The sequence below is a fragment of the Malus sylvestris genome, chromosome 15 (assembly GCF_916048215.2).
Source record: "Malus sylvestris chromosome 15, drMalSylv7.2, whole genome shotgun sequence".
Lineage (NCBI taxonomy): Eukaryota > Viridiplantae > Streptophyta > Magnoliopsida > Rosales > Rosaceae > Malus > Malus sylvestris.
Window position 1 is genome coordinate 45,317,213 of NC_062274.1, and position 144,179 is coordinate 45,461,391.

General features: G+C 37.9%; 10 protein-coding genes, 2 long non-coding RNA genes and 2 pseudogenes across 17 annotated transcripts; 5 read left to right on the forward strand and 9 right to left on the reverse strand.

Annotated features, from left to right (window-relative positions):
- The first annotated feature begins 9,833 nt into the window (after positions 1-9,833).
- On the forward strand, positions 9,834-11,611 carry LOC126602128 (14-3-3-like protein). The gene is made up of 4 exons (XM_050268955.1): positions 9,834-10,447; positions 10,830-10,952; positions 11,054-11,170; positions 11,269-11,611. Exons 1-4 carry the CDS (start codon positions 9,959-9,961, stop codon positions 11,329-11,331), a joined length of 792 nt encoding a protein of 263 aa, XP_050124912.1. The 5' UTR covers positions 9,834-9,958; the 3' UTR covers positions 11,332-11,611.
- A 10,630-nt stretch (positions 11,612-22,241) lies between these two features.
- Positions 22,242-23,671, reverse strand: LOC126602125 (VQ motif-containing protein 9-like). The gene has a single exon (XM_050268952.1). The coding sequence runs from the start codon at positions 23,520-23,522 to the stop codon at positions 22,536-22,538; it is 987 nt and encodes a 328-aa protein (XP_050124909.1). The 5' UTR covers positions 23,523-23,671; the 3' UTR covers positions 22,242-22,535.
- A 3,843-nt stretch (positions 23,672-27,514) lies between these two features.
- Positions 27,515-31,335, forward strand: LOC126605527 (cytochrome c oxidase subunit 6b-1-like). Of its 2 annotated transcripts, XM_050272943.1 has the most exons (6): positions 27,515-27,673; positions 29,023-29,190; positions 29,260-29,289; positions 29,411-29,493; positions 29,634-29,715; positions 30,956-31,335. In XM_050272943.1, exons 1-6 carry the CDS (start codon positions 27,632-27,634, stop codon positions 31,007-31,009), a joined length of 459 nt encoding a protein of 152 aa, XP_050128900.1. In that variant the 5' UTR covers positions 27,515-27,631; the 3' UTR covers positions 31,010-31,335. The 2 variants fall into 2 exon arrangements, with proteins under 2 accessions (XP_050128900.1, XP_050128899.1); XM_050272942.1 differs by having other exon boundaries at positions 29,023-29,289.
- An 11,562-nt stretch (positions 31,336-42,897) lies between these two features.
- On the forward strand, positions 42,898-45,138 carry LOC126602173 (uncharacterized). The gene is made up of 2 exons (XR_007616002.1): positions 42,898-43,088; positions 43,204-45,138. It is a non-coding gene; the product is annotated as an uncharacterized LOC126602173 (long non-coding RNA).
- Positions 45,139-47,173: 2,035 nt separating this feature from the next.
- On the reverse strand, positions 47,174-48,427 carry LOC126602172 (histone H3.3). The gene is made up of 4 exons (XM_050269006.1): positions 48,219-48,427; positions 47,985-48,056; positions 47,812-47,888; positions 47,174-47,618 (listed from the first exon to the last, which is right to left on the reverse strand). Exons 2-4 carry the CDS (start codon positions 48,054-48,056, stop codon positions 47,357-47,359), a joined length of 411 nt encoding a protein of 136 aa, XP_050124963.1. The 5' UTR covers positions 48,219-48,427; the 3' UTR covers positions 47,174-47,356.
- Positions 48,428-57,515: 9,088 nt separating this feature from the next.
- LOC126602169 (serine--tRNA ligase, chloroplastic/mitochondrial-like) lies at positions 57,516-61,533 on the forward strand. 3 transcript variants are annotated; one of them, XM_050269001.1, is made up of 10 exons: positions 57,516-57,844; positions 57,947-58,095; positions 58,302-58,395; positions 58,491-58,639; positions 58,746-58,838; positions 59,140-59,319; positions 59,395-59,561; positions 60,587-60,721; positions 60,803-60,896; positions 61,068-61,533. In XM_050269001.1, exons 1-10 carry the CDS (start codon positions 57,610-57,612, stop codon positions 61,341-61,343), a joined length of 1,572 nt encoding a protein of 523 aa, XP_050124958.1. In that variant the 5' UTR covers positions 57,516-57,609; the 3' UTR covers positions 61,344-61,533. The 3 variants fall into 3 exon arrangements, with proteins under 3 accessions (XP_050124958.1, XP_050124959.1, XP_050124960.1); XM_050269002.1 differs by having other exon boundaries at positions 57,696-57,844; positions 58,295-58,395; XM_050269003.1 differs by lacking the exon at positions 57,516-57,844 and having other exon boundaries at positions 57,951-58,095; positions 58,269-58,395.
- Positions 61,534-61,639: 106 nt separating this feature from the next.
- Positions 61,640-65,036, reverse strand: LOC126602171 (thylakoid lumenal 29 kDa protein, chloroplastic). The gene is made up of 11 exons (XM_050269005.1): positions 64,752-65,036; positions 64,451-64,549; positions 63,963-64,047; positions 63,840-63,874; positions 63,696-63,761; positions 63,534-63,574; positions 63,015-63,145; positions 62,781-62,887; positions 62,309-62,446; positions 62,022-62,156; positions 61,640-61,933 (listed from the first exon to the last, which is right to left on the reverse strand). Exons 1-11 carry the CDS (start codon positions 64,836-64,838, stop codon positions 61,823-61,825), a joined length of 1,035 nt encoding a protein of 344 aa, XP_050124962.1. The 5' UTR covers positions 64,839-65,036; the 3' UTR covers positions 61,640-61,822.
- A 317-nt stretch (positions 65,037-65,353) lies between these two features.
- Positions 65,354-70,890, reverse strand: LOC126602170 (O-fucosyltransferase 7-like; annotated as a pseudogene).
- A 348-nt stretch (positions 70,891-71,238) lies between these two features.
- LOC126602167 (O-fucosyltransferase 7-like) lies at positions 71,239-76,274 on the reverse strand. 3 transcript variants are annotated; one of them, XM_050269000.1, is made up of 13 exons: positions 75,865-76,274; positions 75,711-75,771; positions 75,328-75,432; positions 74,919-75,018; positions 74,767-74,834; positions 74,184-74,272; positions 73,899-74,079; positions 73,678-73,806; positions 73,437-73,570; positions 73,133-73,346; positions 72,215-72,399; positions 72,014-72,109; positions 71,239-71,835 (listed from the first exon to the last, which is right to left on the reverse strand). In XM_050269000.1, exons 1-13 carry the CDS (start codon positions 75,924-75,926, stop codon positions 71,694-71,696), a joined length of 1,566 nt encoding a protein of 521 aa, XP_050124957.1. In that variant the 5' UTR covers positions 75,927-76,274; the 3' UTR covers positions 71,239-71,693. The 3 variants fall into 3 exon arrangements, with proteins under 3 accessions (XP_050124957.1, XP_050124956.1, XP_050124955.1); XM_050268999.1 differs by lacking the exon at positions 75,711-75,771 and having other exon boundaries at positions 75,328-75,411; XM_050268998.1 differs by lacking the exon at positions 75,711-75,771.
- An 11,773-nt stretch (positions 76,275-88,047) lies between these two features.
- LOC126605925 (uncharacterized) lies at positions 88,048-89,782 on the reverse strand. Its single transcript, XR_007617062.1, has 4 exons — positions 89,659-89,782; positions 89,469-89,559; positions 89,116-89,197; positions 88,048-88,281 (listed from the first exon to the last, which is right to left on the reverse strand). It is a non-coding gene; the product is annotated as an uncharacterized LOC126605925 (long non-coding RNA).
- Positions 89,783-102,569: 12,787 nt separating this feature from the next.
- LOC126601848 (uncharacterized) lies at positions 102,570-103,308 on the reverse strand. The gene has a single exon (XM_050268617.1). The coding sequence runs from the start codon at positions 103,236-103,238 to the stop codon at positions 102,753-102,755; it is 486 nt and encodes a 161-aa protein (XP_050124574.1). The 5' UTR covers positions 103,239-103,308; the 3' UTR covers positions 102,570-102,752.
- Positions 103,309-113,559: 10,251 nt separating this feature from the next.
- On the reverse strand, positions 113,560-115,354 carry LOC126603017 (uncharacterized; annotated as a pseudogene).
- Positions 115,355-119,677: 4,323 nt separating this feature from the next.
- Positions 119,678-120,841, forward strand: LOC126603018 (aspartyl protease family protein 2-like). Its single transcript, XM_050269792.1, has 2 exons — positions 119,678-119,974; positions 120,335-120,841. Exons 1-2 carry the CDS (start codon positions 119,678-119,680, stop codon positions 120,839-120,841), a joined length of 804 nt encoding a protein of 267 aa, XP_050125749.1.
- An 11,494-nt stretch (positions 120,842-132,335) lies between these two features.
- On the reverse strand, positions 132,336-133,042 carry LOC126603019 (uncharacterized). Its single transcript, XM_050269793.1, has 2 exons — positions 132,934-133,042; positions 132,336-132,808 (listed from the first exon to the last, which is right to left on the reverse strand). The coding sequence occupies exons 1-2, from the start codon at positions 133,040-133,042 to the stop codon at positions 132,336-132,338; spliced, it is 582 nt and encodes a 193-aa protein (XP_050125750.1).
- Positions 133,043-144,179: the final 11,137 nt, after the last annotated feature.

Below are 144,179 nucleotides of genomic sequence, written 5' to 3' on the forward strand. Positions count from 1 at the left end.
GAACCGGGAGCATTTTCACCATATTTTTCTACGGATTTAACATTTCCCAACTCAAATCTCGCACCCGAAATCTACCACACTTCCACTGCTCAAGGAGATGCATTCCTTCCAAGCTATTCCAACCCAAATGGAGAACAACACTTGTCTCGACAAGTCATAGAGTTGACGAGTGCCCTCGCACAACAGATGACCTTGGTGAACCAGCTCTTGTAGCGCATCGAGATGCAACGTGCCCTAGACGAGGTGTCCCGAAGTAAGACAAGGGCAGACAAAGAACCTCTCCAGTAATGTCCCGGCAAGCAGCCACTCAACCAGTCATGAACCAAGCGTTCGGGCAATGTACACTCCCGATTGGGCCCCCGAGATAGCGTATACTCCCGTCTTAGCACGCAGATGAGCGTGCACTCTCAACTAGGCCCAGAAACGAGCATACGTTCACGGTTGGGGTCACACTCCGATAGTCAACATGAGCAACCTTCCAGGCGAAGTGTTCATTCACGGCTAAGCTTACAATGAGCATCATCCGCCTCACATCGGAGTAGGCAGCACGACGGAATGAGAGAAGCAGTCACTCAATCCGACTCAAGTTCAACAGGCAGCCTGCGAAGAACTCGTTCGCCTGCTAAGAACACACCACACGCACCACATCCGCAGCATAAACAAGCCAAACACATGGAAGAGCAGCCTAGACCAGTAAGTCACGGCTAGGGGCAGCCAAGAGCTCATCTACTTCAACAAAGGAAAATTTAGGAAGAATAAGAGAAACTTTTGACCACACGATTGCATAATTTCCAACACAACGAGGTCACGGATGAGGCACTACGACGGAACATGACCAACATAAGCATGTCACCCTTCACGGACGAGATCAAGCAGGCAGAGCCTCTATGCGAGTTCAACATGCCACATTTCACATCTTTCAAAGGGGATGAAGACCCGGAGAGACACTTAAAGCACTACCGAAGCGTAATGATCCTTTATCGAAACATCGATGATCTCATGTGCAAGATATTCGCTACTAGTTTACAAGGTGAGGTGCAAGATTAGTTTTACACCCTGCCGCCACAATCCATCCGGAGTTTCGACGAACTTTCTTCGGTTTTCACCAAAGAATATTCATCCTATCGCTCAATCAAGAAAAACCCAATGGAGTCGCTTCGCGACTATGTGAAGAGGTTCAAAACAGAGAAGGCAAGGATAGCCGGATGCAACGACTCGATAGCTAGAGCAGCCTTCCAAAAATGACTTCCAGCAGACCACCCGCTAATCGAAAAATTGATCATGAAAGAAGATCTAACTCTAGCAGACTCTTTCGCTCTAGCAAAGAAGCATGTACATTGGGACGAGGCTCACCAATGCATATTTAAGGACTTGAAGAAGTACATGGCATCACCTCCATACTATCCAAACCGAAAGTAGCAGAGGACTTATTCACATGTTTGATGGTATCTAAAGCAGCAATAAGCTCTACCATCATGCGAGAAGAATTGGGGCCCCGACTATCTGTATTCTACAGTTCAAAAGCTCTCATCGATGCTATTAGAAATTCAAAAGCTAACTTTGGCGATAGTTGTTGTAACCCGGAAGCTCAAGTTTTACCTTCAAACGCATGCAGTCATCCTCATGACGTACTATTCCACCCAATCCAGACACACGACGATAAAGGCGTAAGACCTTGGCGAATGCAAAGTTTTCTAACGAACGCAACAACTCGACCAAAAGACACGCCAAGGGCAGAAAAACACTGGAAGGACACACTCGAAAGAAAGTTTTGTCCTTGTCGCCCTAAAAGATTATACATAGAAGTAACATGTACCGGTAGTTCAGCACGACTTCCTGCTACGTGTCACATGGCCCCAACCGACCCTTGCTCGATAATTCAACTCTAGAGTGGTCCAATACTAGCAGTTGAGCATCTCCTGCTACGTGTAACATGGCCCCAGCTCCACGGCTCCCTACCACACATTCATGATGCAACAAAGCGACCCAACGGTGCCACGGAGGTAGTTGAGCACGCCCTAGCCGTGCCTGCTCCACCCGATGAAGACTTCTGGCATTTGCATGTCCATGGTGCATCCAACTACAAAGGTTCAAGAGCAGGCGTAGTCCTTGTCATCCAGACGGTTCGATGCCTAGGTTTCAAAGTATCTAACAACGAAGCAAAATACAAGACCCTACTAGCAGGCTTTCGAATGGTAAAAGACTTGGCAGTGAAAAAGCTCGCAAGTCATTCTGATTCCTAGCTAATCACTGGCTAGACTGCTTGAGGCGTTTCAGATTTACACCCTCACTTAAGTTCCATAGGTAGACAACGCTCACGTGGATGCACTAGTCGGCCTAGGCTCTGCCCTTGACCACCAACTCAAATGCTCTATTTCGATGAAGTATCTAGACAAGCCAAGCATAGAGGCGAAGCCAGCAGTCGAAGTGTCATAGGTTAGTACAACTCCAAACTGACAAGATTCCATCATAGACTACCTGGTCAGTGGCACATTCCTCATGAAAAGATTAGAGTCTAGAAAGCTCCAAATCAAGGCAACATGCTATTACATGTGGAACAACATTCTCATCCGAAAATCCTACACCGGACCACATCTCCACTGCCTAGCGCCTCCCAATAACTTGAAGGTTCTAAGCTCAATCCACGACGGCGTTTGTGGAAATCACTCCGGAGGTCGATCCATAGCACAAAAGGCTCTTAACGCAGGCTACTACTGGCCTACCATGCACCAAAACACTAAGGAGTTAGTACAAAAGTACAACTGTTGTCAACGCTACAAGCCGATACCAACACTATCTGCCAGTAAGCTACACCTACAGACTAGTCATTAGCAGTTCATGTAATGGGCAATCAACCTAGTAGGACCTCTACCGCCTTCTACTAGGTGCAAATGCATGATGATCGTGGCAACCGACTACTTCACCAAATAGGTAGAAGCAGAGCCCAAGGCGACCACGACTCGGACGGACATAGAACACTTTATATGAAAGAGCATCATTTGCCGATTTGGCATCCCTCAGTCAATCGTCATCGACAACGGCCCATAATTTGTGGGCCAAGAAGTGGAGAAGTTCTTCCAAAAGTATGGCATCAAGCAACATATGTCCATGCCAAGATATCCTCAAGGTAGTGGTGGGTCGAAGCATCCAACAAGATGATCCTCGACTGCCTCAAGAAATCCCTCACCAACAAGAAAGGAAAATGGCCAAACGAACTTTCCGAATGTCTATGGGCATATCGCGCCACAAAAAACCGAGCAACCGGTGAGATTCCTATCGCGCCACAAAAAACCGAGCAACCGATGAGATTCCTTTCTCTTTGGCATTTGGCTCATAAGAAATCATTCATCATAATGTCATTAAGCCAAATATCACCACTCTACTACTAAGGATTGAACATAACAGTAAGGAGATGGCCACAAGCTTAGATCTAGTAGAGGAGAATCGAAAGCAGACCATCACCTGCATCACAGCCTACTAGCAACAACTCATTTCCAACTACAACAAAAGGGCCAAGATTTGGCAATTCCAGCCCGAAAATCTAGTCCTAAGAAAAGCATTCATCACTGCCTGCAGAGAAGACTCCAAAAAGATAGATCTCATATAGGAAGATTCGTACAAGATCAACAGAATAGGCGGTAAGAGTAATTACACCCTCACCACCATGAAACGATAAAAAGATCGAAAAGCAGTGGAGCGCATACAATCTGAGGAAGTACCATGTGTGACCTCCCGCTACATCAAAGCCGAAGACTCAAGCAGCTCAACGGGCACCACCTCACAAGCTGAGGGCTATCTAGTTGTTATGCAGTTCCTACCTTACAGCTAAGTTCTCGTTTGTTTCACTCGTTTTTCAATGAGGAATTTAGAAGTAATCACAACTTGGCTCGGCTGCATGCTTACAACAACTGATCACTCATGCACTTCAAAAATGATCGTGCCCTTCTTGGGGACTCATCGCAGGAATTGCGCCCCTCGAGAGACCAACCATGCTCTCCAGTGCGAAAAGGTAAACTAATTACTCTTTAGTGCGATAGGGTAAACCAATTCTCCGACACCCACATAAGTCAGCTATCCAAGACGAAAGGATAAACTCTACACTTCGAATATCCAGACGTGGATAAGCATGGCTACTCTAGTATAACTAGATGCACGATGGCTTGCATCGGGATTCCTAGAAGTAGCCACAATGGTATTTTTCAAGGCTTAGCTAACTAAAGGGTTTTAGGTCTCTTGGCCTAATCCGTGAGGAACAAGGCCTTAGAGACGGAAGGGGTACATTACTCAGTACGCCCTACAGACGGCTGCCCTGGAACTCTAAAGCTGCCACCGAGTGCACTAAGGTAGCCTACGGTTTCCAGAATACTGCATACAGTTTGCCCTTCGAGCAGTAAAGCCACGCTAAACTTATACAACCACACATTCTTGTGAAAGGTTAAACAAGCTAGCATGCATATACGAAGCTTTATCCACTGCCGACATGCTACATAGTCGATAAGCTTCACCTTGGCCAAGCGTAGAACAACTTACACTAAGTTCTAAAGTGTTGTGATACTTGCTATGCAACCTACGAAATTAGAGAAAGCCAAGGTTAACAACCTAGTGGTTACGCGGACTTGTCTACTTTTTTAAGTAAGGCATCAGGCTGCCAACCCTATGGCTAACAACTTTGCAAAGTTCTACACCAACATATGTGGCTGCATAGGCTACGCAAGTCTGTTTGCTTATAGAAAAGTAGCACGCCTGCCACTGTTCTATAAAGTCTAAAGGTTAAGGCATGAACAAAAGAAGTGAATATGAAGAAGAGTTCAAGCAAATGCCCAATGAGTTCAAGAAAAACAAAAGTTATAAGGAAAAACAAAGAAAATCCTAAAGGCTACCCAGAATACTACACTTCAGCAGCTTGGACATCCCACGACTACTTAGTCGCCACACCTTCAGCAGCCATAACGCTCTTAGCAGCGGCATTATCCAGCGCTTCACCACCAGCTGCCCCAGCCTGGGCACTAACTTTTCCAACTACTTCACCAAATGGAAGCCTCAAAACTAAAAGCAAACCAACACGAATGCACTACAGCTTATCCACTTCATTCTTCAGACTTTCGTTGATCTTCAGTACACCTTGAAGTTCCAACACTTGGGGTTCAAACCTATCGATGATTCTCTTGAATTGGATCACTTGATTATAAGCAACAATCAACTCTTCATCCTTTGCATAAGTAGCGAAACGAAGCTGAGAAACTGCAAACTTAAGATCTTGAATCTGAGGTATGTAACATCCAATCTCTTTCTCTGCACTTTCATACTTAACTTGGATCACGTCAAGCTTAGTCTTCAAGTCAACAATATTTTAGCAAGCGGTCTCAAGCTGCAAAGAAGTGAGGGCAGAAATACTAGACCCCTTCAAAGTAACGAGCTCAGAATCTAGCCTCTTGATCTCCTCGGTCGAGGAATAAGCTTCAGCTGCCATAGTCTTCGCCACCTTCTTGGCAACCTTGCTATATCTACATTATAGCAAGCAGCGCAGTCGCTCTATATTGGGTCGTATGCTTCGCAAATGAATTTGGGCAAATAAACCTTTCTAAACGCCATCAACAATCTTGGCACAAACGTCCATATTTTCAAGCAGATCTGGTTTCAAGAGTACACAGATCTCAGCAACCTTCCCATAAGCAGGCTTAGTGGATTTCTCACAGCTGCCCATGCAAGCAGTCTCCTTCTTCCCAGCAGGCGAATCAGTCTCAGCAGCAAAGGGAGTGGGCCTTAGCGCCACTTTAGCAGCAGAGTCCACCTTATTACTCTTCATAATAACAAGCATCTCCAAAGATGAACCGGACTTGGTTCCCAACGAATGTCTTGGTACAGACTTCGGCACTAGGGGCATAATATAACCTTTACGCTGAGGAATACTATCAATAATCATATAAGCCATTCTCGACATGGTAGGTGCCACATGCTCAGATCCAGCAGCCTTATTTTTCTTCCCATTGGAAGAAGTCATGTCAATCACATGACTCTCGGCAGCAGGTGGACCCTCACAAGCAGTGGAGGAAGTCTTTAGTTTTCTCAACCAACATCTTTTGAGCAGGAGGGGAAGATCTCTTCTTTCCACCTTCATTCATAATAGGCTCCACAACAGCGTTCAGACTAACCAATGCATCCACCACGATCTTTTTTACCTTCTCTCTTGGGAGCAGCCCACCTTTCTCTAAGAAAAAGACAAGGAAAATTAAAATTTTCTTACTTCGGTGCAGTGCAAAGAAGACGAAGAAAACAACGAAAGACAGTTCTTTGCACGAGCAAGATGTAGAAGATTGCTAGAGGATGGGGAACAAATATCCTCTAAGCTCTCTCTCTCTCTCTCTTGTAGGGTAGAATAAATTGCTCTCCAAAGTTGATTTAATAACCCACTTAAGGTGAACTTAAATAGGTTTTGAGAAAAATTTATTTCCCTTCCCTAGAATGATCTAATTTCCAATTAAAGAGGGAATTAACATCAAAATAGGAAACAATCTTATGTTTCCTCGAGCAAGAAGATCTCTACACCTGTTGCCATTTCCTGCGAACAGCCCAACAGGTGTAGGGGCATTTGTGGAGCCAAAAATAATAAAGAGGCAACATATGGATTTTTGGGTAAAAAAGACAAACTTACCCTCAAGGCACATCGGGATTCCTACGCGCGAGCAATGGACAATCATCCCTCAATCAAGTCAAAGGTGCCCAAAATAGGTAACAAATTCAAAGTTATTTCATCCATCCTCATCCTTTATTTTCCACAAGGAAATTATTTCATAACCTTCAAAACATTCCATATGAATTGAGTTAATTGGCTAATTAATGGATTTATTCCTAATTAATCCATTAATTACCAATTAAATCACCAATTTCACACAAAAATACCCCAAAGGGCCAGCCACCTACGCTCCAACAATCCAATGTCTTGAATGGCAAGCACGTCCAAGGGTCCTCCTTCTCCTTCTTTGCTGCGACACAAGGGTTGTGAGAATGGATGAGTGGTGAATTATGGTGAAGGGTGGAACGGCTGAAAAGAAGAGAGAATAGCCCTAAAAGGTGCGGCACTATGTATTTATAGGGGAAAAGGCACAGTTTTGATGTGTTTTAGGGAAAGAAATAACTTAGCTATTTTGCCCTATAATTAAAAGTCAGAAATCAATGGAAAATAGGCAAGTAATGTGCAGGAATTAAAGAGAATAGGAAAGGAAATTCGGCAAAGAGTGTAGGACAGATTTAGGAATGTGTTTTGAGGCACAAAATAGGTAAGAATCCTCTCCCCTTGTGCGGCAAGAATTGAAACAAAAGGGAATGTAATTTTGGGTCAGAAAATAGTTAAGAAAGAGGGATATGTGCGGAAAAAGGGAGGATCAAAATAGGAATGTGGTTTTAAGAACATAAAATTGGAAAGGGGAAGATGTTTTGTGCGGCAAGGAAGGATCAAATCATAGAGAGGTGCGGCATGGACTTTTAGGGCATGTTTAGGACTTCTAGAACAAGTTATTAGGTGTCCTAACATGTTTTGGAAACTCCTTTGTAGCTGGAACTTAAGGACATTTAGGATTAGAAAGGTCAAACCAAAATAGGAAACCTTAACTTAACTTTCCTACTTCAAGTAGGAATCCTCATTCTTCTAGGAATCCTTATTCAACTAGGAATCCTTCTTCAACTAGGAATCCTAGCATCTTCAGGTCTTCAATTTCGTCCATTTCTTTTGCTCCAAGCATATGCTATCAATTCCAAGCCCAATTTTGCTCCAAAATGCACTTCTTTGCCACTTTAACCCTTTGGACCTACAAACATACGAAAATAGCTTAAAATACTAAAATAACTACGTACTAACAACATAAATGCCAAGAAACAAGCTAACTAAGTCGCATAAATATGCTTCTATCAAATTCCCCCACACTTAGCTTTTTCTAGTCCTCGAGCAAAACGAAACAAACAAAACAAAACAAAGTAAAACCTAGACCTTCCAACAATTGTCTTAGGGATTTCCAATGCATATGACATGCTAAAAATCATTACTTACACATATTTTAGTCATCCTTACCCTCGAGCACATACTTAATCATAGTCACCATTCACTAGCTCGCATTTAATCCATTAAAACAACATTTTGAATGTAGTAACATGCCTTAGAGAATTCCCTCAATTCCTTACTAGATATGCACTCAAATTTCACTCAGATTTTCTGACTACACACCCTACACTAGGTATATGTGAAAAGATTGATGTAAACATGAAAACTAGTACTCACATATGTTATAGCAAAGAAAGCACTTTTATGTAATTATTAATGCATGTATATATATGATCTCATGAACGGAATGCTACTACTTAGAAGCAAGAACCAAGGATATCATATTCTCATACCAATTCCAAACTCCACATATTGAAACACATAACACTCAAGATGGAAGTCAAGGGTTATAATGGGGTTAAGGGTAATGGCTAACAAAGAAAGGATAGGGATAACAAACGTTCTTAAAGAAATAGTAAGCAAAGCAATGAAATCACACTTAGAAGTCTCTCTTGAATGCAGCAATCTATTTTGAACAAAAAGGGAAGTTTTACACATTTTAGGGTCAGATTCAATGTTTTGGATCATTTCTTCAACAATCAACACTTTTGAACTCATTCTTACTCCTTTTCAAACTCTTTTTCTTTCTTTTCTTTCTTTTCACACGTTTTCTCATCTTTTCTTTTGTTTTCAAATGAAAAACGTACAATTGAGCTTAAAACAACCAATCCTTCCCCCACACTTGTTTTTTTGCATAATGTAGATCAAAAGGAATTCATTTTAAGTCATGCTTCACTATCATTTAAGAATAAGGGTTTGGACAGTCCTATACTAGGCTAGGTAAGGATAATGTGGCTTAACAAAGAACATAGGCTAAACAAGGCTCAAAGGGTCCCATTTTCTCTAAAATCCTAGTTCCAACACTCTTGCAAAACTCCAAAAAACTCTCTAAACACTTTTCTCTCTAAATTCTAACTTTGGCATTGGAGGATCTTCGGCCAACCCCCCCCCCCCCAATTCATTGTGGGCTCATGAGGCTTTTGGCCTTAACCAAAGGTGTTAGTTGTTTTGTAGGTGCAATTTTGTCCAAGATGAAGGAGGAAGAAATTTGCATCCACAAGTGCGATGTTGACGGGAAGGAAGGAATGGGTGGGGGTTGCGGTCTAGGGTTTCAGATTTTATTTTTGTTTTAAAGTTTTAAAATAATATAACCACACTTTTTTAAAATGAGTTATATATTTTTTTTTCCACGTGGCACATATATTGTGTGACTAATGACGTCCATATAGGCTGATAACAGAGAAACTAAGAAAAATTATGATGGATGTGTGAAATTGAAATGAAACATAAGCAAATGTACGTAATTGAAATGTTTTAAAGATGTTGTATGAGGTTGTAATTCACTCCAAACTTGAGAAGGCAAAATGTAATACCATTTTCAATTTCAGACTTTATTGTTGGGCCGGACCCAAAAACATCAAGACCAGGGCCTACCAAAGAAATTATCGACTTCCCTTATTAGAGAATCCAAATAGAATTTCGGGGAAATATTTGAAATCAAAAGCCAGCTTCTGCCCACTGCCATTCAAAATTAAAAAGCGCACTTTTTTCCAGTTCAAAAATCAAAATCCCGTGTTATTGTTTAACAAAAATATTTATTAAAAAGAAAAAACCCGTGCGTTGCCAGCCAATTGCCAAACAAGGCCAGTGCCAATCCAACGGCCCACTTCGACAAAAAAAATCGAACGGCCCACATGTCTCCTTCTCCCAACGCAATTATCGCTCCACTACCCCAAAAATAACACCCCACGCTTTCTCCTCAAACCTCAAATCTCTCCTCTCCTTCCCCAAACCAAAAATCAGAGAGTCCCTCTCAGATCTCCAGATCCAATCCTTCGCCGACCTCCGAAGCTCGAACCAACAATGGCGGCAACCACCCCCTCCCCCCGCGAAGAGAACGTCTACATGGCCAAGCTCGCCGAGCAAGCCGAGCGCTACGAGGAGATGGTCGAGTTCGTCGAGAAGGTCTCCGCCTCCGCCGAGAAAGAGGAGCTCACCGTCGAGGAGCGCAACCTCCTCTCCGTCGCCTACAAGAACGTCATCGGCGCCCGCCGTGCCTCCTGGCGCATCATCTCCTCCATCGAGCAGAAGGAGGAGAGCCGCGGCAACGACGACCACGTCGCCTTGATCCGCGACTACCGATCCAAGATCGAGACCGAGCTCTCCAACATCTGCGACGGCATTCTCAAGCTCCTCGACTCCAGGCTCATCCCCTCCGCCTGCGCCGGCGACTCCAAGGTCTTTTATCTCAAGATGAAGGGCGATTACCACCGTTATCTTGCCGAGTTCAAGACCGGCGCTGAGCGCAAGGAGGCCGCCGAAAGCACCCTCTCCGCCTACAAGGCCGCTCAGGTATCAAATTGGCTTAGCTTTTCCCAATTTTTTTGAGTTAGGGTTTCATTTTCGAATATAATTAATTTCACGCTCTTTCAATCTTATGCATAATCTTGTCATAAAATTAAACATATGGTTAGTTCAGATGGAACGAATAGATCGAATTTCGTGCAGATTTATCTAATTGTTTTTGTAAATACCAAATTGTGTATTAATCTCAACTGATCATTTTGTATGCAACATCTTTAATGGATTGGATTGGTAGACATTCTGGTTAGTTACGATGAACAAATAGATTGAATTGAGTGCATACAAATATGGATTCAATGCTTGTACCTTCGATTATAAGTGATGTATTGGTTATTGCTTTGATTGTAAATTGGATGCTTTGTGTTTTTAGGACATTGCCAATGCCGAACTGGCGCCAACGCATCCAATCCGCCTGGGGTTGGCTCTCAACTTCTCTGTGTTTTACTATGAGATTCTGAACTCTCCTGACCGCGCCTGCAGTCTCGCCAAACAGGTGAATTGGCTTTTGACTATACCACCATGTTGAATACGCTAAAGATTTAGAAACTTATACATTTTTTTTAACTTTGCATTTGATTCCGCAACTTCCACCAGGCTTTTGATGAGGCGATCGCAGAGTTGGACACTCTCGGAGAGGAGTCATACAAGGACAGCACTTTGATAATGCAACTTCTCCGTGATAACCTCACCCTGTGGACCTCTGACATGCAGGTATTCATAGGGATCATGTTGATCCTCTCCCTTCTATCTACCTGTTCTTGTTTGTAATTACAAATACTCATTTCAAATTGTACATGCTTTTGTTTCAGGACGATGGGGCTGATGAGATTAAAGAAGCAGCGCCCAAGCCCACCGAGGAACCAAAACAGTGACAACATCCATGACTAGAAATGAGGGTTGAGCTTCTCCTCTATATGTTTTTGATAGGAGAAGGTAAATCCTGGCTAGTTCGAGTCCTTGATTCTAGGCATTCTTGTCTTTCGATTTCTATGGTTGACAAACCCGGTCTTTTCGTTTTCTTTATTTATTTTCTTCGTTTTAATTAGTTTGTTTTTCTGGATTCTGTGTTTTCGAATTGGAATTTGAAATATCTGGCTTGAATATCCGGTCTTGTTTGATTAATATCCCACATAATTATACTTTTTATCGCCATTTTCTGGGTTATGATTTGTAGTTAGTTCTTCATGGAGACTGGTCTTGATCAACTTTTATATAACTTTTATAAAAGGTGCATGTGAGTACATGATTGTGAAGGGATTTTTCCCCTTTTTCCTGTTTGATTGGATACAACACATTCATCGATACCTTTCGGTACTATCCACAAATTTTAAGGTTCCTATAAAGTTAGGCCAATTAATGATTTTGATCCCTGTGGTTTGTGTCAAGTTGCATTTTAGTCCACATGGTTTTAATTTTCATGATTTAACTCATGTAGTTTACTTTTACTACAGAGAGTAATTTAAGGCATGAGTGGTTAAGTGACACACGACCCTATCATTCTCTTGTTAATGGCAAACGGACCGGAAGTGAAATGAGACCTAAATTACTAGAAACGAAGAGATTTGTTATCGGTGCTCTAAAAAATGTGCAGTTGAAGGACGATTTTTTTTTAAATGTAGACGAACCTAAATTTTTATCCAATTTTAAAATTCCAGTTTTACCTGCGAGTTAAAGACATATCATATCAGTATGATATCATATCAGTATGTGGTTGGAGATGGTTTGGAAGGGTTTTAAAGCTTTATCTTATGTGTTGGTAATAATTTTAATGTAAATAATATTGTTTGTTCAAAAAAAAAAAATACAATCAATTGAATTAATCGTATAAGATCATGGATATGTTTATTAATCTTATCGTAATTGATACGTATCTTAGGCCATCTCCAACTGATGTCTGGTCTGAGGGTTTGTTTTAGCCCTCTGGTCCTTCAAAATATTAATATTTTAATGAACAATAAATGGTCATATTTGCCTTTGTCTCCAACCGAGGGTCATAGGGCTTATTTTAGCTCTGTCACAAAAAACATTCTTCAACCTAAAGCCAAAGGACCATAGAACCAAACATAATTTATTATTTAAATTTAAAAACTACAACAACTTAAATTCAAATCCAACAACTTAAATTTAAAAACTACAACTTATATTTTAAAACTCAACGGTAACTGGCCCAAAAAACCAAAAAAATTAGAACTTAAATTTAATGAATGGTGTAGGTATTTATAGGGAAAAAAAATTGAATTTTTAAGATTTTAAAAAAAATTGAATACAACGGCTAGTTAGCTAGCCGTTGGATTCAAATTTTTGTTTACGCATTCTTGTCGGTTATAACCGACAGGAATACTCAGCCCTCTGGTCCAGCCCGGGCTGGCTAGTTGGCTGCTTGTGGTCAGCCCTTTGGCCCTTTCAAATTCCGTGGAGCCCACGAGCTCTCTGGCCTAGCCCTCAGTTGGAGACGATTTTCGGGTTATTTTCAGCCCTATGGCCCTCTAAACCCTTCGATTGGAGATGGCCTTACGATTTAAAGTTGAGATTAGGAGAACTTATTTAATCTCTAGTCATTCGTCACTCTATAGACCCTATCAAGCTCAACTTGCAAAAGGGAAAAACGAGTTGCTGTCAGCCATTGTGCTTCAAGTTGGCTTGTTTCTATTAGACCATCTTCAACCTTAGGGTTAAAATCTAAAAAATGTAGATTTTAATCCAGAAACAGTTTTTCTTCTCCAATCCTTATGGGTTAAATTTTAGTCTGATATTATTAAAGAATGAATTTAAAACAATTTTTTACTTAAAGTCACTTTAAAAAAAAAATTACGTTGACTATCCTAAACCGACACCATAAAACTCATAGAACACTATAAAAGAATATGAAAAATATAAAATAATTGTTTTTAATTAGTTTAAGTTGGATTTAAATTTGAACATGTATATCTTTTTTTTACTGTTGGATTTGATCACATTAGATCTTAGCCATTGAATTTAATGAATTTATAAATATAAAACTAAAAAAAATGCACATATATGGTGGGTCAACCTCACTAACCCAGGGGGAATCCTAGGCTAAATTTGTCTTATAAATGAGTTTTGGGATAAAACTCATATTTTCCCTAAGACCATCTCCAATGGTGACATATATTTAGTCCATAAAATTTAGGTTTTAGCCCAGAAATAGCTTTTCTACTCCAACTCTTCTGACCTAAAATTTTAGCCCCAAATTATCAAAAAATGAATCAAGGCTATTTTTTTTTAAAATTATGTAGACTATCATAAATTAATTTTATGAACATTTTAACCTAAACATATTTAAATTCCGATAAATTTTGAAAATTCACTAAATCAATACATGAAAATCATGATAAACCACATAAAACTTAAAAAAAAAAAAAGACAATTAATAAACCACATAAACTTAATACAATTGAAAACTCAAAGACTACATAAACTTAATAATGATTTCTACCATCTTGACTTGGTGATGGACTTGGTTGATAGTCTTGATAATCTTCCACCGATCATAAACACCATCAACTTCCCTTTGATCGGCGTTGGAGTTTTCATGGAACTTATCAACGATTTTACCCCACAAAACCTTTCTATTTTGATTGGTGCCGACAGCACCATCTTCGCTAACAAAAATTCATGCCAAACATAAAGCAATATCTTCTTCAAATGTCCAATTATGACCTCTAAGATGCTCTTTTGCCATCTTGAAAAGTGAGTTTTGTGTGGATGTTTGAACAAATACATAGGTATTTATAGAGTTTTTGGTTGAATTTTAAGTTAAATAATTTTTTAAATTATTCTAGCCGTTGGATTTAAATTTGGACCGTTAGATTTTTTTTTACCGTTAAATTTGATTATATTCGATCTAAGCCATTGGATTCAATAAATACATAAATATAAAACTAAAAAAAAAATTGAACCTGGACCGTTGGATTAACCAATGGCTCATTTAAACGTAGCCGTTGGGCTACTTATTGCATTGACAGGCGGGGGAACACCTCCACGTGGGGCTGTTGCTTTTCTGAAAATGCCTAGCGCGTGCAGCGCGTAGGCGAGTAGGGAAAGGGAACTGGGCTTCACAGCCTCGGTTTCAGTCTCGGTTGGTGGGGCCCATTTTGCTTTGTGGCCTAAAACTAGGCCGGTATTTGACCCTCAAATGATTTTTAGGTTTTAGGTTAATTTTGGATCATGGGTTGGAGTGGATTTTTTTTTGGGTGGGGGGGGGGGGCGGAGGAGAAATTTTAGGTTATAAGTCACCATTGGAGATGGTCTAAGGGTTGGAGCAAGTTGGAGTAAATTTAGAACCTAAAATTTGAGTTTTACTCCAAGAGTTGGAGTAGGTCTTACGTGATGTATGTATGTCCGAGGGAATAAGTGATACATACGGTATTGTGCGGTGTCGCATGATTTTCCAGCCAACCAAGAAAGGGTATACAATGTGTTCCTACTAGTTAATTAATAGTGCCACTTAGTACTACTGTCTAGTGATATTTCTTTTCATTTGTAAATAAGAGGTCTTAGGTTCGATTCTCACCATAAACGAAATTGAACCACATTATTGCTAGTTCATTGTAAGACTTAGCTTACTCTTTCATCCGTTTAATATAGGTAATATTGTTTGTTCTTAGCTTACTCTTTCATCCGTTTAATATAGGTAATATTGTTTGTTGAAATTAATAGTGGCTCAAGTATACACACTTTGATATTGTTGGTTCATCACTGCTTCAAAATCACAATATGACATGTATATATAATAAGGAAAACTAATGAAAAAGGTTTGAAAACTTTGAGTTTTAATGATAAGGAAAAAATAAAGGGTAAAGTGAATAATACCAAGATTGATTTTTTAGTGTAAAAATGTGATTTTTCGTTAAAGTGAACAGTACCAGGTGCTTTTCGTTAAAATTCTCATAATAATAACTCGTTAGAAACACACCAAAAAACTTGTCACAATATGACACGTATGTATGTACGAGGAAATCAAGGATCCGTACAACATTGTGCGCTGGCCCATTTTTCATGAGACAAACACAATTTCTTATGATTCCCAAATGCCTCCTTTCATTCTCATATTTCTTTATTGCGGCTGAATTTTTGCCGAGAATTTATTTGTCTCGTGAATCATAATTGATGCCTAACTTAATGTCCATCCAATCATGAATCATGACATTAGAAATTGAAAATAAACAAGAAAGTTTGTTGCCACATCACTAATCCATGACTTAATCCCATCTTAAGTTCATCATGATTCATGATTTGGAGATACAATAGAGGAATTTGTTTATACATGCCAATTTCTCCAAGGCTTTTTATATTAGTACCCCACAAAATGTTAAATGCATCCCATATTAAAATTTAATATTAATGACTAATTTACTTTACTATGTAATGACAATTTTGACCTTATTAGGTTTAAAAAATAATAAAATTTTTATAAATACACTCCAAATCACTTTTAACGTATTATTTATCTATTTCAACTATCAAATCCACTCCCATTCTCCATTGTTGAATAAAACCCTATGTAATGAAACTACAAACATGTTGATTGAGAAAAATAATTTTTGATGAATGGAACACGAAATCGGTGTTTCAAAAGCTTTGAAATCATTATTATTGTTATTGAAAAATGTTCAGATGAACCTAAACATTTTTTGAAAACATTCAATTTGAAATCCTTCGGCAAACTAACATTCAGATAGTTTGAAATCATTCGGCAAAATAAAAAATGAGTGTTATAAGATTTGAGAAATGTGAGGTATGTGTAGAAAATATAAGGTGTATATTAAGAATGTGGGGTGTGAGGGTATTATGGGGAAGGAAGTGGTGTGTATTAAGATAATTTTTAATTGAAAAAGTAAATGTGAGATATATTAAGTATATGGAGTTTATTCAACAATTTGTGGCGTGCTAATATAATAAATCTTTCTCCAAACCGAAAAAAATATTCTAGTTAATAGATTTTAAAAATATTGTGGAGCATTCTATAAACATATGCACGCGCGTCATCAAAATTCAAAAGTGTACTTGTATTGTATCCATCAAAATATAAAGCGTGAGTTACATTTTATTTTTTTAGGTTTGGAAGCATATGTAATTTCATGTAATATTTTTAAACATTTTAATTTGATATATTCAGTTGTTATTTCATTTTAATTTCATGCAATTCTTAAAAAAAAAATTGTTAAATTAACTGTTAAGTAATGCACAGTTAAAATGGTTCATATTTGTGCTAACATGAATGCCAACTTGTGCCACATGCCCAAACTGTAATTTCAAACAACCAAATTTTGTTTTTTTTTTTAATTTCAAAACATCACCTAAATGTAATCCTAATATATATCTAATTAAAAAATAAAAATAAAAAAAACTTTCCACTCCCTCATTCTCAATCACTCTCCTTCTATTTTAAAAACAAAAATAAAAAATTTTCTCACACACTTTACATGTGCCTATATGCTAGTTTATTTAATATTTCACCAAATGATTCTCAATCGAGGGTGGCCTAGGGGTGGGTTCAAAAAACCGAAAACCGAACCGAAACCGAAAAAACCGAACCGAACGAAAAAACTGAACCGAATTGAAAAAACCGAACCGAATTAATTAAATTAATTTTTTTATTTAATTATTTGCTTTGGGTATTATTTTCTAAACCCAATTTGTAAGTTAAAATGTGTTAAACCCAATGTGTTGCCAAACTTTAAGCTCAAAATATTAAAAAAAATGCCTATAAAAACTCTAAACCCTAACCTATTATTTCTCCCCCATATAAGGTTCCGAAACCAAACCTCCTCTTGAAGTACCACATCCATCTCCATAGCACTATATCTACTTCTGCCCCAGCTTTCTTTTCCAAATCTACTCTCATATAACATGTAACAGAATTCATAAACATTTATTTCGGGTAGAGTACTTGCGTAATTTGTGATGGAAAAGAATCCAACACACACTAAATAAATCCACCCACGCATTACTTTTACTAATCAAGTTGTTAACATGCAGTTACAAGTAAACAGCCTTGATCTTTGAACAACATCATACAATTTAACTTTTCTAAGTCATTTGTACGATTTTTGTGTTGTGAGGTTGTTAGTTTGGACTTTGGAATACTTGATTGATGATTTTAGTTCAACTTTAAATGTTTATTTTCATTATCTTTGATTCTATTTAGAATACTTATGTTATGATTGTGTTGGAAATGTTAAAATTTAAAATTTCAATGTTTTTCATTTTTTGAAAAATAAAAAATAAAAAACCGAAACCTAACCGAAAAAAAAATGAACCGAGCCGAAATTTCGGTTTGGTTTCGATTTTGACAAAAAACCGAACCGATTTGAACCGAATCCACCCCTAGGGTGGCCCACTATAGTTAAAAAAAAATTATATTTTACATCTTTTTCCTTCTCAGATTAACATATAAAAAAATATTTTCTAATTTGTCCTATGTTACATATTGTTGACCGTGACATCAACAAAAGTGGAATTCGCAGTTGCTGCACCATCACTTTACTACCTTTTTATTCTTGTCGAATTACTTTATAGGCAAGATCCTTTTATTAGAGATCCTAGAATTCTTGCAATTGTGACCATTCATTATATATCGTACAGTCAGTTTTCGTTAAGTACTATTTATATTTGAATTTTAAATTTTAAATGATTTTTGATCGCACAATGTACAATGAATCAACACTATTGCGGGATTCCTAGAATCACTAGGAAAAAGATCCGACAAGGATCATTTTCCTAATTTACCATAAAATTTCGTGAAATTTGTACCCTTCTACCCTTAATTTTTGTTTCATACCAAAACTTCGATTTTTTTGACACTTTAATAATTTCTTTAAGCTTTCCATCAAATTACCCATTAAGTGATGTTGTGCTATAATTTTTGGCACAACATATTTGTTACATGAATGAGAGATTTCTTGTAGATAGCCATCATGTCTAGTGCTAATTCTTAGCAATATGATGACAAATATGATAGACCAAAGTTATGTCACACTATCATTTAATAAGAAACTTGACGGAAAATTTAACAGAAGTATTAAAGTGTAAAAAAATCAAACTTTATTGATTATGAGACAAAAAACCTAAGGATGGCAATTACGAATTTCACGATAGTTGATGGTAATAAAGTGCAAATTACCTTTTTTTACTTAGTTTATTGATAATCAAATTTCTGACTTAGATTAACACTAAAGATTCACATTACACACAAAACTAAACTCATTGAGGATGGGACAAGCTCATTGAGGATGTGTGTTCCATGCAAGTAGCCCTTTACCACAATGGTAAAAAGAAGTTGGGTATAGCCGCACAAGTTTGAACTTCGTTTGCAGCTAATCTAGCCAAATCTATCGTTTAACAAAAAAAAAAAAGAGAATGTGATCATTCATTACTATGGTCTGGTAATATTCATCTGAACTTGTAAGTAAGAAGTCTTATGTTCGAATCTCGTGATGGCGAATTCGATACCAAATTAAGTTGCTTATAGTGTGGCTTCCAAACTCTCATTTTAGTGTAAAATATATCGTTGTACTATTATTAAAAAATATAAAAAAAGAATGTGCGTCCCATAACCTTTTGCCGTGCATTTAGGGGTGGGTTCGGTTCAAATCGGTTCGGTTTTTTGCCAAAACTGAAACCAAACCGAAATTTCAGTTCGGTTCATTGTTTTTTCGGTTCAGTTTTTTCCGGTTCGGTTTCGGTTTTTTGTTTTGTTTTTTTTGTTTAAAAAATGAAAAACATTGAAATTTAAAATTTTAACATCTCCAACACAATCATAACATAAACATTCTAACTAGAATCAAAGACAATGAAAATAAACATTTAAAGTTGAACTAAAATCATCAATCAAGTCTTCCAAAGTCCAAACTAACAACCTCACAACACAAAAATCGTACAAATGACTTAGAAAAGTTAAATTGTATGATGTTGTTCAAAGATCAGGGTTGTTTGCTTGTAACTGCATGTTGACAACTTGATTAGTAAAAGTAATGCGTGGGTGAATTTATTTAGTGTGTGTTGGATTCTTTTCCATCACAAAATACGCAAGTAATCTACCCGAAATAAATGTTTATGGATTCTGTTACATGTTATATGAGAGTAGATTTGAAAAATAAAGCTGGGGCAGAAGTAGACAGTGCTATGGAGATGGATGTAGGTACTTCAGGAGGAGGTTTGGTTCCGGAACCTTATATGGCGGAGAAATAATAGGTTAGGGTTTAGAGTTTTTATAGGTATTTTTTTAATACTTTGAGCTTAAAGTTTGGCAATACATTCGGTTTAGCATATTTTAACTTACAAATTGGGTTTAGAAAATAATACCCAAAACAAATAATTAAATAAAAAAATTAATTTAATTAATTCGATTCGATTCGATTTAGTTCGATTTCTAGATCACTAAAACCGAACTGAACCAAAAGAATTCGGTTCGGTTTGATTTTTTCAATTCGGTTCAATTTTTTCATTCGGTTCGGTTTTTTCGGTTTGGTTTTCAGTTTTTTTCGGTTTTCGGTTTTTTAATCCCATCCCTACGTGCATTCACTGGAAGAAGCTTGTAACTCAAATTGTAAAGCGCATTCACCCGTGGACTTTAAGTAATCAGTCTGCCCACGTCGGACATCTAAAATATCTACCACGATTCCATTGTCAATTTTCCCAACGAAACGTATCCAACATGCAACGTAAAAAAACAATATTTAAAAAAATATATATATATTCTCAACAAGTTTGGACGTAAGAATAAAGACATTAGAAGCTAGGAACTAAAGTCTTGAACGAGGCATGCTGAGATGATCAATCAATCAGCAACTTTAGGTTGCTTTGTTTAGCATTTGGTTACTCTGAAAACGGGTTTGTGATCCCTTTTCCAACATTTGAAAATATACCAAGGAATGACAGCCTCTTTCGATGCATCCAAAACATACAAAATGAAGGTTTTGCATCCCAAAAAATTGTAAAAACAAAGCACTCCATGGAGAGGGAAATGAACATTGGCAGCGGTGTCTACCGAAAAACAATTGTTCATTGAACCTAGTTGCACCATCCAAGAATGAAGTTGTTCTCATCTAACTCTAGCATTTGCTCCAAATACAACATATAAAGGTTGTTCTTACCAAATAATAACAAATTCCTAGATCTGATAAGATTTTCTGCAAAAAAATTAGTCCCCACAAGGATCATTTCAAACCATGTCAGAATTCTAAAGCTCCAAATGTATGAGATGCAGGCAAACAAAATACAGAACATTTCATAGAAATAGAATTCTAAGAAAGAAAGGGGAGGGGAAAGTCAAGGCCAAAGAACAAAGGACAAATACGGGGTAGACAAGACGAAAAACTACAGGCGGCGCAAAGGCACAAGGGGAATGTGAAAACATGGCACAAAAACAACATGAAATATCAGGGGTACAATATGTCCCGTTGTGAATGTGATCTTCAATCTAGACCAAGTTGAAGTGGGCTCGGGCAAGTGGGTCAACCAGAATTATTAGTAAAGGGATTTGCCTACTACAATACAAGTCAAAATATGGAAATCTTGTTTGAGAACTTTAGGCTAGGTTAGCTAGGCAAGCGCCTACGGCTATTAGGACAAATGAAGTAGGGCAATCCGCACACAAAGAAGGCCTAAGCATCCAAGGAAGCTTTAAGTTATTAAGTTCTTCTCTTGTTTTCTTAGATATTCATTTCTCTTACATGTATGAAAAATGACATTAAGGAAAAGAAAAGAAGTTCGACCAAGCGTCTGAAAACAAAGGACAACCTTACAAGTTTACTACCTAAAACCAAACAAATGTGAGGTGCCTTGGATATGCTTACTACCTTATGTTTAAATAAAGAACTCACAACAAACTAATAATGTGAGAGAGCACATCATTATTTACTAGTAAAATCCAGATTTGCATCATGTGGGTTCCCATAACTTTGAATAATAATAATGGAGTTCACAAACAGATTTCATTTGATTTAATTATTAACTATATGTTTGTTATACCTAATCAGCATGACATCTATAAGATCTCCTAGCACACTCCATCTGCAAAATCCCACTAGAATCCAAACCCTATTGTCTGCACTAATCTCTCTCCAATCTTCAACAACTTAAAATGGTTAAATTCACTTCAAACCTTAACTTATTAGCTTAGCGCTTATCGGTCTTTCACGACTCAGAACAAAATAACCGTTTTTATATGCAGTCAGTTAATAATACTATAATGCAAAAGCCAAAAGGAAAATCCCAAAAGCATGGTAAGTTCGAGTGGTAAACCAGAGGCTTTCAGAATGAACTCCTAGCATAGTAAAGGCTTGACAACAACATTTTGTGGTCCCGTGTTTCCAGCTAATACATTCTATCAGCTTAGCATCCACACAACTGGTCAAAGGAAAGGAATGGCGGCCTTTTCAACATAAGACCACAGGTTTTGTTTGAACATGAAAAACAAACGACGATGTGGAGCATGATCACATGTACTATGTAGTAAAATTAGGTGCCAAAATAGACTGCATCAACTTAGCATCGAAATAGAACATCTTCGCATGTATTGCACAAATCGTGCCAAAATAGACTCCAGAAAGCTATCTGCACTCCTCCGTTATAAAAACACAAGGTAGTCGTCACACTTGACGGAGTACACCTGATAACTTCTTGACTTTGAGACTTTTTTGGAGTGCCAATAGCAACTTCTGTTTAGAATTGGCAAACATCTATGCAAACTCATCCGATTTGCAAATCGATATGTAGAAAGTTCACAAAACTAAGATATTTAACAACAAAAGCATAGTTTAGCAACACAAATTCTGTATGATATAACATTTCTAACCTGTGATTAAACCCCAAATCTCCAGATAACAAAGAACAAACCTACATATCTCTCATTCTCATATGTCCCATGTACAGAGCAAAGATAATACCCTAACTTTAACCGGCGGTGGACCATTTTCCGTCCACGCGCCGGTGATTGAATAAACCCCTCACCCAGAATGTACAAAGTTATTGTCTTTTTATAAAATTGAAAATTAAAAACTGTAAACCCTAAAACGACTGCGTTTTGAAGCTTGACTTACCTGAAGAAACTTCAGAAACTTCTCCATCTAGGGCTTGATACAGGAACTGTCGGCGACAGCGGGAGCTGAGGAAACCCTAATTGATTTGGGGAAAGCGATGGGTAAGGCGATCGCGGCGAATTCAAGCACCCGAAAGGAAGCGGCGATGGAGGCATCGCGAACTGCGGCTGTGACGCTATCGCCGTCGTTGTCTGCTGTTGTTGATTCGCTGATGTACCTATCCCCTGCTGCGGCGGAGCAACCTGCTGATTCTGCTGCGCAGGCGGCGTCAGATTGGTCCAGCGCGGCGAGACAAGTGGGGCCAGAGGCGAGAATCCCGAGAACTTCTGATTGTTAGAATCGACGGCTGAGATTGAGTTGTTGAGGTACCGCATGTAGGCTGAGACGGGGGATTCAGCCGCCGAGTGTACGGTTGGGAAAGGAGGGAGAGGAGAGAGAGGGGTTGTGGACCGTCCGATGGAGTTGAAGTGAGCGGCGGCGGATCCCATGGGTGGGATGATTGGATTATTGGTGTTTGGGGGTGGAGCGGCGCATTCTAACGAGGGAGGGGGTCGGTTGTTAAGCTGCGCGAGAGGGGGAGGGCGGATGCGCTGGAGGCGGGAACTGATTTGTGGCTTGGGTGGGTGAACCGGCGGCGGGGGGTTGGAGAAGCGGTCGTGGGCGGGAGAGCCGGTGAGCTTCTGAACGACGTCACGGAAGTCGTTTTTGTTGATGTTGTAAACCGGCGGCTGGTGCTGATGCTGCTGCTGCTGCTGGTGTTGGGGAGGAAGAGGAAGTTGGGGAGGAGGCGGCGGTGAGTTTTCAAAGTTGGGTTTTTTAAGGAAGGTGTTGTGAGTGTTGGGGGTGGTGGTGGGTTTTGAGATCTTGTGGGAAAGCTTGTTGATGTGTTTGAGGTAGTTGTCTCTGGTGGTGGTGGTGGAGCTGCCGCCGCCGCCACTGGAAGCGGCAGTAGTGAGAGCAGCTGAAGCAGTAGTTGAAGAGGGACAGCTTTTATCCATAACAAAAAAGCCCTCTCTCTCTCTCCTCTCAGTGTCTGAGTGAGTAGATCTGAAAATATCTGACGGGAAAGGAAGAAGGGGGTTGCTGGTCTGAGAGTGGTGGGCAATGAAAAATGAGGATAATACAGTCGGCAAGTAGGGACAAGTGCGGACTGGACCATTTATATGGAATTTTAAATAATTGTTTTTATTTTTTGAGTTTTGATTAAAGTTTAAAAATTGTTTATTTTAGAAAAAAAGGAAATAAAAAATAAAGGAAAAAGGGAATTAAGAAAAAGAAAATAAAAGAAAAGAACCCTGAAAAAGCAGTGTCTTGTATCTTTGATCTTTTTCACTTAAAAGAAGAGAAGAGACATGACCCCGTAATGCAAGCCAAGCATCTATTTCTCACCTTTTAATCTCTTACTTTAATCTCTCTAATCTCTATCCAAATTATTCTTTCGGTAATTAAAAAACGTTATTTTAGTCGTGTCACAAAATTAACAAGTTACGATAACCGACTTATAATATTTATTCCAATTTTAATCATACAATAAATTAACAAATTACAAGAAAATAGGCATATCATGTCTACTTTTTGGATACATTGCTATACGAACAATTTTTAGTTTTTATACAGTGTAAATTGCTTTATAAGGTTCACATTATCAAAGTTTTTCACCATCAAAACAAACACGATTCCAGACAGGAAGATTTTTAATGCCATTATATAATTTTCTTCGCACAAAATAATCCCTTTTCTGATTTTTTTGACTGTCTTTGTTGAATAAAGGAGGTAATAATAACACCTGCTGATTTGTTTGGTAGGGATTAAGCATTTGTCGTACACTGATATGCTATGTCTTTAATGGTGTTGGGTATTTTCCAACCTACCAAATAAATAAATGTTGTCTTTTTAAGAATTAGATTTTTTTTTAAAACCATTTTCAAAGAAGATGCTAAATTATGAATTTAAAATTTATATTTGACAGCATATGTGACACTTATAAAATTTAAATTTTCTTAAACCATTTCCACTGGATTACTAATTGAGGATATCAAAACTAGCCCGAGGGGATTTGACTTTCCTAGAGTTAGTCATGTTTGTAGATCCGCTAATTTTGTGGCGCATAGGATGGCCAAGTTGGTTTTAACTTCCAATTGTACTAGTTTGAGGAGTTTCCGGATTTTCTCCAAGATGCCTTCATTCATGATTATATGTTTTCTTAATGCTTATAGTTTCCTCTTCAAAAAAAAAAATATATATCTTCTTAACCCAATATGCCAAATTTTAAACGTAAAATAAATGTTTGTTATAAATAGGCAAAAGTAGAAAAATAACCTTTGCTAAAAGCGAGGACGAAGTGGTGCAAAATATCACACTGACAAAAGTATTGCAGATATTAGAAAATGAGAGATACTGAGAGTATTATATTTCTTCCTTTTCTCTTCTTGATATTCTCTCACTTTGAACAATCGAAGTGCTCTATTTATAGAGCCACTTCAATGAAAAATTACAAAAGGATTACTATTTAGCTTGTGAGTCTATACTATATACATGTGGGCAAACATACCCACTATTTACAACAATGTTCATATTTATTTTCTTTGCATTATTAAAGAAAGAAAATGACCTAAAAGGTGTAAAAATATTTAAATATTGCTTTGGAAAGAAAAGCAACGAAAAGTTATTAAAAAAACATTTAATAATTAATTAAAAATTGCTACTTAGCCATCCCCACCATCATTTGCTCTGATATGCAAACTTCGGGCCAAATATGGTTGCCAACTTTATTTCCATCCCTCACTGTCCCTCTCCAAAACGACTTGCCGGATTACCATCGAGGCCAAGTGTACTGCACCTTAGACCAAAGTAAGGGTATTTTACATACCCCTTAGCCTCACCTTCTATCCATTTATTGGGATTCGTGAATGAGATTTGGATTTGGTGACTATCTTTTGGTTCTGCGTCTTTGGTGAATAATTCTGGTGTGGTGTGCTTCTTATTACGGGTTTGGTACTTTTGTGCTGCAATGTCTTATTTGTTTTCATCACTTGGTCGTTTTCTCTAGTGTTGTTGCTTCAGTAGTTGCTGGCAAGACTTTCGTGGCAATGACAGTGGCAGACACTGCTTTATGCGATCGGAAATTAAGGATTTGAGTTCCCGTTTTAGTTTATTTAATGGGACACTTTGGATGCGGTCCCTAGCTATCAATATTCTTTTATTGAAACCTTGTTAGTTTTTAGTTTTTGATTGAGGTCCCTGACATTAATGTAATAATGTAAGTTACTATATTTTTTAAATTATAAATTAAAAATTGAAATTTGTAATTGTTTATATTAATGAGATTTTAAATAAAACCCATAATTTATGGGATTAAAAATAATAAAATATAAATTATACTCTCTATTATATTGTGCGTGTGTGTGTACATATATGTATGGGTACATTAACCAAAATTAACAAAAAAAAGTTATTGTACCAAAACATGGATACATTCTCAAATCAACAAAAAAGAATGTACCCATATAAGTTTAAACATGGATTAAAAAATTTGAAAGGATTTTATATTAAAAAAAGGGTACATTTTACATATAACAAATTGATGTATTTGAGAATGGGTACATTTAAGATTAAAAAAATTGAAAAATTATATGAATGGGTGCATTTAAGATTAAAAAATTGAGAATCTTTTTATATATATAAAAAACTAATAGGTACAAACTTAATTTAATTTAATTTTTTATTATTTTGGAAATGTTTGAATTGAAAATTAATTAGAAGTTTAATAGAGGTGTGAGTATTAAACCCTAAATTAATTACTAATTTTTATATTGAAAAATTATATAATAAACATGTAAATTCATTATCACATTAATGTTAGGGACTTGAATCAAAATTTGAAAATTAATAAGGTCTTAGTCAATGAACAGTAAAAACTAGGAACCGGATACTAATTTTTCCTTATTTAATTGGGTTAGGCCTTTATTTATCTGTTTTCTCCAATATATTTGAGTTATTTTGCCTTCATTTGAGTTGACATATAACCTACTATCGGATTAATACAATACCCAACTTTTACCAACAAAAAAAATAAAAAAAAACCTGCTATGAGCAGTTGCCATTTGATTCTACCTTTAATCGATTGTCAGTCTTATCTTCAGTCTGTATTTGCTTCCACCCTTTTCATCTCTTTTGTTTTGGCTTTTGATTTCTCTCTCTTTTTTTGTCCTGCGTTTTGATGTCTTATTTTAGGTATAAGCCTGCTGCCTTTCCTATTAAGCTCCCACGGATTCTTTTCTCTCTTATTCACATTTTCTTCTCTCTTATCTTCTCACTTTGTTTTTTTGTCTCTTTATTTCTATAAACAATCAGTATAAAATATTGACATGATTTAATCATAACTGTTCAAATAAAAATGAAAGGTGAGAGAGATTAAGGAGTGGTTTGGGAATGAGGTGCTTAAAAAAAAAACACCCATGAAAAAAAACTGTGAGGGTTTTAGGTGTTTGGTAAACTGAAAAAAAAAGGCTTATTTTGGAAGTTGCTGTGAGAATAAGCTGAAATCAAAGGAAAAAGCTGAAGCTGCTATTTGTAGCTTTGGAAAACTGGTTTTTCTTCAAAGAATACAGAGCTACAGTGCTCCTTTAATGAAAAGATCCATTATCAGACTGCTTTTTTTTCCAAAAGCACTTTTACAAAAAAATTTACCAAACACTCTGCTGATTTATTTTACAGCCGCTTATTCTTACAGCAGTTTTTTTTCAAAGCACATTAATACCAAACCAGCCCTAAGAATGGAGCAAATCCTTATCGCTCATAGCGGTTTGGGGTGTGCCCAGTAAGTTTGTTTTATGACAGATGAGTGACAACGGCCCATCTCATTTTTTAGGACTCACAGGCCCAAGATTGTCAGTTTGACTCTACGCTCCCTCACTCTAATCATCAACTTATCGTTATCAATTTTTACCTTTTACCACCTCAGTAACTCAGTTAAAAATTCCCAGCTTCCAGACGGTATACAAACCATCCATACGCTTCGTTTCACTTCTCTCTCCTCTCTTCTCCCTGCTTGGCGGCCTCACATCTTAAAACGCGAGGGCAGCTGAAGCATATCAGATTTTCATCAATGGCGGAAACGCAAGCCGACAAAATCCAAACCCTAGCCGAGGTACCATTCCAATCATTTCCTTTATCTCCTCCAAATGTTCCAATTTCGTTCATGGAAGTGTTCTCTGTTTACTTCGATCTAGATGCTAATTCTTATTGCTTTTTCAAAGTGAAAATTTTGAAATTTTGCTTCCAATTGTGTATCTGTGGTTTGGTGTAATAAGATTTTGCTTCTTTAATTTGTTGTGTAAATGTAGAGCTTAATTTTCTGTAGAAAAAAGTTAAATTAAGTGCTTTTTTTTTTTTTTTTTTCCATTGAAGCTGGAAAAAAAATGTCATCTTTTGTTGCTTGTAGGTATCATTTCTTGTGTAGATTATATTAAACCTTCAGAATTACGTGAAAATTTTGATCAACATTCGCGTGATGTGTGCTTAATTTGTGCTTTTAATGCAACTAAATATTGTTATAGACAAGTTTTAGGTTTTGATTTACTCTGTTTGGTATGCCTTTCAATTTGTTTTGAATTCTTTTTAAGTTGTGCAAAGTTTATTGCTTTGGTAAGCAATACAATTCCTGGATCCTCTAGAGGAGCATTTTTAGGCCAGACAGTCAATTAGGTAAGAAATAAGCCACACTGCAGTATTAGGCTCTAAAACAAGTAAACAGTTTGTGTCAGGACTCAGTATCCTGGACGGAGTAATATCACCTTGAAAGAAACACGCTCGTAGAAGATTCTTTCGAAACTTGACATGTGTGGAGAAAACAATTAGAGCATGTCTTTGGTACTATAACAAGTATGACTACATCATGTTATAATGTCGAGTTAGTCCTGCCATGACTACATCATGTTATAATGTCGAGTTAGTCCTGCCACATTAAAGCAAGCCTGAGTTTGGGAAAGCACAAAGTAGGGTAATATTTCTGGGACTATATTAGCACTAAGAAAATTTGCCACTGTGATTGCGAGATGTATTGGGATCATCTAGGACTCAAATGCTTGTGAAATCATAGTGGATGGTAGTGCCCACTTCGTTTGTACTAAACATTCTTCCACAAAGTAGGCATGAGCTGTTGTGGTGCAGTTGGATCATTTATGTGCTTGTTCCTAACCAAACTAGTGCTGAAAGTTATCCCCTTTCCCCGTCTCCTTCCCCAGACATGCAACCAATCTAGTTGTATTAATCTTATAATCACTCATCAGTCTAGTTGTATTACGCTAAGAACTAGCGCAGGGCCTGCTATCTGTGCCAAGTGGCTGTTTTCTGGAGAATCATAAAAATCTTCCAGCCTTCCACTTACTGACTTTACTTTAACATGCTTTGTTATATGCTCTCCTTTGTTAGTCCTTTCTTTTAATGGCATAAGATTAGTAATGGCTAAGTGTTTCCCTCTCATACTTTGACATACAGCAATACGCATTGGAGAAAGATGTGGGTACCAAGCCTGTTGAAGTAAAAGAAGTTGTTTCTGAGAAACCTGAGGAAACACCTGCTGCTGCAGAAGAAGAAAGCTCTGAAGTTACACCAGCTGTTGAAGAAAGCAGTGAAGCCAGTCCTTCTGCTAGTGAAGAAGGCACTGAAACCAATCCTACCTCTGAAGCTGCTGCTGAAGAAAGCAGTGATAGTACTGACAACTCAGGTGACCAAGAAGTAGTTGAAGAGACACCTGAAATTAAGGTTAATCACCTATAAAGTTATCAGTAATTTTCTTTTGTTTCCCTACCATAGTGCATACCTCATCTTATCTTTTATCTTTATATGTTTGATCCGTTCACTGACATTCTATTTTCATGTCCAGATTGAGACAGCACCAGCAGATTTCCGTTTCCCAACTACTAACCAGACAAGGCATTGCTTTACCCGATATATAGAGTATCATCGGTATGTATACAATGAGTGCCCCCCACCCCCATACACACATGCACACCACTCCTTCCTGTTATTTGAACACCATTTATCACGTACATTCTAGCTTGGTGCTGAGGTTTTGACAAAGGTTTCCCTGGTCCAATTATTTTAAGGTGCATAGCTGCAAAGGGGGAAGGTGCTCCCGAGTGTGACAAATTTGCAAAGTTTTACCGCTCTCTTTGCCCTGGTGAATGGGTATGTAATTTCAATGCTCTTTCAGGTCCTAAAATTGTAATGTTTGCTATTATTATTGAAGGTATGGCCTTCTGCATCCCCTACATGATGAATCATATTCGGTTCTTACTTTAGTTTAGTTAAATTGCCTTTGCTATTGGAGAAGTTTGCATTCTAATTGTCGATCTTATAGTGTTCTAAGTGGTGACAAATCTGGAAGGAGGGAAAACAGATATTTAGTTGAAAAGGCCACAATCATTTGACACCATGTGTGAAATAAAGGAGCCCCACAATTTGTTGGGCTTAATGTTTTGCTCAAGTTGATCTCTGTACTTTAAATTTCAGATCAACTCTTTAGCCATTCATTGATACCAAAATAGTGTTCGTATTTTTGTAATGCGTTTTATTCTAGAAACTGAACCTAATGGATAAATAGTTTTCTCAATTGGATTGCCTTGCTTTTTTCATTTTTGTCGTTTGACTCGCCTTGCTGTTTTGTCTATATTTGGGAGAGGTTAGTGCTTCAAATACTGTTGTGAGATCAGAAAAGTATGTGTCGTATAACAAGTTATTAAGCAGTTCTATTATGCTTATAGTTGATATCAATTGTTTCTACTCTAGTTTACACAAGATACGAATCAAAATCTTATTAGAATTTCTATTGAGATGTTTTCAGTGCGTGGACCATTGCTTTTTTTACAGTTTCTGCTCTTTTTTTATTTAAGTTTTTGCTGCTGGGAGGAGAGAGAATATACCACAATCTGTGGCGAGTGCTTGTGAATGTTTTTTTTAAGTGGGTGTGATTTTGTTTGCCTGCACTTCAGGCACGTGGGCAGCCAGTCTCACTCAACATTGGAACTTTAATTATTCCTCATTTTAAGGATTAACGATTATACTTTCAAGTGTCCCGTTCTGGTGACCAAGAGAACATTTATGATATTTTCAATATTTGTCAAAATGGATAAAGTTCCTTGTTTGGATGAAGTACTCGATCTTGAGTATAGAATAGAACCTGTGAACATACACTTATAGCTCAAGACATTTACCAATGTGTGACTTAGTTACTGGTGTACCCACACGTGCATCTGTTTGTGCTGCTGTTGAGTTTCCTTTTGCTTATTTGTTTACGTGCTATAAGGAATTGTTATTGTATTTCATTCAGTTCAGGTTTTCTAGTTGGCTACTTCTCTCTCGTAAGTCTTGTATTCCTTAGCAGAGCTAAAGTTAACAGTGTTCTTGTTGTACTGTTTGTATGTATCAGGTTGAGAGATGGAACGAACAAAGGGAGAATGGAACTTTTCCAGGTCCCCTGTAGATGGTGTTGGCTTAAAAAACAAGCGTTGGTCTGTGCGTTTCTGTAATATCCAAGTTTTCCTCCAATAGATGAGTTTCTACATTGAGAGTTGAACTCCAAGGGAATGCCCTATTTTAAAACAATGAATGAATAAGAAATTTTGGCTTATTTCAGAATACAGCAAAACTGTAGCTCATGAAATGAAGTTTTTGTTCATCACTAAATCATAGTTTCATTTCTCATAATTTTGTGCATGAGCTGTTGTAAAACTGTTGCCAAAAGCTAGGTGACATTTGTTAAGAGCTTTGTGCACCTGCCACACAATAAAATGCACTGTGCCTTGCTGATATTGGTTTTTTCAGTTTTTGTGCGACAATTATCTAAATTTCAGTTCATGAATACTTATATTTAGATTGAAATGTGTGGTAAACTTGAAATATCTCGGTAGGTAAGCTTCCCTTAGCTTCCCTTATAGCAGTGGCACGATTATAGAGGATGAAGAGGATGGCTGCACTTTTGAAACGTCATGATCGCAGAGAGGATGAAGAGAATAGAATAGGGAGTCATACAAATAGAGAAGGAGAAGGGGATAGTATTAAGAAGAACAAACTAAATTAGATCAGCTCTTGTTAAGTATGGTGGATATTTGGGTAGTTTGAAGCAAGAATTCATGAAAAAGAGAAAGGCCAGACAACGGTTGCTGGGTTGGTGCAGTTGATATTACAAAAAGACATTGGCCTTATCTATGGGTATCCCAGCATACAATCGATTCTTTTTTATTTTTTTAATACGTTATAATCGTCTATTCATATTTTCTCACCATGAAGTAAACCAATTACTCGGTTTTAAGAGTTTACTATATACATATACAACTATGAGGGATGCAGTCATAATGCTAGTTCTTGCAGACTTACAAAGGGAATTGCATAATGTTTTGAGGTTGAATTATGAGAGAGATCAAATTTAATAAGATTTTTTTTGGTCGAAAATTTAATGAGCTAATTGTACAGAGATTATGATGTACTTGGAGATTTAAGATCTCACAAATTCTCATAACATTCAATAAGCGGCTCTAGTTTTCTTGACAAACTAATGCATACCGTAAACTTTTGTGAAACTTATTTCATGATACTCTCTAATAGATAACTGATGGTATACCTTTTTTCACTACAGCTGGTAATTCAATATTGTTCTTACCATTAAGTTTCCTCCAAAATCTCATTTTCATTTTCCAGAGCAGTTGTTTTTTCTAAAATGTCAAATGTTGTAAATTTTGTTCTTGATATTTCAATGGAGTCAGTTGACGCTTTAATGTACTCAGTCCACTACATATATGGTGCACGAAAATTACACTTGGTACAGGGTAGTATTTCATACTTTCAATATGAATGCCGAGTTTCATTGGAACATTTCATTTGCATTAATCTTAAATGCATGGTTCAATACTTGTGCATAAACTCGAGCATGATTTGTGTGATAAAACAAAAGGAGAATTAAGAAACAAAATCAAATAAAAGAGTGCATGACACCCGAATCAAGGTATGATGGCCGACACTTGAAAGGAAGCGAAACCATAAAGTGCGAGTGATGTGAAAAGAAATACGAGTAAATTAAAACTAGAGTAAAATGAACAAGAGTGCAGTTTGTTAGTTAGAACACTTGTTACAAAGCAAAGTGTTAAGAGCATAAGTATGAGTGCATCATAAAGTAAAGAATATTCTCATCCTAAAAGGACGAATAATTATACAAACAAAAAATTAACTTTCTACATTATTGGAAGTGCTGGTCGGCTAAATGCAGTTATTCTTTTCGCCACAAGAGTTCAGCCTCTAGGTCCTAGAGGGGCACAAAAAATAAAACGTGAATGGGCTCAAAAATAAATAAGAAGCAAAGTACACAAAATAACTGTAATAATCTCTAAGGATACTAGTACAACACATATATATATATATATATATATATATATATATATTAACAACAACAATATCTGCAATGCTCATTAAAATCATTAAGCACACAAGTGATATAGAAAGTAGCTACATGAACGTGTTGGGTATATAAGTTACATTCCAATACTACAATCACGTGAAGCTGGCATTAAGCACGCATATTCGTGTTGTCCTAGTTGGCTAGTGCAATCTAGGAATAAGCTAGCACCTACTTTGGATTCAAAGCGAATATAAAGGCGTATGTAAACATACACGTGAAGCTGGTTTTGATCCAAACAATACGAATAAACAAAACACCGTGTAGACATTTATAGTGAGTAGATAAAGCACAAGTAAGTATGCCACAGTTTGTACCCACAAGATACTAATAAAATAATATAGTTTAAACATTTATATTTTCTAAGTCAAGACATGGCATGTCACACAAACATTCAAAAGCAATTATGAAAATTATAATATAATATACTTGAAAGAAAAAAAATTCACTCACTAATAAGTTGTAGAGTCGTAACCGTCTTGCCTTTACCTTGCTTGCGCATAAAAATTCTCGGAAGAAGTTTCTACTATACGAGAAACCATTATACTAATCATTACACTATCAAATACTAATGTAAAGCACCTAACTTCCTTTTGCTTGCTCAAAAAAAGGGGGTTGAAACTTGAAAATGCTTGAGAAGGGATTTAATATAATAAAAATAAAAAAGTGCTAAAAATGACATGCGGGATCTAGGGATAGGCAAATACCCATTGGTTATGGATAACCGTGGTTATCCGCCTATTTAAATTTGACGGTTATGGTTATAGGTAACCGTTTAGATAAATAAACGGTTATGGGTATAACCGTTTACCCGTGAAATTTAAATGGGCGGTTTATGGGCATTACCCGAGGTTATAAACAAGTACCCATTTAACCATTTATTTTAATATATGTAAAACTAAAAAAAAAATAAAAGTTTCCAGCTAAGTTTAGTATCCCGAGACATATTTGGTTATAAAGGGTCATAATATATATATATATATATATATATATACCTCACTTGAGAGAAAAATATAATTAATAAAACGGGCCAATGTTTAATACATATGATTGAATATGCTAAAACATTAGAATGTTCGACAGTTTTGTTTTGGAGTCTTTAAATGTTATATCGTCGATGTAGACATTGAAATTTCGTTGAAATAAATGTTAGCCATCACATTAAAATTACATTTGTAAACATTGAAATTTTAGTGAAATAAATGTTGACCATTGCATTAAAACTACAACCTTCACCCAAATTCACCTACAACATACACCCAAATTCACCTACAACAATCCATCCAAATTCACCTACAACCTCCACCCAAATTCACCTACAACAATCCACCAATTCACCTACAACATCCACCAAAACAAATGGATGGTGGTGGTTCATTCCCAAAGCCTATAAATAGGCTCCTCCATCAAAGAATCAAGAGAGGATTTTTTACATACACTTTCTCTACTCCCAAATTGGAAGAGAAGTCACACCACACCAAAGCCTTGAAGCCTCGAAACTTAGAAGCTCTCAAGCAAATCCCGAAGGATCAAGAAAGTCCACTTCGTTCTTCGTGAAATCCTCCTTCAAGATCAAGCCCCAACGCCCCTTGAAGAACTTCCACCCATTCAAGATCAAGCCCCGACGGCCCTTGAAGAAGGTGTTCATCATTCATCAACTGTTCGTCCAAGATCAAGCCTCGACGGCCCCTGGATCAACAACACTACATCTACACGTTTCAAAGATAGAATCAGAGGCCAAATTCGTAGAAGAGATTGTAACCCCTAAATCATTAATACAAATATTATTTTGTACACGTGTTCTTGTCTCATTCATTGCAGGAATTCCGTGTTTACAAATTTGGCACGCCCAGTGGGACAGTCTCTACCTCTCATCTCTATCTTTGAATCCGCAACAAGCACAAATGGCGTCAAGGAAGGCCCAAGTTGTTCTCGCTGCCAATGCAAGAAACAAGAGCGTCATCACGACAGGGGGCGTCACTTCAGGCATCATAACTCGAAGCAAGGCAAAAGCTCTTTCTGCCGCCTCTTCCGCCCCTGCATCAACTCCGCCGAAGGCACAAGAGCACCCGAGGCACAAATCGGTGATCACCCTGGCCTCGCTCAAGGCCCCAAGAGAGGAAAGCCAGAGGAAGTACTCTGAATCCTTACTTTCTGATGCTGACTCAAGCAGCGGCATAGCTATGCAAGTCATGGTTGCTGGAGCGACTTCAATTGAGGAGCAGCTGGCTCAGATGAGTGAAACAATCGCAAAACTCACAAGGGCTGTGGAGGACAAAGACCTGCAAATCGCAGCACTCGTTAACCAACTAGATGCAAAGCCCGATGAGAAAGTCAGGCAATGGGATAATCCAGTAAAGAGGGAAAACGACGAGGATGAGGAACCTCCAGTGGAGAACGTCGAAGAGACGCTGAAGCCAGACCAAGCGGCGACACTCATGGGGTCTCTCTCTATCCAGCAGCTGCAGGAGATGATCGCCAACACCATCAAGGCGCAGTATGAAGGAAGCTCACATGATTCCGTACTATACTCAAAGCCCTACTCCAAGAAGATTGACACTTTGAAGATGCCGAGGGGTTATCAACCACCAAAGTTTATGCAGTTCGATGGAAAGGGGAACCCGAAGCAACATGTCGCCCACTTCATTGAAACCTGTAACAATGCTGGAACAGAAGGAGACTACCTCGTCAAACAGTTCGTGCGCTCGCTGAAAAGTAACGCCTTTGACTGGTACACCGACCTCGAGCCCGAGTCTATCAACAGTTGGGATCAGCTAGAAAAGGAATTCCTCAACCGCTTCTACAGCACGCGCCGCACCGTAAGCATGCTGGAGCTGACCAGTACGAAACAGTGGAAGGAGGAACCCGTCGTCGACTACATCAATAGATGGCGTTCATTAAGTCTGGATTGCAAAGATCGGCTTTCTGAAACCTCTGCCATTGAGATGTGTGTTCAAGGCATGCACTGGGGGTTACATTACATTCTCCAAGGCATAAAACCAAGAACGTTTGAGGAGCTGGCAACGCGTTCCCATGACATGGAGCTGAGTATCGCCAATCACGGAAAGAATGAGCCGATCACCCACTTCAAGAAGGATAAGGTGTTCGCCCCGAGTGTGGACAAGACTGGAAAAAAGCCTGCCAAGGAAACTTTTACTGTCAACACTACCCCCATCAAAACCCCATCCGCGCCTATCAAGACCACCTCTGCGCCTATTAAGATTTCCTCCAAGACCAAGGAGACAAAAAGAAGTGAGCCTCCTCGCACCCAAGACAAGTATAAAAACACCTTGAGAGAGTTGGAGCAAAAGACGTACCCTTTTCCTGACTCAGACGTGGATGCGATGTTAGATGACTTGCTGGAAAAAAAGGTAATTGAGTTACCAGAGTGTAAGCGCCCTGAAGAAATGAATCGAACGAACGATCCTAGGTACTGCAAGTACCATCGTATCGTAAGCCATCACGTGGGCAAGTGCTTCGTCCTCAAAGAACTCATTATGAAGCTAGCGCAACAAGGGAGAATCGAGCTAGACCTTGAGGACACAGCCGCAACACATACTACTACGGTGGCGTTTAGATCCTTCGATCTCGTGCCTCTCCAAACGACACCCGACCATTCCCATCAATGTGCAAGCTACACGGCGCCTTCTACACAACCATCGCCGGGGGCAAACGAACAAGATGCGTATACCGATGATGATGAAGGATGGACATTGGTGACCTACAAAAAAACAAGGAAAGCAAAACCACAAGCCACGAGACCAAAGGTGGAACAAGTGAGAAAATACCGTCGCCGCAACAGTAGGAAGCCTAAAAGAAATGTAAAAGTCAATAAGCCAACGTATGCTGGGGAACCTATGGAGCAAGAACCACGCATTCATGTCTCCTTGTACGAGTACTTCCCGAATGACTTCTTCCAACGGTGCACTATCGCTGCATGCCATATGGTCGAAGTAGAAATGGAAGAACCTTCAAAAGGCAAAGATATAACCACTGAGGGAGAAAAAACTTTCACGCTCGAAGAAGGTCTGCCAACACACTTTAGCATTGAGGAAGCGTTACGATTACCAAAGAAGATGCGAATAGCATTAGCAGCTGTCTTGGAAAGTCCCAATGAACACGAAGGGCAAGAAAGCAAGAACGAAGGCTTGAAGCCTCGGCCACATGAATGTGCCACATGTTGTGCCATCGAGGACGCAGTCCATTTCACCGATGAAGACTTGCTGCTAGGATCCAAGCCTCACAACCGTCCTCTCTTCGTCTCTGGGTATGTAAAGGGGCACAAAGTCAACCGCATGCTTGTGGATGGTGGATCAGCCATAAACATCATGCCAAAGTCGACAATGACTACAATCGGCATCAAGGCGGATGAACTGTCCCTAAGTCGTCTACTAATCCAAGGTTTTAATCAAGGAGGACAAAGAGCGATGGGCATGATCCGAGTAGAGATGACTATTGGTGAACTCAAGTCGAGCACGATATTCCACGTGATTGATGCAAGAACTTCCTACGGCTTACTCTTAGGAAGGCCTTGGATCCATGCGAATGGAGTAGTACCGTCCACCCTTCACCAATGCTTAAAATTCTACCGAGAAGGAGTGAAGGTAATCTATGGCGACACCAAACCATTCACTGAAGTCGAATCACATTTCTCAGACGCCAAGTTCTACATGGATGAAGACATGGTGCCCGAAGCTCTTCTAAAAGAGATCAAATCCACGGGCAAAGCAACACCTAAAAAGCAGGAGCGACAAGCCATGCCCAAGAAGCAAGAAGAAGAAGTTACGCCGTCTTCAAGCAAGAACGATAATGAACTGGCTAAACGTGCAACAACAAAGGGGAGTAGGACGCCCTCAAATGGACCAAACACACCCGTCTTCCGATACATCCCGATGTCGAGAAGAAAGAATGGTCAATCTCCGTTCGAAACTGGAGCAAACAAAGCCGATGCACAGAGGCATATGGATAATGTAAAGTTGCTCAAGACGAATGCAGTTTTACCTCTGACACAGCTAGGCGGCACTAAGGTCACAAGACTACCACAAGGCTTCATAAAAGCTCTACCAAAGGGGGTGGAACCAAGCCTTCTCCCAACCCAGAGGACCGAAGAAGGTTTTGATCCAAACGCCTATAAACTCATGTCGAAAGCTGGCTACGACTTCGCTTCTTCTTCGAATCATGGAAAGAAGGTTTCAAACACCGTTAACAATAAAGAACGTGACCTCACCGAGACTCAAAAGAAGTTGAAGAAGCACGGTTACGGAGTTGATAACAACAAAGCTGGACTAGGCTTCACACCAAATGCACCCGTGAAGATTTCAAGCAAAGCGAAAAATGCTAGCACTCAACACATCAGCGTGAGTATTGAACAAGATCATGATGAGCTTAAATCCACCCCTCGGACGTCGGTCTTCGATAGGATGAATCGTTCAAAACCCAGAATGTCAGCACTTAACCGCATTGGTGGTCAAAACCGAACCTCCGTCTTCAAGAGACTTAACATGTCAGCGTCCCAAAGCTCTGTTTTTGAAAGGTTGTCAAAACCTAAAAAGCAAAGCAACACGACTAGCTCTCTTCCTCGTCAGTCAGCTTTGGAAAGACTTGAAGACAACAAGAAGTTTTTTAGAAATAGGAAAACAATGTCAAAGGAAGAAAAGCTCGACATGATAGCAGAAAAATGTGATATTCGAAGCTCAATTCCTTCAAGGATGAAGCGCCAAGCAATCTTGGAGGTGGACACAAACGGACCACTGAAAGTAAGAAGGTGCACCATCATCCACACTGGACAATCTTCATGCCGACCAGCCCAAGAGGACGACACCGAAGAGGAATTCCAAGATGTCTTCCATATCACGATCCAAGAAAGCGAAGAAGATGAGATCGCCGAAGAAGATGTCACTGCTGCGTCACCACAACTTGAGGATGGGGGGCAATCCACGGTCGATGATCTCAAGGAGCTCAACTTAGGCACAAAAGAGGAGCAGAGACCTATCTTCGTGAGTGCGCTGCTAAGTGCAGACGAGGTAGACGAGTATTACCAACTGTTATCAGAGTACAAAGACGTCTTTGCTTGGACTTACAAGGAAATGCCCGGCATTGACCCTGTCATCGCTGTACATCATCTTGCAGTTAAGCCTGGAACGCGACCGATAAAGCAAACTCAAAGGCGCTATCGATCCGAGCTCATTCCACAAATCGAGGTAGAGATTGACAAGCTAATCGAAGCAGGCTTCATTCGAGAGGTGCAATACCCCAAGTGGATCTCCAACATCGTCATCGTCCTTAAGAAATCTGGACAAATACGTGTTTGTGTAGACTTCCGGGACCTCAATGACGCTTGCCCGAAAGATGACTTTCCCTTGCCGATCATCGAAATCATGGTGGACGCAACCACTGGCCACGAGGCACTGTCATTTATGGACGGCTCTTCTGGGTACAATCAAATTCGTATGGCTCTCGAAGATGAGGAATTAACAGCATTCCGCACTCCAAAAGGTATCTACTGCTACAAGGTGATGCCCTTTGGTCTAAAGAACGCTGGAGCCACATATCAGCGAGCAATGCAGAAAATCTTCAATGACATGCTACACAAAAACGTAGAATGTTATGTGGATGACGTGGTGGTCATAACAAAGAGAAGATCAGATCACTTGAAGGATTTGCGAGTAGTGTTCCAAAGGCTGCGAAAATACAACCTCAAGATGAACCCGTTAAAGTGTGCGTTTGGCGTCACCTCTGGAAAGTTTCTCGGCTTCATTGTCAAGCACCGTGGCATTGAAGTGGACCAATCGAAGATCAAGGCCATTCAAAACATGCCTGAGCCAAGAAACCTGCACGAGCTGAAAAGTCTACAAGGACGACTAGCCTTCATCAGACGCTTCATCTCCAACCTTGCAGGGCGTTGTCAACCGTTTAGCCGACTCATGAAAAAGGATGTTCCGTTCGTATGGGACGAAGCGTGCCACAATGCTTTTGAAAGCATAAAAAAATATTTATCAAGTCCACCCGTCCTGGGGGCGCCTGTGCCCGGGAAACCGCTCATATTGTACATTGCCGCTCAGGAAGGTTCAGTGGGAGCACTCTTGGCACAGGAAAACGAATTCCAGAAAGAATGAGCGCTTTACTACCTGAGTCGAACACTCACCGGCGCTGAGTTGAACTACTCCCCAATAGAAAAAATGTGCCTTGCCCTGGTGTTTGCCATCCAGAAGCTCAGACATTACATGCATGCTTACACCATCCACTTGGTTGCTAAAGCTGACCCGGTTAAATACGTCATGTCCAAGCCAGTTTTGACAGGGCGACTAGCTAAATGGGCGTTGATTCTCAATCAATACGAGATCATTTACGTCCCAACTAAAGCCGTCAAGGGACAAGCATTAGCGGACTTCCTTGCCGATCATCCAATCCCAGCCGATTGGAAAATCTCAGACGACTTGCCTGACGAGGAGGTATTCTACATTGACATATTCCCGAGATGGACGATGTTCTTCGACGGATCCGCACGAGCAGACGGAGCGGGGGCAGGAGTAGTATTCATGTCGCCACAACGGCAAATACTACCTTATTTATTCCAACTAAGCGAATTATGCTCCAACAACGTCGCTGAGTACCAAGCACTAATCATCGGGCTCCAAATGGCGATCAACATGGAAATCACAACCCTTGAGGTATATGGCGACTCCAAGCTCATAATTAGTCAACTCTTGACTGAATACGAGGTGAGGAAAGATGATCTCGTTCCGTACTTTTGATGCCTTCCTAGGTTCTTCGCCGGTTTAGCAACCTCAGCCTGACAGAGCACTATATAAAAAATAAAAAATATATATATATTTATATATGCGGCAAACCGTCCTCAGCAATAAAACATACCTCACAGAGTGAAGGCAGCGCCCTCCTTCCTCTTCTCCATTGGTGGAAACATTTGCAGCGCCATCGAGGACGATAAACGGAAGCCCGAGCGGTTGTAGCAACCATGCTGCAGTCCTTCATCCTTCCGTCCTCATACTCTCATGCAACTTTCCCTGAAGCTTGCAGGATAATGAAGTTTGTTGTTACTGCCCTAATTTTGATGATGGTGAGCTTTTCCTCTGCCGCAATGAAGACTTCGGATGAACACGATGAACATAGACGTGACCGACTGCAGGGTGATGGGGTTGAAGAAGCTGCACCACTTTTTGTCCAACACCGAGCTCACCACACGGCAGATGAGAAGAGCACGTCGCAGCAAAGAAACAGGAGAGTGCAGTTAAGATTCAGGGCAGTAAGCTGGTGCAGTGTCTATGTAAAGACTACGCAATGCCCTATGTATGTATGCATGTGTGTATGAATGCGTGTGTATATATATATTGGTCTCAACAGGCTGCAAATAAAACCGGTTTGCATGTAGTGCAGTGACTGTGCAAACAGTGATCCGCATGCGATACAGTGACTGTGTAGAAAAGCAATCCGCATCCAATGAAGATTGTGATAAGGTGATTGTGCAAGTGAAAAGATGGTCCGCATGCGAGAAGAACGCAATGCAGTGAGGAAGGCCACAAAAAAAAACCAACTGTGCTATCGTCAAGCCACTCACGAGTGTGTATTACTATTCGCAAGTCAATAATGGAAAAGGAAATGGGTGGTGATGACAAAATGATGCTTCCAGTCACCATCTAAAAAGAAATGGGTGCACTAGTCACCATCTAAAAGGAAGTGGGTGCATAGGGAAGTAATGCATCTTAGTCAGATATGCGTTTTGTTTGCGTTTCAACACAACATACTGAATAAAATAAGGCATGTCCATTAATATCTCCGAGAAATTACACAAAAAAAAAAAAAAAAAAAGCCTTCACGAATGTCACTTGTGTGAAGCCTCAGTACTTGGAGCCTTGGTACTCGGTGGAACCCTAAAGGAGGGAGGCACTGAAGATAGCTTATTCGGAGCCTCAATACTTGGTCGAATTCCAGATGACGAAGGCAAAAAGTGCCTCCGGAATACATCCACAAACTTCCGATGGTCACTTTGAATTCGACCTTCGGAGTCCATCAGTTGATCAAGCTTCCTCTTCATGCTCGTCGAATAACTATTTGCAAGCACATGCAACTCTCTATTCTCACGCTTGAGCTGCCTAATCTCTTGACTAAGAGCCGCCACCTCGGCTGTCAATGATTCAACCTGGCGAGTTCGAGCAAGTAAGCGTTGGCCCATGTTGGAAACAGAGTTCGCACACTGGACACTGAGAGCCTGGGACTCTTGAACAGCTAACTCATCGGACCGTCGTGAAAGTATCCTATTATCTTTAGGAGTGATGAGGTTTCTAGCTACAACCGTAGCCGTGGTTGCATCCCTCATCACAGAGTCCTCAACTGTAAGAGGGTCATTAGAAGAAAAAAAAGACGGGCGCCATACATTACCCTGACGCGGTGCACCTGTGTCACTGCTAAGACTCAAATCTAAGCAAATGTTAAAAGGGGAAGCCATTTTCAAAAAATACTAAAAGAAAAAGGTTGGATGAAGCAAAGAGTAGCAGAGATAATTTTTCACGGGCAGGCAATCTTCAAATTGTGCGTGTTGAATACAATTGACACCTCTTAAAAATGAGAAACAGCACAACCATTCGTTCGTAAATCGAAGAGACACCACTCTCCAAATTTCAAAACCCGGATTTTCCTGCGTAAAGTCCGTCGACACTTTTCAGACACAATCTCAGCTTTCGGCTATCACGTGCAACTTTGTCAGATATCACTGACAAAGTTGAAAACGCGTGAGGTCCATTATGCCAACTACCGCACTTCTGCCGACAAGCGTGGGTGACAAGGCCACGCTCACCCTGCCACTTGATGTTGAGAGCTCACCATATAATTCGACCTCCATCCCATAGCAAGACACACATCCAGCCTGACCCCTTTCTTCCTGGCCGAGGGCATCTGCAACTAAAACTCAGTTTTCTTCCTCCCTAGAAACGCCTCTTCAACCAAGCCACACCAGAGTAAAGGTATCTCATATCATTGGGGTTGAGAGCAAGAGTATCTCATAGCATGCTTTCTCCCTATCCTTTTCTTTGTCCTCCCTCTTCACTGCGAAGACAAGGATAAAGAAAGCAATATGTCGGAACCTCCACTCAAGCTCCTGGTAAGGAACCGACTGCTTGGAACCTTGCCTGATTGCTCACCTAGCCGTGCTCTCGAATACTCATCCTCAACATCTTTTGCTTCCTCTTCGTCTACCACGTCTGCCTGGAAAACAGATGATGCAGGTGAAGATGATGCATCGAAGCATATGGAGACAAGCACGACGAATGCATGTGATGATCGTCCGCTACTTCTTCAAAAGCAAAAGTATCTCATATCACTGGGGTCGAAAGCAAAGGTATCTCATATCATGCTCTTCCCCCATCTTCTCTTTTGCCCTTGCTCTTGCCTGCTGAACAAGGAGAAAGGATGCAATCAGTCGGAACCTGAAATTAAATGTCCGACCAGGAACTGATTGCCCGGAACCTTTGCCTGGTTACTTACCTAGCGTTGCTCTCGAGTGCTCATCTTCAACTGCTGATATGTCTCGAATTCCCTCAGCAAATGCTTCAGGAGTGTGGATCTGTTAACATCGGCGCTTTGCACTGAAGCTGCCAAGCATGGGTGAGTCGCTGAGAGATTGTGCTCCGAAGAACCATTTAAAGGCAAAAGGTTGCACACCGCTTCAGCTATGCAAAAGAAACAAGCAGAGAAGAATGCAATACAACGAGCTGGAATAAATCATGAAGCATGAAGCCCTTCCCTGCATAACCACACAATCCAGACGGAGGAGTTCAAGTAAAGATCCAAGCTGGACAGCGTTGCTCTAACTAAAAGGCTCGAGAAGCTTTAACAACCCTTCGCTGGCACCGTCACCGAAGAGCAAAGCCTCGATAATCCTTAAAGATCAAGTCACCAACTGGAAGAAGAGCCCATCAATCTTGAAGATCATACTGTTGACCAAACTGCTCAGGGTTCATATGAAAATGCTGCGAACTTCCTTAATCTTTCAAAGCATGCATGTCCTGAAACTGCTCGTGGTCATGTTTAAGTTCGAAATCAAGCCTCAACGACCCTGACTCAAGATCAAGTGTCCACCACCCTTGAGTCAAATCCAGTTCAAGATTAAGTCTGTGGAAAGTCCTTTGGAGGAAACCAGAAAACTCCTCCAGCCTAGTTCAAGATCAAAGCTGTGGAAAGTCAACAAGCACAACAAAATACGTGCCGATTCATCCATTATCAAAGCCAAGGATCGTCTACTACGTGAAGCTCCTTGTGGTCCAATTTCATCCAAGATCAAGCTTCAACGGCCCTTGAAGAAATTTCAAACAAAATTCAAGAACAAGCCTTAACGGCACTTGAAGAAACTCCCAGACCAGTTCAAGATCAAGCCTCAACGGCCCTTGGATCAACATCTACATTAAGGGACTTCAAAACGCATCTTCTACACGTGACAAGCACATGTATACTACGCGCCTTGAAGTGGGGGCATTTGTAGACATTGAAATTTCGTTGAAATAAATGTTAGCCATCACATTAAAATTACATTTGTAAACATTGAAATTTTAGTGAAATAAATGTTGACCATTGCATTAAAACTACAACCTTCACCCAAATTCACCTACAACATACACCCAAATTCACCTACAACAATCCATCCAAATTCACCTACAACCTCCACCCAAATTCACCTACAACAATCCACCAATTCACCTACAACATCCACCAAAACAAATGGATGGTGGTGGTTCATTCCCAAAGCCTATAAATAGGCTCCTCCATCAAAGAATCAAGAGAGGATTTTTTACATACACTTTCTCTACTCCCAAATTGGAAGAGAAGTCACACCACACCAAAGCCTTGAAGCCTCGAAACTTAGAAGCTCTCAAGCAAATCCCGAAGGATCAAGAAAGCCCTCTTCGTTCTTCGTGAAATCCTCCTTCAAGATCAAGCCCCAACGCCCCTTGAAGAACTTCCACCCATTCAAGATCAAGCCCCGACGGCCCTTGAAGAAGGTGTTCATCATTCATCAACTGTTCGTCCAAGATCAAGCCTCGACGGCCCCTGGATCAACAACACTACATCTACACGTTTCAAAGATAGAATCAGAGGCCAAATTCGTAGAAGAGATTGTAACCCCTAAATCATTAATACAAATATTATTTTGTACACGTGTTCTTGTCTCATTCATTGCAGGAATTCCGTGTTTACAGTCGATTTTTGACCAATTCAAGATAATGATTACCTTGAGTCTTTTGGAGTTTTGGTCATAATATATATATATATATATATATATATATATATATATATATATATATATATATGTGTGTGTGTGTGTGTGTGTGTGTGTGTGTGTGTACAAGAATATTAATTAACATACAACCATGCATGATTCTTGGAATAGATTGACCGTCAAATAATTGGGAGACATCACATACATTCATAAATAATATTGTCGTTAATACAAAAATTCATGTTAAATGTATTTGTAACGGTATTTAATTGTTAGAAAAAGAAAATTATAACAAATTTCTTTTTAATTTTCAAGTTGTTAAAAAAAAAAGGTAGACGGTGAAAAAAAAAAGAGTAAACGGGTACGGGGTTATGGTTAAATGGGTATGCGGGTAATGGGTTATGGTTAAATGGGTATGCGGTTATGGGTAAATGGTAATGCAGTTATGGGTATGGTTAACCGTTTATAAACGGTTATGGGTATAAGTATACCCGTTTATGTAAATACATAACAGGTAAACGATTATGTTGGTAAAAACTTAAACGGTTATGGGTAAATAACCGCGGTTACCCGCCCGCCATAACCGTTGCCCATCCCTAGCGGGATCAGCACGTGCATCACAGTCTCTCCTCTCCCTCACTATTTCTTAAATTGAACAATGAGTATTTCTAAAATTGAAAATGTGTACTACACTATTTCTTAAACTAGTACTATCACTATTTTGAAACTGAACACGGGTACTGCACTATTTCCTAAATTGACTATTTATAAAATTGAACACAGACACTATTTTAAAAATTGAACATGCGCGTATGCCTTGCAAGTGTTTTTGTTTGGTTTTTTTTTTTTTTTTTTTTTTTTTTTCCTTTTCTTTCTTTTGTTCTTATCATTGAATAAAAATATTAGATGACTTTTGATTAAAATTCAAAATTTTAAATAACTTTTATTTTTCTTAAAAAAATAAGAAACATATAAAATAGCTTGAATTTAAGAAAATAAATGAAGTTGTCGGTTATTAATGAGTTTAAAAAAATATATTTTAATTTTCACTTAATTACTCGCTTTCTGCGTTCCCCGTATCAAATTTCTTTGGCTGCAAATGGAGTTGTTAGCCATACGGGTACGTACGGCCCACACCAATACTTTTCCTTTTGATTTAGTGCACAAAAGATTCACGTTTTCTCCGAACAAAAAAATAAAAGAAAATATAACGAAAAGTCTAAAAAAAACATCTCTTTTAGATCATCTCCAAATTTGGGCTAAAAGCCAAATTACCCCCCCAACACTCTCCAACCTATGTTAAAATTTTAGGCTAAATGTCAAATGTTATTTCTGAGCCAAATACCCCCCAGCTTTCCCTCGGGCTAAATGCCAAATGTTTATTGAAATTTAAATTTTTTTAGATTAAAATATTCATAAAATTAATTTACAATAATCTACATTTTTTTTAAAAAATTTGATTTAAGAAAAAAATTAGCCTAAGTTCATTCTTTAATAATTCCAGACTAAAATTTTAGAGCAGAAAGGTTGGAGCAGAAAAGATGTTTCTGGGCCAAAAGCCAAATTTTCCGGACTAAAAAATTTGGCTTTTAGCCCAGGGGTTGGAGATAGTCCTAACGAAAAATCATTTTTAAAGGTACAATGAATAGTATTGGTTAAAGGTAAAAATATGAAAAATCATTTTTAAAGGTACAGTGAATAGTATTGGTTAAAAATAAAAATATAATTTTTCGTCATAAGTAAACAATACAGAAGTGTTTTGTTAAAACTCTCAATTAAAAGGTTTCAGGTTTTTAACGAATAAATGATGCAACTCAGGCAAAAAGCATTAACCATAAATTGAAACAACAGTTTCCCCTTTTGAACATGCCTGCAGACGGACCACGGGACGTTTGTATAATCAGAGCCAGAATCGAACGGGAAATTGGCAGAAGACTAAACACAGATACTGCAAACCATCACCATCCAATCAGTAAAATTTCAAATACAAACAGCATTTATCAAGTCAATAGAACTTCGACGAGGTTCAACACAATTACAATTGCAACCAATGAAAACCATGTCTCGACTTCTTAAGATTACACATTAAACACAAGAAACTATAAACCCTAAAAACACAACATATTCTAGTTCCATCTTTTCTGTTTCTTCATCCCTTAAGCCCTCTCACCGCGGATTCTCCTGGCAAGTTGGATATCCTTCGGCATAATAGTGACACGCTTGGCATGAATGGCGCACAGGTTAGTGTCCTCAAACAACCCGACAAGGTACGCCTCAGCAGCCTCCTGCAGTGCCAGGACTGCGTGGCTCTGGAAACGCAGGTCAGTCTTGAAGTCCTGCGCAATTTCACGAACCAGCCTCTGGAATGGGAGCTTCCTGATCAGCAGCTCTGTGCTCTTCTGGTACTTGCGGATTTCACTGCGGCATATTCACAAACACATTACAATCACAATCCAGCAACATAAAATCATACGTCTTAAAATACCCAGAATTCAAATTACAAAACAAGAGCAATCGATTACCGAATCTTAATTGATTTCAGTATTACCCAGAATCAAAATTACAACTTTTAAGATTAATTGGGTAGTTAATTGCGGATTCAATTACATACCGAAGAGCAACAGTTCCAGGGCGGTATCTGTGGGGCTTCTTCACGCCTCCGGTGGTAGGAGCTGATTTCCTAGCAGCCTGAGAAAATCCCAAAACAGAATTAACAAATTGAAAGAAAACAAAGCAGAGTAAAGGGGGCAAAAATTAGGGTTTGAGGGAGGTATCAAAACGGACCTTGGTAGCAAGTTGCTTCCTTGGAGCCTTGCCTCCGGTGGACTTGCGAGCGGTTTGCTTGGTACGGGCCATCTGCAACCACAAATTAAAACCCCAAAAATCAAAACCCAATTCGATTCTACAAAATCCCAATCTGAAACGCAACCCAAGAACCCTAATTCCCAATTGCAGAAGCAATCGCTATAAATTGAATCGAAGAAGATGAAGAACAGAAAAGCGAAAAGAAAGACTTACCTCTTGGGTTTCTTAGATTCGAGAAGACGGAAGCGAATTCTTGGATTTGGAGAGAGGAGATTCTGTCGTCAGAAACTAGGGTGCGAATTCAGAGTTCGTACCTCTCTCTTTGTATATATAGTGCTTGTTCAACAAACCCAACTTGGCGGCGGAATCGCGGACCGCGTTGCCTTGCATTTACTGTTTTGCCCCGCCGCCTGATCGGACGGTCACTGCGTCCACTCGCTGTGTTTTTTACAATCGTTAGTGAACGGTTCGGATGTCATATTTTGCATGTGCCACGGATCGTGAAACTAAATCAGTAGCTCCCTATTGGTCCTAATCCTTTCATTCTCTCACCCGAGTTTAACAAGAAATACATACAACTAAGGAGGTGAGGGTTTGGGTGGATAGGTGGCTGCCCTCTCTCCCTTCGGGGCATCCTTTGCCGCTTGGTTCTGTCTCTGTTACGTCGAACTTACGGGTCAGCTCCCTCATTGACTCCTCTTCCCGGCAATGGGATTTTGATTTTCTAAGACCGTTTCTTTCTTTAGCGAATCAACGGGCTATCCAGGAAACAATTATTGGAGACTCGAAGTGGAAGGACAGGCTTGTTTGGGCTGCTAACCGGAATGGCAAATACTCGGTGAAATCGGGGTACATGTGGCTGCAAGTTCGCTCTATTGAGGTGAGGGATCATCGGATGCCGGTTGTTCGTTCGATTTCTAAAACTCTGTGGAAATGCATTTGGCAGTTGGCTGTTCCTCCCAAAATTTGGCATTTCTTATGGGTTTCGTTGCATCTTGGCCTGCCTACTGGTAAGGCTCTTTTTTCAAGAAGGTTATCCTCTTCTCCCTCTTGTCCTCTTTGTAATGCTGATGAAACTGTGGAGCATGTCTTCCTTCGCTGTCATTGGGTGGCGGCTATTTGGTTTGGTGGAGCGTTGAATTACAAAGTGGACGCTGCCGGTATTGTCTCGTGGGATCGGTGGTTGTAGGATGTGTTTTCTCCTAACTGGGGTTCTTCGGCTGACAGGCAGTGGTTCCAAGCTTATGTTTCGTTCTCTTGTTGGTTCATCTGGAAAGCTCGCTGTGATTTTGTGTTCAACCAGGTTCCTGTCAATCCGTCTAAGGTTATTTTTTCGTTGTCGACCGCCTTTGGGAACTTTTTGCTTGCTGTGTCTTCTGTGGGTATTGCTCGGCCTGTCTCGGTTTCTCGGGAGGAGGTTGCTATCAGGTGGTGTCCTCCTTCTTCTCCTTTTGTTAAAATCAATGTGGATGCTAGTTGGTCTAAATCATCTCGGATGGGTTTTGCGGGGGTGGTTGCTAGACAGGACGGTGGGCGTTTCCGGGCTGCGGTAAGGTCTTCTGTTTTGGCTCCTTCTTCTCTTGTGGCTGAGTCTTTTGCGATCCTGCGTGGTTGTGAATTGGGTGCCTCGTTGGGTTTCAGTTCTGTTATCATTGAATCTGACTCTCTTCAGGCTATTTCCTATTTAAATGGTTCTCTTGAAAATGGCAGTTGGGAGGCTTTCCCCATTTTGGCTAGAGCTCAAAGGTTGGGATCAGCTTTTCAGAACTGTCGCTGGTCTTGGGTTCCAAGATCAGCCAATTTGGCAGCGGATGTTCTTGCGTCGGCTGATTTTACGGAGATGTGTGATTTTGTTTGGGTTGACAGACCCCCATCTTCGTTAGTTCATGCATTAAGTAATGACGGACTGCCTTGCCCTCATTAGTAGGTTGTGGTGGGTTTGGGGTGACACTATCTCTTAGTGATTGTGTCGGTTGTTGTATCCCTGCTCACTGCTTTGCTTGGTCTTTATTTCGTTGTGTTTGCCTTGTCGTAGGCTCTCTTGCTTCTGTTTGGCTTCTTAGCCTTGGGTTTCTTAATTTAACTCAATTCTTCAAAAAAAAGAAGGTAATTCTCTTAGAAAGAACAAAATTTTGCTTTCCACAATATACCGTTCGTTAGTACTCTACAAATAAAAATTAAAACATAAATGTTTGTTGGTTATTTTAAATTGTTTTATTTATTACTAACCTCAAGCGATAATAGGTTATTTATATATCATGGAATGCTATGCGCGAGTTATTTTAATATTCTATTTGACACAAAAATGCATAGGACTAGAGGTTCTTTCCGCTTTCCAAAGCTTCCATTTTCCATTCACCGTCTTTTATATTGGAATAATGTGAAGTAACGATATTTGGTAGTAGCTTTTCTTTTTTTTTATATTGAATCACATGCAGATAGGGGTGGGCATCGGTTGGGTTGGTTATGTCAGATTTCAATATGTTGGCCAATCCAATAGGTTCAGGTTGGTAGACCCACTAAAAGCTCACCCCTAGGTGCATGCTTATGTGGACACCGAGTGAAGTTGAGGTTTCAAATAGGGGTGGGTTTAGTTCTAATCAGTTTGGTTCTTTGTCAAAATCGAAACCAAACCGAATCTCAATTTTTTTCAATTTTGTTCGGTTTGGTTTGATTTTGGTTCGATTTAGTTCGGTTTCTGTTTTTTTGCAACTATAATGATTCAGCGTGCATGTTTTTTGGTATGATGCTAAAAACCTACATGTTTCTTGGTATGTTGCTGAAAGTGTGCTATACTTTTTCTACAAGCCTGATAATCAATTTAGTCTACAGCTTTTGGTAATCAGACACAGATGAACCCCTACCTTTTGTTGAACAAAACTGTCAAAAATGTCTTTTCTCTTTTCTCTCCTTGTGAGACTTCTTCCCTCAGTTTGAGGGTGTTTCTCACCATATTGTGTGAGTGATTTCCCGATCGTGCTTCCGTTTAGTGTCGCCGATCCTAGCTACGACTGGGATTGGTGGGTGGTTTTTTGTATTTGCTTTTTCTTTCTTCTCCCCTTCCATCTGCTGATGGTCTTTCTCCTTTTCCTCTGCTTTTTTTGCTTTTGTTTTTTCTTTCTTCTCCCCTTCCATCTGCTGATGGTTCTTCTCCTTTTCCTCTTTGGCTTTTCCCATCCCTCAACCTCCATGGGTTTCCCTTTTCATGGCCCTTCCGTGCTTTGTTTTCAGCCATGGTTTTTGTAAAGTTCATGTGTAGAGTTCCGGTGTTGTATATGGCTCAGGTGTTTCCCATACCACCACGTTCTCCTTGTTGTCTGCCGTTCGCGGTAGTGTTGCTTGGGATTTTCCTGAAGCTTCTTTTGGATGGTTGGCTTCTCTTTCGCCAATTATCTCTTGTTGATGGCTGTGTGCAGGTGGCGCCTGTGGAGATGATGATTGGCGGTGAATGGAGGTTTGGATGGCTGACTGCTTATCGGATTGGCGGTGGAGAGCACAGTGGATGTTTCTCGGATGTTCGTTTTTTGTTTGGGCTTCACTATTGTTGGGCTCATTTTCTATGTTTTCTTTATTTTTGGGCTTGTTCTTTGTTTGTTTCTAAGAATAAATTAGGCCTTTATTTTGTTTATAAGTGTGTGTTTGTTTTAATAAAAGCTTCTCGTTGGCGATCCTTTTGGATCCCACTTTCCAAAAAAAAAAAAAAAAAAAATTGTCAAAAATTGGAACATCGAAATATAAAATACATCTAAACATTTATGGATGCACCCGGCATACATTTGTTGATGCAAATGTTCAAAGCTTTCAAAATTCTCAACATGGTTCACACTTACTCAGAGGCGTATTACAAACAGGTCAGAAGAAATATCGCATATTTTTGCAATGACAGTGATTAATAATATATATGAGTATGTGTATATGATGTCATAATTAATATATAGGGTAAATTATACAAAACTACCTAAATTATTGGTCACATCACAATCTTGACACACCCCGACCCAGAGGATCAAGGCGTGCTGGCCGTCACGTGAGCGTGACATAACCAAAAGTGTGACACGGAAGCAAGATATAACAGAATATGAAGGAATTCAAACCAATCTCTAGTAGAACCACCTACTAGAATAAAAGGATGAGTTATAAGGTAAACACATAAATTCAGAGCATAGGTTTAAGTGCAGTCAAGTAGGACCAAAATAAAAGTACAACACCCGCAGGTGAGTCCTACATGTAGAGCGTCTGTCAGAATGCCGGAAAAAAGACCTCGAGAGTCACCAACCGCTAACTAGAACCTGGAGGGGCGCAAAACAAAGATGAGTGGGTCAGTAAAATCAAAGATTTTCCCAAAACATTTCTAACCCCTCACCGTAAAACCTGTATATTTTCCCAGAAAAATAGTATATAAACATATATATACACATATCATCAAAACTCAGCTCATATCCATCAACATAACATCTCAGAAATAATATGCCACGCCATGCCAAATATAATCAGAAATGCATCAATATCAATCAGGTGAAATAATAAATCAACCGGAGACCCTACAATGGTCCTGTACGGCTGATTCTAAAGCTCAACATCCCACTCAGCCGGAGTCACCACAGTGACCTATACAGCCCTGCCGGAGTCACCAACTATGACCTGTACAGCACTACACTGCACATCACTCGGAACTACGTATAGTAGTCTGTACGATGAAAGGTGTATAAATACGCTCTAGTGCTTCTCTCATCAATCATCAGCGCGCATAACTAAGGTCACCCACTAGTTGGAATCACATCTAGTGAACTATACGACTAGCATGTCGGAACCCTCACATGGTCTGTACGACATCCACCTACTTGGATCCAAGATGAGCGTGCGGTGTGGTGAATAATAATATAAGCACTAACACCTAGGGTGCAGGTTATGAGCTTTCAATGCAATTCTCATAAAATAACTTATCTGAATAATATAAAAACTCACATGTGCGTCCACCGCGTCAATTAACATATATATGCATCCATTATCAAACTAAATATCTCAACATTTGCATGCATGGCAATTTAAATCATAATTTTCATATAAACGCATTTTCAGGGAAAAACAGTTGTATATAGGTAATACGAAAACAAAACTGCCCACTCATTGATAAGTCGATGGGTCGTAACCCCCGTGACGTCCCTGGATGCGCTCGTCCTCGGGATAAGTGTCACCTATATGCGAAACAACTATAAAAACGTTAATTTAAACACATAACCAACAATTCGAAATAACTTCTCATACGATGCTCAATTTGGGTATATGAATATACCACATCGACCTACTTGACGTCACGGACGTCGAGAAATTTTTAAATAAATTTTTGGAGGCCGCACGTGCCCCCACGCGCTAGGACAGGCATGGGGACACGCGCCCCCATGTGCATCATCCCCAACTTTGGTTCGCCGGACTGGTTTTTCCGGCGGCCGGTTTCCGGCCAAACTTTAAACGCCTTGTTTTCCTTCGTTTCTCAACCATTTTCTTCGTATTTTATACCAAAATGAAGCCCCAAACATGTAGAATCACGATACACTATTTTTAAGCTCCAAAAACAACTAAATCTCACCGGAAAAATCCAAGCAAAACCGGCCAAACTCAACCCTCGTGATCCCGACGTCCAAATCCTTCAAACGAAGCACTCCGAGCTTCCTTGGGACCTCACTAAGCTCACTATAAGCTTAGAATTCCCTGAAACACAACATTTCACGTGTGAATGAACAATAACCAAAAATGGGGGGTTCGGGTTCACGTGAAATCGAAGGTTCCACGTCCTAAAACTAGCACCAATCAACTCAAAACATCACGAGGATGAAGATTCTTACCTTGTTTACTTCGATCCACTGAGTTTTGGGTGTGGCCGTACAATATAGGTGTGAGAGAGAGTGTCGAGATGGAGGAGAGAGAGAGAGCTACGGGATAGAGAGAGGGTAAGGGTTTAGATGGTCCCTTTCAATCCACACCATCCATCATCTAAATCCCTAACCAAAATTAACAAAACCAAATTTAATAATCCAACTCATCTTATTTATTTTCTTCCAAAACATATCTAAGGTTAAACCAAATAATGTCACACACATACCTTAATACCCGCTAAGGGTAAATCCGTCATTTCACGTCCTTAATAAGAAAATCCCGGGACGGGCTGTGACAATCTCATACCTCATGTTTTAAACATTGCAATATCATACCATAATGAATTTGTTGTAAGGTCAAACATTGGTTAATTAATCTGTTAAATTGACTGTTAAGTGATGACGTGGCAAATACAGGGCCCATATTTTATTGACGTGGCAACCAACTTGTGCCAACTAATAAAAATATGTAATTGTTAAAATTATTTTAATTCATTTAAAATATTATTTAAAAAAAATTCAACCTCACGACCCTCACCCCACCGATCATTCCCCTCATCTCTCTCTCTCACCACACATCAACCCATAACCACCATTTATGCAAAAGCAATCAAACCCCAATTTCTGAATCGTAAAGGCTCAGCCAAGAAAATCAAAGAAAGCCATGTAATTTACATCAGAGGAAGAAAAATAAACCAAATTAAGCAAACAAGCAAGGATGGGTTGAGGAGCGAATTTGGGGTAAAAATAGGAGGAGTCGAGGAACATGAGCTTTTTGACTTTGAATTGGTAGGTGTCATCAATGATGTTGGTTTGGATCTAGAGATTGACAATGATGAAATCTGCCACATTGGTGTTATTGGTGTGAATGACGTTGGCAGGGATCATGATTTAGGGTTTCTCGACGGTTAAGGAGTCGATGTCGGCTTGGCAGGTGAGGTCAAGCTCAATGTGGGTGCGGAGGATGAGGTTCGTGAAGCCTAAAGCTTGGAGCTTGCAGACGATGGCGGAGCCGACGAGGCCGTTATTGCAACGTGAAAGGGAGAAAGGGAGAGATAATATCGGAGGGAAGATGGTAGAGAGGGGTGGGATGGTGGTTATGGGTTCAGGCATGCGAGAGAGAAAATGGTGGGATGGTGGTTTTGGGTTCAGGCATGCGAGAGAGAAAACGGTGGGATGATGGTTCTGGGTTTTGGGGAATGAAGGAGATAGGTGGGGTGAGTGTCATGCTGGGGTTTTTTATTTTTTATTTATAAATATTTTTTTAAATAATATTTAAATGAATTAAAATAATTTTAATAATTAAATATTTCAATTAGTCGTTTGACCATTGACATAAGTTGACTGCCACATCAGCAAAATATGGCCCTACATTACCACGTCATCACTTAACGATCAATTTGACAGATTAATTAATGGAGGTCTGACATTGCAACAAATTCATAAATTAAGGTATGACATTGCAATGTTTAAAACATGAGGTATGAGATTGTGATGCGACTCATAGTTAAGGTAGTTTTGTGTAACTTATCCTAATATATATTAAATAATTAATAATATATATCTATTCAGTTTGGCTCGGTTCAGTTTCCGGACCACCAAAACCGAAACCGAACCAACCAATTTCAGTTCGATTCATTTTTTTTTTGTTCGATTTGGTTTTGTTCCCATTTTTTAACCCCTTAGTTTCTAAGGAAGAACATCAAGGGATGCTTTCACACCTAAATACCATCAGATTTTTAGCAGGAGCTCGTTGAAATGTTGCATATTGTTCAGCCTAAGACTTGCCAAATTGCAAACTCTAACTACTATTGGCTTGGCTCACTACCAAGGTTTATGCCCTTATTATCATCACTCCAACAATCATTGCTCTTGTCTGCGAAAGCTAGCAGTTTTGCGATTTGACCTAAAACCAATCGTTAACTAACAGGTTGTGAATGAGTTCAACAGTTATCGACATGACCTATTAAACATTCACTTGAATTTTGAATTTTTGCAAGTGGATTGTGTTGGATTAACTGGTTGAGTTCAATTTGCCAGCTGTACTCCGCAATCGCAACCTCTACCACTAACACCATCATACCTTAGTTATATTACAAAACATTACTACCAAACACGAATTTATACATTTTAGATATTGATACCATACACGTTTTTCAATGTTTTCATTTTCAAATTAAACGATCATATGCCTTATAAAAATATAAATTTATCCTTTTGGCTTCACAATGTAGTACTTAAAAAATTATATGTCTCTATACCGAACCGTTGCCATGCCATCTCTACCTCCGTTTGAATAAGAAAATGATTAACATATCCATTTGAGTAACCAGAAAAATTAACCATGTCCATAATCGTAAATTAATCATCAGTTAATGGTTATATCCATCTTCGTCAATGAAAAAAAATTATTCATTTACAAACACAATAAAATTTAATAGATATTAATTCTATCATTAAATATCTACATCCAAATCGTCAAAAGCATAACAAAACTTTTTGGAAGTGTTTATGATAAGCCAAATATGATAGCAAATTAAAGCAAATTGGTCCCATGAAAAAAAAGGAAAAGGATGACAAAAACAAATACAACAACTACTACGGGAGAAAGACAAAAAAAATGATCAAATAATTTCAATATTTATTTCTTTTGAGGAAGTAAATTAAGTTAAGAGAGAGAAAAACCTTGGGAACAACCAAGGCCCCTAGAGTCAAACAACAAGGCACTGGTAGTTGCAGAATGAACACAGCCAACCCAAACATAAAGATTAATTAATGTATGCCCACAAGAGGTGACGGCATCCGCAACAAAGTTTGCTTCCTTAATTTCAATATTTATGAATATATGTATATATTTATATTATATTATATTATATTATATAGTATTCGGGACATATTCAGGAACATATACGAATGGGATACTTGTAAGCATGGTCTAAAATATCCATACTATTCCGATATTTCAATCGAAATTTCCGTGTTTTTGGACTACCGATATTTCCGAAATCATCGATATTTTAGACCTTGCTAAATCATTCATGTATCTTACCATGCAATGTATAAAGTGTAAAATATTGTACTAATTCATTATATATAAATAATTATGGTGTGTTTAAACTTCTTTCATTAATTACTACATATTTTCTACACTCACAATGTTTACTAACTCGCTATATAATCAACTTAAATCAGTTATATCTATCATGCAATGCATTTCCTTCCAATCTTTTGTGATAAACTAATAGATAATTGACTAAATAAACATCCTGCAAAGTTTCAATAAAAATTTCCAAGTTTTTCTTACAATTTCCGTGGTTTTTATTCAATTTTTATCGATATCGATAATATCCCGATACTTCCATCGAAATTTCCGTGTTTTTGAACTACCGATATTTCCGATATCATCGATATTTTATACCTTGCTTGTAAGTTGTAACTATATCCGAAACCGTAATCACATAATATTCAAAAAAAATTACCATATTAAAAAATTATCCGAATTTTCATTTTCAAATCTGTCTCGTATCGAGTTTAATGATTTGAATTGCCATTGCTAAACGGAGGTTATATATATATATATATATATATATATATTTTTTTTTTGTTCTGCAAGCAAAATGTAAAAAAATGTAGTCGATAAATTGGTTTTGAAAATAAATTGGGAATAAATTTAGTCCCCTCGCTCTCGGTGTCACCCATTGAAGCAGGTTTTCGCACTCTGCATCTAAACAATGGGTTTGGGCGGGACGACCTTGCAAACTCTGAAGCTCGCCCCAATTCCTCCACCTTCCTTTTCTTCTTCTTTCCGCTCCGTTTTCAAACCGTTTTCCCAAACCTTTCTCTGCCGCCATAGCCGCAGACAAAGACTTCCACTTCCTCCGCCCTTCTTCGTCAGAGGCCTTTCAGCCCCGGCTGCACAGGCAACTGCCACCGCAGCCCCAAAAGAAACAAGCCCAGATGAAAAGGGTTCGATCATTTCACAACCCTATTTGTAGTTTGAATAAATTGGAGCTTAATTTTTTATTTTTCTGTTTAATATATTGTGTTTTTCTTTGGGGAGAGATGCAGGTGTGAAGCAGCAATGGAAAGCAGCGATAGACTTCAAGTGGATAAGGGACAACAAGGATGCTGTTGCGGCCAACATAGAGAAGAGGAACTCCAATGCCAATTTGGAACTTGTGCTTGAGCTCTACCACAAAATGCTCAATCTTCAAAAGGTCGGATTTTTAACTCTTCTGATTTATTGATTTGCTGAATCTTTACAAGTGCTGCAGGCAATTCGTTTTTTGATTAACTGCTTCACGGGGTTTATGTCATGTTGTGCAATTGGCTTTAGAGTTAGGAAATTTGTTGTTTTTAAGTTTTGGTAAAGTGTTGTTTTGTTTCTCAGTTTATGTAGCTAATTGTTACTCACAGAAAGCAGGAAGTTGAACGGCTTCGCGGGGAAAGGAATGTGGTTGCAAACAAGATGAAAGGAAAGTTGGAGCCATCCGAGCGTCAAAAACTTATAGATGAAGGTATCATTGTGCCCTTCTTCCGTTTATTCATTTTTTTTTACTTGGTGTGCTGATTTGGATTTGAGTTATTTAGAACTGTCGTCTTTTGCATTCAGGAAAGAATTTGAAGGAAGGGCTTCTTTCTTTGGAAGAAGACCTGCTTAAACTTACTGATGAGCTTCAGCAGGAAGCACAACGTATACCAAATATGACTCATCCTGATGTCCCGATAGGCGGAGAGGATTTTTCAACCATAATAAAGATGGTCTCTCGCTCTCTCTCTCTCTTTTTCACCCGAACACATGCATGAGGGAGGTATTGTAGTCCATGTTCATTATGCATTCTTCCTCATTTTCTGTGTCCTTTTGTAGGTAGGTAGCCCACGTGAGTTTAGCTTTCCTGTCAAGGATCACCTTCAACTTGGAAAGGAACTAGATCTTTTTGATTTTGATGCTGCTTCAGAGGTACTACCTTTGTCTCATTTAATGTGTTGAAGTGTCTCTAGTATATGGAAACGAAGAAAATCATGCCATTTAATTTCCAGTCTCAGCATTTAAATTAGATTTTGTACTGAGTTGGAGATTTTGGGGATCTTTCTGGGATATTGGAAGATTTTATAAATCCTCTAGGTCGTGCTTGTATCAATCAAACTAACCCTTATGCTACTTCCAAAAACATTGGGTGTAAATGGATATTGGATCCACTTAACAAGGGAAAGGGATTGGGTTCTTATCTATGCAACTAAAATTTTGCTAATTTCGACAGGTCAGTGGCTCAAAGTTTTACTATCTGAAGAATGAAGCAGTGCTCCTAGAGATGGCCCTTATTAACTGGACGCTAGTGGAAGTAATGAAAAGGGGCTTCACACCTTTAACAACCCCGGAAATTGTAAGATCCTCCATTGTTGAAAAATGTGGTTTCCAACCCCGAGGAGCAAATACCCAGGTTAGTTCATACATTCTCTTTCTCATTGTCTGCTAGAAACAAAATGTTGTCTTAACTCTTGCTAAATATTAACAGGTTTATTCTATCGAGGATAGTGATCAATGCCTCATCGGCACTGCAGAGATTCCTGTTGGTGGAATTCATATGGATTCTATTCTTGCTGCATCATTGTTACCTTTGAAATATGTGGCAGTTTCCCATTGCTTCCGTACCGAGGCAGGCGCTGCAGGTACAGCATCAAGGTAAATTATCAGCACGCTATTCTTTTCTTGTCATTGTTGACAAGTAGGTAAATGCAACAACTTATGAATGCATAAACCAAATTGGTTCACCCATTCTTTGTGAAAAAAATACTCAAACCACTTGGGTTCTGGTCCCATAGTATTCTTAATATTCCTATTTTTCCCAAACGGCAGCTGCCAAATTGGCCCTGTAACTGTCCAAATATGCTTGCATGAGGAATATGATTATTCTTTAATTATCCATTCTATCCAACCCAAAGGGGTTGGCTTTATATAGTACTCAATGAACATCAAAATGATTTGTGGTGTTATGTACCTTGAAGTTCAACAGCATTTTTTCCATGCCCGATAGTGAGAGGGGTTCACTGGTTGGCTCTCTCGTTTAAACCAATGTTTAGTTTCTATTCACAAGAATCTAGGATTGGAATATATGAATGCATACACCAGTTTTCAATTTAATTTTCGTTAGTTTTGGTTTGCAAGTGACAGGTTGAAATCTTAAATAAGATGCGTTCTACCTGCTGTGTGCAGGTCAAAATATGGCATCGTTTATTATTATCTTTGGCATTTTAGTTTTACTCTGTTTTTGTGGACAAGTGAAAGTATTCTTATCAATTGTATTAATTCTCTAAACGAGTGGTCCAAAATTTATTTGGGGTGTGATATCCACACACCCCATTCTACTTCTCACACACCTTTTTAATTTTCGGCCGTTGGATTGGATGTATTGAAGAAGATCAATGGACATAAATTGTGAGAAGTAAAATGGGGTGTGTGGATAGCACACCCCATTTATTTTTTTTACACTTCTGCTGTAGCAATATCTCCATACTGTGCAAGATTGTATACCAGTTCCACTAAACTGATGTGTTTTGTGCACCTCTTAAAGATTGAGATACCGTGCTTTGTATTCATAATCTTCCGGACAGGGTTTACTCTCATAGTCTTATGTGCATGTAGAGAATATTCTGTAAGACCTGTGGATCTTGTCCATCGTACAATAAATTGTTTTCTATTCTGTTTAGGGGTCTGTATCGAGTCCACCAATTCAGCAAGCTGGAGATGTTTATATTATGCCGACCAGAGGAAAGTGATTTCTACCATGAAGAACTCATAAGAATTGAAGAAGACCTATTCTCATCACTAGGATTACACTACAAGTGAGTACTTGTACACAACCTTCTGATTGTTCAGATGATTCAACTTTTCTATGTTTATGGTAACATCGAGTTTCTTGACAGAACTTTGGACATGGCATCTGGGGATTTAGGTGCACCTGCTTATCGTAAATTTGATATTGAGGCATGGATGCCTGGCTTAGCAAGATATGGGGAGGTATTGCAACTATCTCTCTCTCTCTCTTCCCAAATGAAAAAAGAAGAAAACTTGTTCTTGGTTTCACAGGCTATTAACTCTGCTACTTCAAAGTTTTGTTTTGAGATACAAACATTTATGTGGTCATTTGATTATTCTGAAATCATCTAATCCCATTTCAATGGCGGACAGATATCAAGTGCATCAAACTGTACAGACTATCAAAGTCGTCGTCTTGGGATCCGGTTTCGTTCTACAGAACCAGCATTAACAAATCCTAAGAAGGGTAAAAGCAACCTCGCTCCACCACAGTTTGTTCACACACTGAATGCAACGGCCTGTGCGGTACCACGAATGATCGTATGCATACTTGAGAACAACCAGCAAGAAGACGGCTCCGTCATTATCCCTGAGCCATTGAGGCCCCTTATGGGCGGACTTGAGTCCATATATCCCAAACCTAGATAGGATGATGTGGTAAATTTATATTTATCCGGGAAGTTCTGTGGGATCATTCTTAGGTTATAAGATTTTTCATAGGTGAGACGGGGCGTATAAGAAAAGCCGACAAATACGTTGGTCGTTTCTTAAATTTTATTTGGAATTCTTTGCATCACGAGATGCCCGTTATAGAGAGTTCAAGTTCTGTTGCAATGAATCACATTGTGTTTGTAGTCACGCAGTTCTTCTCTTAGGATCCAAACAAGCCTCAGTGTGGTTGGGGGACGTTGTGAATTATCGCCTGTTATGAAGAACGTCGTGAATTATCGTCTAAAGAAACAGTAAAACAAGTTTGTGAAAATGCAATATTACAAGGACGCAGTTTTGAAGAGAAGCAAAACGAAAACAAAGATGAAAAAAATACTCACTGTAGCTTTTGTTTCTTCACCCAAAAACTACATTACATCAATAGTATTCTCTCTCTCTCTCTCTCTCTCTCTCTCTCTCTACAATTTGAGTTTGCTGAAATCAACCTTTTGTACTGGATATGTGTAGGCTTCATAATTGATTTGTTGGCCCAAAGTACTCAGTTTTGTGAAAGTAGTTATCATATCAACCTGAAAACAGATTCAATTTTGCAACCAACAATAAGAACTGACATGTTAACAAGGTAAACAATAACTAACAAAACGAGGGCAGACAGACCTCATAATCTGTTTCTGATACTGTTTCGCGGCTGCGTTGGTATTTCTGAACCCACGGAAAAACTTCCGGATCAGCGGCTAATAGGGTTTCTGTGGCTATTTGATCAGGACCCAAGAATGCAGACATAACAGCTAGCTGGCCAAACCAAACAATGTGCCAGAATCAATAATCATGAAGCGATTTTCTTGGGCAGAAAATCTGTTTCTTTTTGCCGGTGCAGTGTTTAACTTGGTGAAGAAGAAAGATCCTAAAATGCAACTGCAGTTGTAGAAGTGATGAAGTAGAACCTGGCGGGGGCCGAAGCCAAGGGCAGAGAACTTGGCTTTTGATTCCTGGACACTTGCTTTGTCCCACTGGGGGACTCTTCCTTCTGGATCTGGCTCCTCCGTATCTGTTCTTCCAAAATTCCTCTCAAACAAGCCCCACTGTGGGCACAACAATGGTTGTATGAGTTACATTCCTTAACTGATAATTTTCCTTTAACGCGAAAAAGCAATGCAGCTAATTATGTGTATAGATCTGTCATAAGCAAAGCACAGAAAGAAAAAGAAAGACTTCCGCGTTTTCATGTTGATTTCATTCCAACCATTCGGTCCATCTACCTCGCTAATGAAATAACTTCATTTCATAATTACGTGAATAGATAAAGAACTTCAACACCGAGCATACAAAGATCCATACGAAAGTCTAAATCAACATTGTCAAGAACCATAATGGTCCTGGTGTATCTGTATGGATCAAGACAAATGGAGAACAAACCTGACCATTCGAACCATATGCGGTGTATAATAAATTTCCCTTCTCTTCGTTCCCTCCACATTTGCGAATTGCAGCAGCGAGAAAAGTTTGCTTAGTAGCACTTTGTGCTGCATAGAACGAGCGAAACTGAATTATAGACATACTACCAGTTTATCAAACAACACCTATATGTCACTCAATGCCGATTGCCATTCATATGATTCGTTCAAATATTGTAATTTTAAGATGCACAACCTGCTAACTGGATCAGATCAGCATAGGAAATGGGTCCACCCTTCGAATTAGAATCGATTTCCTTCTTTGCTTCTTCTATTAAATTCAAAGCAGCAGCAAGCCCCTTATTTTCAGGTCTGCTTATCTCTGAGCTTCATGCAAGAAAAATTGGAGAAGGAAGTGAAAGTAGCTTTTGTACAAGGACTTATAACCAAATTGCAGAGAGAGGATAAAAAGCAAGAAACTGAAACTGCAACACAAGTGTGCGAAGTTCACGCTGATTCCTTTTCTATTAATTCCTAATACTCGAATGATATCAGAACTCGCGATTCATTGCACCCGGTAGGCAGAGAAACTAGTAAAATGAAAGACCATAAAATCAAACATCCAAAACTTTCATTAAGTTGTTTTTGAAAAAGCATATGTTTCTGATTCTTTTCTGATATAGATTACAGGAGGACTAAGGGCTTAAGGCTATACATTTTCCTCTGCTTAAGAAACAAAAACCATATTAAAGAAAATCGTATGCGTAATATTTACCTGAATCTGATCGATCCATTCGGGCCCCCCGATTTTGAAGCCTAAAATATTGATCACAAATTTGTAAGCATTTTACTTCCCTCCCTCAGTAATTACTCAACCAAACCAAGAAAATATGATGGCAATCTACAGTATTTCACAGGGTAAAGCTTTTCGCCTGACCTTATCATAAGTGACGGCATCATTCAGTGCCAAAGTTTGTAAGGATGGGATAAGTTCCCGATTTTCCTGAAACGAAGAGGCGAATGAAAATGTTATTGGCTCATGAAGTTGAAAATGTGATGAATTACGTAAACAAAGATATACCTTTATAGCTTTAAAGAGGGTGTCCTTGATACTTGCTGTTTGCAAGTGAATAAGAATCAAGATCAGCAGATTGTGGATGAATCTAGTCTAGCCTCGAAATGAAGAATCCGAACAAAAACTTACAAAGAAATTCAGAACGCTGTCTGCGCTGTATCAGATCAGCAGCCTCGGCTACTTGAACAAATGTTCCTGAGCTTCTTAGCATTTCCTAAAACGACATTACAACCGGCAGAAACTCATCATCAATTCACTCTAATTTAAGTTTCTTCAGTAAAACTAGTATCCGTTGCAAAATTAACTCTATTTAACTCTTCAGTTCAACAACGTTGACACGACACATTGTTTCTTCTCGATGTACAAAACACAATGCGCTTGTGGTTAACTCTTTAGAAACACCGCCAAATGTGATTACTTGATTAAAACGTTGAAAGAAGAAGAAGAAAATTAGAAACGAGGGTGACGATAATCTAACCAAACCAAACTTAAAACAAAAGTCACGTTTGTCTCGTTACTAGTCCTAGGCATTTGCCACACTTGAGAAAAAGAATCCAAAAAAGCTGCGCAGGCCGAGAGGCTAGTAATAATAACAGTGATGAGGAGAAAGCTCTTACGACGCCAATGGTGGCGCCAACGCATTTGAGAATGTCCCTCCTGTGAAATCTGTTCTCAGTAGCAGCATCAGCTTCAATTTTGTTACAGTGTATTTTAACCTGAAATTCCATTTCAGACAACTTTATTACATAAGGCTAAAATCACTACCTATATCGGGAGAAACTTACTTGCAACCGAAACACAAGGGCGTTTTAACTTGCGTGTATAAAACCGCGTAGTTATTAGTTTGGAACACCGCCACCTTGGCTTCTCAATGCACGTAAGTTATTCCACAAAATCAAAAGGCAAAAGGAAACTTACAGAGAGAATGGGATATTTCGGGGCGTTGAGAGTGGCAGGAGGAAGTGGAAGAAATGAAGGGACAGTTGAGAGGAAGGACACCGCCATTGCCGCCGTGCTGATTACTGTCTGTCCTGGGAAACTGAGAATCACTGTCTGTCTTAAGTTTTGCTCAAGTGTGGGAGAAAGTGCCGACTGGGGAGGGAGAGGATATATCAGCGTGGGCCCCTGTACTGTGTTTACAGTCTTACGTGTGGTTTATGATACTGTGTTATCCTATCTTTAAGTCCGACGCAGATTCTGGGGGATCAATACCGATGGTAAAAACCCGTGGTCTAAAGTAAAGACTAAACAATTCCAAACGAGAAAGCTTTTTGTGACCCTGTAACACCGTCACGTGGTTATAATAAGTAGATTGGCAATACCGCACAGAGAAGCTTCTTTGAATTATGCTACTACAAGGTACATATGGTAATTTCTATGAATAATTTATGGTCTCGTAATTCGACCATTTATGGTCTCGGCTCGGCAAAAATACTTTTCTTTCATGGATGTATGCACTTAGCTCTTAGCTCTTTCTTTCTCGCCACGTGACTTTGGAAATGCAGACAATAACAGAGATAGAACCTAATTTTTTTTCACTTTTATGGCATCAAATGACCATGAATACACGAAGGGTGCTTGTTACTTCGGAAACAAACAAACGATGTATTTTCGTATCCCCGACGAATCATTCTATATCTAATTCTGGAAACTTTGGAAAGCACGTAAATAGGCCTTGATCGTAAAAGGAACGTCCTCTTTGCAGCGATCCATTCCCTGACCTGCATACCTCTTGCATTTTGCTCTTCATCAACACTATAACATATCACCACCAGCCATCTAAACTCAGGATATACATGCGCTTCGCTGTCCCTAAGCGCACAACGGAAACACAAACTTGTTAAGTTACAATAAATTGCTTGCAACGAATGACTGTGTCACCACCCTGCCGGTGCAGGAACCTTTTCGTTATAAGACCCATTTTGTCATTTTGAAATATATGAGATGATTAGCGACTTCTTTGCACTGGGAATTCTTTTCTACACAAACAATCTAGTAAGGGGTTCTCGTAAAATGGTTCTTCTGAACGAAACTTATCCTTCCCCCTAAGTCCTGCAAGGGGACCTCTTCTCTTCCGTGGGGAGCCTTGCCTGCGTAAACCACCACCACCTACAGTTAAGAAATTACCCATCATGCAGTACATTTGAGAAAAAAATTTACTTGTGAATATGTTATAATTCACAATAACCAGAAATGATATTGGTTGGGAAAGTGATTATCACAGAACTTCAAAGCTTTAGGTGAGAAATCACTTACCGTTTCCTTTGCATTTGAACAACTCTATTTGATAAGGTTTTGCCTTCCTCAAGACTTCCCTGCTCAAATTGGTCAAACAGCGAAACAAGGGCTTTTCTGATACACACACAGAAACATAGAAACCAATTCAGTTTGCGGCATATATGGTCAGAGCATGGTGTTTGGAGTGGTTCAAAACATATCATTCAAAAAAGAAATCGCCTTGCCTATCAGGAGATATTGTTTTCCTGTGTCCAAGAAAGCGACGGTGACCTTCAACTGCAGCCGCCATGTGTCCGAGGTATGTAGGTATAAATACATCACTTTCAACTGAAACAATGTAGTCAAGCGCAGCCATTTGAGACGCATGATTGGTAAAAGGTTCAAGCTCCTCAATTGATGCCAATGCTTCCTGAAAGTGAACCCCAGTAATGGATAAACGAGCATTACAATCCATGTGTTTGGATTTCAGACATCCCCGTCCATCCCCAGATATATTCGAAACAAAAATTTTGCAAGTACCCCAAAACCACCCTCTTAAGATAAATTGAACAGAAAGATAGATTTTGATTTGGACTTCCTTGCGATCTTTTTCTTAGTTACATTGGAGGAAATGGGCCCTTGACCTATTCTAGTCCTACACCCACCCACTTTCTGCATCTGTTAGCCAATCATACAGACCCATAACAGTAAAAAAAAAAAAACAAACTCAAATGCTTCTTAGTTATAGATGAATAACCAGCACAACACAAAGGAATGATCAATTACGATTGTATATAAACTCAGCAAGACCACACACCACAATTTCTTTCTTTCTTTCTTTTTTTCAGAAACATGGTTCCTGCCTTCGACAAACAAAAGATAGGTTTGAATTTTGAAAGGATAACGTTGAAACTTATAAATGACTTTTAGCTAAAATTTACATCCCCGTCTATTGGTGATTGACAAGTACCTTACTATCATCTGAGAGACTTGCTGGTCTGATGTCATTTTCTACATTTCTAAAAGAAATTTATCAGTTGTGCATGGTAATCCAATGACTCTTAATATATATATTATCTCTGATAATCCGCCCTGCTTATATCAGCAGGTTTGCCACCATTGTTCACACCAATAAATCGTAATCTCGAAGTCCTCTCAAACTTCATGAATAAAATCCTAATTTGGCTATGTCATAAATCATAAGCTCTTGATTGTTTTAATGATGTACAGCCATAAAGGAATCTTTCTTCGTACCCAGATTTAAAAGAAACAAAACATATGGCCAGATGACAGTGAAATGCACAAGATAACATTCTGTCTGAGATTATAATTTTGAGTGATGTGAGCCCCCAAGAAGAGTAGTAGTCCCATTAGTTCAAAATAGTAATAATGCATCTGGCCAACATATTGGATCAAATAATGTGCAGAGCTCCCTTGCTACAGCAGTCGTGATACATTTCTATCTATACTCTATGTATATTTGAATGTCATATTATTCAATGTTAACTTCAAGGCCAACCATGGACATTCCAAAAGTTTCAACATATTCCATTCAGAGCTCAGTTATTTAACTAAATGGAAAAGATCAATTATAAACATCAATTATACCTTGCTCTTCAGTATTGGAAAACGGGATAGTAGATCAGCCATATGAGAATCGTCATACATCTTTCCAGCAGCAATGTAGATAGGTGTGTTTGGTGGGTACCCAAGAGTACTGAGAAAAATTCCAGTCTCCCTGGGAGTTAAGGGAAATACCCTCTGGATCTCTGTTCTATGGGATTAATTTCCTTATTTCTCCAGGTTTTTGTGTTCTCCCTACATGTTCCAAATAAAACAGGCATCACAAATGCTCAAGGATTAACCAATGTGACAGAATTTATTGCAATATAAGTATTTCATACCGAATGATCCTTAGTTCATCAGCTTCAGATGGAGTTAAATCCTGCGTGCATCCACTAAAGGCAAGCATGTCCTTCTCAAATCGTAAATGAAGGGCAATATAGGGGCCAAATGACCTCATCCGATCAACTAACAACTTCAACATTAACGAAACAAATAATTGTTTTTTTAATAGATGGAATAGGACGAAAAAGTCACAATAGGCATTCCAGAAATCAAACAAGCATTTAGATCTAAGTATTTACTTTTCCCATGGCTTCAATTTCAGGTGTAAAATGCGGAGCTTCATAAAAAGCACAACAGTGAAGTTTCTGTATATCTAGAGGTAGGTTGTTGTTTACTAAGCGGGCATCAGCTTTGGAAGCTCGAATAACCTTCGAAAAAGGATAAATTGTTTAACAATATGATTTTATGAGTTCAAAAAAGAATATATAAAATACCTTGCATAAACCAGAGTGTTCCAGAAAGCACACCTCGTATAATTCCTAGAGACTAGCAATCTCATCTTGGTAATAATACATACCGCCCCAGCTTCTGAAAAGCTTAAGTGCTCTGGGACCAGAAGCAAGTTCCTTAGGAAGCTTTCTTACAATTTTAACGTCATTAGCTAGAGCATTGATAAAATGATCTTCATCAAATACATTTGAGAAGTTGCTGCGCAACATACACATGAAAGAATTCTTGCATCAATGATGTAATAGCTAAGAATAAAACAGAATTCTCATAGTGTAAAACAAGTGACTGTTACCTAGAGTCTTTCCAAAATGACCGTTGATCAAGTTCTGGAATTAAAAGAGTGGCATTTATGATACGGGCTACAGCTACCATGTCACATATCTGGAATTCATGGATGACACATTTCAGCACCATTCAAAACTCAGATGATGATATTCATAAAATTATCATGTACATAGAGCCAAGCAAAATATTCTACGGCTTTTGTGTCTACCATTGTGAAACAAACTAATCAGCCATCATATAATCAGGGTCAAACGGGTACTAAATAGATTTGTAGCGTGATGCCACGTAGCCTACCATGATGGTAAAAATTATGCAGTTCTACAGTTTTGATCACTTAAATCGTGCAGGTTTTTTAATATTACATAGGTACAGACCAAACCCTACAACATCCAGGCAGGCACAGCCAAGTCAAAATTGTGCACCCATGAACTCCATTTACTTTAGTAACTATATAAATTGCAGTAACCAATTAATATGTGCATATGCAACTAGATAAAATTAACGGGAGAGAACTCTCAAAGCTTAAATGCCGTATTTAGTAATGGAAAGAAAGAAGGATAAAGGCCTATCCCAAAACTTTATGCGGGAACAAATACAACTTGAGATCCCATATGTGACAGATTAGAATCAGATTATTGTTTCACAATAGTAATACGTGAGGGATTAGAATCTATATATATATAAACTCTCTTTTTAATTACATTGGAGGGAAACAAACCCTGGATCTATCCATAATCCTAACCCATTAACCCACCTTCTCTCACGGTCTCACCGCTTGGGCTAACCTCAAGGGCTTAACATAAACGAACTTTTGCTAAACACATTTCAAAATCAAATTTTGGACAGGATCAAAATTCAACACAAGACATTTGAGAAAGAGTGTTTACTTACCCCTGCACGCATCTGATTGAGACCACCATTTGTGCGCACTTGAAAGTAGCCCCGTGACTCTGCAGGAGCTGAATAAACAACAGTACAATGGAAATTAGGAACACCAACGGTATGTCATTATGTTATCACCACACAATAAAACACTACCAGCAACTTACGTGTATAGTTGGGACTTGGCTCTATACATTGCATAAAATCGGGACTCGGTGGAATCTTCCATAACTTGTCATCCAATATCCGACTGGTATCATCCAACTGTCAAGTCTAAAGGAGTGAAAACATGAAAGATGCATAACTTTGTCACATCAACAAATGTATCTACAAGATTCAGACCTATTGTGTTTCTTTTCTCATTTTCCTCCAAAGATAATGTGTTTCGTAGCATCTTATTCCGTTGAATCAGAATAACGCCAACCATGAAGTTGACGCATTCAAATTCTTCTTCTTTAGTTTTCCTTGGTTGTCACAGTATCAACATTCAAATGGAGTGCATAAAGAAATCATCAATATATACGTAATTGGTCATTTTATAATTAAATACTCACAAGTGCGTACATAGCACCAAACAAAAAAAAAATGAAATCTTCAGCATTTTTTCATAATTAACAAACTCAACATTACTATCATCGAAAAGGCTAAATCCAAATTGTAAAATACACAAAAGCTTCAAGAAAATAATCGAAAAATTGAATGAATTTACATTTGCTGAAAAGAACAAACGAGTGAGAAAAGAGAGATGGGTCGGATTAGGGGATCACCGTGGGGAGCTTGACGGGGTCGGAGAAATTGGGGACCTTGGAGAAAGAGAAGAGAGCCACTAGCGCAATTGAGCATACGGCGCACGTTAGCACCGTCCTCACTGTCGCCAATGTTCTCCAGCTCCTCCTCTGCATATGAGTATCTGAAGCTCACTCATCCAGAGGCCCCACCTGCAAATCCAGATGACGGGAATGCGAGTAAAGATTGCGGCTTTGGGTTGTTGGTTTTGGTGGGTTCGCGGGTTTTGGCGCCGAGCTGAATCGGTTGGCCTGAACTCGGGCGTTTGTGATTGGATTTATGCCGCTTTGCGTGTGCTTTGTGGGTTTTTGCCGCTTTGCTTGGTATATATGAGGTATTAAGCGTTGTACCTTTTATTTTGTTTCCGAGTTTTTGACGTTAACCTTTTATTTTCAATCGCTTTAAAGATTTTATTTTCACTCTTTCATATTTATGTCTGAATTAGAATAGTGGTCCATGAATTTTGACCTGATTGGAATTTTGATATTGAATTAAAAATGAGTATTCATTTCACAACGTTAGCAATGATCATTTCGAATAACACAGGAACTCTCATCCCTTATACGACAGAAGTTCTAACGATGTTACCCAAAAGAATCGTCGCTCCACAGTCTACATTGTGATAAGTCTAGAGATCAATACTCACATATAATATTTAGTTTAAGGATCGAAAGTCCAGGGACAGATGCTTTAATGTTCTTTTATTTCTTTAACATTTCTCCTAATAAACTTAAAAACAAAATAGTTATCACATGATATTAAGATGTAATAAACTTGAGATACCGCCATTCTGCCTCCTCGGCATCCCCATTGTATGTCAGTGCATCTTGTGATGGGCTTCCACTAAGCTAAAAAGAGGAAATGTAAACGTAACAGAGAGAACAAACAAAATCCATAACTTATATTGCATCGATTATGACTATGAGTACATGGAAGAGTGCCTCTTAACTTTTGGAAACAAACAATTTAACTATTTTCGTATCCCCAATGAATCATTTTTCTCCAATTCTAGAAATGTAGAAACCAGGCCAACGTCGCAAAAGCTCACAACAAATATTGCCTTGGTCATAAATGGAAGGCCTCGTCCCCGGCATCTCGTTCCCTCACCTGCATACCCTACTCTAGCAGTTTGCCCTTCATCAACACTATGATATACCGCCCCCATACCCACCAGCTACCTAAACTCAGGATATACACACACTCTGCGTCCCTGTGCGTACAAGTGAAACACCAGTTTGTAAACTTCCAATAAACCGCAAAGAATGATCGTCTCACCAGCCTTCCAGCACAGGAATCTTTTCTCAAGATTAACCATTTCACTATCTGAGACGATTAGAGAGTTGCTCGTATCGGGAATTCCTTCTTACACAAGCAATCTGGTAAAGGGTTCACATAAAAGGGTTCTTCTGAACGAAACCTTTCCGTGCCCTTAGTTCCTGAAATGGGACCCTTTCTCTTCCGCGCAGAGCCTTGCCTGTTGATCCAGATTCGAAGACGGTCAATTATGAAATAATCGGCTTACCGGCCATTCAATAAATTTGAGAAAACAAGAAATTAATATTTGTGTACACAATAACAAGAAATTAATATTATGAAATTAATATTTGGCATTCTCATGGAACTTCAAAGTTTTTGGGGGAGAAATATCATACCGTTTCTTGTGCATTTCAATAACTCTATTTGATAGGTTTTTGCCCTCTTTCAGAGTGCCCTGCTCAAGTTTGTCAATCAGGCGAACAAGGGCTTTTCTGAACAGCACAGAAACAGATTCAATTTGCAGTTTTGTTTATGATCATAAAACTGTATCACGAGTAATCAAATCTGCATAAAATTCAGAAAAGAAATCGCCTTGCCTGTCAGGAGATATTGTTTTCCTGTGTCCAAGAAATCGACGATGACCTTCGACTGCTCTCGCCATGTTTCCAGAGTATGAAGGTATAAATACATCACTTTCAACTGAAACAATGTAGTCAAGCGCAGCCATTTGAGATGCATGATTGGTAAAAGGTTCAAGCTCCTCGGCAGATGCCAATGTTTCCTGAAAGTGAAGACCAGTATAATCCCCACATTAATGAATTACATAATCAGAACAGATTTTTTTTTAAGCAACCCGAAACCATCCTCTTACAATGGATGATTTGATTTTTCACGAGTTATCCAAATAAAACCTCTGGTCTATTTGATGTAAGGGCATCTCACCTTCTCTCCCTTAAAATAAAATATTACTATACCCATTAAAATATAGTAGCAGAAGAAAAATACCACACAGTCTCTTCATCTGTTAGCTCAGTACCCATCACCAGCAACATAGTACATTAAATACCTCTTAGTAATAGATGAATGACAAGCATAACACAAAGAGAAAATGATTGAGATTCATAAACTCGGCTATATTTCAACCCATAAGAGTTTCTTTCAGTAAATCCTTTCTTTGTAGTAATTTGTACCTGGATTTTTTGAATAAAAATATTTATGGCCAGATCACAGTGAAATACACATCAATTGGAAATTATAATTGTGAGTAATTTGAGCCCCAAGGAGAATTGCTCCAGTCAGTTTAAAATAGTACTAATGATGTGGCCAATATATTTGGTAATCGTGTAAAACTTTCTTTCAGTAGTCCTGATAATTTTCCATCTACACGCTTTAATATGAATATCACATGCTCCATGTTCACTGAAGCCCAACCAGACATTCCAAAAGTCTTATCATATTGACATATTCCACTTGGAGCTCAGTTAAATAAAGAAAGCATAAAGCATCAATCATACCTTGCTCAGCAGTATTGGATAACGGGACCGCAGAGCAGCCATATGAGACTCGCCCCCATATATCTTCCCAGCAGCAAGATATATAGGTGTGTTCAAGGGGTACCCAAGAGAGGTGAGAAAAATTCCAACCTCCTTTGGTGTTAAAGGGCAATACCCTTTGGATCTCTGTTCTGTGGAATCAATTTCCTTCTCTTTCCAGTATGGGGTATTCTCTCTACAAGTTCCAGCTAAAAAAGTCAGGCATCACAAGAGCTAAATGACTATCCATAAATTGATTGAAATCTTGCATATAAGCATGTCATACCGAATTATCCTTAGTTCCTCAGCTTCATCTGGAGATAAATCTTGTGTGCATCCACTAAAGGCAAGCATGTCCTCCTCAAATCGTAAATGCAGAGCAATATAAGGACCAAACGACCTCATTCGATCAACTAACAACTACAACATTAATGAAACAAAATATTTGTTAAGTAGTCATGGAATAGGACTAAAACGTTACATAGGCAATCTAGAAATCAAACGAGCATTTAGATCTGACTATTTACTTTTCCCATTGCTTCAATTTGAGGTGCAAAACGTAAAGCTTCATAACAAGCACGACAGCGAAGCTTCTGTATATCTAGAGGTAGGTTGTTATTTGCCAGGCGAGAATCAGATTTGGCAGCTCGAATAACCTTGGGAAAAACCATGTGTATATCCAGATGGTTAATTCAAAGGAAAAACAACACAATAGATCACATAAACCACAAGGTTCCAGAAACCACACCTCGTATTCTTCCCAGAGGCCAGCTATCTCATCTTGGTAATAATCCATACCAGACCAGCTTCTAAAATGCTTAACCACTCTTATACCAGTAGCTAGTTCCTTAGGAAGATTTTTTATAATTTTGACATCATTAGCTAAAGCATTGATAAAATGATCTTCATCGAAAACATCTGAGAAGATGCTGCGTACCAAAGATATGAAACAAATTCTTGCATCAGTGACATCAAAGCTAAGAATAAAAGAAAGAATAACTCAGAAATTAAATAAAAATATAGAGAGTGTTACCTAGAGTCATTCCAAAATGACCGTTTATCAAGTTCCGGAATTACAAGAGTAGCATTTATGATACGGGCTACTGCTACCATGTCACATATCTGAAATTCGGTAACGACACATATCAGCTCGGTGCAACAGTCAGATGATGATATTTATCATATAGTAGATAATATATATATATATATATATATATATATATATATAAAGTTACATAAGTTTCTATCATCGTGATTTGTGAAACACACCAATCAGCTAAGTAGATAGATAGAACAGTAGCATCTGTCATGTCTTTGATACAACCATGATGGTAAAAATTGTGCATTTACAAAATTTCCTGCCACTTAAATCGTGCAGGTTTTCGACATGGTGACAGAACGAGTGCAGCACTTATCTGTCACATATGCCACTCTAAATGGAACTTAAGTTTCCAATTTTCCCTTCTTTTACAATCTATCAACGGACTAACAATATAAAGACTTTTTATTCCACAATCAAAATTTGGAATGGATCAAAATTCAACACAAATATTCAGTTTTGTGATTAATCAAAATAAATTTCATAGAGTGAGTAATTTAGGGAAGAGTATACAGACCCCAGCACGCATCTGGTTGAGCCCACCATTTGTATGAACTAGCAGGTAACCCCGTGACTCTGTAGGAGCTGAATAAACAACAGTAAATTGGATATTAGCAAACACCAAACGATATGTCATAGCTACTCAATAGAACTGAATCAGAAACTTACATGTATAATTGGGACTTGGCTCTACGCATGGCACAAAATCACGATTTGATGGACGTTTCCATAGCTTGTCAGTTTCCAAAATCCCACTTGAACCTTCCAACTGTCAATTCTAAAGAAGTGAAAACATGAAAGGTGCATAACTTTTTCCCATCAATAAGTGTATCTAAATCTATAAGACTCGACCAAACTTCCAAGTGCCAACCAAAGGGTATATAACCTCTCCTTTTCTTTCTCCCTCCAAACAAAAATCAGCATCAACACATTATATCCTCGTTTCTCAGAATTATATTTCCTCGAATCCTAATTACACTTGAATTTGAAACTTTCAAAATTCTTCGTATATATCATCAATTAAATGGAGTACATAAGGAAATCATCAACGATAAAAGTAATGATCAAAAGACAAAACCTTGCGAGAACTAGAAGGCAGAGGCGCTTTCAACAGATGGGGCGGTGCGATCTCCAGTGTCCAGCTCTGCTCGGCGCTCAGCTTCTGGTATTTAATATCATGTTGCTACAAAATCAGTAAACAAAAAAAACACAACACACACAAATTCAGATCAACCAACGAAATATTTCTCAAAACAAAACGGAAATGCAACAAAGACTCAATTATGTTGTCCTTTTTAGAAACAACTTCAGTTTTGGTAGAAACTTCCCATATGGGGAGTCAGTCAAATCCCAGTCAATGAACATCCACACGTAATCCAATATACATACCAAAACTAAACTAAAAACAAAACCCAACTCAGATAATGAGTCAAAGATCCATAAATACATACACAAACATACCCTCTTTGTATATTTAGCGACCACAACCGTACTTTTAGCGACGATCAAAATCCAAATCCCGCTGATTGGGAGAAGGGTGTGAAAAAAAATCTTCAAAAAAATACAAAAAGAAGAAGAATTCGAAAGAAAAAGATAATAAAATTGAATGATTTACCGTGGGGAGCTTGAAGGGGTCAGAGAAGTCATGGACCCTTGAGGAAGGGAAGACCAGTACATGGACAGAGAAGAGAGCCACTAGGGCTACTGAGCATATCGCGCACGTTAGCACCTTCCTAAGTGCGGACAATGCTGCCCACCTCTTCTTCTGCATCTGGGTATCTGAAGCTCCTCACTTATTCAAAGCCATCGCCCAAAAATCCAAAATGCGAATAAAGATTGAGTCTTTCGGTTGTGGGGCTTTGTGGGTTTTGTGGGCTTAGCTGAGGGCGGAGGTTAGGCTGAGGTCGGAGGTGCGGCTGAAGTCGGCCGGCCGGTTGTGGGGGTTGGGTTTTATGCTGTTTTGGCAGTGCGTTTATCTGGGTTTCTGCCGCTTTGCTTGCGGTAGTTGGTTTGTATACTTGCAATGGCCATTTAATTACTTCGAATTTTTTTTCTCAACCATTTTAATTTGGAAAACTAAAGAAAATGACTTAAAGCTTTGAGTTTTAACGATAAAGATAAAATAAAGGGTAAAGTAAATAATACCAGAATTGACTTTTTAGTGTAAAAATATGATTTTTCGTTAAAGTGAACAGTACCGAGAATTTTTCGTTAAAGTTCCCTTTAATCTATTCTATTAAGAGACATCTTCATTTTACTTTTGTTTTTTTATTAAGAAGTGTGATTAGTTTTTAAAATTTAAAAAAAAAAGGGTATGGTACAAAGACAGTTTCTTTTAATAAGGACATATTTTTTCTTAATATAGGGTAAAATAGGAAAAATTTGGATATGATTGTTATTTTCCCAAAAGGTATAATTACTGTTTTATCCTTCTTATGTAAACATTGTATTTCAAAAGTGAGGGTAAAATAGAAAAAATAGGGATATGATTGTCATTTTCTTAAAAGTTCTATTAAGAGAAGGGCCTTGTCAACTTTTTTTCCCACTTTTTTCAATTTTGCATACACAATATTGACATGAAGAGGGTAAAATAGTAATTTTGTATCTTTTGACAAAATGACAATCATATCCCTATTTTTCCTATTTTACCCTTACTTTGATACACAATATTTACATAAGGAGGACAAAAACAGAAATAAAATATGCACTTATTAAGAGAAATTGTCTTACTATCATTTTTTCATACTCTTTAAAATTTTAAAAACTAATCACACTCTTTAATAAAAAATAAAAAAAATGAAATTGTTCATACACACAGGTGTGTGCCCATCGGCTAGTTACATTTTATAAAAAGGTACTATTTTCATTCCAAAAAAATCTCTTTTACTTTTTCTTTTGTGTGTAAAAAATTAGATAGAGCTCAGACATTATGAGTCTAATGCGTCTGTAGATGTAAAAATAGTAAAAGGAACAAAATATAGAAAAGAAAAGTTGGGGAAAATGTGAGAGATAAAATGTGTTATTATTATTTTTTAAAAATTAAATATATTATGACGACACGTGGATTTGATTTGTGGGAAATAATATTACTGTCTATGATTTTATTTTGTTATAAAAGATTAAATTGTAGCGTACTACGGTTTATTGATATTTTTCACTTTTAAGTAAGATGTCTTAGGTTTGCTAGCATATTGTGGGTTTAAGTCTACTCTTTACTCATTAGTGTAGATAATATTTTTTGCTAAAAAATAAATAGCAAATGATCATTTCATTCTTTTTTTTTTTTACAAAAATGATTTTATTAATAGGTAATTTAGATAAAGAAAAACTTCTAATGAGAGAAAAATGTTTTAATAATGTCACTTATATCATGAACCCCACAAAAATTCTGAAATTAATTCCTTTTCATTTAGAAAAAACAAAATTATTTAAATTTAACTTTTTCTTGAGTGAAATTCGAACTTTTTCCTAACAAACAGAAGGAATTGTCAAATTCTAAGATCTAATAAAAGAGTGTTATCTTAAAAATCAATTTGTTAGATTAGCCTCAAAACATTTAGATAAGTTATAGATGATGAATATGAGAAATAAGGAAAAGGAATAAGATAATAGTTAGTTTAATACTATAGTTAGTGGTATTTTTTGTGTTTGTAAGTCAGAGATTTCAGACTCGACTCATATAGATAGTCCTCTTCCCGTTAAATGTAGGATGAAAAACAAGTATGATTTCAAACAACAAATGATGAAAAGTTAGTAAAATTTGTTTATAATTTCTCTTTCCCCCAACAAGGATCATATATGTGCTTGGCCACTGTTTGTTTTGATTTTATGCAAAGTTCCGATTAGAAAAGTTATACCTTGCCCTTTAAACTTTGGCAAAAGCTCAAACCCATGCCTTTTTTATTCTTTAGTATGAATATTTGTTTTGGAAAATGTTCACAATTTTGTTTTTTCCTCACATATTTTTACTTTTTCTTTGTCAAACATATATTTTTACTTAATCATATCGTTATTTTTATTTAATTTGCTCAATTTGATAATTAGAAGTGAAGATGTTGCCTCAGATAGGATAGGAGCACGTGATGGGCTGCCAACAATTCATCAAATAATAATTAAATGAGTAAGAATTTTGGTGGGTAATACCATTTTTCTTTTATAATACGTATTATTGAGTGGTTTGAAAAATTAGTGATTTCATGAAGGAATATAACAGATTTTTACAACGGTTGGATTTATTTATATAAAATTCACATTACTGAGTTACATGTTTATTGTAATTGATTTTTTTTTATAATACACTTACGAGTAATATTAAGGGGATTTTCTCAAAAATAAAACTTTCTATAAACTCTTAGTCACGTTGCAATTTAACATTAATTTTTATACTAATATTATAAAAAATTATGTAAAATATAAAATGACAAAGAATTCATAAAGAGTTATACTTTAAAAAAAAAATCTTCTTACCATTAAAGTCAATTACTTGTGGGTTTCCCAAGGTTGCAAAGTCTTCCACCGAGCTAATAAAGCTGTAGGAGTGGAGGAAGTAAGGAAACAGTGTGGGAATTGTGTGGATCTCAAGATGGAGTTAAGATGAGTTGCCTTGATGCCTTGACGGGTAGGAACTAGGAAGGCATGCATGTGCTCCTTCCAGTATTCAATGTCATATCTCCTTTATAATTCCGTGCATTGCACGCCATCAGTAGTCACAATTTCACCGTATTAAAATTTCGGACAAAATTTTATCAAGACTCAAATCAATGCACTATCCGACTTGATGTACTTAATCATCTTTCTCATCAATGAATATCAAACAAGTTACCTCAAAAACATATACAGTGTGACTTGATAGTTTTAATCAAAATTAGTAGCTGAAATCAGAAAGAAACATGAGAAATTCACTAAAATGAAAATTTAATAAGTTTTAATTGATGAAATAAACAATAGTAATATATCGGTCAAATATTGATTACACTATTCATTGAATATTGACAGCAGATCAACAAAATTCCAAAACATAGTCATTACATAATTGAAATTGTATTTTCAACACTTCAGTTAATTTCTAACTAAAAAAATTGAAAAAAATATAATTTACATTAACTCCCTACAAGAAGAGTATGGAAATGGGTGGGTAGACAAGGACTTGGATTGTCTGCCCTCCTAGTTGTGGTGCCCTTTCATGCCCTCCTATTTTGTGCGGTCACGGTTAAGCCACGTCAATATTTTATATTTTTATTATTTTTTGTCTTATTATCTTATTAAAAAATTAATATAAAATATTGACGTGACTTAACCGTGACCGCACAAAATAGAAGGGCATGGAAGGGCACCATAACTAAGAGGGCAGACAATCCAAGTCCGGTAGACAATCCACTCCCTACAAGAAACGGCATTGTCTGTCTACCAGGACATCCGAAGAACAGCAAGTACTACTGGATGGATGTGATGCATGATAGAAACTAACATATTTGCAAGTAGCAAAGAAGACAAGAGTAATATGTGGAAAGCATGAGACTTTAAGCGCTTTTGTTGCCTCAGCGTTAATCTTAATCCCTTCTAGTTCCCATGACAACCACCTCACCCGGCCCCTCCTTCCTACCTCTTTGTCCACTACTAGTTGCTCTCTCAGCTCCCCGAGGGACCCCCTCATCTCAAGTGACATATCCCATGCCTTGACAAAAACACAGTAGCTCTGGAAAGTGAAGAAGAACGGAAGAAAAGGAGGCACATCTCACGCCTTTCTCATGTCTTTCCCGTTCAATGGCGGAGTTAGAAAATTTTCACTGGGTGAGCTAGCTTAAGGATTTAAATCTTTATAAACAAAGAAACTTGATACTATATTTTTTTACAGTATCAACTAGCTTAATAAAATTTTCACAAGGTGAGTAAAAAACTTTCGTTATTCAAACAAATTCAAACTTGTACATGTACAAGAAGCGATGAGAAAAAAAATGGTTTGTAAACTGTATTATATAATTAAACTGAGAGAATTTGAATCAATGACTAAATATATGGTGGACTACATTCAAAAATCACTAAATGTAAAATTTTATTTTCTACAGGATGCTACCTAGGCTACAGCCCAGGGTAGCCCTTAATGTGGCTCCGCCGGTGTTCCCGTTTAAGATTAGGGTTAACTGTATATGAGAGTAACCTAAGGTTAAACGCACTTTTACGTTAACTTGCATCTTGTATATTTATAACATACTATGATCAACGGCCTCTTAGTCTAGCTATATGCTTCTCTTTCAAATATTGACAAGTTTGAATTTAAAATATACGAATTATATGGTTGGTTTTGAAAATGCATGCATGCATTGCCATGTAATTGAGAATAGTACATAATACGCATGTTTAAGCAAATTTACTAACTAGGATTTGCCTGCAACAACAATGAATTTTACACAACTTTAGGTATGTGTGAATGACATATAAATTTATGTAGTATCACTACTGTTTAATATATTTGCAGCTATGCACCAAAACTGATACACCCCGACCAAAATAAGGGCATGCTGGCCGTCACGTGAGGGTGACGTAGCCATGTGCATAGTGCGGAAGTAATAGAGATATAAGGAATTATGAATAAACAAAAACCAAATCAACTAGAGTACTAACTAAGATAAAGTGCTAGTGCGAGATTAAGTGTGAAATACACAACCAGAGCATAAATATCCTAAGTGCAGTCAAGCACGACAAGTACTAATTATTCAACACCTAAAGGTGATCCTACATTAATGATATTATGTCAGAACCCCCGCCGAAATCCTCGTGATCCACCAAGCACTTCTACCTAAAACCTAGAGGGGCGCAAAACGGAAAGTGTGAGTGGGCAAAAACAAAGCTTTTCAAATCATTTCATTTCTCAAAAGTTCTAACCCCTCGTCGTAAAACCTGTATAATTTCCCAGAAAATATATATACTATAACAGAAATCATACTCAGGATGAAAATCCATAAAAGTATACCATGCCAAAGTATCTCAATGCAATGCTATAAGTAATCTAGGCAAAATATATCAATGTCAAATATTGCATCAGCCAAATCCCTCTAACTCAATCTGCACGGCTGAATATATATATATATATATATATATATATATATATATATATATAGCTCATAACCAATCTCAATCATATCAAATCAAATCCTGCACACGAGTCAGAACCACCTAAAGTGGTCTATACGACAAGACTAGGTGTAAAGTAAATATGCTCTAATGCTACGATCACGTGAAGGCTGTGCGAATAATCACGGGTCACCTATGAGTCGGAACCACTTAAAGTGGTATGTACGACAAGCCTGTGCACCTAACTTGGATTCAAGGTGAGCATATGGTGCGGGAGGTGAACATCACGTGAAGGACTGTACCCTGACTTTGGGCGGGAGCACTAACACCAGGTGCAAGTTTATGAGCTCTCATCACATCACATCATAACTCGCATAACCGAAGTAATCTCACATCTTTAATTTATGAACTTGCCTAGCACTAACATGTGCTTCTGCAGCACCAAACATAATTATATGCAACTACTAATGCATAAATAAAATAGGCAGATACTTTGCATGGCATTTCAAAACATATAATCATTCAAATTCATTTTCTGGGAAAAACTCAAGTATATAGGTATATATAGAAACTCAAAAGCCCACTCACTGATATGTCGAAGGGTCGTAACCCCCGAGCCTCGATTGATGGCGCTTGTCCTCAGGATAGGTCTCACCTATATGCGAAATAACTGAATAAACGTTATTTAAAGCACATACACAAAACTAGGAAATAACTTCTCATACAAAGCTCAAATGGGGCATTTGAATATACCACCATGACCTACTCAACCTCAGGAACACCCCTATATTTTTAGAAAAAATTTCTGATACCCCACGCATCGGCAAGGGCACGGCCAAACGCGCCTCCACCCGCGGCCACGTGCCTGGCACGCCTAATAGAATCTTTAACGGCGTTAGGGAATATTCTGTTAAAAAGTAGCATATTCCGTTAAAACTAACCTGACGCCGTCAGAATATTCCGTCAAACTTGACGGAATATTTCGTCGTCTTTAACCTTCGGACTCCGGTGATCGACGCCGTTGTCGGAAAACTAGAAAACTTCAAATCGTCATTTCCCGCTCATTTCTCAACCAAATTTCATGAAATTTTTACCAAAATGAAGCTTAGGACGAGAGAAACAAAACCTTACCACTTTCAAGCCTTGAAATCCACAAGATTTCGCCGGAGGAACCTCGATAATCAGGGCCAAACTTGAAACTCACCAAACTCGACTTACTAACTTCCAATTCACTTCGTTTTTCTTCTTCGAGCTTCGTGAAGATGTCCTAAAGCTCACTAGTAGCTTTAAATCTCTTAAAAACTTCGATAACACGAGTGCATGAACAGTGACCCAAAACTGGGTTCTTGGGAAAATAAGGTCTTCACATTCTAAAAATGGTATAGATGAGTGCGTGACGATGAGATGAAGATGATGATGCTAACCACGAGCTCAATCCGTGCGTGAAATGGAGGGTTCTAGGTTTGTCCGTACAATTGTATGGACATGGAAGAAAAATCGAGAGAAGGAGAGAGAGAGAGGGTCAACGGGATTGGGCGTGTGTGTGGTCCTAATTTTCTTACAACCAACCAAAACAATTAGAACCTTTAGTTCTAATTGGGTCCAAATAATAAGGAATAGAACCTATTGGTCCAAAACCTTAGTCTATACACACACACACAACTCAATAATAACAAGGGTATAATAGAAATTCCCACGCTCTCGAGGATAAATAATATATACGTCCGGGACGAGGTGTCACAACCTACCCCCCTTAAGAAAATTTCATCCTCAAAATTTACACAATAAAGGTAATCCACTAATAATTATAAAACAAGCGCTGATACATCTTTTTCATACGCTCATCCGTCTCCCATGTGGCTTCCTCCACCGAGTGGTTTCTCCACAAAACCTTCACTAGGCGCACTGTCTTATTTCTCAGAACCTTATCTTTCCAATCCAAAATAGTCACTGGCTCCTCATCATAAGTCAAATCTGAATTAATTTCCAGAGGTTGAGGAGGTATCACACGAGAAGGATCTGAGACATAATGACGAAGCATAGAGACATGAAAAACATCGTGCTCTTTGGATAACTCTGGAGGCAACTCAAGCCTATAAGCAACTTCACCGACTCGCTCGATGATCATATATGGTCCAATGTACCTAGGACTCAGCTTGCCTTTCTTTTCAAACCGCACAACACCTTTCCATGTTGATAGCTTCAGAAATACTCAATTACCTACATTATACATCCGGTCAGTGGCATGTCTGTCTGCTAGACTCTTCTGTCTTAGGCTACTTTCAGGTTAGACTTAATCACTTGAACATTCTGCGTAGTCTCTTCCATTATCTCAAGACCCACCAAAACTCTTTTACCAACCTCTGACCAACATAATGGTGTGCGACAAGATTTACCATAAAGATCCTCGAAAGGTGACATACCAATACTTGAATGAAAGTTGTTGTTGTAGGCGAATTCCATCAAATCCAATCGCTTATGCCAAGCGTCACCAAACTGCAACACTGAAGATCTCAGCATATCTTCCAACGTCTGAATGGTCCTCCCTGATTATCCATCTGTCTGAGGATGATATGATGTACTTTAAAATAATCTCGAACCAAGAGCTTTCTGGAATGCTATCCAGAATTTGGAAGTGAATCTAGGGCCCTAATCCGAGATAATACTAACTAGAATCCCATGGTACTTCACGATCTTCGTTATAAATAATTCAACTAATTGGCTTAAAAAATACTTTTCCCTCACAGGAATAAAATGTGTTGACTTAGTAAGCTGATCAACTATCACCCAAATCTCATCGTAACTATTCTGTGTGCAAGGAAGCTTGTACACAAAATCCATAGTAATATTTTCCCATTTCCACTGTGAAACGGGAAGTGGCTGCATCAATCCAAAAGGCTTCTTTCTTTCTGCTTTGACTTGTTGACAAATGACACACTTAATCATATATTCAGCAATTTCTCTTTTCCTACCCGGCCAATAATAAAATGGTCGAATGGTATGATACATTTTTGTACCTCCTGGATGCATTGCATAAGCTGAAATATGTGCTTCATCAAGAATAGCCTTCTTTAATTCCATATTATTTGGCACATACATTCTACTTTCCTGCATAAGCATGCCATCAGTTTCTCGAATTCTGTAGTCTTTCTTTTTCCCCCGATTCCTTGCTTGAATTATTTCCTGGGTCTCTTCATCATTCATTTGGGCTTCAAGTACACGATCAATTAAAATTGGCCTGACTTGAAAATTAGCAAGTAAGGCTTCATCTCGATCTTCCACTCCAGTGGACCTTAAATCTGCAAAAAGAGGAATATGACAATCATAGATGGCATTAAGTCTAGCTGGAGTTTTCCTACTAAGTGCATCCGCCACTGCATTTGCACAACCAGGGTGATACTCAATCGTGCAATCATAATTACTAAGCAACTCAATCCACCTTCGCTGCCAAAGATTAAGATCCCTCTGAGTAAAAAGATACTGAAGACTCTTATGATCTGTGAAGATCTTACATTTCTCACCATAAAGATAATGTCTCCAAATCTTTAAAGCAAAGATGATAGCTGCTAACTCCAGATCATGAGTAGAGTAATTCTTCTCATGAGGTTTCAATTGTCTTGAAGCATAAGCAATCACCCAACCATGGCATCAACACACAACCCAGGCCATTCAAGGAAGCGTCATTATAAACCTTAAAATTACCACTATCATCTGGGAGTGCCAAAACAGGTGCATGAGTGAGATAATATTTCAATTGCTGAAAACTTTGCTCACAGTTATCATCCCACTTAAACTTAACTTCCTTTCTAGTCAACCTCGTTAATGGTAAAGCAATGACTGAAAAATCCTTAACAAACCGTTTATAATAGCCTCCTAGACCAAGAAAACTCCGTACCTCAGTGACGGTTTGAGGTTGTTCCTAATTATCCACGGCTGCTACCTTTTGAGAATCCACCTGAATATCTTGAGTAGAAATGACATGTCCCAAAAATACCACTTGATTCAACCAAAATTGACATTTGCTAAACTTAGCATAAAACTGATGTTCCCTTAATTTCTTCAACACCAAGGTAAGATGTCGAACATGCTCTGCTTTAGACTTAGAGTATACCAGAATGTCATCAATGAAAATAATGACAAACCTGTCTATAAATGGCTGGAATACTCGATTCATCAAATCCATAAAAGTTGCTGGTGCGTTCGTTAATCAGAATGGCATCACTAGAAACTCATAATGACCATAACGAGTCCTGAAAGCAGTCTTAAGGACATCTTCGCTGCTGATCTTTAATTGGTAATAACCAGATCTCAAATCAATCTTAGAAAGCACACAGGCACTTCGAAGCTGATCAAACAAATCATCTATACTCGGCAACGGATAACGGTTTTTAATCGTTACCCGATTTAATTGCCTATAATCAATACATAGCCTCAAAGTCCCGTCTTTCTTCCTTACAAACAAAATTGGAGCTCCCCAGGGTGAAGTACTAGGCTGAATAAAACCTTTATTGACTAATTCCTGCAAGTGGACTTTCAATTCCCTCAATTCAGCAATAGCCATTCTATATGGAGTCAAAGATATAGGATCCGTACCTGGAAGCAAATCAATAGCGAACTCCACATCTCGGTCTGGCGGTAATCCAGGTAAATCATTAAGGAATACATCAGGAAAATGTCTGACTACTCGAACATCCTCCACACTACTAGAAGCAACATCATTCAGCACCACATGAGCTAAATATCCCTAGTAACCTTTCGATAACAACCTTTTTGCTCTTACAGCAGAAATAACACCATGCCTCACCCCACAAAAATAACTTCAAGTAATCCAGACGATGGAAAGTAACCGTTTTCCCGTAGCAATCTATCTTGGCACAATTATAATGCAACCAATATGTGCCCAAAATCACATCAAAATCAACAATATCTAACGGGATAAGATTAGCTGGGATAACCACCTCATCCACCATCACTGGACATCTTGGATATACACAATCAACATAACATCTCTCCCATTTAGGCATAGCAAACTCTAAATCATACCCTAGAGGTGTAGGATGAGGTTGTGTCACTTGAGCTAATGTATGAGAAATAACAGAATGCGTAGCACCACAATCAATTAAAACTCTAGCAAAGTGACCAAGAATGTTTAACGTACCCATGATCAAATCCGGATGATTTTGAGCATCTTGCATAGATATATTATTAACACGTCCCTGGGCTTGTTGTCGTCCCTCACGACCTCTACTAGCTTGATTACCTCGCCCCTGATTCGGCTGACCAGATTGCCTAGAAGATCCTGCACTACTGGAAGCAATCTCTACTTGTTGGGGCTGTCCTATCTGATACCACTGAGATCCACCAGTTGGAATAGAAGGATACGACATATACCTTCCAGGATACTAAGAATACCCAAACTGGTAATAGGGATCCTGCGAATACTGATACTGCCCTAAAGCATAAAGAGCGGCATCACCCTGATAATGATAAGCACCACCTCGACCCATCTGACCATAACTAGTAGACCCTGGAACTTGCTGAATAGGCGATGTGGTGGCATAAAAGGCTGCTGGGGCCTTTACTAACTCTGGGGACAATTTATAGCTCTATGTCCCATCTGCCCACAAGTAAAACATCCACTGCTACCTCTCCTACACTTTCCAAAATGCCGATTATTACATCTGCGGCACAAATGAGCATTTCCTCTTCCAACATCTCCCTGCCTCTGGAATCTAGGACCTTCTGAAAATCTACCACCTCTCATCTGACCAGTGGCACCAAAACCTCCGCTAAAAGAGCTGGAACTAGTCACACTCCTCTTAAAGTTCTGAGTCTTGCGAGGTCCTTGAGAAGACTGACCTTTACCTTTATTATCTCACCTCTGATTCCCATTCTTTTCTTCTTCATCTTCACTTTCACTGGGCATGTTCTCTGAGTCCTCAATCATCAACAAAATCTCATAAAACTCCTGGTAAGTAGCACAGGGAGTTGAGGTTGCTATAGAACATTATTTCTTCTTAGTACCCAACCTGAAACGACGGAGCATCTCAACCGGATTAGCTGCAACCTCTAGATGATAGTGGGACAAATAAGTGAATCTCCTATAATACTCATTTGTCGTCATCTTCCCCTGCTTTAATTGAGTAAACTCTTGCTTTTTGCTATCAATATACTCAGGGGGAATAAACCTTTTTCTGAAACAACTATTTAAATACTTCCCAGTCCGCAATTTCCTCTGGGGTCAACTGATAAGACTCCTGTCTCCACCAGGATGCAGGTTCCGGACCCAAAAACCTGGTAGTCGTATCGACCCACCTATCAGGAGGAAGATTCCCCTAACTTTGCATTACATGAAAAGTCTACTCAATATGATTAAACCATTTCTCTGTTCCTTCATGTTCTTCATTCCCCATAAAATGATTCAGCTTCAGGTTATACACAGTCTCAAGGGGTGTTATTTGGGGAGGACGAAGCGAAGACTGAATAACATTAGCTATAGCTTCCCTTAACTGAGCTATATCAGGGAAACTAGGCTCAACAGAAGAACGTGGATCTCTATGAGGCGGCATAGTTCTGACAGAAGACATCAGAATAATTAGAAATTCTCAAGATATGCATGACTGCAAACCTAGGCTCTGATACCAAATTGACACACCCCGACCAGAATAAGGGCATGCTGGCCGTCACGTGAGGGTGACGTAGCCATGTGCACAATGTAGAAGTAATAGAGATATAAGGAATTACGAATAAACAAAAACCAAATCAACTAGAGTACTAGCTAAGATAAAGTGCTAGTGCGAGATTAAGTGTGAAATACACAACCAGAGCATAAATATCCTAAGTGCAGTCAAGCAGGACAAGTACTAATTATTCAACACCCAAAGGTGATCCTACATTAATGATATTCTGTCAGAACCCTCACTGAAATCCTCGTGATCCACCAAGCACTTCTACCTAAAACCTGGAGGGGCACAAAATAGAGAGTGTGAGTGAGCAAAAACAATGCTTTTCAAATCATTTCATTTCTCAAAAGTTGTAACCCTTCGCCGTAAAACCTGTATAATTTCCCAGAAAATATATATACTATAACAAAAATCATACTCAAGATTAAAATCCATAAAAGTATATCATGCCAAAGTATCTCAATGCAATGATATAAGTAATCCAGGCAAAATATATCAATGTCAAATATCGCATCAGCCAAATCCCTCGAACTCAATCTGCACGGCTGAATATATATATATATATATATAGCTCATAACCAATCTCAATCATATCAAATCAAATCCTGCACACGAGTCAGAACCACCTAAAGTGGTCTGTATGACAAGACTAGGTGTAAAGTAAATATGCTTTAGTGCTACGATCATGTGAAGGCTGTGCGAATAATCGCAGGTCACCTACGAGTCGGAACCACCTAAAGTGGTATGTACGACAAGCCTGTGCACCTAACTTGGATCCAAGGTAAGCATATGGTGCGGGAGGTGAACATCACGTGAAAGACTGTGCCCTAACTCTGGGTGGGAGCACTAACGCCGGGTGCAAGTTTATGTGCTCTTAACACATCACATCATAACTCGCATAATTGAAGTAATCTCACATCTTTAATTTATGAACTTACCTGGCACTTACATGTGCGTCCGCAGCACCAATCATAATTATATGCAACTACTAATGCATAAATAAAATAGGCAGATACTTTGCATGGCATTTCAAAACATATAATCATTCAAATTCATTTTTTGGGAAAAACTCAAGTATATAGGTATATACGGAAAACCAAAAGCCCACTCACTGATATGTCGAAGGGTCGTAGCCCCCGAGCCTCAATTGATGGTGCTCGTCCTCAGGATAGGTCTCACCTATATGCGAAATAACTGAATAAACGTTATTTAAAGCACATACACAAAACTAGGAAATAACTTCTCATACAAAGCTCAAATGGGGCATTTGAATATGACACCATGACCTACTCAACCTCAGGAACACCTCCATATTTTTAGAAAAAAATTTCGATACCCCACGTACCGGCAAGGGCACGGCCAGACGCGCCCCCACGCACGGCCACGTGCCTGGCACGCCTAATAGAATCTTTAACAGCATTAGTGAATATTCTGTCAAAAAGCAGCATATTCTGTTAAAACTAACCTGACGCCGTCAGAATATTCTGTCAAACTTGACGGAATATTTCGTCGTCTTCAACCTTCGAACTCCGGTGATCGACGTCGTTGCCGAAAAACTAGAAAACTTCAAATCGTCATTTCCCGCTCATTTATCAACCAAATTTCATGAAATTTGTACCAAAATGTAGCTTAGGACGAGAGGAACAAAACCTTACCACTTTCAAGGCTTGAAATCCACGGGATTTCGACGGAGGAACCTCGATAATCCGGCCAAACTTGAAACTCGCCAAACTTGACTTCCTGATGTCCAATTCACTTCATTTTTCTTCTCCGAGCTTCGTGAAGATGTCCTAAAGTTTACTAGTAGCTTTAAATCTCTTAAAAACTTAGATAACACAAGTGCATGAACAGTGACCCAAAACTAGGTTATTGGGTTCTCAGGAAAATAAGGTCTTCACATTCTAAAAATGGTATAGATGAGTGCGTGACGATGAGATGAAGATGATGATGCTAACCACGAGCTCGATCTGTGCGTGAAATGGAGGGTTCAAGGTTTGTTCGTACAATTGTACGGACATGGAAGAAAAACCGAGAGAATGAGAGAAAGAGAGGGTCAACGGGATTAGGTGTGTGTGTGGTCCTAATTTTCTTACAACCAACCAAAACAATTAGAACCTTTAGTTTTAATTGGGTCCAAATAATATGGAATAAAACCTATTGGTCCAAAATCTTAGTCTATACACACACACAACTCAATAATAACAAAGGTATAATAGAAATTCCCATGCTCTCGAGGATAAATAATATATACGTCCGGGATGGGCTGTCACAAAAATATTCCTTGGTGAATAGGGCAAAAACTTGAACTACGCAGACCCATTTTTAGACCGTCTCCTGAAACACCTGCTTATCCCGCATGGCCCTCCCCTTAGTGCTTACCTAAATAAGTTGAACAAGACTTTCGTGAAGAAGAATTCACTAAGCCCCTTTCATTTAGGTGTAAATACTTTGTTTCGTCACAACATTCCATGTTGTACTCTTCCCTACATCTATGCTAAAAAGAGCCAGCTTGAATGCCCCAAACTACTACTCCGTTAGTGGTCTAACCTTTTATCCGTCTCAGTAACCTAGTGTGAGGGAAGATCTTTGGCATCACCTTGATGATTTTCATGCTTCGCTTTGCCGCGGATTCACTCAGGTTTCGTCCCAAACATCTCCTTGGCCTATCCTCTTGTAGAAACCTCAATAATTTAGTACGCGGTAATGTTTTTGGCCGGTTCCGATAACATACTAAATTTATAAGATAAAACATTATAAAAATTCATAGAAGTCCCATGTAATATATAAATTAATAATTTTTTGATTTCTTTACGCCTTTGAGATAAGAAGCCATTGTTGTGTGTATGATGTGTGTGTTACTATGATTTTTGTTTATTTAAATAAATAGAGTTTTTGCTTGGTTAAATGCTAGTAAAATGGAATAAAGTATATTGAATAATGTACAATTTACTTTTGGAAAAAATAAGTAGATTCTTGAATTTTATTGAGTGAAATAAAAACATAAAATTTTAGTTTGTAAAACAAAAAACTAAATACAATATATAAATTTTCATTTAAAAAGACGTAATACAAAGTTTTCAAGTAAAATCAAAATCAAAGGACTTTAATTTATGGGGAAAATGTTGTATGCTATTGCTAATTTGCTAGCTTTCATTAAAGTTAACACGTGAGTAAAATTCTTTATATTTTGATAACCTCTTTGTGTTTGCGTTGGTGCTCTTTCATTATTCTTTTGGGGAGATTTGCATAATTCATCACTTTGGTCCTTAACATTTCAAATCAATAAAAGTGGTCCCTGAGATTGTCCACCATCCATCATTTTGGTCATTCCGTTAAAAACTCCGTTAAGTGTCCCGAAGCTTTTGGCCGGAAGTTTGGGCAATTTTCAAAACTTCGTAACTCAATCGTTTCTTAACCAAATTCGACCCTCGGATCAGTCAACTTTGAGGCTATTTTCCGGCCATCTCCGGCAACCATTGGGCTTCCAAATAGGTATAATCTTATTCTACACTTTCCTATCTTCATTTTGATATATTCTGGGTCGAATTTGGTTAAGAAACGATTGAGTTATGAAGCTTTGAAAATTGCCCAAACTTTCAGCCAAGAGCTCCGAGACACTTAACGGGAGTTTTTAACGGAATGCCCAAAATAATGGATGGTGGACAATCTCAGGAACCACTTTTGATTTGAAATGTTAGGGACCAAAGTGATGAGTTATGCAAATCTCATGGACCATTTTGGCTATTTAGCATTCTTTTGGTTAGGTTCTTTTCAAAATGACCTACTTTCGACGTGGTTCTTATATTTTAAGGTAAGGCATCTCGTCCCGTACAAAGCTACGTGTCGTCTGGAGTCTGGTCAAGAGAAATATATGATTATATTTAGGGACACTTTGGATGCGGTCCCTAGCTATCAATATTCTTTGATTGAAACCTTGTTAGTTTTTAGTTTTTGATTGAGGTCCCTGACATTAATGTAATAATGTAAGTTACTATATTTTTTTAATTAAAAATTAAAAATTGAAATTTGTAATTGTTTATATTAATGAGATTTTAAATAAAACCCATAATTTATGGGATTAAAAATAATAAAATATAAATTATACTCTCTATTATATTGTGTGTGTGTGTGTGTGTACATATATGTATGGGTACATTAACCAAAATTAACAAAAAAAGTTATTGTACCAAAACATGGATACATTCTCAAATCAACGAAAAAGAATGTATCCATATAAGTTTAAACATGGATTAAAAATTTTGAATGGATTTTATATTTAAAAAAGGGTACATTTTACATATAACAAATTGATATATTTGAGAATGGGTACATTTAAGATTAAAAAAATTGAAAAATTATATGAATGGGTACATTTAAGATTAAAAAATTGAGAATCTTTTTATATATAAAAAAAAACTAATAGGTACAAACTTAATTTAATTTAATTTTTTATTATTTTGGAAATGTTTGAATTGAAAATTAATTAGAAGTTTAATAGAGGTGTGAGTATTAAACCCTAAATTAATTACTAATTTTTATATTAAAAAATTATATAATAAACAAGTAAATTCATTATCACATTAATGCTAGAGACTTGAATCAAAATTTGATAACTAATAAGGTCTTAGTCAATGAACAATAAAAACTAGGGATCAGATACTAATTTTTCCTTATATTTATGGGTCTTGTACTAACCATGCTTTTAAATGAAAGTAACAATTTTGGCTTATAAATAAAAAAAGGATAAAAATAATAGCACACGTGGCAGAAGATCCTTCCTAGCTACATGCATGATGAAGATTGAAGAATTTAATTAATTTCTTACACTAAAACCACGTGATTATAATATGGTCTCATTAAAACACTTTTTAAAATGTTGATATAACATTATCGGGATGTTCGTCTCATTGTATTGCTGAGACAAAATATTAGATGACACGCCAAACAATTACTCTAAGAGCATGTGGGTCCAGGGACGGATCCATTCATGGACCCGAGTGGTGGAGGAAAAAAGATTACCATGGTTATGCAGATGTTATGCAACATAAATTTTGAACGAAGAAGATATGTCTAATTTCAGACAAAGATGAACAATGCTCTCTGATGTTTAGCTTGCTCTTGGATTTTGGTTCCAACGAAGAAAAAAAAGAAAATGACTTTCTCTCTCCATTTTCCACGTGACCAACTCTTCTTTTTGCTTTTTTGTTTAAATTATTCCCATCAAGTTGCGCCAACTAGTATTTTAGTTAATAAAGGAATGATGTATTACTCAACCAATACTTTTTATATCACATGTTTGACACCGTTATTTCTTTTAAAATTCACTATAGATTCATACGACCTCTAGAAAATATTTCATAAAGTACTAAGGACTTGTAATCACTTGAACTTTTATCTCATACCGTCAATTCACTAAAATACTAAATAAAAAGTTTTGATATTTTTGTATGTTATATATTAAATATATGAGAACTTTAACGAAAAGCTCCCGGTATTGTTCACTTTAACGAAAAACCACATTTTTACAATAAAAAGTCAATTATGGTACTATTCACTTTACTCTTTATTTTGTCCTTATCGTTAAAACTCAAAGTTTTCAAGCTCTTTTTATTAATTTTCCTTAAATATAAATCCATATTCTCAATACAAGTATAGTTTAGTTTAAGTATAAATAGACACTTATTTATATAATACATAATAAATTTACTTAAGTCCCTCTAGTTCAACGCCTATATAGATACTAGATTTCAGGTTAACGCATAACATCTTTTAAAATCTTGACTAAGATCGCTCAATGTTAAATCCTGGATCCGCTATTGAGTAGGTCTCCCCCTTCTCATCACAATTTGGGTTTGCCCATTTAGCAAGAAACACTTGTCCTCAAGAAAGGAACCATGGGCACATGCACTTGCAATTTAGCAAAAGCCAATTCTACTGTTAAAGAAGAGCAATAATGATCACACGTGAATGCGAGGTGTGAACGCCTCTCGACAAGATTCGCAGAAGATAGGAATTAAGGATCGCCAATCTAGGCATTGATTATTTCTCTATTCCAAGTTTTAATATAACTTGGCTTCTTCCGTCCAAAGTTATATTAACATTGGCATGATATCATATTTTATTTGTTCTTAGTGTCAAGTATTAAAATAGGCTTTACTGCCTGCTCTTAGCATTTTGCGTGAAAAACTAGAGGACAAAATTACTTACTTGTATCGTTTGTTAATTTTGTACCTCGCGCACCAACACGTTTCGATCCATGATTTATATTACTTAAAAAATAATTATTAATTTTAAAAATACATATTTATTTTCTACATTTGCATTGATAGATAAGATTTATTAGTTTTCTAGCATCACATTTTTCAACAAGTTTGTAACTATCGTTTATAATTGTGCTTCAAGATTCCAATGTACTACGTTTAAATTGTCAGCTATTTTGATATATGATTTAAGAGTTATTAAGCGGTAAATTATTTTACGTACTCTCACATTTACGAGAAGAGTATTTTCACAACCTAGAATTTATTTAGGGTTGTGATTTTCACACACCCTTAACTATTTTTTTCACACCCCTTCCTATTTTTTAGTACTTAATTAGTATCTACTATTTAATCTTCCATATATACACATCCCTATTTAATCTTTCATTAATTATCATAAAAAAGTAGGAAGGGTATATATGGAAAATTAAATGGTAAGATACCAATTAACTATTAAAAAATAAAAAGAGATGTGGAAAAAGTAGTTAAGGATGTGTGAAAATCACAACCCTTTATTTAATCCAAGTAAAATCCCACTAACAAACAATTTTACAAGACTTGGAAGTCTTTAGTGTCACAAATCACGTAATGCTCACGAAAGGAATACTTATGGGGTGGTCAATTCCAGTGCATCGTATCATATAAAATTTTATATTATAATAGTAGCATACAAGCTTCCAAACTAGTTGAGTTTTGAATTTGAGGGATATGAATTAGGACTGAATTATGAGTACGAGGTACACAGCTTTGAGACCCCAACCCACACAGCGAAACTTTATGTTCAATAAACCTATTATTTCGTTTAGAAAGATATATCATCCATACATGCAGTTGATTGTCTTGTTGTTAGACTCTTTCTTTTCAACTCTTGAATTCACACTCTCCTTCATTCCCTTAGTGTATATTAGTGTACAATATCTTTAGTAATACTAATAACAAAATTGTACGTATTATAACATAATGTTCCTTGAGTACTATTATCCAATTATATTCATTTTTACTTATAAATAAGAAATATTATATTCGAATTTTTTAGATATCGAGTTCGAAGCTGATTTATATTTTATGAAAACTGAATGTCAAGCTTTAATATAAATATATCGTTTTATAAAAATAAAAATAAAAATAAAATATCATCATATAAAACAGAATTTGAACGAAATACCTGCCTCTCGAATAGTCAAATCATTATTAATGGTTGTACTATAGATACATAAATAAAACCAATTTTATGGTACTTTGACATTGATTCATTCATTCTACAACTAACAATTTGAGGACTCTTGCTCCTACACCTACGTTTCGTTTTAGACCATTGAATTTGAATTCCCATTCCCTTAATCCAAGATTTATAAATGTTATTAAGTTATAAAACTTGTGGAGGCAAGCAGATGTGCTTGAATTGAAACACTTTATTTTTAATACAATTTTCAACTTGCTTCTAACAGAAACATTTCTATTTCCAATGGCTATGTTTTAAACTTATAGTTCCTAAAAAAATGAAAGTTCAGACAAGGAAATTGCAGTAGTGGAGTTGTTGGCTATTTTTTTTCTCATTAAACAAACTTATCATCACAAACAAATCCAATAGTACCAACTACCAATGTATTATGCGCATACAGCTTTTTGGTTTTTCCTTGGAATAATTAGAGTGTGTTTTGAACGGCACAACTGGTGGAACTCATAAGTTCAACTCACCTACCTGTAAGCATTTGTTATATTACTGACTATCTAGAAGAAGAAAAACAGAAAGGCCTCTTTCAACTGCCAGATGGAAGAACCACCACGGGGTGGTTATGTAGTTGGAGTGAATTTTAGGCTCTTATTTTACATGGTTGAGTCAGAGTTCGATTTTTAGCATGTGTGAATTACATGTTGGTAGTCCAAGAGATGTTGAAATGCCTTTGTAGTCATTCCGGTTCTCAAAATGATGAACTGTCGTAGCTTCGCCACCAACTAGTATTTTTTATTTGTTTTGAAAAAAAAGTGCGAGATGGAAGAAATATATACTTAGATGTGGGGTTTATTATTGGCAAGGGTGGGACATCTTCCTTTCCATGAAAGCTCGGCATCCACAAAGCTTAATTGCTAAAAGTGAAAGCCCAAGCTATTTAATTATGAATTGGAAGAAGTTTGTGGCGCTACTCCTTTTCTCAACTACAATTTCAATCATGATTTGGTTGGGGTAAAGTCATATCATTTGTATTTCCAACAGTCGTACTTAGGATGTTTTGGTATTTGGAATTGGATCCTTTGCGAGACAAAGCCTCGGGATCTTTTTGACCGAACAACGCGGACCGTTGGATTTTGATCCAACGGCTACAAACAAAGAGATCCCTCTAAAGTTATAATAATTGTAGCTGTTGGATCAAAATCCAACTACCGTTGTTGTTCGGTTAGGAGGATCCCGAGGCTTTGCCTCTGAGAGGATCCAGTTCCTTGGTATTTAATTAATACAAGTTATGAGTTGACTTATTTTTAGTTATACTCTGTGCACTTTATGTAAATTTTTACTTTGTTTTATGCACTCATATAACGAATTTCACATCATTCTATTTCATAACTTAGTTGAAAGAAAAGTTAAATTTCACTTATAACATAGTGCTCTTTGGCAAAAATACATACGACATAGAAAGAAAGGAAAAAACACCGAATATTACACAAAATTTTATTCATGAGAACTTTAAATGGCTCAATTGTCTAAAGATTGACATTAAATCTTATAATTTTGTTTTATCACAAAAAACCTTAGTAAAAATATCAGAGTCCTTGTAACATCATCGGGACTAATACCTGTCTCAATTTGGTTGACAGAATAGCATACAATGAGTAAGATAAAATATCAACATTCCTAACCTTAGTTACATATATGAAAATAGTTCACTTCACTCAGTTGAACCCATCTATATATGAAATCCTCTCTTTCTGTATGAACTTTATAGTAAGTAGAGAGAGATGGGATAACTTGAGTGTTGCCTACGAAAAAACAATTTATGGGAGGCCATGATCATGCCAGGACTGGCAGCCACAGGATCCTTCGTTTATTTCCTTAATGTGTCCTAGAGAGCAATTTTTCTTTGTTGACATCTTATAAAACAATTATACAAATAGTCAAATTGTATAGTTTTTAAGAAAAACTAATGAAAATGACTTGAAAATTTTGAGTTTTAACGATAAGGACAAAATAAAGGGTAAAGTGAATAGTAATAGGATTGACTTTTTATTGTAAAAATATAGTTTTTCGTTAAAATAAACAGTAGCGGGAACTTTTCGTTATAGTTTTCTAGTTTTTATTCCTATCCTCTCCTTTTCTTTTGGTCTATTTTGGATCAGGATTCTCTCCTGAGCTAAGGATGAGGATCCTCCTGACAAGGAGTGTGGGCCATTAGATGAAAATCCAACGGCTATTATTATTATAACTTTAAAGGGACTTCCTATTTGTAGCCGTTGGATTTTCATCCAACGGCCCACACTCCTTGATCAGGAGGGTTCCCATCCTTAGCTCAGGAGAGCATCCTGATCCGTCTCTTTTGGTCCTTTTGTTAATTTCCAAGGACACCCAAGGCTAAATCCATGAACTTATAGGACATAGGATTGATTAGGCAGGGTAATAGCCCACACCTGATGGGCCTAACCATCTATTAAACTGTTGGAGAATTCAAATCATTCTCGCATACCCAATGGCTTTCGCTGAAAGGGTGTCATGCAACAAATTTTCAACACTTTAGTGGGTGGAGATTTCTACATTGCAAGGAATTAACATCAAGTTAACAAGAATTGAGGAATGAGATACAAATGTTGGGTAGAGAAGATTATAAACGTATTTTATGAGCATTATAAATGCATGTGAGAAGATTTTTCAAATTACTATTTGGTCTGAGTCATTAACAAATCTCTCAAACATGTTTTTGTAATGATGCCATATAAAAGCCTTGAGACCAAACATAGCCTAAAGTAAATGCCCCAATGCCCCAATGCCCCATAAATCTTTAATATATAGATGTATTTTCCAGTCATATTTCCAATGAACAAACGAAAAACAGAAAGAAGAATATAACATATTAGATTAAGATATAAATTAGAATTAAGATAGGTTCAGAGTTCGATTAATCTATAGTAAGACAAATTAACTAACCCCATTGGATTCAGAACGTGTTCATATATATATATATATATATATATATATATATATATTATGGGCTAACTACATGATAGAATCGAATCATTGATTCATCACCCTAAACGATATTAGTGTCTTGATTGTATGTATGCATATGTATAGTCCTCCAACCAACGTGATGCATGAGAGATATATCGATAAAAAACAGCAGACAAAAATCTATCGTTGAAGCTTGCATGCACTTCCAAACCATGCATATGGTATATAGATGTTAATCATAAGCAACATGCTAGCTGCCCTTCCAATTTATTATTATTTTTAACCTATATGTATGTCAACATTATACTATTTGGCTTTATCCGGAAAACTATGGCAAAAGGTAACCATTTTGTTGTTCAGAAGGCTAGCAGGTTCATCCATCTGCTCCATCATTAGGGCTTATCATCTAATCACGTTGGGGTTTCTCATTCTTTATTTTATAATTAAAATTTCATTCGGTAGGCAACGTGATATGAAAACATGAACTGCTTGATACCTTTTTTTTTTTTTTTTCAATTAAGTTTCCCACACAATTCTTGATGAATTTTGTGGGGCCAAGCATGATCCATCACTAATATTACCGATATTGTTCAAATTTAACCATGTTTTATATAAAAGATCTCGGTAATAATAGGAGTGAAAACTTCCATATATTAGTTATATATTGTTTTATGAGTAATACTATTCATATCATATTTTTGTACCATATTTTCATACCACCTTAGGTGACATTTGATGTGGACAGCCACATCATTTGAATTAATCAGATTTTTAAATTTAGTTCATTATTTAATAAACTAATAATTAAGAAAAACTAGTAAATTAAATGATGATTGTGGTATACGAGGAATCTTTCTTCTTCCTTTCCTTGGGTTCAGATGCCACCTAAGATGATATAAAAATGTAGTATAAAAACATTGTATGAATAACATTACTCTTGTTTTATCATATCATCGATGTATGATCCTATTCTCCAATATTTCTTTGTTGAATACAAATGCAATTCTGCTAGCTCTTTCCAAATTTTAGTCCGCAACATATAGTTGGATTTTAATAAGTATTTTATTCTAGGAGTGAGACATATCAATCTTATTGTCCATCTATATTACAACATGTTGGATGAATTCCTCGAACAGTTGGTAGGCACAGCTTCATGCAACAACTAAGCCTTTGAGGGATCAATTTTTAAAGTTATACGGGAGATTTTGGACCAAGAAAAGAGTAAAGAGAAACACATTGAGGTTGGGCGCTATATGACTGTAATTAAAATTAAAAAAAATGCTAAGAATATCACATTTTTGTACCACGTTGGTATACCATTTGACATGACAAGTGATGCGTACATGTTATGTGATTAACAAATCTATTTTATTGGATGATGGTTGTATGTAGGGGCGGATGGAAATTGGGACCTTGGTGGTCCTAGGACCACATAGAGTTCAAAAAATATTTGTGTGAATGTCTTATAAGGATTCTCCGAATGTTTTGTACGGGTTCTTTTTTTGCCCACTAAGTGTTTGATATGATGCATGCTAGGCATATCTCTACAAGTTGTGTTGACAACGCTTGACAAATTATCTCTATCATTAGATTGCTTCAGCATATGCACAACATGATTTGGTTGACAGCAAGAAGATGACAAAGTGTTCGATAAAATGACTTAGTGAATAAAGTAATTTTTTTTTGCGTGCTTCACACATTGTTCTTATATAAAAAACATGTATTTAACAATAGAACCCCCAAGGTTCAAATCCTGGATCCACCACTGATTATATGCATCACTTGTCACATGAAGTGATACAATTATATAGTTTAAAAATGTAATCTCTAGCAATACTCTTAATATAATATTTGTGTGTTGTGTGAAAGGTATTAGAAATTGGAAAGAGATCATCTCCGGATCACTTCCTCCTAATCCACCAAGTCCAAGGATCCGGACCATTAAAATTTGATCAAATGGCTAAAGTTATTAGACTATCTCCAAAGGAGATGTCAAATTTTAAACCTAAAATTTAAATTTGAAGGTTACGTGCCACTTTCGCATTTAAAAATTTTTGCTCTCCAATCGATATGTCAAATTTTAAACATAAAATAATAATTCATATGTATTTTCTTTGCATTGTGAATGAAAAGAAACAAAAGGATAATGCTTTAAACCAATAAAAATTAATAAAAAGCATTTAATAATTAATTAAAAAAAATTGAAGGTGCTGTCAAATTTGGCAGCAAGGGGGAGAGATGTCAATCCATGTTATGCCACATTAGATTTGGCTTCTCGGTTGGAAAACATTAATGCTGTCTTTTGTTACCGTTATTGCTGATTTGGACAATTTGACATCTCCTTTGGAGATGCTCTTATAACTTTTAAAGTGAGCCCCTATTTGTAGTCATTGGATCAAATTTCAATGGTCTGGATCTTCGAACTTGGTGAATTAGGAGGAAGAGATCCGGAGAGGATCCTTTCCTTAGAAATTGAAGTTTACCACGTACCGTATGTCTCCTTTTTCTAAAATGCAAGTAATGGTAGTACTACACGTACTATGAAAGTTTAAGGACAAGGATTGTCTGCCCTCCTTGTTCCTGTGCCCTTCTGTTTGTGTGATCACGGTTAAATCACGTCAACATTTTATATTAATATTTATTTTTGTCTTATTATCTTTATAAAAATATAATATAAAATGTTGTTGTGGCTTAACCGTGACCATATAAAACAGAAGGGCACATGAACAAGAAGGACAGACAATTCTTGTCCAAAGTTTAAACCCATGAGAGTTGGCAAGTTGGTACGATTGTCGATCCTATTGAATACATTTTGTTAATCTACATCCTCACCCTGCCAGCTACTTAAGAATTTGAACTTTCCAACGCATTTGTGGTATTTGGAAATTGCCACGAATTTGGACCGGATGGTCATGTTGTACTAGCTGTCTCCATTTGTGATTTTAATATTAATAAAGAAGGAAAATATGGATCAAATTAATCAAACCCCGATAAAGTGTGTTATGACCGTGGGAATGCGCACGCAGCTGACCATTGGAATTTGAATTTATATCCTTGAAGAACTTTCGTGGATGGAGCTTAATTAGGGTTAATTAGCAAATATAATTAATGCGATTCTGTGAACTAACAACCAAGTCATGCCAGTTTGTTTCCTTGTTACATATGACAATTTGTCTTATCATCATGCATGCAGACACAAAATTCACCAACTTCGATATGAACAACATAACAACAAAATACCATAACAACAATATATTATGGAGAAGAGTAATGTTATTCATACCATGTTTTTGTACCACATTTTCATATCATCTTAGGATGGTATATGATGTGGACACCCACATCATTTGAAAAATTTGCAAAACCCAAGGAAAGGAAGAAGAAAGACTTCTCGTATACTACAATAATAATTTAATTAATTAGTTTTTCTTAATTATTAGTTTATTAAATAATAAACTAAATTAAAAAATCTGATTAATTCAAATGATATGACTGTCCACATCAAATGCCACCTAAGGTGGTATGAAAATGTGGTACAAAAATATGATATGAATAACATTACTCTATGGAGAATCAAATCTAGAATGAGCTTTTTTTTTTTTTTTTTTTTCTGAATTCCTAAATTTATTGCAGCAATATAAAGTGAATCTTCTGCTAGAGTGTTTGTAATAATCAATCAGTCTAACTATATTTCAATATAAGCATTGACGAAATTGATTCTTATTTGAATGCGTGATTCATAATTTCATATGACTATATACAAATATCCGTCTGACATTAACTTAAAGATTTAGCTATATTGCAGGGATATGAGGATATGATTATAAACATTGATAACGTGAATTCTTGTATGGAGTCATACGTAATTGATTCTGGTATAATCGATCATGTGCTAGCATAAATATTGCCTAATTAGTTTGTCAATATAACATTACTCTATAATATAGGATCTTAATTAAATGGACACCCTGAACCTCATGCTGCTTGAATGTCTTATATATGAAGCAGTTTAAGCGGGTCTTTGTTATGTTGTTAAATTTTAATTAGTTCTCTTGACGATGTTTATGACTCTTAGTAATCCAGAATTAAGAGCTAAATTATAAATTCCAAGGCTAATTAAACATGTATAATCGAACGATACATAATATTTAAACATATATATAGGCTGGTATATATGCACAAATTAATAGTACAATCTTTGATTTCTTTCCTTTTGTCAGCTTTCTGATTCAAAAATTGTGATCAGAAGTCTGCTACGTACATTCTAATCTATCAAGAAACAAGAAAAAGAACAACAATAAAAAAAATAAAATAATTTGGCCTTCAAAGTTCAAGGCATCCTATTAGGAACCCTGATCTCTCTCACAGTCCTAGAGTGCATCAAACCCTCTTCCCTCCGCTTACTTATGGGACGAAGCAACTTTGTCCAAAACCGACTCTTCTTCTTCTCTTCACTTCCCATCTCCCTCTTTCGTCTCGGAAAATAATTCACCAGCGACCTACTTTTACTAAGCACATTATTTTCACCGCTCAACAACCAAGATATCGAACCCTTTTGCTCGTAACCTGGCGCGGGAGATGAAGAAGAAGAAGCCGAAGAGGACGAGTAGTACGACGATAAAGAAGAAGTCGTAGAAGGAGAAGCGGAAAAATTTCTATGCAAGTAGGGGACAGAATAAGTCGAGAGCTTGTGAGCAACTCGTTCTAGCTTTTCCTTCAAGCACAAGGAGCAAACGCCCGGCGATTGTTGGTGTTTCGGGTGCCTCTTGCAAGCGATATCGGTCTTGTTTTTGGACGATCTTCTGAGCTTTTCCATTTGTGACTGGTTTGCAGTAGCAATGGTTGTGGGAGATTTATAGAGGAAATAAGTAAAGAGATATTGTGTTTTGGTGTGTTTCCATGTTAGTTCATGCGAGCTTCTTCGGGTTTTCTATGATGCCTTTTTTGAAGGGTTGTGGGGTTTGAAAAAGTTGGATATTGAGGACCAAATGAAGAGCTGTGATTGATGGGAGGGTGGGGAGGGTCCACTTGGGATTGGAGTCGGTGGCTGTGATCGTCGGGACTTGGGATAGATTATTGTGGAAATGTCGACTGGAAAAAATAGAGAGATAGGAATTTTCCAAGCTTTCTGTGGGGGGCCCGGGGGCGGCGTGGAAAGGAAAACTGGAGGCGTGGACGGGATCAAACTAGGATACGACGACGTTATCGATGTAGGGAATGTTTATTTTTTGGTCAATATGGTGTAGGGAATATGTTAGTAAAAGTATTTTAGAAGGAAAATTCGTGTTTATCACTCAAATGTCTTCCAACAAAAAAACAACATATAATCTTATTATGTTGAAGTTCTATTGTTTTCATTGACCAATACAATTAGTAATTAATTATATATACGAATTAAGTTTTCATATACCACTTAAGCGGTTAACTTATCAATTTCTATCCAATACAGTAATAGTATTTTCTTCAATTTGAATGGAGTTATTATTAGTGGATTAGAGCATTTCCAAAAGATTATAATCTTTCATTAAAAAGGATGAAATAAAGACAGGTTAATACGATAAGTAAATAAGGGGGTGGGGGGATAGCTTAGCAATATAATTTTAACATAATATTCTAATTTACACTCTAATCCTAAGGCCAATGATCCAGCTTTTACAGACTACACATGGGTTCAAAACTTCAAATCGCGTGGTGGTTGTATGAAGAAAACCAGTATGTTCTCATTTGTTTAGACATATATAAAATGTGATTAACAAAAACATAGTGGTTAGCTGGTTGGTTTCTATTTTTATTCTTTTTTTCTTTTCGTACAAGTAAAGGTCTAACTTGATAAATTAACTGGTAATTTATTTTTGTGCTCATGAACTAAACTCAATGAGTGCTTGTAAAATTAAATTGAGCTAATTGAACAAACTAAATTGACAAATGGTTTGTAACTTAGTTGATTAAGAACATTTGTCCTTGCACTTAGAGTTCCTTGTTCAAATTCATCTCCTGTGATTTAATGTAGATTATTCTATCAAAAGTTTGAATCTCCTTATTCGTTAATTTAAAAAAAAAAATTGAGTACTAGCTTGCAAGGCTGTTTGATCAATCCCTCTTTCCATGCCTACTTCACTCCAAGTGGAAACGCAGCACTAGAAACCAGCTTAGCATATTGACCCAGAAATACAAAATAAAAAATAAAAATAAACCAGCCTAGCTGTTCCTTAGAAAATTATATAATTAACATGCAAGCATTGCATTAGTTGAGAGTTGAGGCTTGATATAGTTAGAGCTAGTTTGATATTATTGTGTTTTGAAAAAAAAAATTGCTTCTGCTGTCCTGTGAGAATAAGTTCATTTTTGTTGCTTCATGTTTTCAGCTTTTTTCACAAAAAACTATGAAAATAAGCTGTTTTAAGTATTTACCAAATACATTTTTTAGCTCAACTTTTTTTTCTATTCAATTTTTATAAAAAACAGCTCAGTACCAAATTAGTAATTAATATATTAAAGAAAGTGGGCCAAAAACAAGTATGAACAGTAGGATTTCTTATACTCCTCGGTCTCAACTTGGAGTCGGAACAGAAGTATGCATGTCAATCTGTGAGAATTAAAGCCATAAACCAGGGTTAGGATGTTGGTGAGGCATCAGCTTTTTGTCTAACAAATCTGTGACAGTGATTTTTTATTCAATAGCGCGCCGAAAACCTGGTCCTTGACAGTGGGATTGGATTCCTTCCGGCCAGGAAAATCCCATTCACATTCCCATTCTCGTGCATATCATATCATATCATATCATATGCTTCTCCTGTTCAACTAGACTTCAATAGTTTGAACTACTCAGTAGTACAGAAAATGAAAAATTAAAATTGAATTGAGAAAATATGATTTTTTTTTTCTCAACTGCCAATCTAATAGATAAAAAGTTAGACTACCTAGTAACCAAATTACTGAAGACAAAACCCCCTGCTCTACTCATTTTTTTTTCGTTGTTGTTTGGGCCTGAAATCTTGGGTTTGGGCTGAGTTGGTGGACGTCAACTCAAAAAGGAGGTTGTGAACTTCGGCTTAGTAGTGCAGTGCTAATGGAGTGGTCGAATCCTAGACAAAGTAGGATTGTTTGAGGATCAGGATTGACTTTTGGATGAGATTTGAATTAATTACTTAAGAATCATGATTGGTTTCTAGATGAAATATGAATCAATCGCATAATAAGTCTGGGTTCTAGACCCTAGTTCAAGTTGAGGAAGGCGAGACTCGGCGATGGTAGAGTTTTGGTGGAGAATGATTTGTGAGGAAATTGAAAATAATGCTAAGGAATTGCAATGCTATCAGATTCTCCAACTTGAGCATCATGAAATTTATTCTAATAAATATAAGAGATTGTGCAACAAGAAAAGGACTTTCAACTCAACACATAAATCAACGCTTTATGCAAAACCCTTTCACACCCTATTGTGAAATTGACATACTAACCGTTAACACAAATTTTCATTGGATAGACGGGTTTGGGTTAGTAGCCAACATACGACAATTGATTGGATAGATGGGGTTTTCCACAAACAACCAGTGAAGGCGACCGACTGGATAGATGGGGTAGCACAAAAGGATTGGAATTGTTTTAATTGGATGTAAAATCAATATTTCTCAATGGGGTGTTAGAAGAAGAGGTTTATGTTGAACAACCAAAGGGTTTCAAAATTAAAAATCCAGAAGATAAGGTGTATAGGGTTGAAGAAGGCTCTATATGGGCTAAAACAAGCACCTAGAGCATGGTATGGTGAAATAGATTCTTACTTCACCAAAATTGGGTTCTAGAGAATCTCTAGTGAAACTACCTTGTATACCAAGAAACAAGGAAACTCTGATATTCTCATTGTGTCTGTGTATGTTGATGATGTGGTGTTCATAGGAAACAATGAAGGAATGCTCACTGAGTTCAAAAATGATATGATGAAACATTAGGAGATGTCTGATTTGGGACTATTGCATCATTTCCTTGGCATAGGAGTTGTGCAAAATGATACTAGGATCTTCATTCATCAAATGAAGTATGCCAAGACCTTACTAGAGAAGTTTGGACTAAAAGATTGTAAATCTGTGTGCACTCCACTGATGTTAAATGCAAAGTTAATTAAGCCAAGATGATGGAATTGAGGATGTGGATCAAAGTTTATACAAAAGCATTGTGGGTAGCTTACTCTACTTGACAACAACAAGACCAAACATCATGTATGTTGCAAGCCTACTATTTAGGTTCATGCATTGTCCAACAAAAACTCATCTAGGAACTACAAAGAGGGTTTTGAGATATGTGCAGGGCACAATTAACTATGGGATATACTCTTAGAAAGGACGATCTTCAATTCTAATTAGGGGAGGCAATGAAGATCATTCAAAAACAGCCTCAGGGTATGCTTTTTCTTTTGGATCAAGTGCATTCTCATGGGCTTCTGTCAAGCAACAAATAGTTGCACTAACAATTGCAGAAGCTGAATATGTAGCTGCTGCAGAAGTAATATTTCAAGCCATTTGGCTCAAATTTGTGTTGAAGGATTTTGGTGAAGTTCAATTGGAAGCTACATCATCGATGTGTGACAATATGTTAGCAATTGCAATGACAAAAAACGTTGTGTCCCATCACAGAACAAGGCACATCAAAAGGAAGTACCATTTCATCAGAGACGTTTTGTAGTAGAATGTAACTACTCTAGTCACATCAAAAAACCCTCTACTGCAAAATTGAAGATCAAGTGACTGATATCTTCACCAAACCATTGCCTAAAGAGAGATTCACATATCTCAAAGATCTACTTAGTGTTCAGGCTAGAAACAACTTAAAAGGGAGTATTGGAATATAAGCTGCTTGTAGCCTTGAAGGTTTGAAGACATGACCAAATATGGATGAAGAATGTAACAGCTAGTTTTTTTCATTTAAACTGTAACGGCTAGTTTTTGTCGATAAGAATCCTAGTCATCCAAGAGAAGATGTAAGACTAAGATTAGAATTAGGGGAACTTTAACGAAAAGCTCCCGGTACTGTTCACTTTAACGAAAAACCACATTTTTATACTAAAAAGTCAATCATGGTACTATTCACTTTACTCTTTATTTTGTCTTTATCGTTAAAACTCAAAGTTTTCAAGCCATTTTCATTAGTTTTCCTTAAAATTAGTTTAGGGCTGTGATTTACATATCTAGCTGTCCATTAGTATTCCCTGCAATTTTGATAAGAATGTAGAAGAATGTTGATGATGAATATTGAATGAATGCACCAATCTAGCAATAATGTTTTGTAGAATGCAATATTGAAAATTTCTTTGTTTTGTTGTTTCTTTTACATCATTCTTCTCCCAAAATATCCAAATTGTAACAGTATTTACCTGTTAGAAACATGTTTTGACGGCTGAATAGAGCAGAATGGATATTACCAATCAGGTAATGCTAGGAAGACTAAATTTGTAGTCAAAATTTTACAAACTAAATGACCTGGAAGTTGATGATTGGATTATTACTTAAGCATTGATAAACATGATCATTTCTATTGGTGACACATCGTTTAGTTTGTAAATTTTATCTACAAATTTAGTATCCCTAACATTACCCTTACCAATCAATTATTTAGCTGAGGAGTGTGAGCTATAATAGTTTCTTTCCTTTAAAATAATGGGTAAGAACATGCCCGTGTATCTTATCTACGCCATTCTTTTTCCCTGCATCTCTCTTTCAAAAAATGGTACATATTTTTTTTACCATTTTCCGTACATTAACAAACATGGGATGATGATTTTCATTCTCAATTCTTTAGTGTATTATGCATACCAGTTGCTTGTTTTTCTTTTAGAAATTATTAGTGGGAGTAAATTTGGGAAGGGTGCTGAGAAATAGGTATGATTAGAGCACTATAAACCCTTCTTCAAAACTCAAGCTGCTGGGTGCGTATCAAATTAGTATTAATACTGATAAACACTTGAGTGCTACGGAATTTGCTTGACAGGAGGGAAAAAAGAGAAGTTATTTATTCAATTTCCTCCCTTTAGCCATCGGCGAAGTGATCAAACTACTGCAACGGAAAAGAGAAAGTTGGAAGCTCAATGTCAGAGACTAGAGGTGCTCCAGAGAAGGGGATATAATTTGGAAGAGCTGCTGCAGAATGTATGGGTAATAGGCTAGTTTACAAGAAGGGATCTTCATAGAATTCCACCGAACAATGTGCTATTTTCCATGATGAACTCGTGTGAATTGACAAGGTATCTAAGTTTATGTAACTTGTACGGAACTCTTTGGTTATCTTTTGAATGAATACACTAGATATGATGGATTGTATTGTTATGAAGGGAATACAAAAAATGTTAGTTTATCTCATGACTTAATTCCTTGATTGCCTTTGCCCTAGATGAATCTATGTTTTGACCAAAACAAAAGGTGTGATTCTGAAACCATTGGAAGAAGCTATATATGAAACATGCAACTCATTTAGTCGAAAACTAAACCACAACAAACAGCTACACGTTGTCAATTCGAACCACGACAACACGCAAAAGAGGTGTCGTTCCCTTATGCTTCTTGTTGTCTATATAGTTTTTTAACAACACTCCATCTCACCTTGTTGAAGGGGTAGTAAAGTGGAGGAAACAATAAGACAGTTGGAATTTGGATGATTAATCTTAGAGGTTATAATTAAAGAAGAAAGTGACAAAAATTACAATAAGACAATTGGAATTTGGATGATTAATCTTAGAGGTTATAATTAAAGAAGAAAGTGACAAAAATTACAATAAGACAATTGGAATTTGGATGACTAATCTTAGAGGTCCTGATTGACAAAATTGAAGGTTGGTAAGTGTGAACCAATGAGAGAGACGTATATAACTAGCGCAGAGCTAGGCTCTCTCAGTATATACAAATTGACCCTTTGATATATCACGACTTGTCCTACAAGTAAACTATACACATTAATACTAAAAATACAACATTTGTGAAGGGGGGAAAATGTTAACTTCACCCCTACCTAGAGGATGCCTTGTGAAGCCTCAAACTTTTATAACAAGCCAACAAATTAAAGAAGATAAGAAGATTAGGCCCTAAAATGTTTGCTAAACATTGTTGTCTAGCTCTATATAGATATGATGATAAATGAAACCGTGTGCTAGGTATTTCAACCATTAACTCTTTTGTTAGATGAATACATTTACGGTTAATTGCAAGTGTGAAAAAAATGAAAAACATGCATCGATAATGCCATGAAATGTAACTGATTGTATTTTTAGACAGATGCATCCTGCAACTGCATCCTAAAATATATTTGTTTGGATCAAAACTTGAACTTTGGGCTCAAGAAAGGAGCTGGCCCAAAAGGAGGCCTGAAGGGAAAGTCAGCCGAAGCCCAGTCGAAATCCAGAAAAGCAGAAAGGGCCTTTTCTGAATTGGTGCAGCTCATGAAGACCACTTGCTTACCTACCCAAAGGCCAAGTGGTATAGACTGACTAGCTACACAGCCCATAAAGTACTTTATGGTGGCAGTACATGTAAAATAGCTGATGAGTCATCACTCTTCAAACCGCATTCGGGCAAGGTTGCTGCTACAGGAGACCAAGCCGAGTTGTCTATATAAGAAGAAAGAGAAACCAGGAATAAGGACACTCAATCAAACAAACAAATGCAAGCACAAACTCTGCTCAAAGCCAGATTTGCCTTCAAAACGAAGCTGTAGTCAGCCCAAGCCTTCATCCCTCTCGGGACAAACCTTCATCCCTCGTGGGATAAACCTTCACTCAAACCCTTGTAATAGCTCTGCTACCTTGTTCAACCTTGCTGTAGTATCGATTCATCTTTTGTAAATCTCTCTCTCTCTCTCTAAAGTTTTCAGACCCTTGATAAACTACAAAGATAGGAACCTGTAAGACGACCAGGCTTGCCCGACCTTCTTTGTTTTTGTCTTTTCATTCATTAGCCTAGCAATATGTTGTATACTTCCAGTTATATTCAAGTTATTTCTAGCAAGATGACTATTAAAAGGCTTTCTCAGTACTCGGATCCGATTTGAATATATCTTCAATGTTCAAACCAGATCCAAGTCCTAAGCCCTCGGGCATGTAAATCTGATTAGTTAAAAGTCATTGTCCTCAAGGCATAAAAAAGAACCTTATGTGGACTTAACCCATCCACGACAATCCTTGATAAACGAGAAGTCCGAAGTTACTTGGGGCGCAAGTAATCGACCTACCTCTTAGTCTTATTTCTATTACATTATGATTATCATAGAACGCTTAAGCATGGGAAGGATTCTGATAGGAAACCTCAAGGCCTACACCTAAGGCCCCACGAAGGCACCTATTTGGATTCATTCCGTTCTGCGGTCTAGAACGTTTGAGTATAAGAACGAACTCTAATGGGAAGCCTCAAGGCCTACATCTAAGGCCCTACAAAGACATCTATTTGGGTTCATTCTACCTCTCGGACTCGGGTAATCAGAAGTATAATAGTTATAAGACTCATGCATTCATGAGAACAAATATGATGTGTTCGAGCACTGGTTTAGTTATTGATAGGAAGCCTCAAGGCCTACACCTAAGACCCTACAAAGGCACCTGTTATAACTAACACGGTTTCTCGGGTATATATATATATACAACCAAAACTCGACATCCATTTCACATCTGCCATACTGAAGATGGCAGTGGCACACCTGAGCACTTAAAAGTTAACCTTGATTGTGAGCCTCAAGGCCTACATCTAAGGCCCCACAAAGGCACCTTTCAAAGTTAACTATGTCCTTCTCTTTCAACCTTGCCCGACGAGCCTTACCCGAAGAGTCTTGCCTGACAAGACTTGCCCGACGAGACTTGCCCGACAAAGCCCGAAAGTGAAGCAGAAGCCCGACAGCAGCCCTCAACCGGCGCCAACCTCCCGGGGAGCTGTGTGCTCGTCGGCCAGGAAACATCCTCAACAGAAATTCCTGATGCGAACATAGTTTTGGCACGCCCGGTGGGATAATACACTTTGTGATCTTGCCCAACAGAGGGTTTCTCTTACCCTTTTCTCCTACGAATGGCAGATCAATCAGGAGATCCTTCTTCCCCATTAGGACGAATGGTCCTAGAAAGCCCAACCGCATCTGAGAGATCGGAAGGAAAGGGAACTAGTGAAGAACTACAAGCTACTATGATCCAAGTACTGAAAAGCATGGAAAGAATCTCCTTGGAAACCAAGGGAGAAGTGAGTAGGCTTTGTACATTAACAGGGAATCTACAGAGAAGACTTGATCTAGAGTTTTCTACTCCAAAAGGGGCTCAGGAAAGTGGGATGAGCCAAGTCACCATGAGAAGTGAACCAATCATTCCCTTATTCCCACTATTAAAAGAAGAAAAGGATAAGGGAAAGAATAAAGTGGTTTCTGAAGGGAATCAACCTGTGATAGAGCTAGTTCTGGAAAAAGAGCCTCCCAGCTTCCCATTATTATCATTTAATAATAGGAGGCAGAGCGAGCAAGAGAGAACGAAGTATGGAATGCCTGTAATGATAGGGGAGACTAGCAGAAAGGAGGGCACCACTACTTCAGATAAACCTCCACCTTACAGGCCACCCCCGTTGGCTAGTAAGGGAGTGGGAACTAACTGGAGGAAGCCCGAACCAAGGAGAGAAGCAGGTATGGGCAACGACTGGAGCCCAAAGATCGACACTGCTCTCATCGGTCATGATGATAATTCAGCTACTCAGCAGTTTAGGGAAGAATTGGCTGAGCTAAGAAAGACAGTAGCTCAAAATGCTCAACCGCGGGCTTGCCCAGTGTTTAGGGTCACTTACCAAAAGCCTTATCCTGAATATATTGACGAGCTCAATCCATTCCCTCTCTTCAAGATGCTTGCATTCCCAACGTTCATAGGTGAAGACAGTAGCGTGTCATTTAGAGACCACATTTTCAAATTCTCCAATCATTGTGTGGCATATGAGGGCAACCCAAATTATAAATTGAGGTTGTTTGGGAATTCATTGGCGGGTTTAGCATCTCAGTGGTACTCTCTATTACCCCCTAATTCTATTACCAACTAGGGGCAAATGGAGATGTCTTTCCACGAACAGTTTTACAGAATAGAGCCAGAATTGACTATCAATGACCTTGTTGAAGTCAAACAATACGATCATGAATCTACTGAGGACTTCATGATGAGGTTCAGGAAAACAAGGATGAGATGACAATTCCCCGTCAACCAAGCGCAGCTCATATCAATTGCTCAAAGGGCTCTAAAATTACCTTTGAGGAAGAGGTTTTATGATACACAATTCAACGAGCTGCAAGAATTGGTAATTGCTGCCACTAAGTATGAGAGGCTGTAGCAAGAAGAGCAACAAGTGAAGCACACTTCCAAGGTCCTTCCCTTCTACAAAAACAAAGCTGCAATTCATTGTGTGGAAGTGGGAGAAACCAGGCCAGATCATGAGGATGGCCATGATGAAGAAAACATAGATGTATGTGCCGCTGAAATGACCACACCTTTCAAACCACTGACGGTAAAGGGGCTAGTCCAACCTGTCAAAGATCAGAAGGTCGTAATGAACGATGATGGTTTCGTCCCTATGAAACCACCAAACTACCAGAGTTATTCGTTTGATTTGGCCAAGGCACCTGAGATCTATGAAGAACTGGTACGGGCAAGAGTAATTTTGCCCGACAATACCAAAAAGATGCCCAAACCAGAAGAACTCAGGGGGAAAAAGTATTGTAAGGTGCAATATACCTTCAACCATTCCATAGTTAATTGTGTCAAGTTTAGAGATTGGATACAAGATCTTATAGTGAAAGGAAAGCTGTTACTTGACTCGCCCCAAGCCAGTATGATGGTGGATACTAACCCTTTCCCTGAGGCTCCTATCAATATGATTAACCTCATTTTAGAAGAGCCAGGGTCACCATTTGGTACTGCAGAGAAAGAAAAGGTCCCAGGTTGTCCCAACACCCCTGTATGAATAAAAGTGCCAAGAAGGGGACCAAGGGACCAAGATCAGGTCCTAAGATTGGTGCTATCGAGGGAAGTCGAAGAAAGAAGAAAGTAAACAAGGGGGCAAAGAGTTGCCCGAAGTCAATTTAAACAGTACCAAGAGCAGAGGACAAAACACATGTTCATTCCAATAAGAAAGGGGTTACAAATCATCTTATTCTAAAAAATTGACATCTTCACTCAGGGTCACTATTCGAGAATGGTATGTCTGCATAATAGCAAATATCCTACTAGGTTCGGCCAAAACAGTATGGCTATTTACAAGTTGGGACCTAGTATGCTCTAACTCCAAGTTTGACTTCTCTACTCCCTCAATTTGGTTTTCGAGGGTATCCAGAAGAGTTGCTTGTTCAGCTTTAAGAGCAACCAGTTGTTCCTCCAGCTTTTGAATTTCAGAAGTAACAATTTGAACCCTTTCTTTTGTCCGCAAGCTTTCGTCCATCAACCGATCAACTTGAGCGGAGACGCTTGACTCTTTCTCCATAAAGCATCTTGCCCGATTAGCTTGTCTATCAGCTCTCTGGTATTGCTCCCTAAAAGCCCTCAAATTTTCAAAGAAAGAGAGAAAGGAATCATGCTGAGGTTTTGATAGCCGACCAGTTTTGAAAGACTCAGTTGTGACCTTTTCTAAATCACAAAGAGCCTTGAGGCTGAATAATGTAGTGAAGTCCTTCCTCGCCTATTCTTGGAAGACTTGTTGTTGCTCTGAAGAACTGGAGGTCGCTGAAGTATGTCTTGAGGATCTCAACCTCATCTCAAGCCGCTCAAGTGCTTCAAAAAGTTTGGGCAACTTAGCAGGGTTTGGGGACGCAAAAGGAGGAGGATCCTGCACTGCAGTTCCCTCTAATGAAGTAATGCCAACTGGGGGGGCAATCTCTGTCTGCCTGATCTTCTCAATTCCAAGGGGGGAATCTCAGTACCTCCAGAAGATAAATGAAGACGGGAGCGTTTTGATTTACGGACCAAATGAGGAGGAGAAGTTTCTTTTGGAACTTGCTGCGAAAAGCCAAAAGGCCAGGTCAAGACAATCTAAATGCAGTTGGAGGCAAAAAGAGGCTTTGGAGAGAAGAAATGTACCTGACTCAGCCCTGGGGTTTCACCAGGAAGAGTACTAATTCCTTGTTGGGGGGAAGATTCTTTACCACCAGCAAGAGAGGATAGAGCTGCACCTGAACCTGTACCAGTGCCCTATAGATATCCAAAGACAGCAGTAATTGTTAGTAAATAAATCGTAAGAGGAAAACAAGAAGAAAATATTCCTATACCTGAGTTTGGTCTTGAGGAGGAGAAAGAGGTTCATCAATATCAACTGTCGGGCAAACAGATACCCGCGAGATTGCTACCTCTAAGGCTACAGGAATCTCAGGAACTATGGGTTCATTATCTGATACCACTAAGGGAGGAAGTGGCTCATATACCGGAGAAGGCTGCAGAAAACATGAGCGGGAGTTAATTTGGAAGCAATATACGAGATTTTAATGTGAAAATAATGGCTCACCAAGTTACTGTCCTCATCCACGAAGTGCAACATAACTCCTGTAGATGGATCAAATTGAGAGGAAGGAGTTGCATCCAGAGCAGTAGAAGAAACCACAGACTTTAGAAGAGGGCCATGACTAGGCAAGGAGGCAGATGCCCCAGCCTAAATACAAATAGAAGAAGAGAAAAGATTCAGGCATTAGGTCTAGAAATTGGAGAGTTATCCAAGAGTTAGAAAGGAAGAGAAAGCACCTCTGAAGGGTTAACCTGGGAATGAGAGAAACTTGTCTCTCGGGCAAGTTGTGGAGAGGCCTCGGGCGGAGAAAGCTTTTCTTTTCTTGCGTCCTGATTCAAAGTAAACAGATTTTGAGTTTTGTGAAAACAAGAAGGGATGTGCAGATAAAAAATATAAATCATACCTCGAGTTCTTTGAGGACGGTACTTTGCAGTTCTTCAGCCTTTTTTAGCATGGCAACTCTTAATGGTTCCTCCTTAGAAGCAATGATTGGTCTTTTAGATGCTTGAGTTCCTGTTTTTCAAAGAAAACAAGAAACAGTTAGATAGAGGAGAAAGGTAGCAGTGTGATAAAGGAAAGCAGAAACTTACTGGAAGATTGTTGCTTCTTTCTGCCTGCCTAAGGGACTGGAGCAGATGGGGCTGATGACTTAGGAGAGGCAATAGTTTTTGCTCTCTTACTCTTTCTAGTAAGAGTTGGTCGTGTGGTTTTGGGTAGAAGTGCAGGATCAGGATCTGAAGCCTTAATCACAGCCGCTTTCTTTCGCTTGGGTGCTTTAATAATTGCCTCGGGTGTTTCTTCAGCTCCTGAATCCTCAAAGGATTCTGAAACATCCACACCTTCCCCAGCTTCTCGTCTTTCAGCCTCTGCGGCCGCCCCATGGAGAACTGCAGCATCAGCTGAGTCATCCTCGGACTCAATGGCTTCTGATTCAACATCCATTGGGGCTGCAGGGTCAAACAAAAGTAAGGATAGAAAGACTTCAGAAGGGAAACAGAATCAGGTTGAAAGAAAAGTACCTATCAGAAGTGACCGATTCTTCTCTTGGATCATCTCCTTCCAATGTTCAAGCTCGCCCGAGCTGGGGTATGACTTAAGAGAAAGTTGGTTGAAAAGGCGGTCATAAGTCTCTTTCAAATCTCCTCCATACTTCTTGGTCCATTTGTCTTCCCACCAAGAAGAAAAGAGCGAAGTACATTCAAAATTGAGAACGATGGACTTTCGGGTCGCTTGACTCATGACGTCAAGACTGCGTCGAGCAGCTCGAAATGTCACCTCAAGTGGAGTTAGTAATCGGAATGAAGTACCACAATGGATAGAGTCGAAGAACGGGACAGGAATGGCCTGCCTAAATCCCAACTGCCTGCTGCAAAAGTTAGGATGGTACACCTCCAAACCTCGGTCATATCTATTACCCCGAACTCCCCAGGCCAGGTCTCTCGGTTGAATGCAGCTAATGAATTTCTCCCTGCAAAAGGGGGTAGCATCTTTGCCAGGGGCATCTTGAAAGACTTGGTCAGAAAACCAAAGATATCTCCTCAAGACCGACGCACCCCATTCTAAATCTGATCGAGTCCTACAAACTCTGAAGAAGTAGAAGCAGGCAAAGGTGGAGTGGTCTATAGGGGCAGCTTCAGCCAAGATTCGGGTAGGGGCCACACCCTCCGGGAACTCCAAATTGGTAGCCCGAAACTCTGGGAAGTACCATTGAAGCCAAGTTTGTATCATCCATATAGGCCCATTCAAGTTGGTCTCAAATGGCTCGCCTTGAGTCATTTCAAAAAGGAGATGATAAAGATGGGAAATGAGGAATGGACCTGTAGCTACGTCATCAAAGTTATGAAGGGCTTCTACTAAGGGGATCTATTCAACCCTCAACCCTTTAGACTTGTTGGGGAAGATACGTTTGTTGAGCCAGTATAAGAGGAAATACATGTGCTCTTGATCTTTATCAACCTGAGAAGAGCCCGCCCCAAAATTCTCCTTTACAAAAGGAATGAATCCTTTGAAGGAGGTCCCATAACTGTTGAAAGTTGCAGAGTTATAGTTCAAAGAAAGGAAGGTAGTTGATGAACTTGAGCTTCCAGTGGTAGAGGACGGAACCTAGTCTTGAGTGACGTCCATTATCCTGCCCGAGGGCCTTAGACCGAAAATCTGGGCCATGTCAAGAATGGTTGGAGACATGGGGCCCATGCGGAAGTCGAAAGTATTCGTGCCCGAATTCCAGAAAAGGAGGGCAGAAACAAGCAATTCGGGCTTGGGAGTGATGGAAATCTTCGAGAGCATGATTAATTTGTAAATACCATTATCCATCCATCTCTTCTTAAAAGTGGGCTCTAATTCATCAATCCACTGAGCTCAAGCATGGTCGTTCATCAGAGGAAAGCCTCGTCGGTATGATGACCATTTGGATGAAGAGATGCCCGACCTAGCCGAATAGGGATTTGGGGAAAACCAATTATCCCTGGGCATGTTGCTTTCTACCACTGAAGGGACCCGAGAGATCCAGGCGGGACCCAATGATTGTGCCCCATGCACCTCAAAGAAGAGCTCGGAATGCAAACCTGCCTGAGGGTGATGCAGCCCGTTGAGTAGACGACGCAGAGTGGCAATTCCTTCGCCAGATTCATAGGAGGGTTGGGTTTGGTTAGATTCTGAAGCCATTTGATGAAGTTCGAGAAGGGGATACCAAAGAAGATGATGAGGGTGAAACCTTAGAGAGGGATTTCTTGCTGTAAACACAGGGGATTGTAGAGTTCAAACGCAAGGGATTCGTGGGATTTAATAAAGGAGCCTTTTCAATTAATATTGGCGCCTGGAATTCCAGGCTAAATATTGATTGAAGGGGGCACTGTTTGGATCAAAACTTGAACTTTGGGCTCAAGAAAGGAGCTGGCCCAAAATGAGGCTTGAAGGGAAAGTCAGCCGAAGCCCAGTCGAAATCCAGAAAAGCAGAAAGGGCCTTTTCTGACTTGGTGCAGCTCATGAAGACCACTTGCTTACCTACCCAAAGGCCAAGTGGTATAGACTGACCAGCTACACAACCCATAAAGTACTTTATGGTGGCAGTACATGTAAAATAGCTGATGAGTCATCACCCTTCAAACCGCATTCGGGCAAGGTTGCTGCTACATGAGACTAAGCCGAGTTGTCTATATAAGAAGAAAGAGAAACCAGGAATAATGACACTCAATCAAACAAACAAATGCAAGCACAAACTCTGCTCAAAGCCAGATTTGCCTTCAAAACGAAGCTGTAGTCAGCCCAAGCCTTCATCCCTCTAGGGACAAACCTTCATCACTCGCGGGATAAACCTTCACTCAAACCCTTGTAATAGCTCTGCTACCTTGTTCAACCTTGCTGTAGTATCGATTCATCTTTTGTAAATCTCTCTCTCTCTCTAAAGCTTTCAGACCCTTGATAAACTACAAAGATAGGAACCTGCAAGACGACCAGGCTTGCCCGACAAGGTTAAACCTTGCCCGACCTTCTTTGTTTTTGTCTTTTCATTCATTAGCCTAGCAATATGTTGTATACTTCCAGTCATATTCAAGTTATTTCTAGCAAGATGACTATTAAAAGGCTTTCTCAGTACTCGGATCCGATTTGAATATATCTTCAGTGTTCAAACCAGATCCAAGTCCTAAGCCCTCGGGCATGTAAATTTGATTAGTTAAAAGTCCTTGGCCTCAAGGCATAAAAAAGAACCTTATGTGGACTTAACCCATCCACGACAATCCTTGATAAACGAGAAGTCCGAAGTTACTTGGGGCGCAAGTAATCGACCTACCTCTTAGTCTTATTTCTATTACATTATGATTATCATAGAACGCTTAAGCATGGGAAGGATTCTGATAGGAAGCCTCAAGGCCTACACCTAAGGCCCCACGAAGGCACCTATTTGGATTCATTCCGTTTTGCGGTCTAGAACGTTTGAGTATAAGAACGAATTCTAATGGGAAGCCTCAAGGCCTACATCTAAGGCCCTACAAAGGCACCTATTTGGGTTCATTCTACCTCTTGGACTCGGGTAATCAGAAGTATAATAGTTATAAGACTCATGCATTCACGAGAACAAATATGATGTGTTCGAGCACTGGTTTAGTTATTGATAGGAAGCCTCAAGGCCTACACCTAAGGCCCCACAAAGGCACCTGTTATAACTAACACGGTTTCTCGGGTATATACATATATACAACCAAAACTCGACATCCATTTCACATCTGCCGTACTGAAGATGGCAGTGGCACCCCTGAGCACTTAAAAGTTAACCTTGATTGTGAGCCTCAAGGCCTACACCTAAGGCCCCACAAAGGCACCTCTCAAAGTTAACTTTGTCCTTCTCTTTCAGCCTTGCCTGACGAGCCTTGCCCGAAGAGTCTTGCCCGACAAGACTTGCCCGACGAGACTTGCCCGACAAAGCCCGACAGTGAAGCAGAAGCCCGACAGTAGCCCTCAACCGGCGCCAACCTCCCGGGGAGCTGTGTGCTTGTCGGCCAGGAAACATCCCCGACGGAAATTCCTGACGCGAACAATATTTATATATGCGTACTCCACACAGTCGTTCACATCAGTACACGACAAATATTGATCGAATCAGTTTTTCAAAGCTTAAGCAATGTTGTCTAGCAAATCACTTATTTTCTTTCTTGTTGTTGCTATGGCTGCAGGCACATCCTTAACTTTCACCAATAAAATAAAGCCCATTCCCTTCCTCCAAAACCATACCCTTGTCTATGCAAAAAATGTCGACGTTTCTAAAGCTCAGGCAATAACTATGTCCTCCTCACTCTGCCAAAACACAAGTGGTATAACGGCCCCTGTGAAGCGTTCATTTAATGGCTTTTTTTACGTGGAGCTCTGGATTGGGACGCCCCCAGTTAGGGCCAACGTGGCCATTGTCACAGGGAGCGACCTCACCTGGGTGCAATCCGCAGATTGCACCAAGTGTTTCCCCGTAGCTCTGCCAATTTACGATGGGATGAAATTAGCTACCTACATAGCCATGTCTCCTCATCATCCACTATGTCCTGATCCTTCTCCTTTTGGTCATAACGACACTTGTACGTACGAGGTTAGCTACTTGGGCGAACATTTGGAGGAAGAGCAGAACATCAGTGGCCAGTTTGGATGAGATGTATTTACCTTCAAATCTGAAATTCGTGGGCAGCAGGAGCAGCAACAACGGGTCACAAACGTTACGTTTGGCAGCGGGATAGTGAACCACCTTGATATTGGGCCTGAAGGTACAGAAGGGAACCCGATCGCATGGATTCTAGGATTAGCCTACATGGAGCCTAGTAGCTTCTTGAAACAATTGAGGAATTTCACCCTCAAAAGATTTTCTTATTGCCTTCCACTATATGTTAAATCAGCCAATGAAACACTGATACACTTCGGTAAAGCTGCGCAAGTTTCTGGTCTTAATGTGTAGACCACACCAATTTTTGGGCGCGGCGGACATTATGTGCAATTGAAGGGTATCAGTTTGAATGAGGGACTGCTCCCAATAGATCCAAAGTTGTTGGCGAAGCCAATAAGTGCAACGGTTATTGATTCAGGAACAGAGCGTAGGTTCATCATTGCCAAAGCCTATGTTGTCCTGGAACGAGCTGTGATAAGTTACTTCCAAGATTCCTATGGATGGAAGCCTATGAAAAACACTAGCAAACGTGTAGATTCTGACTTGTGCTACAAGATACACCGAGGAGGAAGGTATGAATTTCCAAAACTAACACTGCATTTTGAAAATGAATATATTGACTTGGATAGGCGTAGCTCATTCAAAGAGTACACTCGAGAAAATCAATTCTGCATGACAATTCTTCCCATAGATGACAATATGCAGAATAATGTACTCGAAGCCTGTCAACATGCAAATCACAGGTTTTTGTTTGATGTGGCTGATTTGAAATTATCCTTTGCTACTGAAAGTTGTTGATCACGAGTAGTAGTAGTAGCAGCTCTCTGACTAGTTTATGTGTATGTCCATTTATTGGACTACATGATAAGTAGTGTAATAAAATTTTAGTAATCATCGATCACATGGAATAACACCTTTTATTTCCTTTCCAGCTTGGTAAATTATTAGTTTGTTTGTTACGAATTGTTAAAAGTTGCGCTGGACACAGATTTATTGGCAAATTAAACTTCATGATTAACTGATTAATGTGGAGAGCTGGGCTCCCCTGAATTATTGCAGTCTCGTCATTTGATCACCTGAGCAAACTAATAGTTTGTATCGATACATTACCGCTGAAGAGATTAATGGGGTTTGATGGTGTCTTAAGCTCTTTTGGACGATTAGAAAATAGGAACACGTTTGTTGATGGTCTTTATCTGTCAAGAAATACTCATCCCCGGGGCTGAAAACCATCAACAAACTCATTCTCGACACCTCTAACATAGTAATTAGAGGCAAACATATGAAATTCTAACAAAGATTAAGCTGCCAAGCTATCTAGCCTTACTCAAATCACAATAAGATTCATATTAGAACAGAATGAGCTTTCACACCCGCCATTTTAATCACTCTCCAATATACGAGTTAAGTAATAAGAACAGTAGGCACTGAACAACAAATTTTGGTCAGCAAAGCCCTTAGAGGTATACTATTTGTTTGCCAGCATTGGCACATTGCTCTATCTGTATCAATCATCGCCTCTTTCTAATACGCAGCACCCAGATCGACCTTTATGATAGATTTGATACCATATTTGGCATGAATGCAAACTTGTTCTACATCTGTGGAAAACCAAGAGTCTTCAAAGAAAAAACCAAATTAAAGAAACACAAATCCAGCGGTTCAATAAGAAATAACATGGGGGAAGAAAAAACAAAGTTCACAAAATGACCAAAACTGGAAGATAAATAAAAAACTGTGTATAACGAAGATTAATAAGAATCATTTAGTAGAGAAGGATAAAACTTGGTTTGTTAATTGTTGAGATATTTTGTCCTTTCTGTTTTGGTAGTGATAGTTTGTTAGAGTGTGGAGTCCACACATGTGCAGAGTCAAGGCTTGTATATTTATACTCTTGTAAACTTATCATTTGAGTTAATGAGAATTACAATTTTTTGATGGTATCCTGCGCTTCTGTCTACTGACCTACTCCGATCCTAATCCTCGCTTACTTTTACTGCAATCATTTCTCAAACCCTGATTTGCCAACCATGGCGACTTCTGATTCTCCCTCAGAATCTACCACGCAGCTTCATCCTCCTGTTCCACCAGCTGCAAATCCTTTTCTCATTTCTTCGATCACAACCCAAAATATCGGATCCATGGTTCCTATTAAGCTCACTACCACGAATTATCTCACTTGCAGTGGTCTTTGCGCTCTGCTCTTTTGAAGATATAATCTCACCGAAATTGTTGATGGCTCCATGGTAGCTCCGCCCAAATTTCTCTATGATTCTAGTGGAAATCGCAACTCCATACTTAATCCTGACTATATGGCCTAATTTGACAATGATCAAAATATTTTGATCTGGATTAACTCTACTCTCTCTGATTCCTTGATTCCTTACACAGTTGTGTAAATTCTTCTCGTGAGCTTTGGTTAAAACTTGAATTGCAACTTGCAGCGGCATCTCAATCGCACATCCACGAACTTTGATCGCGTCTTCATCAAATTACAAAAGACGACTACACTGATGCTGTGTATCTTCAACAAATTGAAGAAATTGCTGATGCTCTTGCCAGCGCTGGTGCTCTGATTGAGGATTCTAAATTGATATCAGTCGCGCTTATGGACTTCCGCTAGAATATGAATCGTTTGTGGATGCAATTCAATTTCGCCTTGGATTTACTACAATTGATGAACTTCATACTCTCTTACTCAGCAAGGAACTTCGATTGACTAATAGGAAGAGTTGTCATCTTCTTCAACCTTTCAAGCCTATAATTCATCAATTGGATCATTAGCTTTTGGTTTACTACCTACTTCAGGCGCAAACCCTAAATCTCAGCCTTTGTTGCTTAGAATTCCTCCAATTTCAACTCATCTCAAAGTCACAGTCAAGATCGTAACTCCTCAAATTCTAGGGGTTCACAAGTTCATAATTACTCCAATTACCGATCTAATAATCAGTGCTAGAACTTCAATCTGAGAACAATTAAAGATTCAATAGAGGAGGACGATCTAGTTATAACTCTGGTTACAATTTTGGCTGTCGCATCTCTTGCCATATCTTTTCGTCAATTTGATCATGAAGTTGTGGATTGTCCACAACGTCTGAATCCATCATATGGTAGCAAGAATATTCCATCTGATATGTCTACTAACACCACCTCTGCTCAACCTTCCTGGATTCTTAACTCTGGTGCAATATCTCATATGAAAAATTCTCTGGAGCAAAATCCAAAAGCAAATCATGGACCTGAACAAGTCTATATTGGAGACGGTAAAGGTTTGCAAATTCTACACTCTAGTTCCTTTAGAGTTTCTGTTCCTAATCATACTTTTGCACTTAAGAATGTCCTTCATGTGCCTGATTTACAAGACAATTTGCTATCTGCAAACCAGTTAATACTTGATAATTGATGTTCTATTCATCTATGTCTATATCACTTTATTGTGAAGGATATTTCTTCGGAGATGATGCTTTTTAAAGGTCCAGTAAGGAATGGATTTTATCCTTTTCATGCCTCTCATTCTATTGGCAATCATTTGTTTGCTGCAACAAATAAAGTCTCCCATGAAGTTTGGCATCAAAGGCCGAGCCATCCTTCAATCAAAATACATAATAAAGTCTCCCAGTCTTGTAATTCAGTTGCTTTAAGTGCGAATACATGTTTTTGTTTAAACTATGCTTTAGGAACATGTTCTAAGCTTTCCTTTGTATCTTCAAATAGTACTACATGTAAACCATTAGAACTCTTACACATTGATGTTTGGGGGGCCAACATCATTGTTTTCTATAAGTGGCTATAAGTATTATATCATCTTTGTTGATGACTATACCATGTATATTTGGTTATACCCTATCAAATACAAGTCTGAGGTGTTTTCAACATTTATTAAGTTCAAAAATCTTGTTGAAAACATGTTAAGTTCAAGAATTGTAACTCTTAGATCAGATTCTGGAAGAGAATTCCTAAGTTCTGCATTTTCTCAGTATTTACAAGTTCATGGTATTCAACATTAGTTAAGTAGCCCGCACACACCTGAGCAAAATGGGTGTGCTGAGCGCAAACATAGGCATTTGGTATAAACAGCAAGAACACTTCTTGCAACCTCAGGTGTTCCTCACATGTATTGGGTTAGGGCCTTTTCCACAACCATTTATCTCATCAATAGGCTTCCAACAATCTCCAAATGTTCACATAGGCAATCTCTTTACAAAAAAAGCCCCAAATTATACAACTCTCAGGGTGTTTGGTTGTAGTTTCGCTTGGCTCAAACCCTACACAACTTCAAAAATGGATCCAAAGAGTAAAGCTTGTGTTTTCTTAGGTTATAGTCTACATCATAAATGATATAGATGTCTTGACATTCAAACCGGGAAAGTTTACATTTCTAGGCATGTTCTCTTTCATGAGGATACTTTTCCATTTCAAAACATAGTCAAAACCACATCCAATCCTACCTTTTCAATTTCCCAGTCTCTCAATCATATCCTATCAGCCTTAACATTCTCTAGAATTGACTCTACTCAACAACCTCAATCAATCCTCAAATCTCCCTCTCAACCCTCAACCTCTCCTATTAATCAACCTTCCCCATCTATTCCACCACTTATTCAACCTTCCCCACAACTTCAACATCCTACAAACTAATTTTCTTACCTTGCACCAATACTCACCCCATGCAACCTAGGTCTAAATTTGTCACAATCAGAATTTTACTCACTTTGGCTACTCAGTTTGATTGGTTTCTAAACCAATTGGATGTTAGTATTGTGTTTCTCCATGACAGTCTTTCTAAAAGTGTTTGTATGCAGCAACCACCAGGGTTTGAGGATCTTACTAAGCCCAACCATGTTTGTAGATTACACAAATCCCTTTATGGTTTGAAACAGGCTCCGAAAGTCTGGTATGAGAGGTTACATGGTGCTTTCTCTTTTCTTGGGTTCTCAAAATGATCACTTTTTGTTTATTAAAAGAGATCATTTGGTTTTTTTCTTTGTCTATGTGGATGATATACTAGTCATAGGTAGTGGCGGAGCCAGAAATTCCACTCAGGATGGGCCTTTGAGACAAATAAAAGAAATCAGATAAAATATAGCAATATAATTACTTGGAGAAAATTAAAATTTTTTTTTATTGGCACTTAAAATTTATCAAACAAGAGTAATTGGGCTTTAAAGTATTATGAAAAATTTAGTATTGGGATGATTATATTATAAGAAAAACACTTATTTATGAGCTTTAATAAAAAAAAAACACAAAAAAGATGATTCAAACAAAAATTTAAGGTCATAACTCAAAATTATTACCATAAGATTTTTCCTCTAATTTGAAATTAGTAATCTCAACATAATTGGATTTTCCTCTACAACGTATATATAATTTAAATTTTAGGATAGGCCTAGGTCTTGCCTGGCCTCCATGTGGCTCCACCCCTAGTCACAAGGCCATCTTCTACTGCTTGTCAATCTGTGATCTCACAACTCAGTTCTCTGTTTCCTATCAAGGACATAGGACATGCTCATTATTTTCTTGGTCTTAAAGTCAAAAGATCAGCTGTTGGTCTTTGTTTCTCAAATAAAATATATTCATGATCTTTTTCAGAAAGCAAAGATGGATGGTGCAATACCATGCTCCACACCTTTGAGCACTTCTAAACTGGATCATACATCACCTCTTCTGGATAATCCAATTGAATGTAGGTCTTTAGTTGGGGGTTTATAGTATATTACATGGACTCGGCCAAATCCTTCCTTTGATGTTAGCCTTGTATGCCAGTTTATGCACAGTCTACAGCTCTCTCACTTGCAAGCAGTGAAAAGAATTTTGAGATATTTGAAAGGTTCCTTGGATATTGGCTTATGGTTTTCTAAAAGTTCAAATCCTCTCAGCAGTACTACCTTCTCAAATGCTGATTGGGCAACCTGTTCGCTTGACAAACTATCTACCAATGGTTTTTGCATATTTCTTGGACAATCCATTATTAGTTAGAGTGCTAAAAAGCAACTCCCAATGGCAAGATCTTCCACATAAGCTAAGTATCGGCCTCTGGCCACTTCTGCTATTGAAATAACTTGGATCTGCAAGTTTCTGGTTAACATTGGTTTGGTTTTTCCCTATGCTTCCAAGTTATGGTGTGATAACATTTCAGCTATCTCATTAGCTAAGAATCCCGTCTTCCATGCCCACACCAAACATGTCAAAATTGACTATCACTAACATAAGGGAAAAAGTCCTCTCCAAAGCTATCTCCATACATTTTATATGTTCTCAAGATCAAATAGCTGAAATTTGCACAAAGTCACTACCAAAACCAAGATTTCTTCTTCTCAGGCACAAACTGTCACTTTGAGTTCCTTAGTTCAGTTTGAGGAGGGCTAATAAGAATCATTTAGTAGAAAACGATAAAACTTAGTTTGTTAAATTGTTGAGATATTTTATCTTTTCTGTTTTGGTAGTTATAGTTTGTTAGAGTGTGGAGTCTACACATGTACAGAGGTCAAGGCTTGTAGATATATTCTTGTAAACTTATTGATGAGTTGATTCCATATTATATATTTTACCCTATTCTTAGTGTAACTTGGTAATTATTTTGGTAGAATTTTGATGCTTTGCTTTATATTTTCAACATAGGACATTCGAATTCTTCCGGAGCAAAACGCAACCAAACGGACGAATTTTGGAGTAATTCAAATTGAAGGACATTCGTGTGTTCCTTAGCTTGTTCGTGTCAAAGTTTCAGCAATTTCTACCAAGCAATTATTTTCTGGTGATTTGTTAAAAGAGCAGTGCGCGTTGTTGGAAAGTGACGTTTTAGTGCTTAATTGCGATTTTGGAGCCCAAGATGATCTCTGATGGGTTCGTGGCCTTCTGGAGAAGTATTGAAAATAATTCAAGCTTTAGATTCAGTTATCTTGGGTCAGTTTTGGAGCTGATATAGGTCCAAAACGTGGCTATGCAGAAATTTAGGCGAATTTACCAAGTCAATTTAGGATTATGTTTCCTAATTTATTTTAATTTATTTGGTTTCCTAGTTTTATTCTAAGGCCTTTTACTAGGAGAATTTAATTAGAGTAGTATAAATAAGCCTTTTTGGCCGGCCCTAGTTTCTTGTTCTTTATGCAATTTTTGGAAAGAGGATTTTGGCCAAAGCTTAGAGATTTCAAGACTACAACTTTCAAGGTGTTTTCATTCCTTTTCTATTTCAGTAAAGACTTTGTGATTTTTATTATGAATATGCGTAACTAATCCTCTTTGCTAGGGCAAGGTTATGAGCCGTAGCATGAATATCTAGTTTTATTTAATTGCTTGTGATATATTATATATGCATACTTTGAATTGTTAATCACTGTGTTTAAACTGTCTTTGTGTCTTTGTGTCTTAATGATTAGCGACCATTAAGATGTTTAGATAAGTAATCGAATGCAATTTCTGTGGAATGTCACCCTGAAGTTGGGGAATGCTTCTTGTGGTTAATAATTGTAATTTCACCTAGGATGAATGCCACGTCTTAGGGGTTACATGGTTTTTCAAGGGGTTTTCACAAAGCGTAATGAGTCATGCATGTTTATATTTGATCTGAATGCCACAGACGGATTGCATTTTTGATATACTTTCTAACTTGAATGCCACAAGTAGGATATACTTTAGGAAACCTAACCTTCAAAGTTGCATTTGTAATTCATAAGTAATTGGTAAAACTACATAGGATTGTTAAAGTGATGGCGGAACCCTAGTACTTTCTCACTTTGAATTCTAAAAATTGTTTCCTTTTTCCTTCTTTAAAATTGTAGATTGTCGTTAATCTTTATAATTAAATTCTTTTTTCTTAATTTAGGTCATTAAATCGCTTTTTTTCAAAACTTTGTTCTAAGTAATTAGTTGAGAATCTGCTTTGCGTTAATCTATTTAAATTAATCCATGTGGAGAACGAGCTTACTTGAGTCAACTATACTACGATAATTTTGCTTCTCTTGCAAGTATTTTAAACCCTTTTTTTGCGCAGGTGGTAAAAATCTTATCAATTATCATTTGAGTTAATGAGAATTACAATTCATTTAAAGATTACATAAACGAAACTACTATATTTTTCAAATTTTAACATCAAACTCAAAACAGAAACTGAAAAACTAAAACCCTACCCAATGACCATTTTCAGTCTTCCTCGTTCACAAAATGACCAATAATTTCGTTTATTTGTTGACATTTTGCATCGATATTTAAGGTTGTGGTTAAATTATACAAGGAAATTTTTTATAGAAGAGTTGACATTGTACAAGAGAATCAAATTTCTACACCAATACATTATAATGTACTTCAAAATATAGATATTTAAGTATACTAACTCATTATAAATATATTTTAGTACAAACAGTTAGGTACACACTAACTCATTATAATATAGTCTGGTATTGACATTTTAGGGCAGATATTTAGGTACACTAATACATTATAATGTATTTCGGTATAGACCTTTAGGTACTCAGACTCACTGTAATATATTACGGTACCAATATTTCAGCACAAAAATTTAGGTAAACTAATTCCTTTTTTAAGTACGCTAATTCATTATAGTATATTTTAGTGGCTTGTTTTATTAACACTCCAATTATCATTGAATACACCCGCATACTTAATACACCGTATATTTGTTTTTTTAATACAAAATTATCTTAATAGACCGCACATATTTTCCCATAATACCTTCACACCCCACATTTTCAACATACATTGTACAATTTTACATACACACGACGTTTCACATCTTAGGTGCAAATACATATTTTATATTTTACTTTTGTGTAATTAGAAAACAATAAAATCAGGTTGAAGAAGAATGTGGGTTGTTTGTAGAAAATTGGATAGAATGCCTCCAGGAATCATTGATAGAAAATTGAGACACTCTGAATGAGTTTTTCTTCTTATTTTTTCGGAGTTATACAACGTGCACAACTTAACTGGTGATTATATTCTTAGCAGCAAAGAGGTGTTCAATTTTGACAGTCTTCTTATGATTGTATTCTTAGCAGCAAAGGTGTCCAATTTTGACAGTCTGCTTGTGATTATATTCTTAGCAGCAGAGGTGTTCAGGTTTTCGTTGCTTGAATCTAGAACAAGAGACTTGGAAATTTGTATATTGGTGGCAGTTGAATGACTGAATTCGGCATGTAGCTCAATCACCAAGTATATTTCAACTTCTTCAGCTTGACATGTGGTTCAGAGGGCTACATAATGTATACAAATAAAACCAGTTTCAGTCTGGTAATGAAAGCTTTAGTATGGCTGCAAACTTGGTATTCTTTGCTCATCTAAAGATTCAAGCAGGAGGTGGATGTATTAGTGTTTGATTTTCTGAGTAGATTCAATGAAACAATAAGAGCACACACACTGAGACAGAGCTTTTCTAAGATTTCAATGTATTCAGTTTGCTCTCTAAGCAAGGAGCTCAAAAAGCATGTTTTACCGTTGGAGGAGTGAGAAAGAACTTCACTCTCTCACAACATTACAAAAGCATCACAACCATTCATTTCTAAGCCATCATGTAAGATGCTTACACTTGTCATGATATATGACTCATTACAATCTAATCTAGATACTATATGGAATATGATCCAATGGCTTACATTAAAACCTGCACAATGCTTATAATAAACCTAACACAGCAAATACATTTATACACCAATACTCCCTTCTAAATGTTTTGCTGATTTTACTCCAAGTGCATCTCTCAAGTACTCAAACCGATCTTTAGGAAGAACCTTTGTAAACATGTCTGCCAATTGCTCATCTATTCTGCAGTAGTGTAATTCAATGGTGCCATCTTGAATAGCATCCCTTATGAAGTGATATTTCCTGTTGATATGCCTTGTTTTTTGGTGGAACACTGGATTCTTGGACATGGCTATGGCAGAGGTGTTATCACAAGGCAAAGATGTAGCCTCTACTTGTTCTTCTCCAAAATCAGACAACACAAATCTCAGCCACATTGCTTGTGTTGTGGCTACTGCAGCAGATACATATTCAGCTTCTGCAGTAGATAGTGCCACACTACATTGTTTAACAGAAGCCCAAGAGAATACCCTAAACCAAAGCTGAATGCATAGCCCGAGGTACTTTTCATATCATCTAAGCTTCCTGCCAAGTTACTATCACAATAGCTTATCAACACAGGAGCTTTACCTTTCACATACTCAATTCCAAAATCCAGTGTTCCTTGTACATATCTCAATACCCTTTTAGCTGTTCCCATATGCTTCATGGTAGGTTTATGCATAAATCTTGCCAACAAGCATGATGCATACATCAAATCTGGTCTAGTAGCTGTTAGATATAACAAACTACCAACCATTTTCCTGTATAAACCTTCATCAGCTTCCTCAATTCCATCGACTTTGGATAATCTGTCAGTAATAGCAAGTGGAGTTTTCACAGCTTTACAATCCTTCAAACCAAATTTTTCCAGTAAAGACTTGGCATACTTCTTCTGATGAATGAATATGCCATTATCTGTTTGAATGATGCCTAAACCAAGAAAATGATGCAACAATCCCAAGTCTCACATTTCATACTGTTTCATCATATCACTTTTGAATTGTTGAACCATCTTATTAGAACTCCTTGTGTAGATAATGTCATATACATACAGAGATACAATAAGCACACCTGCATCACTGAATTTAGTATACAAAGTAGCTTCACTTTGACTTCTCTTGAAACCAGACTGATTGAAATATGTATCTATCTCATCATACCAAGCTCTGGGAGCTTGTTTCATACCATATAAGGCATTTTTCAGTCTGTAGACCTTGTCTTCTTTCCCTTTGACTTCAAATCCCTGTGGTTGATCAACATATACTTCCTCATGTAGTGTACCATTTAGGAATGCCGATTTAACATCCAACTGGAACAATTTCCATTCCATTTGGGTTGCCAGTGCAATCAAGGTTCTAATGGTATCGAGCCTTGCCACTGGTGCAAAGGTCTCATTAAAGTCAACCCCAGGCTTCTGAGAATAGCCCTTTGCCACTAATCTTGCCTTATTTTTCTGCACTGATCCATCCAAATTAAGCTTTGTCTTATAGACCCATTTGACACCAATTACTGGTTTATCAAACGGCCTATTAACTAACTCCCATGTATCATTCTTTTCTATCATTTCAATTTCTGTAGACATAGCTTTTCTCCAAGCTTCATCACCTGATGCTTCTTCAAAACACTCAGGTTCTATCACACAGAAATTACACATTTCATATATATCTTTCACGTTTCTGAATCTGAGAGGTGTGTGATCAAACTCTTGTGGGTCAGTAAGACTCACTTGTTCCTCTTGACTTGAATGAGAAACAACAGTTTGATCTTGTTGCTCCAGTAAAGATTCTGTACACCCTTCATCTACTTCACTTTCAACATTACTCCTTTCATCACAATGTACTTCATTAGAGACTGAAATGGACAGATTCTTCTCAGCATGAGTTTTCCAACTCCAGCAAGAGTTCTCATCAAAGATTACATCTCTTGAGATAATAATCTTCTTGGTTTCAGGATTGAATAATATGTAACCTTTCTCACAAGATCCATAACCAAGAAAAATGCATTTGACACTTGTTGCATCCAGTTTCTGCCTCATTTATGATGGAACTTGTGCATAGCATAGAGATCCAAACACTCTTAAATGTTTCACTCCAGGCTTCCTTCCACTGTAAGCTTCAAAATGAGTCTTCTTGTTCAGAGCTTTGGTGGGACATCTATTTAGAATATAGACAGCAGTGTTAACTGTTTCAGCCCAAAATTCAAATGGAATACCTTTCTTCAGTATCATACACTTAGCCATGTCTACAATGGTTCTATTCCTCCTATCTGCAACACCATTATGCTGAGGGGAATAGGCCACTGTAAGCTGTCTCTCCAAACCAAAATCTTCACAAAACTGAGAAAATTCAAGTGAAGTATACTCTCATCCCCTGTCACTTCTTAATTTTTTCAGTTTATATCCACTTTGAAGTTCAACAGTTGCTTTAAATTTCTTGAACACACTGAATGTCTCAGATTTACTCCTCAAAAAATAAACCTATCCCATTCTGGTACAGTCATCTGTGAAAGTGATGAAATACTTGTTTCCAGCCTTGGTAGGTGTTTGCATTGGTCCACATATGTCAGTGTGGATCAATTCCAATGGTAAGACATCTCTCCATTTAGTTTCCTTGGGAAAAGCTTCTCTGGAATGCTTGCCAAGTGCACAGCCTTCACACACTTTGGTGTTCCCTTCCATCTCAGGCAGACTGGTTACCATTCCATGCTCTTGAAGCTACATTAGAGCATTCATGTTCAAGTGTCCTAATCTTCTATGCCATATTTCAACAGATTGACCAACACTAGCCCTCATGGCAAAGTGAATTCCTGGTTGTAATTTCAAAGGAAAGCTTCTATTTCCTTTCATTAGAACTTTAACAACTAGATTTGAGCATGTAGTATCATCATAAATTCTGACTTCAATTCCCCCAAAGACAAGATAATATCCATGCTTCATCATCTGTCCCACACTTAACAAATTCTCCTTCAAACCAGGTACAAACATAATCTCTCTTATATATCTTTTGCCTTGCTTAGTTTCAGCCATTAAGTCACCCTTTCCAACCACATCAACTAATTGTCCTGTGCCCATTTCTACTTTGGCAGTTACTCTCTTATCTATATTCACCAATAGATCTTCTCTTCCTGTCATGTGGTTACTACAACCACTGTCAATATACCATGTGTCTTCATGCTTCTTCACAGCAGCTGTCATACACGTATAAAACATAGTTAGATTATTATCCACTTGTCCAACATAATTTGCTTGTTGAACTACTTTCTTAGATTTGCAATCTTTGGCAAAATGCCCTAGCTTATCACAATTATGGCACCTTGGTTTTCCTTTGAACCAACATTCTCCAAAGTGGAGTTTGTCACAATATTTGCAGGAATTCTTAGCTCCATCAGAAGATGTAACAAATTTCCCTTGCTGATGCACATGTTTGTTATCCCACTTTTTACCCTTAGACTTCCAATTCTTTGTGGGTTTGAAGTTTTGATTGGCATTATAGTTGGTCTTCCTGGAATCTATGCTTAAACTAGCAAATGCCTTTTCATTTCTATCTTCAGAGTGTCTCTCATCCGTTGTTCATACCCCTTTAGAGTAGCAACAACATCTTGCACATCAACAGTCTCCAGATCCCTAGTGTTTTCTATCACAGCAACAATACTATCATAGGACCTAGGCAAACTTATCAATAGCTTTTGCACAATTCTTTGATTCCCTATATCTTCACCATAACTTTTCATTTGTGACATAAGATCAAATAATCGCACAACATACACAGAGAATGCCTCATGTTCACCCATACGAGTATATTCAAAATCACGCCTTAAACTTTAGAGTTTCACAGATCTCACATGTTTATCCCCAATAAATTCTTGCTTCAGTGCGTCCCAAGCCTCTTTTGCCGTCTCAAGTATGGCGATTCGTGAGAAAATTTCATCGGACACAGCGCCTTGAATAATCCCGAGAGCCTTAGCATCCTTCACTATGTTCTCTTTTAGAAGTTTGAGATCAGTTGCAGTGAGTTCTCATTCACTCTTCGCCGGAGGACTATAACCCTTCTCTACCATATCCTACAGATCATGAGATCTGAAGATGGTCTTCATCTTTATCTGCCAGAAATCAAAGTTGTCTCCATGGAAAATTGGTGCTCTTAGATCAGCACCACTCGATCCAGCCATATTAAACTTGTTATCGAGTAACCCAGAAATGTTTCAGAAATTTCTTTAGTCACAGCTGTTTATACCATACTTGACCAATCCTGAAACTACTGAGCACTGGTCAACGTTATACCGTCAAGGACCCAGAAGAGCTTCCCTTCAACCAGGAAGCCAATCACAATGCGACATGTGTCGACATCAGAAGCCAATCACAGCACGACACGTGTCAACATCAGAAGCCAATCACAACACGACACATGTCAATGTCAGAACAAAACTAGAAAATCTCTTCTATAAATAGGGATCATTCTCCCACAATAATCTCTAATGTCATTTTGTACTAAACTATTCACTAGAACTCACAAAAGAAGAGCTTGAACCTATGTATTTGTGTAAACCCTTCACAATTAATGAGAACTCCTCTACTCCGTGGACGTAGCCAATCTGGGTGAACCATGTATATCTTGTGTTTGCTTCTCTATCTCTATTCATTTACATACTTATCCTCACTAGTGACCGAAGCAACCAAGCGAAGGTCACAAAACCTGACACTTTCTGTTGTACTAAAGTCCTCACTGATTTTGTGCATCAACATTTTACTTGTTCAAATATCGAAGAGGCACCGCCCTCCGAATCTCGAGAGCTAGATTCCTAACAGCATTATTACTTTCTCAAAAGTCGAAGAGGCACCGTTTTCCGAATCTCAAGAGCCAGACTCTCAACAGGATTGCTTTCTCAAAAATCGAAGAGGCACCGCTCTCCGAATCTCGAGAGCCAGATCCCCGACAGGATTGCTTGTTCGAAAAACGAAGAGGCATCGCTCTCTGAACTTTGAGAGCCAGATTTCCTTGGATAAAGCTTGTCTGCAATCTTCACACGCAACATCAGTTTTCCAGATACCACATACCACTTTTTCAAAGTGCTTTAACAAAGTTGAAATACGTGAAGCTTGCAGCTCCCACTACATTGCTACGACCAAGAAGGGTAAAGGAATAACACTACTACTTGTTGTTAGGGAGACTTCTAAATATGTCGACCTCCATCCTCCACAGCCAGGCAAACCTGCAAATAAAAAAATGCTCAACTTTTCTTCACATCTGAGAGGGTACTCTCAGCAGAGTCTCTTAAAATACTCAGCTTCTTTTCCTCCCGATAATACCTCTGCAAACAAGCCACACCAGAGCAATAGTATCTCATATCATCAGGGTTAAAAGCAAGAGTATCCCATATCATGATTTTTCCCTGTCTTTTCCTTTGGCCTTGTTCTTACCTGCAAGACAAGGAGAAAGAGAGCAATCAGTCAGCACTTGGAATCAAGCTTCTAGTCAGGAACTGACTACCTGAAACCCCTTGCCTGATTACTTACCTGGCATTGCTCTCGAGTACTCATCTTCAACATCTTATGCTTCCAGAGAAGATACCATGTCTGCCTAAATAACAGATAGGGCAAGTGAGAAGGATACAAGGAAGCATGTGGAGACAAGCGTAACAGAACAGGTGCCGATACATCCACTACTTTGTCAACAACAAAAGTATCCCATATCATCAAGGTCGAACGTACTCTAGATTTGATGGACTTGTTTTGACCCTCAAATTCTTGAGTCGGCCTTATACTCTGGAGGGAACCAGAAAACCCACCAGCCCAGTTCAAGAATAAGCCTGTGGAAAGTTACTTCTTCAAAAGCAAAAGTATCTCATATCATCTCTTCTCCATTTGCTTCTCCTTATCCTTGGTGTTATTTACGACACAAGGAAAAGGAGAACAATCAACCGGAAGCCAAAGTCGAACCTCTGATCCAGGTTGCTTGCTTGGAAGTCTGATTGCTTACCTTGTCTGTTACCTCATTCGGCAAATCTCCTAGCTCGGCGACTTGGGGGACTCCTACTATAGGGTTTGTATCGCACTTGACCAAGCCCGAAACTACAAGTAAGCTTCAAGTGAAATTGATACATTACCTTGTGCATCTTCATCGGTTAAAGATACCACCCCTGGATGGAGGAAAAGTACTTCCAGAGAAGATGCCACATCTACATATGAGATAGATAAGGCACGTGAAAATGATACCATACTTCGGTACTTAGAAGTTTCGTGATTACTCAGTGGCTTGGATTTTGCAAGTCCCCAACCGAGGAGCTTCCCTCACTCGGGAACTTAGGGGAGCATTGTTTGTACCATACTTGACCAATCCTGAAACTACTGAGCACCGGTCAACGTTATACCGTCAAGGACCCAGAAGAGCTTCCCTTCAACCAGGAGGCCAATCACAATGCGACACGTGTCGACATCAGAAGCCAATCACAGCGCGACACGTATCAACATCAGAAGCTAATCACAACACGACACGTGTCAATGTTAGAACAAAACTAGAAACTCTCTTCTATAAATAGGGATCATTCTCCCACAATAATCTCTAATGTCATTTTGTACTAAACTATTCACTAGAACACACAAAAGGAGAGCTTGAACCTATGTATTTGTGTAAACCCTTCACAATTAATGAGAACTCCTCTACTCCGTGGACGTAGCCAATCTGGGTGAACCACGTATATCTTGTGTTTGCTTCTCTGTCTTTATTCATTTACATACTTATCCTTACTAGTGACCGAAGCAACCAAGCGAAGGTCACAAAACCTGACACTTTCTGTTGTACCAAAGTCCTCACTGATTTTGTGCATCAACAACAGCGAACCCGATTCTTCTCCGAGTTCCTCAGCTGCGAACCTTGTCACAGATTCACGCCTAGATTTAGATCCAACTTGGCTCTGAGGCCATATTAGTGTTTGATTTTCTGAGTAGATTCAATGAAACAGTAAGAGCACACACACTGAGACAAAGCTTTTCTAAGATTTCAATGTATTCAGCTTGCTCTCTAAGCAAGGAGCTCAAAGAGCATGTTTTACCGTTGGAGGAGTGAGAAGCAACTTCACTCTCTCACAACATTACAAAAGCATCACAACCATTCATTTCTAAGCCATCATGTAAGATACTTACACTTGTCATGAGATATGAATCATTACAATCTAATCTAGATACCATATGAAATATGATCCAATGGCTTACATTAAAACCTGCACAGTGCTTATAATAAACCTAACACAACAAATACATTTATACACTAATAGGATGTCCAACTAAAAATAAATAAATGAAGCGTTTGATCTAACCATCTTTTGGGATATACACGTTAAACGTGATTTGAGGTTATAAATAATTTTGAGATATACACATTAAAAGTGATTTAGGGTGTATTTAAATTTCTTTTAAATCTTATGATGTCGAAATTGTCATTGCATATTAAGGTATATAAGTTACTTAATATTAAATTTTAATAGGGTATATTCAACATTATGTAGGGTGCTAATTAAAAAAACATATATTAGTTGCAGAGTTTTTAAACAAGAGCACGCAAATGTTGAAAATTTTTGTTGTATGCTTTACTGAAAATATGACTCTAGCCATTGAAACTTAATTTTCTCCACATAAAACCCGATATAAGTTTTTACTCGAATAAAACTCATTGACTAGATTCCACATAAGCAAATTTATTAATTACGTTTGACATTACACATTTAAATTTTTCAGATGCCTAAAATACCTTATTTGAATGTTTGATTACAATGAATTCCATGCGGATTGTTAGGGTCAACTAATGATTTTACAAAATCAAGATTTACATATACATGTAGGGATTTGTTGGTTTGGATCAATTAATATCAATTTGATAATCATTTTTCAATTGGCATAAAGTTAGGGATTTGTTGGTTCAGTCTTTCCTTTTCTTACCAAATTTAAGAAGGAGAAAAGCCTATGGTTTTGGCACACTCGAATTCCGATTTACCATTAGAATTTACGTACTTTCTATTAATAGGTAAATTACCAACAAAATAAGAGAATTTTGTTAGAACATATCATGGGTAAATGTTCAGAGAAAAAAAAAATCATAGGTAAATTGCCAAAAGAAATATGAGAATATTTTTTGTATATACTGTAGGTAGATTACCTATAATATGGCGCTATTATTTATGTACGTAAATTAGTAGAGACGTTTTACTATTATATGTATGGAGAATAATTTACCTTGAAAAATAATGTAGTCAAGATTTAAGGTAATGCATTAGATTGTTGTAGAGATTAAAAAAAAAAACTACTAAAGTTACTTAGTACTACAGTCTGATGACATTTCTCTTTACTTGTAAGTGAGAGGTCTTATGTTCAAATCTTGTGGATAGCGAATTCGATTCCAAATTTTGCCCATTGTGTAGCTTAGTCGAACTTCCCTATTTCTTAGTTTAAAATATATCGTTTACTAAAAAAACGTTAGGATGATTAATCATATTTTAATACCCTTGATTGAAACTAAAATCCAAGTGTGCGAGAAACGGAATAAAAGGGTTGTGGCAACAACTGTAAATAATTTGTAATAGTATATATTCTTATGTGGCAATTTATTAGACATTTGGGTTTTTGTTGAATGTTTAATAATATGTGGGTTTAAGTTTTGAAAACATGAGTTGTGAGGGCCAATCTCTAAAGAAACCCTATGTTTTATTACTTGAAGCCTGCATGTACATGCACTCACTTTGACGAGGATTGAGGAAGAGCCAATCTGGCTTACCGGGCTAATTAAATTGTCATCCCTGAATATTAAAAGTGTACGCCGAAGCATTCGAAGAATAAAAAATGTAGCAGCTTTATTCTCAGTTCTTTTATATATCAAGGCAATTCACATATTCCTCGACTCGAGAATCATATCATGGCATGCAGCAGTCTTAGTCCTTTATTTTCCGAAAAGCTTTCACTTGTAAAATTATCTTCCAAGGATTGTATTTGTAAAATAAAATAGCCTTATAACTTGCAGCAGAGGCCTTAGGCAGCGATTCATCCTTGGCCTTAACTATAAGTTCATAGTATGTACCTCCTAAAAGCAATGCGGATCTGCCCGAAACCACGCGCTCAAACACCAACTTTGTTTTCGCTTCCTTGTTATGCTCTGAGACTGAGAACTGTGCAAGTTTTATAATCTCTGGGTCGATCGGTGGTGTTTACGGTTCTCCAGCCCCCATCAAACTCTTGTGGGGTTATGTCAGCGTCAGCCAGGGCGACGGTGAAGGGAAGGATGACCAGCGCAACAAGTGCGAGCAGGCAACTGACAGAACGCATCGCGACTTGGATTTGTATTGGAGTTCCCTAAAATTCTAATGTTATTTTAGTTGTTCGACTCTAGTCCTCGTGGGAGTGGGAGAGACATGTTTGTGCATGATTTATATATGGCAGTGGTTGGGCACCGACAAAAAACAGAAGAATAACACTTGCCTACGCAAAGACAAGTAGGAACTCCTACTCAAAATTCTTAGTATTTTAATCGCAGAGCTTTATGCTTATGATCAAAACCATTCATACTACGAATCACATTGTAATGATCATCTCTGCAAAACTTAAATTAAAACTAAAGTCGTTTAGTCAATATATTGTAGCAAATATATAGACGGCTCATAATGTTTTTACCAATACCGTTCATTTGTTTTTAAATAGTTTGATGATTGAACGACCTTTGTTTTAATTGATTTATTGCAGATGAGATCTTTATATTGTGATTTTTAATATGAACAGTTATGATTATAAACACAAATTTCTATAAATTGACAACGAACAATTTTGAGAAATTTTGAGTAGAAGTTCCTACTCATATTTGAGTAGCTCAGTATTGTTCAAGAAAGGAAGCAATCAAAGGATGAATTTGGTCAATTATTTTTCAGATTTTGTTTCTCTAATGGAGAATGAAATTAGGTAATAAGAAGTAATTGTGGATAGTTATTTCAAGATACATTGCATAAGTAGCGCTTTAATAGATAATATCTGATTCATATTCATTTATTTAATAGATAATATATGATTCATATTCATATTCATGGAAATTTTGATTAATTAGCATACAAATTAATTTGATTTTTTTGTTGATAAGAAACGTTTTAAGCCCCGTTTCATGTGGTAATTAATGTTATTGATATAGAAAGGTGTTGGAAATCATTTCAAGAAAACTAATAGCCAAATCTGCCAAACTGAATTTTGGCATATATATCACTATTACATTTGTTCCAAACTAAGTTTATTTTCAATTACTTTGATATTTCATAGACGTAGTACGCAGACACATAGAACTACATATCAAAACCTTCATCAAATTATGAGTACCCAAACTAATGTGATTGTGAGATTAAAAGCAAGCCATGCTGCTAGAGTTTTTGGACTATCAACATCACAATACTAACTTTTTGTTGGAGAACAGAATCTTACATCGGTCATATGACTACAATTAATATATGAGAGTTTCCACCTCTAATATTACTTAGGCTTTTTGTTGATGCTGGTAGTGGACTTGCATGCCCTGTAAAGTTTATCACATTTAATTTCATTGGAACTCTAAGTTTATATCAGAGTTTCCTGAAACTTTTAAAATTTAATCTAAACATATTAAAAGCCCATTTAGAAATTTAAGCGAAACAAGGTCATTATGTCTAGAACAATACCTATTGTTTGGGTTGAAGTTGGGCATTGGGCCTGTTCGAAGCCCAATTCTTTGAAATTGACTTGGTTTGCTTAGTGGGTATTTAATTTTAACACATATGAACAGTAGGCATCCCAAATTTAAAAGTGCTTTTGACGTGGCATGATTGGGCGGCAAGATCACCCTTGTTCACAATGTAAAAGAAGATTTGCAGTAAGGTTTTACAGAGAAAAGCACTTTTCAGTGGCAAAAATGTAGATATAAGAGGATCAAAGCTCAAGTATCCAAGTGAGAAACTCATCATTTGACAAAATCTCATCAACTACTTGCGCAGAATTGAGAACTTACTTTGGAAGAAAGAGGCAGTTTCTATAAAGGGGTAGCGGAGGGATAGAAGAAATGACACTAACACAACATACAAAAAGACTTCTAAAGCTCTGCAACCTACTTTTCATACATTCGTTTTGTAGTTCAAATATTTCTTTGTATTTATAGCTCTACTACCTCCTTTGTAGTATTGATATCCTGCAATAAAGTTTTCTTCTCAAAACACACCTTGTACTCGTAAGAACATGCTTGAATAACATCTAAACTTACCTTAATAGGTTTAAACTTTGCCTGATTGCCTGTATTTATCATTTACTTTTAAGCTATTACCCTTTCATGCAATTTATTGTCATTTTGGCCAACACTTTATAAGTATTTACAAGCTTTTACCTTCAACTTTTACTTATTCTTTGTTTCGCTTTACTTTTTGTCTTTACCTTGCAAACTGGCTTGGATCATTTATGCTTAGTTTGTGGTTGTATTTTGACATTCAACATAAGGAAAATATAAAGTAGATTAAACAAAAACAACGGCAAATTGTAGATATTAGAAGGTACCTGAGGGTCGAGGAGTGAGGTTTTGAGTTTGATGTTTTTTTGAGAAATGGTGGGTTTATGGGGTGGCTCCGCCACTAGACCTGGCAGTTTCTAACACGACACGGTGAGACGACACGAAAATAACGGGGTTTCGGGTCAACATGATAACTATCGGGTCATTATCGGGTGACCCGTTAATAACGGGTTCTTAATGGGTATACACGCGAGTAACACGTGGGTAACCCGTTTTGACCCGTTAAGAAAAAATTATTTTGATAATTTTAAAGTTTAATTACTAAAAGATTTATTATAAAATACAATAGCCATATTAATATATACAATATATTCTATATTAAATATATAGTTTTGTATTATTATTCTATATAAGTTTTAAAAAAAGTTTTAGTCATTATTTATTTTTATTATGAGAGTTCCTTATTATCATTACTAGGATAAATTTTACTTAACATGTTGTTGTCCAAAATTAAAATAAACTAATATAGTATTTGTAGAGGCAAGAACTAAGAAGATATACATACAAGTATGAAAAATGTGAAAGAATATATAAACACTCGTGATTCATCATTATTCTTCCACGAGTAGATAATGGTTACACTTACATTATCGTTTAGATTTTTAAAATCCTCCAAACCTTCATGAATAATGTTTTTTATTTAAGCGAAAAATTAATAAAATTAATAATAATTATTGTAGAAGTGTAAAAAATGTAAAAAAAAATAAAAATACAATCACTCATAGTGACAAACTTTACAACTTTCATGAATGGGTCAGCTTCGAAATCCAACACTATAATTCATAAACCTTAAATTTATATTTAACCGTCGATTGCCATTTACACTTTATTCTTCTTACTGAATGTCATTTTTAAAATTTTCTTTTTTGAAAACATGATCATATGGCGGATGTAAGAAGATGAACGGTTCAGATCTTTGATATCACGTTTCGATATTTACGGTTAACTAAAATATGAGTCGATGTCATATAGTTTGTAGAAACTTTATAAACATCAAGCAATATTTTCACTAACCGTAAAACTCTGAATATAATATCAACGATCCAAACCGTTCATCTTCCTACATCCTCTAATAGATCAAGTTTTCAAAAAACAAAATCTGAAAAAACAAAATTTGATGAGAACAATGAAGCGTAAATGTAAACAACAATCAACGGTTAAATTTTGATCTACGGTTTATATGATTATAGTGGCGAATTTCGAAGTTAAGCTATTCATAAAAGTTGTAAAGCTTGTCATTATGAGCGTTTTTATATTTTTTTCTATATTTTTTTACACTTTTACATTAATTAAAAAACTATTAAAGACTTTAAGTAAGTGAAAATATACTTACAAGAAAATTGTGTTTTATGGTTTGGATGTGACAATATGGTATGTATACATTTATTTAGTATTATGTTTTTCATTTGATTATTTATTGATTTAAAATATATTTTCCTTAACGGGTAACGGGTCGGGTCATATTACCTGTTAATATTAGCGGGTCGATTTCAGGTTGGGTCATTTTACCCGTTTATTTTAACGGGTGTTACACGACACGACCCGTTAAGATATTGGGTATGACACGAAAACGATACGAACACGAAAAACACGACACGAATGCCAGGTCTATCCGCCACTGTAATCGAATAGTGCTGGAGAGGTTTCAAGGCTTTTCTCCTCTTTGGAAACCAGATCAGAAGAAAGAATGAAAGGAAAATGAACTGGAAAAAGCAAGCAAAGATATATGGGCTCAAACGGGTATGACCATGTGCAATGTTTGTTGGGTTACAACTCAAAATTTAAGCTTTAAACTCCAAGCCTCTTTCAATCATTGGGTTAAACTGTTAAAACCTATTTTTGATCTAAATTTTCCTCAGAAAATGAGCCAAGGATAGTGGTCGCCCCCGCAAATCTTTTGAGTTTTAAACCCCCCCTAAGCTTCTTCTAATCATTGGGCTATAGACTAAGGGTTAGTCCAGTCCCATGTTTGTTCCCGACAGGGACTAAGTTTAATGAGACTAAGTCTCACTCGCCTGGACTAAATTAGGGACTAGCTGGTCTTAGTGAAACCCCTCGAAAACCATAGGACTAGCTAAGACTGTCCCCTCCCTCCTCCTCGCCTTGCTCCTCGACCACTCACCCTCGGAAAACCATTGGAGTAGATGCTTTTCACAACCAATTTTCATATAAAATACCAAATTGAAGATGGGAGTGAAGGGATTACGATTCTACCTGAATCGAGGCCAAAAGGTGGTCGGAGGTGGCTGAAAAATGGCCTAGAAGTCTCGGGCAATTTGGGTTTTATCGAATCCATGACAGATTCGAGCATGCAAAGCTCAGATCTGGTACCAGAGATGGGGCAGAGTTTGTTAGTGGTGCAAACCTCATCTAATCCGACGAAGTTTAGTCGGAAAACTCATCGGGAAACCTACAACTCATCGGAAAAAATGGAGTCGTGAGGGTTCCATTCGACTAGCGCAGAGCTAGAGAGAGAGAGAAAGGGAGGAGAGAGAGAGATACAGACTGAAATCGAGGAGGGAGGAGAGATAGGCTGGAATTTAGAGGTTTAATCTAGGGAGGAAAAGATTGGAACGGAAAAGGGAGAAAAAAGGAGAAAAAGAGGGACAGAATGGGACTGTAAGGGAAGAATAGAGGGATAAAAAAATAGGATAAAAATAAAATATTAATAATTATGGATTAAATAATATAATATTAGAGTTTGCTAATTATCCTGCTTGTTAGTCCGACACTGCACCAAACGCTTCACTAAGTTAGTCCAACTTAATCTAGTCTAAACCAGTCCAACTTAGTCTTTGAGGCTAGTCTAGTCCGAGACAGTCTGGTGCAACAAACGCACCCTAAATCCACTCCAAAACCCCCTCCATCCATCTCCTCCAAGCCATGGTTTGTTGAGCCTTGGCAGCATCCATGGCAATTCTAGCCCCAAGCTCACATGCATGACAATTACTATTAACAATGGGTAAAGAGTGCATAATCATAGCAACCTATTCTAACTTAATCTACCC

Coding starts and splice junctions, on each gene's coding strand:
- LOC126602128 (XM_050268955.1), top strand. CDS start 9,959: ATGGCGGCAACCACCCCCTCCCCCCGCGAAGAGAACGTCTACATGGCC. Junction 10,448..10,829: donor CCGCCTACAAGGCCGCTCAG/GTATCAAATTGG, acceptor TTGTGTTTTTAG/GACATTGCCAATGCCGAACT. Junction 11,171..11,268: donor TGTGGACCTCTGACATGCAG/GTATTCATAGGG, acceptor CTTTTGTTTCAG/GACGATGGGGCTGATGAGAT.
- LOC126602125 (XM_050268952.1), bottom strand. CDS start 23,522: ATGGATAAAAGCTGTCCCTCTTCAACTACTGCTTCAGCTGCTCTCACT.
- LOC126605527 (XM_050272942.1), top strand. CDS start 27,632: ATGGCGGAAACGCAAGCCGACAAAATCCAAACCCTAGCCGAG. Junction 27,674..29,022: donor AAATCCAAACCCTAGCCGAG/GTACCATTCCAA, acceptor TTTGACATACAG/CAATACGCATTGGAGAAAGA. Junction 29,716..30,955: donor CTCTTTGCCCTGGTGAATGG/GTATGTAATTTC, acceptor TGTATGTATCAG/GTTGAGAGATGGAACGAACA.
- LOC126602172 (XM_050269006.1), bottom strand. CDS start 48,056: ATGGCCCGTACCAAGCAAACCGCTCGCAAGTCCACCGGAGGCAAGGCT. Junction 47,889..47,984: donor GGAAGCAACTTGCTACCAAG/GTCCGTTTTGAT, acceptor GGATTTTCTCAG/GCTGCTAGGAAATCAGCTCC. Junction 47,619..47,811: donor CCTGGAACTGTTGCTCTTCG/GTATGTAATTGA, acceptor AATATGCCGCAG/TGAAATCCGCAAGTACCAGA.
- LOC126602169 (XM_050269001.1), top strand. CDS start 57,610: ATGGGTTTGGGCGGGACGACCTTGCAAACTCTGAAGCTCGCCCCAATT. Junction 60,722..60,802: donor TCACTAGGATTACACTACAA/GTGAGTACTTGT, acceptor GTTTCTTGACAG/AACTTTGGACATGGCATCTG. Junction 60,897..61,067: donor GCTTAGCAAGATATGGGGAG/GTATTGCAACTA, acceptor AATGGCGGACAG/ATATCAAGTGCATCAAACTG.
- LOC126602171 (XM_050269005.1), bottom strand. CDS start 64,838: ATGGCGGTGTCCTTCCTCTCAACTGTCCCTTCATTTCTTCCACTTCCT. Junction 63,875..63,962: donor ACAGCGTTCTGAATTTCTTT/GTAAGTTTTTGT, acceptor ACTTGCAAACAG/CAAGTATCAAGGACACCCTC. Junction 61,934..62,021: donor TATCAGAAACAGATTATGAG/GTCTGTCTGCCC, acceptor ATCTGTTTTCAG/GTTGATATGATAACTACTTT.
- LOC126602167 (XM_050268998.1), bottom strand. CDS start 76,020: ATGCAGAAGAAGAGGTGGGCAGCATTGTCCGCACTTAGGAAGGTGCTA. Junction 74,080..74,183: donor TCATTTTGGAATGACTCTAG/GTAACACTCTCT, acceptor TTTGGTACGCAG/CATCTTCTCAGATGTTTTCG. Junction 73,347..73,436: donor GAGGAACTAAGGATAATTCG/GTATGACATGCT, acceptor TGGAACTTGTAG/AGAGAATACCCCATACTGGA.
- LOC126601848 (XM_050268617.1), bottom strand. CDS start 103,238: ATGGAAAAGCTCAGAAGATCGTCCAAAAACAAGACCGATATCGCTTGC.
- LOC126603018 (XM_050269792.1), top strand. CDS start 119,678: ATGTCCTCCTCACTCTGCCAAAACACAAGTGGTATAACGGCCCCTGTG. Junction 119,975..120,334: donor ACGACACTTGTACGTACGAG/GTTAGCTACTTG, acceptor CTTAATGTGTAG/ACCACACCAATTTTTGGGCG.
- LOC126603019 (XM_050269793.1), bottom strand. CDS start 133,042: ATGTGCATCAGCAAGGGAAATTTGTTACATCTTCTGATGGAGCTAAGA. Junction 132,809..132,933: donor TGGTTCAAAGGAAAACCAAG/GTGCCATAATTG, acceptor CGTGTATGACAG/CTGCTGTGAAGAAGCATGAA.